A 102,706-nucleotide genomic window follows, 5' to 3' on the forward strand; every position below is an offset into this window, starting at 1 on the left:
TGAAAATCATGCGTGTAGCACGCGGAACACATACAGTGGTGTGAGCGAGCCTGACACTCAGATTGTATCAGTCATGTAGAGACCCTGTTGCTAAAAACTCAGAATCCCATCCCTGCAAGTCCCTCCTGAGAGTCTTGCCGATGGTTTTCTGTGCGGGCTAGTGGGGTTTCTATGCTGGGGGTGCTTTATACCACCTGCCCAAAAGTTTAGTTTGTGGGGCTGAAAAGAGCAGAGAGCCTCTGTTTACCAGAGAAGCACATTAGCCCAATACACCTAGCAGGTCAGCAGCAAGAACATGAAGCAATCAGGGTTATGTAACCACTGGGGTTGTCGCTTTCCATCCCCCAGACATAGTGAGTAAGGGCATGCAGGCACATGTCTGTTGTTGGTCTCTGAGGTAAGGTTGCTAGGCGACCAGGTAAAAGGCTTTTCCGGTGACTACTGCATTATCAGTTACGTGACGTAATGGGGCGTCCCAGTACATTGACGTAGCCCCGCCCACATCGTTTACGTACTGTTTGAACTACTAACGTCATCCCGTCGCTCCCTGCTACGCTCCGCCTTTCTGCTTTGTGATTGGTCGACTGGTAGATGTTTAAACCGCGCCCTAATATGACGTTTCATGAGGCGATTGCTCAAGCCGCGGCGGTTAGTTCCGGTATCGGGCGGCTGGGCGTGTCGGTAGTGACAGGAGAGACAGGCAGGAGATGCCGCGCTACAGCACCGGAGAGGCCCCCGGGGGCCACGGCTACCTGCACAAGGCAACTATGAACGGCAGCTGCAAGATCGAGAACGGAGGGTTCAGAAACGACTACGTGAGGAATGGAGTGTGCCCGGAGGAGCGGGTGAGACAGGCTGGAGACCTTATTCTAGATCTGTAGCATGAAGCCGGGGAGCTGTAATATACCTGCCGCTATAATGTACAGGGCAAGAGAAGGGAGGGCAGCTAGAGTAAATGGGCTGAGAGGGGTATAATGTGGGCAGAGATGGAGAGGGCGCAATGGTATGATGTGAGGCAAGGGGGGCAGAATGGCAGGAATTGGGCTAAGCAGCAGCACAAGTGAAAGACTGGGGTATACTAATAGATCAGAGTGAACATGAGTCAACAGCGTGATGCAGCAGCCAAAAATGCATCTCATAGTCAAGATCATGTGAGGTAATTAACCCCCTCTACTCTTCCTTGGTCCGACCTCATCTGGAATTCTGTGTCCAGGGCTGTGTACAACTATCTGAAGGGCTGTCACAGTGCAGAGGGATCAGCCCTATTCTCATTTGCACAAGGAAAGACCAGAAGCAATGGGATGAAACTGAAAGGGAGGAGACACAGATTAGATATTAGAAAAATGGAGATGTGGCAGACAGGAAGCCCGACTGCAGCGTGTAACCTGTAATTAGATGCTTCTGCTTTGTCCAGCCAGGTGAGTGCAACTTTATTCCCCCCCCCCCCCCCCCTCCCTCCCTCCCTCCCTCCCTCCCCTTCATTATCAGTAACGGTTGGCAATGCAGCCTACAACTTGGGCTCCCTTTCCACGGGCGGGTTTTCATTGCGTTGCCATGGAGAGCGCTCCCCCTGTCCCCGAGCAAAGAATCATTGTGATTCTCCGCTTGCAGCCGGCAAATCGCAGAATGCTGCGATTCTCTGCTGTCAGCGGAGATCCGTCTGCTGACTCCTGCTCCCAGACGGCGACTCCCGGATACCGCAACACCCGTGGACAGGCAGCCTAAGTCTCCCTTTGTATGGGACAATGAGTACATATTAAGGGAATGCTTAAGTATCTTTGGCGCCACTAAGGCCACGATCACACAGGGCAGATGTCACGATGGAAATGTTGCGGTTTGGCCGCAGCGAAAACCACGACATTTCCGCTGGGAGAACCACCACGGAAAAAGCCACGGTGGCTTTGAAGCAGCCCGGCTGCTCGCTCTTCCGCTGCGGCCGGCGCTCCCATAGAGGAGACATGCTGCTTTTGGCAAATCCGCGTCGCAGCGGCGGCTTCTGCCGGCTTAGCTGCAGCGGATTTGCCGTCCCGTGTGGACGAGATTTCTCAGAAATCTCGTCCACATGGCTGGCTAATCCTGGGATTAGCGGTCGCAGGCGGATTTGCCGCGGCGAAATTCCGCATGGAATTTCTGCGGCAAATCCGCCCTGTGTGAACCCAGCCTTAGTCTTGAACCCGCTCTTTAGACAATTGTAGTGTAACTTGGAGATGAGTCCCTGATTCTTGTCCCCTGGCATCGGCAGTGTGATATGGGCATACACCCAGTGCCGCTGCGCGGAGGTCCTGGACTCCTCTCCCGTAAGCAATAACACTAAGCGGCATCTGTAAAAGGCAAACTCTCCTCTGCCTAATGGCATATCTGTGATTTAGTGGCCCCCAAGGTGCTGACGGGTTCTCTTTATGGAATTGCTGTGCATGCAGGGCTCTCCTTTATATGTAAAGGAATGGGGTTTGAACTTAACCCTTTAGTGACTGCCCATATGCCTTATGACAGCAGTCACAAATGGGCTTCATTCTGCTGCAGTGCCCAGGGGCCTGGGCTTTCTCTAACAGTGGAGATTGGCGAAACCTCTAATCCCTGCTGTTTAACCCTTCACTTGCTGCAGTCAATGTGACCATGGCATGTAAAAGACTCACAGAGGGAGGGGCCTTTCTCTGCCAGCCATCAGACCCCTGAGATGCGATCACCTGGTCTTGCATGTATGGTGACCTATGAGGTTCAGCTCCTGGCTGAGCTTCATAGGCAATATAATACACTGCTATACTGAAGTATAGCGGTGTATTTTAGGAACCATCAAAGTCCATTAGTGGGACAAAAATAAAAAGTTAAGTATGTTAAAAAAATCACAAATCTGCTGTCACCATGTTTGTAATAATCCACAGAAAAAGTTAGTACGTTATTTAACCCTTGCGATGCACACTGTGGACAAAAATAAACCTAAAACAAGCCCTCACAGAGCTCCGTCAGTGGAAAAATTAAAAAATGCTATGGCTCTCCAGAATGGTGCTGACCCAGAGAATGTTACATTTATTTTCAGTGCAGAACTTCACTAAAATAACCCCCCCCCCCCCCCAAAAAAGTAATTAAGTTGTATACTACATTATATGTACCAAAAAATGATGTAATTAAAAAAATAAACTTGCACCACAAAAAACAAGCCCTTGTATGGCTAGGTCGATGGAAAAATTGAAAAGTTAAGGTGCAAATTGACCTTGTCACTAAGGGGTTAAAGGGAACCTGTCATGTTGAACTTGGTGTGGCATGTTAGAGTGGATTGATATAAAATTCCCACACTACATCTCCATGACGACAGAGATTGCCCCTTGACCTTTCACAAACAGGAAATGCAAAAGAGGTTAAGAGGACGTCTGCCCACAATCCCCAGTGCTTTTCCTGTAAGGACAAGGCGCAGAGGTTTACTTCAGTGCGGGGTCCTCCATGTGTGGTGTGTTCCCCCCCCCTCCTCAGGGTCATTTCTGCACTAGGTCTCTACTGGACAAAGCTGCCCCGCTCACCTCAGGCCGCTCTCGCACACCATGCCCCGCTCACCTCAGGCCGCTCTCGCACACCATGCCCCGCTCACCTCAGGCCGCTCTCGCACACCATGCCCCGCTCACCTCAGGCCGCTCTCGCACACCATGCCCCGCTCACCTCAGGCCGCTCTCGCACACCATGCCCCGCTCACCTCAGGCCGCTCTCGCACACCATGCCCCGCTCACCTCAGGCCGCTCTCGCACACCATGCCCCGCTCACCTCAGGCCGCTCTCGCACACCATGCCCCGCTCACCTCAGGCCGCTCTCGCACACCATGCCCCGCTCACCTCAGGCCGCTCTCGCACACCATGCCCCGCTCACCTCAGGCCGCTCTCGCACACCATGCCCCGCTCACCTCAGGCCGCTCTCGCACACCATGCCCCGCTCACCTCAGGCCGCTCTCGCACACCATGCCCCGCTCACCTCAGGCCGCTCTCGCACACCATGCCCCGCTCACCTCAGGCCGCTCTCGCACACCATGCCCCGCTCACCTCAGGCCGCTCTCGCACACCATGCCCCGCTCACCTCAGGCCGCTCTCGCACACCATGCCCCGCTCACCTCAGGCCGCTCTCGCACACCATGCTTTATACAGCGTTGACGGTGGCATTTGAACTGCCGCGGTAAATGCTGTACAACACCTACTTGATTTCAATGGGGCTTCGCAGACTAGTGTTCAAATGTGGCGATTTTAGAGTGCTGTCTGCTCTATTTTCATGTGTTTAAGTGCTTCTTAACGCACCTCATCACCAATTACAATGATGGAGTGCGATAAAAACCACTGTTGGATGCTGCACACTGCGTTCGAAAACACCACTCGAAACCCTCGCAAAACGCCGCAATTGAAACATGGCATTTTACCAACACCGTCTGAGAGTGGCCTTAGGAGCTCTGAGCTGCGCCTGTGAGGCTATTTGCCAGCTGCTCCGGGTACTGTGGCGCCGGTTCCAGAGCCCGTTGCCTCATCCCGAAACCTCCCATCAGCGTCTCCATGAACCACATTGGACCAGAAGCCACTGGTGATGAAAAGTGACTTATCCTGGGTAGCGGACATCGCTTCTGGTGGGGGGATGCTAGGACATTGCAGCAAACAGGAAGAGTAGCACCAGGGGAAGTCATCTGCCGGGGGGTCTGTATTTAAGTTCGGACTGTTCTATGACATTCAGCCTGTGGTGTGACAAACTCAGATAATGAAGATATTGAGTGTTATTTTGATTCTCAGGATATTGACACCTTATTAAAAATGGTCAGAGCAACAATGAACATTGAGGATGTTAAGCAACCTAGAACTATTCTGGATTCACTTCTTGGAGGCGGAGAGAATGGAAAACACTTCCCTTTTTCACACTAATGTACAGAAATTAATTACAGACTATTGGAAACACCCAGAGAGGAACCTGGTGGGAGGAACCCCATAAAACAGATGTCCGGGTAACTAAAGTGATAAAGAAGATGGCCTTACCCTAAGCAGACTCGTCTCAACTCAGACCCCATGGATCGAAAAATAGATGGTCTCCTAAATTTGAGATGCCTGTTTGGCACTGCTGACAGCTAATGCGGCCTCTACTAGTGTGGCTAGATTCCTATTTGTATGGTTGAACCAACTAGAAGCTCATCGAAGAGGAAAGATCTCCAGGATCCTGGACTCAATCCCTTAACTTGGCCACTGGCTTCCTAGCAGATGCATCAGCAGAGGCGAGGGCAGAAGTACCATCAACTTCAGCCAGACAAGCCGTCTGCCTAAAATATTGGCACGGTGATACCGTTTCCAAAACCAAACTCTGTGAAATCCCTTCTGAAGGCAAACTCATGTTTGCTCCAATATTGGATAAAATACTGGAGAAGGCAACAAACAAGAAAAAGAGATTACCTGAAAAGGAAGAAAAAAACCTCTCATTCCTGGTTTTGCGTTACATCACGCCTTTTACTCCAGTCACATCCAGAGCTGCACTAACAATTTTGCAGGTTCCTTGTTAACGCACAGGCTGTAGGACCTGATACGTTGCGGTTTTGTCTTCCCTTGGGCCATGGATATCAGTGCCCATAGACCATATTTTGTAGTGTTTGCATCTGACACGCTGTCTTAAGGAAGAAAATCGACATCTTCAATACACCTGAGTACAGTATCCTATACAATCTCTGCTGAGCTGTGAGGATGTTAGTAATAGGCCTACACATTCTAATCAACGGCCAATATAATCGAGACTGGATGTGACTGAAGTATTGTGAGCTAAGCCCCCTTCTGCCACCCTCCTATGTTGGTCAGTGGAGAGCAGGTAACAGTCCTGTGTCGGGCAGAGCTATGTGTCGGGGAGCAGCTTGTGTTGGGGCTTCTCTCATGTACAGTATGCGGTGTAGCCTTGGGGGATACAGTATGTGTATCGGAGTGTGGGATCTTGTTCCTGCTTCCCCTCCCTCTGTTCTTGGCATTCCTCCATTTTCTGCCTGAAGAATGCTCCGTTTCATTCCTGCTGCCGACTCCTCCATCCCCAGCTGTGTTCTGCAGACTGAGGTCAGAAGAACCGTCCTATATTCTGGCATCCATAGACCGTTCCCAAATCAAGTATCCTGTAGGTGTGGTGGGTGGGTGGGATGGGGTCAGTACTGCCCTCCTGCCTGTGTTCTCAAGGTCTTGTCTGGGGAAGGTAAGAAGTGTACATGGTACTACAACCAGAAGAGCCCTGAGGAATCCGTTCCCCGTAATGCCTCCTGATTCATAGTGGCCCAGAAGTTAAGACAGTTGTCCTGCAGGCAACATCAGCATGCAGTTGGTACATTCTCCCCATCTTTGTGACTGTTTCGTCCAGGTACTTTTGGGTTCTTCCCACACTTCAAAAATGAATAGGTTAATTTGGGACTTAGATTGTGAACCCCAATAGGGGACAGACAGATGGAAGTGATAACCGTTTCTGCAGAATGTGTACATGCTACATAGGCATATAATATCTGTAGTTGAGTCTGCCCCCTGGTGGCCACTCGGACATTCACCTGCCGCCTGTAGAACAATAAAGTACAGTCACATTCCACAGATCAGTATTAATGGAGTGGGCAGAACAGGGTCCCCAGCAGCACAGAGTATCTTAGTAGAGGAGTGTGCTGACCTATTGGGTGGTCAGACTGTTACATGGCAGAAAGATCAGGGTCCCCAGCAGCACGGAGGATTTTAGGAAGGAGCGTGCAGCCAATGTTTTTTTTGTACCTGTAACTGACAGCAGTTGTCTTTCATTTTCAGATTCCTAATGGTGGGTTGTACAAGAGGCCGTTTCATGAGGCGTTTGAGGAGACGCCAATGTTGGTTGCTGTCCTCACCTACATGGGATATGGGATCCTCACCCTGTTTGGCTACTTGCGGGATTTCCTTAGAACCTGGAAGATTGAAAAGTGTCACAACGCCACAGAACGGGAAGAGCAGAAAGTATGAGACTGAGCAGTTGTAGGACATCCGCTGTGTGGGCTTCATGTCTGGGATCACTGCATTAGTGGGTTTGGGACTGTGTGGAGATAGATTATAGTGTGGGATCTGGTTTTATAGTTGGGGGGAGGGGGGGGGGTGCTAGGACTTCTTCTCTGGTTGGGTGAGTTGTTCATCCCTCTTCCTCATTGTGTTAACTTGCAGAGCTTCTAAACTTGGTTGTGTCCTATAGAGGTTTGGGAGGGATTGGTCTCTGCTCCGCTTGCTGTGATTTGCTTGAATAGAGGTGTTTAGTGCAGATTCTGCAGTGCTACTGATCACATACCATTCTGACCTCTGTTCCTCTTTTTTGCAGGATTTTGTTCCTCTGTATCAGGACTTCGAAAACTTCTACACAAGGAACCTATATATGAGGATCAGGGATAACTGGAACCGGCCAGTGTGCAGCGTCCCGGGTGAGCGAGTGGACGTCATGGAGAGGTTCACTGATGACTACAACTGGACCTTCAAGTGAGTACCTGCTACAGAATCCAGGGCTGCACACAATAGTGAGAGACTGCAGAGATGTGCTGTCCATCCTGTGTACAGCAACAATGCCTGCCATGAATTATCGGCCAGCCCTGTGGATGGAGAATTGTTGCTGTAATTACCTTCCAGTTTCTGCCATTGCTTCCTGCAGGTTCACGGGCCGAGTCATTGAGGGTGTCATTAACATGGGCTCCTACAATTACCTGGGCTTTGCACAGAAGAGTGGATTCTGTGCAGAAGCCTCAGCTGCCGTCCTGCAGCGGTATGGAGGGGGAGTGTGCAGCACACGGCAGGAGATGGGTGAGTACCCTCCATTTATATAGAATTGAGCCTATAATTTCCATCTGTATCCTTAAAATTCTTCATTAGATCCTGCTGCGCCTTCACTAGGGAAAGGGTGGGGGAGGGGGAGGCGCTCTCCTGCCCCTGTGTGTTATGCAATGCTCTGAGCTGTTTGTGCCCCTTTTTGTGCAGGCAACCTGGATAAGCATGATGAGCTGGAACAACTAGTTGCACGTTTCCTTGGTGTGGAGGCAGCCATGACTTATGGAATGGGCTTTGCTACTAACTCTATGAACATTCCAGCGCTGGCAGGGAAGGTGGGTGCTGAGGGGTGGGGGGCAAGGGGTGCTGCTGTTCTACTGCTCCTTCCTGTCTGACCAGAGAGTTAAATTTTTTTTATTTTTTTTTCTTAGGGCTGCCTGATCCTTAGTGATGAGCTGAACCATGCCAGTCTGGTACTGGGGGCCCGGCTCTCAGGAGCCACTATCCGCATCTTTAAGCACAATAGTAAGAGAACGTGCATCCTTATGTACAGTGTTATATCTCCCATTATCACTAATCAGCCTGGTCTTCCTGGCATCCCTGCACCCTTTGTGCGCATCATGTCCACTCTCATCTTCTTTTTCTTCTCTCCTGTCAGACATGCAGAGTCTGGAGAAGCTGCTGAGAGATGCCATAGTCCAAGGTCAGCCCCGTACTCATCGGCCCTGGAGGAAGATACTCATCCTGGTGGAGGGAATATACAGGTGAGTGCAGTGGAGATGTGCTGTGATTCAGATTCAGGTTGAGGGTGAGCTGTAGCTTGATGGTTTGACTATTTCCTACTGGTTACAGCATGGAGGGCTCCATCGTCCGCCTGCCTGAGGTCATTGCCCTGAAAAAGAAGTACAAGGCTTATTTGTATTTGGATGAGGCACACAGCATCGGTGCACTGGGACCCAACGGCAGAGGTGTGGTTGACTACTTTGGTCTGGATTCCCGGGATGTTGACATTATGATGGGAACATTCACAAAGAGTTTTGGTGGAGCAGGGGGCTACATTGGGGGCAGTAAGGTAAGTTCCTTTCTAGGTTCATCCTTATTGATGGGCTAATGTGGGGTCAGGGGAGCAACTGCTGTGGAGGTAACATTATGTTCATATATTAAATGTTCTTACAAAGATAATTACCCATATTGATGATTAGCTATTCAGTTGTGAGTTGTTTTTTTTTTCTCTGTGAATTACATGCTCCTTAGATACTGGTGTAAAGATGTATTATGTAATTCGTTTGTGTCCCATTCCCTAGGTCCTCATTGATTATCTACGGAAACACTCACACAGCACGGCATATGCCATCTCCATGTCTCCGCCTGTGGCGGAGCAGATCATCACGTCTATGAGGTGTATTATGGGTGAAGATGGCACGAGCCTTGGTGAGTAATGGGGAGAGCACTTAGAAGGTGTCTGGAGACTTATGAGGCCATCCATGTTCCTCTGGGAAATATGCAAATAGGAAGATATTGTCCCTTTGTAATTTGACATTTCAAATACAAACATGGTCATGTCTGCAAAGATAAAAATGTTTAGGGAGCTAACAAGATAGCCTTTTATCTTTTAACATAATGCTGTTAATCTGTCAGTGGCAAAGGGCCTGCCTCTATTACAACCTAAGGTTTATCATGAGTATTGTATGGGATGTACTAAAGTGCTTAGCTATGCCTGATAGTATAGCGATAAGAGATTAAGAACATAATTTATGTACAGGGAATACAGATTTGTCATTGCAGAGAAATGGCGTTTAGCCCTCACAGTTCACATTCCATATGCCATTTAGTGTTGTAAAGGCACATCTGTAGTTTTGTCCCTTGTGTAGGGACAGTTGGGTTATAAATTAGCCCCAGGTGAAGAAAAATCCTTGTTCCTCTTCTTTTTTTTTTTTTTTTTTTCTTTTACTATAAGCTGCTTCAAGCTAATTCATCTTCATAATAAACAGCAACTTTTCTAGCAATAAAGCCCCATTTACACACGATTATTGCTTAAAATCTGTTCAAACTATGGCATATGAGCGATAATCGTTGTGTGTAAATGCTGCGTGTAAATGCCATCATCGTTTACTTCTTGGCTGAACGATGGATTGTAAGCTTACCTTAAATTCATTGTTCAGCCAAAGAGTAGATAATACAGACCACGCGCTGTTTTCTGCATGGGAGTCAAAGATTACATTGTATTCAGCTGATAGCTCCATTGTTCTTACTCAGGCTGTGTGCAGAGCTCAGACCACATGCTAAGGTCTGCAAACAGCTCCCGGAGGCTCACTGACACGCAAATGAAGATTATAAAGTGCTAATGGACATTAGTGTTCATTAGCACTTTATGCAAAACGATCGCTAAAACTGTCACTCTTTCAATCGTTTGAAAGATTGTCTTTGCGTGTAAATGGGCCTTAACTTCCTGGAAGGGGGTTGTGGTGTCCAATCCTGTAGGATGGCTTTGAGCAGCTGATGACATATGAATAATTTTCATATTACTAGCGGGAATGTTGTTTGAATTATTAATACAATCGAGAATTGGCCAGACAGAGGTGAATGGCACTTGGGATACTAGGTGATTAGAGATTAGCGTGTGGACTGGTTTTCAGAGGGGCTCTTCCACAAACAGTGGTAAATATCAGCTTCTGTCTTGTCACATATAAAGCATTGAGGTGGGGAAAATCCCATTCTGTGACCTCTAGGGGGCTGTGAGGTATGCCCTATGAATGACCAAAATGCTCCCCAAGATATGTGACGCCTTAATGGAAGATAGGATTATGGTGCAGGTCAGGCTTGGGTCACTTTTGTTGCATTTTTTTAAAGGCTATGCTGGAAGTGGAAAGATTTAATAGAAGTAGTAATTGTATAAGCTTCCATATTTAGAGATCTGCGTGAGTGGGTATGGGAAATGGGGGAGTTCCACTCACTCTTGGAAACATTTTGAAGTACTACATTCGCGTAGCTAAAAGCTTGCAGCTAGTTGAAAAAGGAAATTCGTAAAGTTGGGTATTTTTCTAGTGTTTTGTTAGTTATAGATATAATGCCTTGTGTTTTTCAGTGGTGAAGAACTAAGTCAGTGTGACTAAATTAGAAGTGAGTTGCGTGTGAAAGTAATGCGCAGCTCACACTAGCATATGCGTAAATGTTGCTTGTATAACACAGCGCTCTAGCACTGTGTGAGCCGGTGGTGAGCAGGAATATCTCTGCGTAGGGCAGCGATAACTTTTTTTCTTTTTTTTTTTTTTTTTTTGCACTGCGCATAACTGAATATCTCGCACCGTCTTGTTTTATTTGGAGTTTTTAAATGTCCCTCTCTGTCGTTTAGCAACATTGCATATAAACGATGCAGAGACAGTGTGATTGCATATGTACAGTCTTTATTGCGCTCCCAAAGAAAACAGTGCTCTATCGTGCATTATACGCTCTAAGATGGAACATGATGCTGTTCTCGTTTTATGCACGTTTTATACTCAATAAAAAAAAAGCTAGTGTGACTGGATCAGTGAAAATCAATGTATTCACCACATATCATGCGTGCGTTATACGTAAAGTGTGATGAAATTACACTCGTGTGAGCCTGCCCTTAGGGGGAGAGAAGCTAGGAGAAAGTTTTGGAAGCTTTTTAGATTTCCATGCAATATTGTTATTTTAGATTTTATTGATGATGGAGTATGTGTGTTGGTTTTTTTTTTTGGTGTCTATAGGACACATATGAAGAAAAATTGACAACCCTAGAGCATGCTATCTTTTGAGGGGTAGAAAATTATGGCTCTAAAAAGTGCAAATCCCCAAAAACTGTAGTGCATTTCATATTTCCTGTTGACCTATAGGTAATATCTGTCTGCAGTGTTTTGTTTTTTTGTTTTTGCCATGAAAAACGCTGCGTTGACGCAAACTGCTAAATGTGAAAGCGCCCCCCCTTACAGATGTGACCTAGTTCTCACCACAACTAACTTGCAGCAGGTGAGCATAATGTCCCATAAGTGAGTATATGAATGCATCATAACTGGTATAGCATCTACTAATGAGCAGAGGGCATCTCAGTGGTCAGTACTGTGGCCGTGTAGTGTTGGGGTCCTACGTACAAACTGGACTAAGGACAACATCTGCATGGAGCTTTTGTGTGGGTTTCTTTCAGGTACTAAGGTTTCCTCCCACATTCCAGAAACATGTTAATAGGTGAATTTAAAAATCATGAGCCCCGATCGGGACAAAACCCTATCCCAAGTGTTGTAAAGTGCTGCGTAATATGTAATAATAAACTCCATAAATGTGATTATTAGAGTTACAGCCTGGATAGGAGCTGTTCTTCCCTCTTGCACCACTAGATGGCTCTGCATCTGCACAGAAAAGAAAGTTTAAAGCTGTTAGCCAGTAGAGAAAAATGTGATTGTTTACAGTAAGAGAAGCCAAGTAATCTTGAAGATATACCTTTTTTAATGATCTAGTGAGCTTTCATACCTACTTGGAGTTCTTCATCAAGCATAATGGGATGAATCTGAAAGAATAAATATTTAATATGATGCTCAGCTGTGCTCTTAAAAGGGCCCTCAGAGTACAACATCAAAAAGTGTCTTCTGCTATTCCTCACTGTTCCCTGGCGATATTGGGCATCTCTGTTCCTATCCCCATGGGACGGGTGCATGAGTATTAACCCCTTAGAGTTTGCACTTTCATGCTCCAACTCCGTCGGAAACTTGCATCTCCTTCCAGCGGCTGAATACTACCCCATATAGTGCTAATATGGGGCCTCGTGATCTCCTTGTGGGGGTGTGGTAGAGGCTGTTCCGGACCTTTTTGAACTCTGTTTGGGGCATTTTAATACTACTGGCTGCTGCCTGTCCTGACCTCTAGCTTGAATTACTACATTGAACCTGATCCCTGTGACTCTACCTCTGGCTTTGTGCCTTGTGCTGAAGTGTGCCGCCTGCCCCGACCTAGACTGTCTGACTGCGCTCCTGTTCACACCCTCAGGTACTGCACCTAAGCCTACTGTCACAGTACTGGGACCACTTCCTAAGTAACTGTCTGAGGTCCTACAGCAAAGCCCACATCCTGATTGCGGTTAAAAGGTGAACACCTGGGGTACCTGAGGCCAAAAGCCAAACTAGTCCGTGGTTCAGTGCATCCACTGAGCATGATGGGTAGACCCTTGTCTGGGATGAGTGAGACACAACATTTCTGATGTTTCATTGCCTCACTTGATCCATCTAATAAGCTGCCAGGCTCCTAGATTTTCATGTCTCTGTGCTCAAACTACAGATAGCAACATAGTATGCTAGACTGGAAAAAGAAAAATGTCCAATACAGCTCAGCTTATTTCTACCCTCCCCCTCCCCCCCCCCCCCCCCCCCCCCTTCCTTGTTGATCCGGAGGAATGCAAAAGAAACCCCAATGAGTCAGGAGATAATTTACCCCATTTTGGGGGAAAAAAACGCCTTCCCGACTCAATAATGGCAGTCAGAATAATCCTTGGATCAGTATTTAAAAAGTTTCTTCCTGACTCCAAGACCGGCAGTCGGAAGATACCCAGATTGACAACCCATTCTAACTATTTAATATCTAAATCCTGTAATGCTGCGGTGCTCTAAAAAGACATCTAGTCCCCACTTAAACTCCTTTATTTATTTATTTTTTTTTTTTTGCCATCCCCACATCTTCAGGCAGAGAATTCTTGGTGACCAAGGCTTGTTATGAATCTAAACGCGTCCTCTTGAGCTGACCTGTATGTGTTGACACTGAAGAATAAAGGCTAAAGGTTTCTCACAAACAAGTGTCACTTTTTCACTTTTTGAAAGTACCTGTTAGAGTATTCCATAATATAACTGTTCTTACAGCAAAGAATCCCCTTCGTGTTGGTGATGAAACCTTCTATCCTCTAGACGTAGCGACTACCCTCTTGTTACCGTCGCAGTCCTGTGTATAAACATATAATGGGAGAGATCCTTGTATTGTCCCCTCATGTACTTATACATGGCTATTTGATCACCCCTTAGCCATCTTTTTTCCAGGGTATATAATCCCAATTTTGATAGCCTCTCTGGGTATTCCAGTCCCTTCATTCCATGTATTAGTTTAGTCGCCCGTCTTTGAACCCCCTCCAGCACTGTAACATCTTTCCTGAGCACCGGTGACCAGAACTGTGTGCAGTATTCCATGTGGGGCCTGACAAGTGCCTTATATAGTGGAAGGATAATGTTCTCATCCTTCGCCCCTATACCTCTTTTAATGCACCCCAAGACTTTGCTTCTTGCAGCAGCTGACTGGCATTGATTGCTCCAGATGATCCACTTGCACTTGAGAGCTTGGGGAGAGGGTAGTGTAATGTGCCTCTTGCCTACCCCATCATATAGTCTTTATTGACATGATGCGGTATCTGATGTGGGGGGAGGGCTTGCATGTAGTTTGAGAGGCATTTTTACACCTACCTATGTATTTTTGGTGGCTGAGGATCTCCTATAGGGGCCATGATGTGGTGCTTAAGCACTTCTAATCAATCCTAGGCTACTGACCTACGAAATACCAGGAGCCAGCTGCTTCCTCATGAAATATGTCCTAGGTGGGTGATAATGGTGCTGCAGTCTATAGCACTGAAGGTCTAACACACACTATGCACAAGCCTTGTCGGGCCCTGGTGTGGTAGCTGCTGCTCCTGTGATCTTGCATTGGGAGGAGCTTCATATAAAACATTTCACCTGTAGAACCTAAACTCCTCACCTGGCCATAGACCCACCAGCTCCTCCTACGGTCTTCTGTCTCTATGGGAATGGGAGGAGCAGCTGATAGGAAGTCTGCTCCGGATACTGAAGATCAGTGTTGCTGCTTCTCCCGTAGAGCATCAGCTTGTGAGGCTGTTCTCTGGCAGAGTGTTAGCTCTTGGGGCTGACTCCGCGGTCATTTACAGTCTGAAGCCCACATTCTCCCTGGGGAGAAAAGGCTACAGTCAGCCAGGAATTATAAACATTGTCCAGGATCAAAGTGGAAAGAGGATTCCGGTTTCAGGGGCCTGCAGAATCTGGTTGTGATAAAGTTGTTTGTTTTTGGGAAGGGAGGGAGGGGGAGACACAAACGTTTGAGCCCCTTGTGCCCCTCCCCCACTCTTCCCCTGGGTGCATCTGAGCATTGCTGATACGAGAAAATGTAGGTCTCATCTCCTTGTGCCGTTTCTGGTAGAATTGCAGCAATGTGGCTGCGACCATCAGGTGGTCAACGTGTGTGTGTGTTATATACCCCCTTGCTGCTGGGATTTGTAGTATCTACAGTTGCATCTTTGGGGGGGATGCTTTTCAAGTGTCCCAGTCATGTTGTGGGACCCTGATCTGATGCTAGATGTTACCCAATGCCTTCATATCCTCTGATTGCCTGGGGCAGGCGGATGGGACCTCTTCATGCAACTACAGCTCTGCCAGATCACAGCAAAACAAAGATGATTCATTCCAGTGCAGCTTTCCCGCTTTCTTTCTTTTTTGCATTTGTTTAATCTTTTAGGTTATACATTATGCTATATTGTCTCTTCTATCCTACAGGTTAAATATATTGTGTTGAGGGGATATATTGGAGGGTTATTACACATTCTTACATTTAAAAACGCATATACAGTGCTCCCTCGCTAGATCACAGTTCAATGATTGCGGCTTCAGTGCATCATGGATTTTAGATAGACCATATATAATTCTGTTTTTGCAGAGTTTTTCGCTGTATCGCAGAATCTTGCAGTGTGTACAGAAAATGCAGTACGGCACTAGCACTTGACAACGCGTGATTGTACACGGCACGCTATTGGCTGATGGAATGTGTTCTGTATCGGGCACTGATTGGCTCACTGACCGTAGCATCGGTCTGTTGGTTCTCCCACACTGTGCCCGTACATGCTCATAAGAGAAAAGTTTGCATTTATAGTAAAAACCTCACTCAAAAGAAAAAGCAGCGCCAGCAACTCCCCATAACTGTTCATCACTCGGGCGAAGAGATCAGTTACGCCTTCGTCTTTAGTGGAAGTAGAAGTTACGGGCCAGTGAGAAGCTGGAGTATCACCTGATGAAGTGGTGCCTACAGAAGAGCTGTGATGCTCTTCTTGACTGTGCAGTACGGCATTCATGTCATCGTCATCACCTTCATCAGTACTGCACAGCTACATAATTCATGATCTTCATTCAAGATGTACACACTTCACTGGTGTGTACAGTACCCATATTATGTATTAAAATTACGTAGGTTTAAGAGCATATGAAGTGTTAATAAGAGTGTGGGAAAGGTTCATAGGAAAGTGGGAGGGGTTTTTAAAGCCTTAAGCTGGGTCCACACAAATCAATCTGTCGGACTACTGCCATTCGTTGTGTGTAAACTGCCGTCACTAAAAAGCGCATGACTCGTCCACTTTTGCGATTGTTTGGCAGTTCACCCAACAGGTTGATTTGTATAAATATAACACCGCTACTTTGGAATTTCCCATATCGTTGGGGTCTCTGGAACGTAACCCCCATGATAGACGAGGGATCACTGTAGTCCTCTCATTGCTTTACACAGGTGAGTAATTATAGGTGGGGTTACCCAATCGGGGTGTGATAAAGTGCATTTGTGGAACTTCCTGTGTCCTTTCCAAACAGAGGAGGAGCAGAAGTGTTACAGAGAAGTGCTATATAGATCAAGCATAAGTGAGCATGCTGCTGTACTCTGATGGCTTTTACATGGTACAACAGTCTAGTAAACGGCTGCGTGAGCGCTGATGTCACCGCTAAAGTTGTTAGCGCTCGTGCAGAGTGTCTACAGAGGCAGAGTTCGTCACTGGATCGCTGGCTTCTTGCTAAGCGCTTCACCTTCTATGTGCAGCACTGAGCAGGAGCGTTTACACGGAAAGAAGCCCGCGATCCAGTGATTAGTTTTTATAATTTGTTTGAATTTTGAGCAATAATCCTGCAGTGTAAATGCGCTATAAGTGTACGCCTTAAGCGTGTGACTTGGGAATAGTGGTTTTGGCTTCAGGGACTTTGGAAAAGTCCCTTTTATTTAATTACTGCTTATTTACTTACATTTTTACATAGATTACTTTTTATCTAATCTGTACATATTTTATGTAATCTGTACATATCCATTTAGGATGTGTTCCATGATTGACAATGCCACCAGGTGTATATCTTGTGCCATGTATTCAGTCGAACAGCTGCTCGAAGGTGTACATTGCTGTACAATATGTGAGCGTGTTGCACATTTGGAAGCTCAAATCCTGGATCTAAATGAGCAGCTTGCAACACTGAGATCCATTGGCATCATGAAAAGGAGTCTGCTGCTCACTGAGCAGGCATTTGCTGGGGGGAATGATAGTATGGGAGAGCAGCATGATCAGTCAGCTAGCTTGCTGACAGGAGGAGGGATAGAGGGAAGAGATCCAGGGAGGCTAGTCTTGAACTGGCACACTCCAAGTTTGCAGAGTTGGCAGATGAGAGGAATGCCATTACAGGGTTAAGGCCCTTTTACAGCCATCTTTTGAGTGATAATCCTTGTGTGTAAATATGCCCATCTTTCACTTTTCTGCTGATTGATTATTTTATGTTCGGCATAAAATCCATCATTTGGCAGAAGAGCTGATAGCAGGGACTTCACACTGTGCTCTACCCGGGGAGTGCTGATAACATTGTCTCAGCTATCAGCCCTGCGGCAGAACAAAGGGAATGTATTCAGAGAACAGACCACCCGCTGTTCTCTGAATATAGCTCCCAGTGGCTCACAACCATTAATAAGCCACTAATTGGCATTGGTACCAATTAGTAGTTTATGCAAATTATCGCTCAAAAGCTATCTTTTGAGCGATCACATTTGTGTGTAAAAGGGCCTTTAGCTCTGCTGCGGCACCACATGCTCTCTGACTGCCGGGGGGGGGGGGATGTCTACTCCAGTAAGAAGGGGAATAGGCACAGAATGGGCTAGACGAATCCTGGTAGTGGGAGACTATTAGGGGACAGACAGGGCAATCTGCCACAAAGACTGGAATCTTTGAACAGGGTCTTGTCTTTCTGGCACTATAGTTCGACATATCGCAGATCGGTGGGTAAGTAACTGGCTAAATTATAGAAAGCAGAAAGTGGTTATTAATGGTCCATACTCTGAGTGGGTCACCATTACTAATGGAGTACCACAGGGGGTAGTACTGAGCCCTATGGTTTTAATATAGTAATGACTTGGTAGAAGGATTGCACAGTAAAATATCAATATTTGTAGATTATACAAAATTATGTAATAAAGTAACACAAGGACAGTATACAATTGCAAATGGATCTGGATAAGTTGCAGGTTTGGGTAGAAAAGTAGCATATGAGGTTTAACACTGATAAATGTAAGGTTACGCACACTACATGGGAAACCATTGGGCAAAACTGACATGGAAAAAGACTTGGATTATAGTTAACTGTAACCTTAACTGGAGCAACCAATGTCAGGCAGCTGCTGCCAAGGCAAATCGGTTCATGGGGTGCATTAAGAGGGCTAGGGGCACATGATAACATTGTTCTTCCTCTTTTCAAGTCACTGGTCAGACAACACATGGAATATTGTGTAGAATTGTGAGCAGCAGTAATAAATGGAATGGGTGGACTACAGTACCTAGAGAGTATCAAAATTGTGGTTATTTAGTTTAGAAAAGACAGCCGAGGGGCGACCTAATAACTGTGTAGCTATATTGGGGGACAATACAGAGATCTCTCCCATCATCTGTTTATACCCAGGACTGTGACCGTAACAAGGGTGCGCCCTCTACGTCTAGAGGAAAGGAAGTTTCCACACTGACCTAGAAGGGGGGGGGGGGGGTTCTTTACTGTAAGAGCAGTGAGACTGTGGAACTCTCTGCCTGAAGATGTGGCAATGGCAAACTTGCTAAAAGAGTTCAAGAGGGGCCTGGATGCCTTTCTTAAGATTAAGTGTAACAATATGTTATAGTCAATGTTTATAGTCATGGATTAACTCATAAGAGTCGTGAGCCAGGGACTGATTCCGACTGCCAAACTAGTCAGGAAGGATTTCTCTAATTCTAAATCTTGTCATAGACTCTATGTACCTTCCACCTCCGCACCCTGCAAAAGATGTGTTTTTAGGGCTCTCCTAAAATAGTGAATATTTGTGATTAACCTGGCTTGTCTGGGGTAGCACATTCCAGAGAACTGGTGCAGCTTGAAAATCTTTGAGATGAGACTTTGAATTATGGAGAAACTTTGGCTAAGATCACCAGCAGAATGTAGAGCACATGGAGGATGGTGGAGCTCTAAAAAAAATATATATATATATTAAAGTAAATGAAGAAAACCTACACAATTGATATCGCCATAACAATCCAGACTATAGAATACATTTTTTGTCCAGCATGGTAAATTCCCTTGAACAAAAAACTGCTATTAGAATTTCTTTTTAATCTTTCTTTGGCAAACCGGGGTTAAACAAATAACCAAAAAGTCAAATATACCTCAAAATGCTTCCAAAAAAACCTAAAGTTGGCCAACAAAAAAAAGCCCACATATAGCTCAATTGACGGAAAATTAAAAATGCGCTGGTTCTGCAATGTGATGCCACAGACAGTTGTTGTGTCTTCTAGGGTATATCTTTAAATTCGGCTTCAACCTCTTTAAGACAATCAAGTTCTGTGCCATATATATTTACTTGAGACATTGGATTCAAAATCTACAATGAAAACTACTTTTGAAAGGATTTTTCCAAATTTAATGTGACTTAGTGGGTTAAATATGATCTCAAGACAGCAGATGTGCTACTAGGAATAACACACACTTAAATAGAAATATCAGGTTTAGGTAGATGGGGGAAGCTCAGTTCTTGAAAGATTCAGTTTTAGACAAAGGACATATTGGCAACTGCAAAGTTTTGTAATCGTGAAGCAGTGACGTCACCGAACCCCAACAGTAGGGAAACTAAATAAATGGCATGAAGAAAGCCAAGAGAGGGGAGTAAACTGCGGAGGAGTTGGTGATCTACGGCGTCCAACGCTGCAGAGAGATCCAGAAGAAGAAATAGAGAGTAATGGCTGTTATACTTGGCCATTAAGAAATCATTTAACACTTTAGTAAAGGTGGTTTCAGTAAAATGTGAGTGTGAAAACCAGATTGCAAGGGGTTGGGAAGCAAACTCGCAGAAAGACTATAAGGTGACAGCAGACCAAGTGTTCCTGGGGTTTGCATATGCTTTTGAGATTTTTCTTTTTAGTAATGGGGATATGATGGCACATTTAAATGAGGGAAAGATACCAGAAGCGAGAGTTTAAATAGTACCTGCGCTTTCACCTTCGGAGCGCTTCTGCTCCGTCGGCTGTGTTTGGCTGCTGAAGACTGCCCATGTAGCACTATATAGGGTGTATTCAGCTGCCGAAAGGAGCTAACAACGTCCGACAGAGCAGAAGCGCTCCGAAGGTGGAAGTGCAAGTACTCTTAAGTATTGTAGGGATTAGTGACAGCCAGGGAGAGAAACCTTAAGGAGGTGTGTGGGAATATGGTCACTAATGCAGGTAAAGGGGGTGAGGAGGAGGGAAGCCTGGAGAGATGCTTATTCTGTTATTGGGTCAAATGATGAGAGAGAACAAGAGAAGATGGGGAGGGAAGGAGATCAAAGCTACTTGGGGATTGGGAGATTATTTCCTGCCAGATGTTGTCCATTTCATCTTTGAAATAAGTCCTGAGATCTCAGCACTACAATCTGTCTTAGGCGACTGCACTTTAGGGCTAAGGATGTATTGAAAAACTGTTTTGGATTATTGGATGGTGAGGGGATGAACGGTGAAATGCATTTTGTTTGGCACGGTGAAAAGCAGAGTTGTAAATTCCATTCTTGTAGCAGACTAAATATGCTGTGGCATGTGATTTTTCTCCACAGGCGTTCAGCACACCTAGAGCAACGCTAAAGGAAATTGGTGTGAGGTGTGCCAAAGTTGCTGTAGTCTGTAAGAGGAGGGCCTGAAGGATGGGGAAGGCTGCTTTGTCCACTTTTTTTTAAGAGTTTAGTTATGTTTTGGCAGCCAGATCAGGACAGGATGAGGATGAGATTGAAGACAATGAAAAGTGTAGCGAGTCTATATAAATTGCTGAGTGTTAATGACCTGTTTTCGGTGTGTTTTGGGAAGGACAGATCGCACATTATGGCTTATGAAGCTATTCAGATGTCATATGTGTGTGTTTTTTATATTCTCATCTGTTCTCATAGACGAGCGCAGGACATGGAGTCCATGAACAGCACACAGATAATGTATTTGCATTTCTTTTGGGCACAACTTGTATACCGCCATGTGAATATGGCCTTTAAAGAAGGAGGTTGCGGTCAGAGGAGTTTAACAAACAAAAAAAAGTCCGACTAAACAGCAGAAGATCAGGTCAGCTGTAGTGCCCTCTGTGTGGGAGAAGCAGTAAGTTGTGAAAGGCCTAGGGAGAAGGGTAGTGATAGAAATCAAGAGGCACAAGGGGAAATTAGGTTGTCAATGTAGAAGTAATGAGGGGTGAAATTTTGCAGTTTAACAACTTCGCATTTAATAAAACTCCATTCCTAGCAGGAAACGTCTTCATTGTGTTGTATGGAGAAATCTAGGGAGGATTAGCAGACAGATTGGAATGTCACAATTCTACAGGCCCAGAGATAGTCAGTTCCTAACCAGTGTGTGGGTATCTTGCTTCTATTTCAGTGACTGACGTGAAGCACCTGATATTTCCTTCATGATCTGCACAGGTGAAAGTTGTGTTCCTGTTCTGGCTGGTTTAACCCCTTAAGGACCAAGCGCAGTAAATATACGCTGCTTGGTCCTGGGCTTTAATCCCAGCCGACAGCAGACGTACAGCGTGGGATTAAAGCCTCTGCTCCTGCTATCAAGCAGGAGCAGTTTGGGTCTTCAGCTGTCAGACATAGCTGAGAGCCCAGAGGAAAAGATTAAAGCTGTTTTTAGCCTTTTCTGCATTCTCCTCTTTACGCTACATGGTGCTCAATGAGTGCTATGCACTAAAGAGTGAAAGTGGAACTATTACTTCCACTATGTGATCTGACTATCAAGTGATTGCTAGGTGTCCCTTGGCACAACAGAGCTGTAGGGTCCTGGCAGACCTTGATCAGCTCTGGTGACTATTTTCACTACAGGGGAATGTTTTCTCTGTAACTGGGGCTCCTATGGATGCCCCAGCTACAGTGGAAAAGTAATGAAATAAGAATAAAGAGAGAAAATGTGAATGATCTCGTGTGACGTAGATTTGTAAAAAAAATTGTTACAAAAATAAACTTACAGAAATTAATTGCAGAATAAAATAAAAATGACCTACCGCTGATGCCAACTAAAACCATTGCTGTATGCACCCCGTAATCCAAAACTATATAAAAATGTCCAAAACAAAATGAGGAACCCATTCCCATACTTTAAAATTTGTATATTTACACTAAATTAAACTATTAATTTTTTTAAAAAATCAGCGGAAAAGATATTAAAAATGCCCCAATATTAAAAATACATCATTAATAATTTTGGTAGCTAAATTAAAAATAAATTAGGGCAGTAAAACCACCACTTGGGTAATATCCCTAAAATGTTTCTGGTAATTTTAGGACCAAAGCACCCTGGTCCTTAAGGGGTTAAGTGCTTGGTAACAGATTAGAGATGTCAGTTGTCTGTGTTGTGTGGCTTTGCACCCTCCATGAGGTGACATTGGGGGTCATTGCTCTGTCCTCTACTGTAGGGTGTTGATGACGCAGATACCAGTGACCTCTGTAATTGGATTGATTAGTCACTGGGTTGTTGTTTGCTCATCATCCAATTTACTAGCTAAATTCATCCTTAACATGTCTGAGTCTTTAGAGATTGCATATAACCCCGGGCCTTCTCTCCACAGGACAGGAACGTGTGGATCAGCTGGCAGACAACACCCGCTACTTCAGACGTCGCCTCACAGAGATGGGGTTCATCATCTACGGCAACAGTGAATCCCCAGTGGTTCCGTTGATGCTGTACATGCCGGCAAAGATTGGGTAAGGGTTAGTAAGTAAAGTCACCGAAAATCGGAATGTGTCCCTGTAAATGAGTTAACCAGTTGTCTTCTGGTTGTTCGGAAGACTGGCTGGTCGGGTAAATAGAAGTTTCCATAGTCCTGTGCCACTGATATAACGGTACCTCTGTGTTTTTTTTACCCTGAGGTCCCTATGAGATGACAATAATATTCCAGACCTGGGTGTGACAATATGTCCCATGTAATTACTGGTGGGTTTGTGGGTCATCTCCTAGTGTTGGGCTGAGTATGAAGGATTCACCCTTGCCTAGGAGTGCTCCGCTTCTTGATGACGTTTACCAATGTTGTGGTTATGGAGGTGCCGCACGTAAGCAAACAATGATGTCATATTCCTTTACACAGGGCGTTTGGAAGAGAAATGCTGAAAAGAAACATTGGTGTCGTAGTTGTAGGTTTTCCCGCCACTCCAATCATCGAGTCCAGAGCACGGTTCTGTGTATCAGCCGCACATACAAAAGAAATGCTAGATGAGGTGAGTGACTTGTTTATTCATGGTCCCCCATCGATTGACCACTCTGGCCTGTGTTAAAGGGGCCCTCTACCAGCCAGAGCAGATGATTGGGTGTCCATAGGTAATGATTACCTGGATATGGACTGACCTCACTCTACATCAGTTGCAGCAGAAAGCTTCCTGACCCCTGAAATCACCTGACATTTGGTTGGCCACTGAGCAGTGTGGCTCCCGGATCGGCCACTGAGCAGAGTGCCCCCCAGTTTCTTCACTGATCCCCCTGATATTTCTCTTGCAGGCTTTGAAGAAGATCAGTGAGGTCGGGGACCTTCTACAACTGAAATATTCTCGCCACCACTTTGTGCCATTGCTGGATCGGCCGTTTGATGAGACCACCTATGAGGAGACAGAAGACTGATCTGTGCACCACACTCCCATTATCTGGCTGGGTATTCTGTGCAGAGCAGTGAGCCTGCTGCCCCAGCCCAGGGGCTGTTTTATATCTGTACATTTTTTTTTTTCTTTTCCATTTTACATCTTATTTATTCTGGATGGGACCTGTGACGACCTTTCCCTGTCTGAGGCTTTCACTCCATGTTGGGATCTGGGTTTAGTCTTTGGGGAGGGGGTGGTGATTCTTGGGCAGTTATTCACATAACTTATGTCTACAAGTCTTCCCTGGTGTCACCCTGCGGTGCAGACAAGTGTCCAGTGGAGGAACAGCACAGGTGCTATATATGGTGCTGAACTGAGGAGCTGTGAGGCTGGACCCCTTACGATGACGCCTCTCATCTACAGCCTGGATTGCTACATGGGTTGTGTGGGTGGAGGCTGAGGATGCGCAATAGTAAATCTGGGGTGAAGACTCCTGCCGCAATGGCAGTGTGTCTGGGCAGCAGTGGCATGCAGTGCATTACTGTACCATCTGCTTGTACTTGGCCCCTGTGAGCATTTGCGGTCATTGGCTGGCTTAGTAGGGATATAGACGGTTAGATAACCTCAATCCGGCCCTGGCGTTGAATCTCTGGAGTCATTAGTGTTAATAAATCTTCCTAAGCGTGACGCTGTCACACTTTCCAGACCCGTAGAGGCAGCTTTTAAGTCTGCCTGCTGCTCTTTCACTCAAACACATTATCACAAGTCCTGATGAGACCAGTGGTTGTGGGACCATTATAAGTGGGGAGGCGTTTGAGACGCTCTGTGGCGAATGTTTGCGGTTTCTACCCTCTTCTCCACTTCTCGTTTAGCTGCTGTGGGAAATTCACATTTCTCCTTCTGTGTCAATATTAATTGTGGGGCTCGGCCTTAAAAGAGATTTCCCACTGAACGCATTTTTCATAGCCATGGGATAGGTGATAAATGTAGAATTGCTGACTGTCTATAACTGCAAGGATCCCCAGGCATCACAAAGGTGATCCTAGAGTCCAGCTAGTGACTGGAGCAGTCATGTCCACAGCTTGGTTCACTTCTGTAGGACTGACAGCCGCGCGCTGACCACCACTCCATTCACTGGGTGACTCTTTAGGCTAATGTTCTTGTGATTCTCTGGGGCTCTCAGCCATCAGACTTTCAGTGATCATACATTTATCAGTTCTGTGGATAGGTGATAAGGAGATTTCCCACTAACCACATTTAAAGTGTTGGTTTCTTCATCCCCTGAAGTTCGGATCTAAAGAGCCGGAAGAGTTCACGCTGCCTAAGCCACACCAGAGTCAGCAGAGAGACTGAGGAAATGATGCACTGACATATTCTAGGGGAAGAGGATGGGGGTCAGCTGCTAATCAATAAAAGTTCGTTTATTTTTAAGGTTGTTCCCCTTTGTCTTATTATGTTCATTGGCCTTTGTTCATACTGGCACCAGCTAATGAAGAAATGTTATCGTGTGTGTTGCCATAACCAGTGGGACTGGAATCTGAGGAGCTCACAGATCCCTATGCTCTGACGAAGGGCTCCCACACGCTTGCGTTTGCGTTTTTGTTAACGCGATTGTCAATGGGACTTTCTAATGTTAAAACCGCAACGCAGTGCAACGTGCATTTTTGGTGCATTGCATTGCGTTTTAACATTAGAAAGTCCCATTGACAATTGCGTTAACAAAAAACGCAAACGCAAGTGTGTGGGAGCCCTAACACTATAAGAGTCTAAACCTGCAAAAAAGTGTCTTCCTGCAGGCTGAGGTGCTGCGTATGGTTAAAAGAACATAGTAAGGCCTATGCTACACTAGCGCTAGTGTGGTTTGTTTTTTTTTTTTTTTTTTTTAAATCCTCGTATCAAATGTGAAAAAAAAGGACTACACGCTGGAAGAATATGGACCCATAATATTCAAGGAAGTGGCACACTGCAGAGAAGTTTTTTTCACGCAGTCTGTGTGGGGAAAAAAAATATTGCACGTACTTTAATTGTTCGTATCACGCAAATGCATATCAATGTGTGCAGGCTGTGTATTGGACAGCACCCGGCCAGGTATCTAATGCAAGCTGTGCGCAAGTCTCTCGAGCACATGGCAAGTGTTTTGGAGGACCAAGGTAGTGATCTGGTATCATGTCGTCTACTCCAGTTCCCTTCTAAGCTGCAACTCCCTTCTGGGCATTCAGAAAGGTGCATACGGTTTACAAGACACTGCAGCGAATGGAGAGTCCAGGGATGCGCAGCGCTCAGCTATGTGCCCCCTGAAAAACAGTAGTCAGTGACCGCCCCACCCACAGTAAGTAGAGAGCAGTAACCACATCTTGCTACTGGTGCGCTGTCTACTATGGAATAATAAGACCCCTCAGGATAAACCTGCTGCAGACAGAAAATGAGAACCCAGGACACAAGAAGGGGTCTGATTGCTTGCTGTGGGAAGCCATCTGCCCCTCCGCAGCCGCTTTGTTGTAGGGCTTGACAACATTTGGTCAATTGAAGTGGTAAAATGGTGGCATTACCACAATCTTAATGTTTTTCTATTGGGAAGGGAGGAGGGAAGTTACAACAGGATGATGCAAATCGTCTGCTACATTCTCAAGCTCTCACCTTAGCGTTTACTCTACATTCAGGGTTTCTGTCTCTGTTCCAGTTTTGGAGGGAATTAAAACTGTTCCAGTTTTACTACCATCAATTTCAATGGGGCTGAAAAGGAAAAAAAAGGTAAATGGAACAAATGGCGCAGCGGCCTTCTTCCCCAGTGGTTGGAAGCGGTAAGACTAGGGCTACACCGTAACATCTCACAATATAAAATCTTAAAAAAATGAATGCAGAAATTTTCTCAGGGCTCATTCACATGGGCGTATGAGTACAACGCTGGTAGTCTCAGCGTTGTGCTCATCGCAGCCCCTACGCTTTGCCGGCAGAAATCACGTACGGACTGCGATAGGCATTGCACATGGTATGCCTGGGATTATGATATCCTAAACATGCACAGTGGCTTTTTTTCCCCTCAAATTCCTAGGGCTCCATATTAAACACAAAAATAGAGCATGCTGCGATTTGGTTACCCTGCGTTTTATACGGATGTCTCCTCGCAACTCCAACGCAGGTGTGAATGGAAGAATGAAAGTCCATAAACTTTCATTGCCTCCATTCACCATGTGTTACACATGGGAAATGCGTATGTGTAATATGTGGTGGCCTGTGTGAGTAAGCCCTTACTTGCAACTTGCTGTTGCACAGCGCTCTCAGGGATGCAATCTACCTGTTAACAGCTAAATCAGACTTGTTACAGGTGCATACAATTTACATTGGTGTCTTAATTATTGGGTGCACTTCATATGCAACCTTTTCACCTGAGTTTGAGTCTCTGTGACTGTCATGTTGGGTTGTAGTGTAATACCGTTGGCAATCATTAGTTGTGTAACATGTCACCATCTAGCCCTAGCCTAATCGCTTTTAGGCCTTATTCAAACAGTCATATTGTGAGTTTTTTAAAAGTCCTTTTTTTTTTTACACACACCCAGGTTTCAGATCCGCCTACAGCAAATAAGCGGGGAGCGGGTGGCTGGAGGAGAGTTCTCTCCTTGCTCTCCTCCCGCCCCTCTCCATTCACTGTAAGCTGCGATTAGACGTTCGTGATTTTAATTTCTTTTAAATCAAATTACATATGGCTTTTATGCTGGTGATTCCCCTCGCAGGGGCTATAACAAAAGATCGTCATGGCATTCCCAATCATATAACAATAACCGTTATAAACCATCCACGTTTAGTTACTGATATGAAAATCCGCAAGTATCAGTATAGAAATGGGTGATAGTAGTTGGTATCTAAATCGGATGTGGGTCACCTCCTCCAGTTCCCCTACTATGTCCCCAAAAGCCACGAGAGTCCCAGCAGGTCGAGATAACTGGACCATGGAGACCAGGTTCTGAGGAACCTTTCCATTGTATCATTCCTCATTGCTGAAAATATCTTAGAGATCCGGTCCATGACTGGTCTAATAAGTAGCCAGGCCAAATATACTCTGGCTGCCATGCAGATATACTGGGGCAATTTATGTTGCTGGCTATTGTACCCTATAGGTTTGTCAGCCAACAGGCATGCCAAAGGAGATGGAGGAAATGTTTTGCCCATCACTCTAGTTGTGATCCTCGTCACCTGCTTCCAGAAGGACTGTGCTGTAGGGCAGTGTTCCCCAACTGCAGTCCTCAGGGACTGCCAACAGGTCATGTTTACAGGATTTCCTCAGTATTGCACAGGTGATGTAATTATTGTCTGTGCCTTAGACATTGCCACAGGTGTTCGTACTATAGGATATCCTGAAAACATGACCTGTTGGTCCCTGGGGACTGGAGTTGGGGACCTCTGCTGTAGGGCATGTCCACCATATGTGTAACGTTGTTCCCAAGGTGGTGTAGCATCCTTTAATGCAATTGGGATGTATCCGGACAGAACTTGTGAGTTTTAGCCGGGACTAGGTAGCCTCTGTGTAAAATTTTAAATGAAGTTTCTGCCATAGTGACTTGATGGCTACCCTTCAATATGAAGTTGCAGCAATGCCGCCATCGTGCCCTTGCAAAGCGGCCTATTCAAGTCCTCCTCCCATAGCAACATAAATGGCAATTTGACACCTTCTGTGGGTTGATTCATGATGGAATATAGAAGGGAAATAGTGCCTGGGAGTAATGGGTTCCATAGACATCGTCTCTCGAATGCTGAGGGGTTGCATCTGGTCTGAGTCGTAGGTATTAGAGTACATATGAGGCTGCATTCAGACGAACGTATATCGGCTCGGTTTTCATGCCGAACCGATATACGTCGTCCTCATCTGCAGGGGGAGAGGATGGAGGAGCCAGGAGCAGTAACTGAGCTCCCGCCCCCTCTCTGCCTCCTCTCCGCCCCTCTGCACTATTTGCAATAAAAGGAGGTGGGACAGGGGCGGGGCTAAGTTGTGAGAATTACCCCCCCCCCCGTCCCGCCTCTCCCCATTGCAAATAGGGCAGAGGGGCGGAGAGGAGGCAGAGAGGGGGCGGGAGCTCAGTTCCTGCTCCTGGCTCTTCCACCCCCCCCCCCCCCCTTCCTGCAGATGAGGACGACGTATATCGGCTCGGCGTGAAAACCAAGCCGATATACGTTCGTGTGAATGCAGCCTGAAGCAGTAGATCTGCTTGAATTCTAACTAGATGTGGTTGGGTAACGACAGGTTTTCTTTAAATTGCTGTAGTGAGGGCAGTCTATTCTGTATTAGAAAATGATGGGAATAACTCATATTTCTCCACCACAAGTATTCACCTTGTTGTAAGCTTAGTGGGAAGGCTAGGCTGGGGATAATAGGCAATAAAGGTAAATTTGATATTAATGAATATTTAACTTTGTTTTTCCTCCAAATTAGAAATAAGTAATATGTTAGGGGTGCTGCTTCTTGAAAATCTGCAATATGTATGTTTTTATCCCAAAAAAGGGAATTTTGATTTCACCAGGGTGGCTTCTATCTCGACCCATAGTGGTCCTCTCTCCTGTAAAAATGGGTGGGAGTTGGGATAATTGGGCAGCTGTATAGTGTTTCAGTGGATTGGGGACTGGCAGATTCTAATCCAGTCATTCAGTTTCTGCATGCTTTTACATGGAACGATATCGTTCAAAACCCTGCGCTCCCGCGAGGTTTGGAAGCGCCAGAACAATAATCGCCCCGTGTGAAGGTGGTCTCATCGATTACTACTAGCTTCTTTCAGCTGTTTGATCACAACTAAAAATAATCTATTACAACAGTAATTTAGTGCGCAGTCTTTCACATATTATGCTGCCAACTACCAGCCCCGTCTCAAACCTCCCCTTCATCTCCAAATTTCTAGAACGCCTGGTCTACCCCCGCCTCACGCGCTTTCTCTCTAACAACTCCCTCCTCGACCCCCTTCAGGCTGGTTTCTGCTCTCTACACTCGACCGAAACTGCCCTTGCAAAAGCATCAAATGACCTGATGACTGCAAAGTCAAAGGGTGACTACTCCCTGCTAATTCTCCTTGATCTCTCTGCTGCATTTGACACTGTTGACCATGACCTCCTTCTCACTATGCTCCGCTCTATTGGTCTAAAAGACACCGCTCTCTCCTGGTTCTCCTCCTACCTCTCTGACCGCTATTTCAGTGTCTCCTTTGCTGGTTCTACCTCCTCTCCACTTCCTCTCGCTGTTGGGGTACCCCAGGGCTTGGTCCTTGGTCCCTTTCTCTTCTCTATCTATACTGCCCCAATTAGACAAACCATCCACAAATTTGGCCTTCAATACCATCTCTACGCTGACGATACCCAACTATACACCTCTTCCCGTGAGATTTCTGAACCATTGCTACTAAATATCACCGACTGTCTGTCTGCTGTCTCTAACACTATGTCCTCCCTTTTTCTCAAACTTAACCTCTCTAAAACTGACCTCGTCTTTCCGCCTTCAAACCGACCTCCCCTCAACATCTCCATTCCAGTGTCTGGCACCATCATAACCCCCAGACAGCACGCCCGCTGCTTTGGGGTCACACTGGACTCTGAACTCTCCTTTACACCACATATCCAATCTCTGGCCCAAACATGCCACATGCACCTCAGAAATATTGCTAAAATACGGCTGTTCCTCACCATGGAGACACACTAAAGACCCTCATGGTCACCCTCATCCACTCCCGACTCGACTACTGCAACTCGCTACTCGTCGGTCTCCCCCGCTCCAGACACTTTCCACTTAAATCCATACTAAATTAGGCAGCTAAGCTCATTTTTCTATCCAGTCGTTATTCAGACGCCTCTGCATTATGCCAGTCGCTGTACTGGCTGTCCATCCACTACAGAACTGAATTTAAACTCCTCTACCTCAACCACAAAGCTCTGCATGGCGCCGCACCACCATACATCGCCTCCCTCCTGTCAGTACACCACCCAGCCCACTCACTCCGATCAGCTAACACACTCAGACTAAACACCCCTGTAATACAAACCTCACATGCTCCCCTACAGGACTTCACCAGAGCAGCACCCATCCTCTGGAATGCTCTACCCCAAGGCATCCGGACAATTCCCAATGCAAGAAATTTCAGACGTGCCTTAAAAACGCACCTCTTCAGGGAAGCATACCAAATCTCCTGACCTAGTCCCCGCCCCTCTCCACACCTTCCACCCTGCCTATCACATACGACCTCTACCCCTGCACCTCCTTACCGCCCCACCCCGTTTGCTTTCTAATAACTGATTTCCACATGAAATCCCCTTTTGCCTGTGTTCCCCATGCCTCGCTCCCCACCGCACCCCCTGTACCAGCTCCACCCCATTTGTTTCAAACTGATTGTACCTCACATTGTAATTGTTGTATTGTTTTGCATTTATCCATGCCTGAAAGCGCTGCGGAATAAGTTGGTGCTATACAAATAAAGATTATTATTATTTACGCTGGGTAGAAGCTTGGATACCTTTTATGATTATTTTATTTAGATTGTATATAGCTTTATGGGGAGAGTCTGTATAACTTGTATTTTATTCATTTGAATGTCTGCACATTCTGAAAGGAATAGTCCAATAGGTGGTGCTATTAGTGATGGCTACTTCTGTAAATACAGTTTAATCCCCCTTCTTACGGGTGACAAAGTGGAACGATTTTGTAGCGTTGCTACAATGCTACAATAACATGTATGTGAAGCCCATGCTTTCCTATGGGTTAATTCACACCTGTGATGTTTTGCAGCATGCACCAACCTGCCACAAACACCTTTTAGCCCATGTTTCCCTATGGAGCCTTCCTCTCTGTTGCATCGCATCGTACAAAAATGCGGTTTTCGTGCAGTGCGATGCAACTTTGATAGTAAGAAATCCTACTGTCAAAGCCCTAATCTAAGCCCTAACTGCAGGGGGAAAAAAAAACATACATCACCTTAGAAGTGTTTGTCCAATGACGCCGAAGCTTCTCCCCGCGTCCTGACACTGTTTCTCTTCATCTTCTGCCTGGGGATTGAAAAATCCCCGCCTCCTGGAAGCACTTTCCCCCTCCCCTATCACATGCGACTTTGTAGCGCTACAAAATCGCGGTATTACCGCGAGAAGATGCAGTGATATCACTGCGATTTTCTTGCGGCAATGCTGTGGTGCCTGTCTGAGGGAGGCCTGAGGGTCCGTTTAGATTAAACTATTCTTGTTTGGACGAGCGAGTGATGTCAGCGCCAGCTCATATGTCCTCATTCAGCCTGTTAAGACAGGCAGACACCTTTCTGGATAATTCAGTCCTTCATATTCACTGCATAAACAAATGTGAAAGACTGAACGATAAGTGAAGATCGGGGGAGCCGTGCAGGTGTCATGGCAGCCGGGGGCCCTCTGAAAGGCCCCAGGGCTACCTTGGGAGACTGCCTATCAGCCATCCCCGTGGGGTGGCTTGATAGGCTGCCTGTCAGAATGCAGTATGACGTAATGCTATAGCACCATGTCATACTGCAGGAGCGATCAAAGTATTGCATGCTGTAGTCCCCAGGGGCACTTAAAAGTAAAGTTAAAAAAATTCAAAGTTTTTTAATTGTTAAAAAAAAAAGGAATAAAAGTTTAAATCACCCCCCTTTTGCCATATCTGCAATTGAAAAAAATCTAAATCATAAAATAAAATTACATATTTGGTTTTGCCATGTCCATAAAAGTCCGATCTATCAAAATAGAACATTATTTTCCCCTCACGGTGAACGTCATCCGAAAAAAAAAAAATTAAGACCGCCAGAAATGCACTTTTTCAGTCACCCTGTCTCCCTCGTGCAATAGAAAGCAATCAAAAAGTCGCATGTATTCCGAATTAGTACTAATGGAACATCCCGCAAAAAATGAGCCCTCGATCAACTACGTCGATGGAAAAATAAAGGTTATAGCGCGCACAATATGACTGCAGAAAATCTCGTGGTATCGTGGCAATTGTACCGACCCATAGAATAAAGTTATCATGTAGTTTTTGTTGCAGTTTGTGCGGCGTAGAAACAAGACGCACTGAAAGATGGCGGAATGTGTTTGTTTTTTTTTTTCATTTTACTCCACTTAGAATTTTTTTTAAGTTTTTCAGTACATTGTATGGTACTTTAAATAGCAGCATTAAAAACTACAACTCGTCTCGCAAATAACAAGCCCTCATACAGCGACGTCTATGGATGGATGAATGAATGAAGGAGTTATGATTTTTTTTTTTTTTTTAAAGGGGGGGGAGGAAAAGACAAAAGTGGAAAAAAAAAGGGCCGCGTCATTGAGGGGTTAATGTGCCATATAATGTACTGCAAGACTAAAAAAATTCTAAGTGAAGTGAAATGGAAAAAAAAAATATATATCATCTTTCGCTGCGTCTTGTTTCTACAACGCAGAAACTGAAACAAAAATGACATAACTTCTATGTGTCAGTATGATTACCACGATGCCAAACTTATAGGGGTTTTTTGCTGTACTTTTATTTTTTTTTTTTCAAAGATATTTAATTTTTTTTTTATAATTCCGTCGCCGTCTTCTCAGGGCAAGAACTTTTTTTAATTTTTCCATTGGCTTAGTTGTATGAGGGCTCAATTTGTGTGTGACGTCCTGTAGTTTTCGTTATTACCACTCTGGAATATATGTGACTTTTTGTTACATTTTTTTTCTTGAAGACGGGGTAACCAAGAAAGCACAATCCTGGCGGGTTTTTTTTCTGTCTGATGGCGTTCACATGCGGGGTAAATAATGTTACTTTGATAGATCGGGCTTTTATGGCTGCAGCGATACTAAGGCTGCATTCACACAGGGCGGATTTGCCGTGGTTCTGCCGCAGTAGATCCGCCCGCGGCCGCTGATCTCGGGATTAGCCAGCCATGTGGACGAGGTTTCTCAGAAACTTCATCCACACGGGACGGCTAATCCGCTGCGGTAAATCCGGTCGAAACCGCGGCTGCAGCCGCCGCAGCCGCGGTTTTAAAAGATTGAGCATGTCTGTTTACAGTCGGTTTTTTGTTTATTTATGTTACGGCCGCGCTCTCCTCTATGGGAGCGCCGGCCGCAACGGAAAAGCATGCGGCCGGGCTGCTTCAAAGCCGCCGCGGCTTAAACCGCGGCGGTTCTCCCGGCGGAAATCTCGCGGTTTTTGCTGCGGCCAAACCGCGAGATTTCCGACGGGAATCCGCCCTGTGTGAACCCAGCCTAAATATGTATTTTTGTTTTATTTAGCTTCTTTTATTATAAATATAACAAAAGGGTTTTGTTTTTTTAACTTTTATTTCTTTTTATAATAATTAGTAAAACTTTTTTTAAACTTTTTATTTCAGTCCCCAGAGGAGACAAGAACAGGCGATGCTTTGAGGAGACAAGAACAGGCGATGCTTTGAGGAGACAAGAACAGGCGATGCTTTGATCGCTCCTGCAGTATGATGTAATGCCATAGCATTACATTATACCGCAGTCTGACAGGTATTCTATCAAGCCATGCCCTACACCCCTGTGGTCTTTCACAATGCCCCTGGCTGCCACGACAACCGCACAGCAACCCGAGATCTCATCGTGAAGGGTGGCGACAGCCGAACATTGGTCTGGGCATTTAAAGGGTAAACAGCTCTGATGAGCCGCGCGGCTTATCGGAGCTGTTGTGGGCGGATGTTGGCTCTACAAAACAGCTGGAAGCCAGTAACGGTACATCCTGTAGCATTAAGGGGTTAAAGAAAGACAGAATTGGAAAGCTTGCTGTAACATCAGGTCTTTTTGTCCTACACGATTACTTGGCTTCCCCTGCTGGGGACAGCCACACTGATCACCATGTGTCACACTCGGGTCCCCAGGAGCCCCCGGACCACAGAGCTCAGCATGCCGCACGCCAGAAGCCGGATGGCTCCCATTGTACTCCGTGCTGTCCGCTGCGGGACCAAACAAGGGAAGCCACTGAGTGTGAGCCGCCATGAGCCGGCCGTAAAATGCCGTCTCCGTTATTTCCTCCCAGGCGCCGTCATAAAGCAGCAGCGGCTCCTCCCGTCTTCCCGCCTCTTCATTCATGTGGACGGCCGTACTACACCCCTTACCTCTACGTCCATCCCAGCCCCGCCCTCAGCAGCGGAGGAGACCTGGAGAGCGGCGGAGATGGAGGTGCTGGAGCCCCGCAGTGACCGCAGGAAGCAGCAGTGACCTGCCGGCTGTGCGGACAATGCACGGGCTTCCGCTGCTGCTCTTGCTCCTGCACTTCCGCCCACAGCTGCCTACAGGGGCCCCAACTGTGAGCCCACAACTCGCCCAGGTGAGAGGCGCAGCGCTCCGGGGGAATACGGTAATTGTCAGCGGCATGGAGACACTGGGCGACGCGTGCGATCCGCAGTCCCAACAGTCCGCTGCGGGTGTGAGCCGTGTAGATTGTCAGCTCTGGGCACGAGGGGCGATGTATGTGGACTGGGGGACGTGCTATGTAGATGATGCTTGTGTTAGAGTGTCAGCTCTTCAGATCAGTAACTTCTTCGCTGTTTTTGTGATAGGATAACTTGGTGACTGCTCAGTGGAGAGGAGCTTCCGAGCAGCCCCAAGTGCAGGAGGCTGAAGGTTTGCCCACTCCTGCGGATATTGTGCCCACACAAGTTTCTAAGTTGCACCTGGTCTTGAGAGGATTGTCCCAGGCCAACCTGAGCTCAGAGAACCCCAATATCCAGGTAATCCTCGGTGTGGGGGCGCTAGGGGCACAAAGGACGCGGTCTCATCCGATGCTGTCATATTGCAGGTGACCATTGAAGTGGACCCCAGTTCTCAGACAGAAGTGGAATTGGATCTCTCGGACACTCGCACGGAGTGGAGTGATCCAAAGTGGAGATCTCAGCATGAGCTCTTCTGGCCGCTCTTCTGGGAATACAGTGACTTCTCGGATGCAGAGGTGTCCCCAACGAGTGATGTACGGATAGAGAACGGAGGGGACTCATCGCAGTACGACTGGGATGATAATGTCCTCAGCGGAGGAGACAACGGCCGCAGCTCACCCAGTGAGAACTGGATCACCGACAAGTATCTTTACGGTGAGGCTGGTGACCCTTCTGTGAGATATGTATACACACCCCTCCCACTTTAGGGTGACTCGGGCAGCAGCTGGGGTTCTAATTCTGAGATATTTGGATTCTGCAGATTACGAAGATGAGGATTGGAGCTCTTGGTCTCCTTGTAGTGCAACATGTGGCCACCCTAATCAGAAACGCACCCGCTCCTGCGGATATTCCTGTACGGCCACGGAGTCTCGTGTGTGTGACCTTCCTTCATGCCCAGGTGAGATGCCCACATATCCAAGAGATAGCATAGTCTAATGGGGTAAATGCTTATCTATTTTACCTTTTCAGGAGAAAACGACACAGAGAATTCCACACCTCTGTGGCTGACGAAGGCAAGGAGCAGTGCTCCGACCCAAGCCTCAGGTGACATTAACCCACCCCACTCTTCACCTTTTCTTCATCTGCCACCACTCACATCCTTCCTCACACTTTCCATCTCTTCTTACATACCAGTCAGTCTTTTCCTCTGTCCATTTCTACCTCGGTGTCCTCTATCTCACACACCTTCCATCTTTTCCCTTTGCTTGCTTACATCTTGTATTAGATTGCTTCTCCTTTCTTCCTTAGCCTCCCAAGACAGCTGTGATCGGTGGCTGACTTGTAAGAGCGATTTCCTCAGTAACTATTTGCAGAGGGTGCTGACAGAGTTGCCCAGTTGCCCGTGTTACTACCCCTCAGAGGTGGTATACAGTTCCTTGGTGTTGCGGGATGAGAAGTTGGCTCGGAATTTCCGCTGGCGTGATGCTAGCGGTATGCGGGAAAGACTGGATATCTACAACCCAGGCGCTCGCTTTTGTCTGCGTTCTTTACTTTCAAGAGACAGCAGCAGCCTTGGCGCTCAGCACTGCTGCTATGATCATTCCCTTAAACTAGTGACCCGTGGCCGGGCGGCTGGGATCCCAAACCTCATCAGTGCGGAGTTCTCCCCTGAACTGCATTACAAAACTGATGTTCTGCCATGGATTCTATGCAAAGGTGACTGGAGCCGGATTCATCCCCTGCGCCCCCCAAACAATGGATATGGCTGTCTGGAGAACCCCAATGAAGAGGAATACCTCACCCAGCTCCAAGAAGCCCGGGAATTTTAGCTGTCTTGCTTTTCTCCAGGACAAAGATGCAGGATGGCGCAAAAAAATTGTAGTCTATTCAACACATGTAATAAGTGCGATAAAGGACCTTATATACAGTCAGTATAGCGGGATCATGTATTTATTAGCATCATTTTTATATAACACAGACTCACAAAAAAGTGAAAATATTCCTCCTGTAGGGTGTAAAGTTGCTTGAACAGAAGTGCTACCTTCTCCCCCCCTGTGGTCAGTACTACTCTGCAGGTGCAGCAATCACTGCTGTACTGGAAAGGAGACTTGTTTTACTCGACTATGGCAGATGTCATTAGTGAAGAGTACTAAAAGTTGTATTTCAATCACTGTAGTTTAGCACCACCTGGTGGCCATGTGGCAGCAGCACATGCTGTTTAAGGCAGCGGCAACTTCTGAGTGCCGTTACATACAAGAATACAATATACGGTAAGCAATTAGTGCATTGCTCCTGCAATAATTTTGGAAGATCCAGATATTTGCACATATGTTCTAATATCCAGGCGCTCCAGCTGCCCGAATTCAGATTTCATTCTGTTCAAGCAACTTGTCAGTCAATCTTAGAGCTGGTGTTAGTTCTTATCAGCCTCTTTGTCCAGATGCTGGATTATCAGACATTAAACAGTATATAAAAAGTCACAAAAAAAATATGCTGGCGTTCGTTTCATTTATTCTCTCTGCCAAGGCTTCTGCTCATGCCAAGCAGTGAAATTTGAGTAGGATGCTAGATTAAAAGGAAGGTTGATGTACTAAAGCTGGTTACACACTACTGTATTTCAGCCACCGTTTTGCGTCCCGGTCTGACCGCATTCCTTTGGTGCTCAGAGTTTGGGTCAGGCCAGGACGTACTCTTGTATTCCGAGTGCAAAATGGGTTGAAATACGGTAGCATGTCTGGAGTGCTGTCCCTAACAATTCTGTATAATATCCGGTCATGAGATGGGCGTATCGGCCCCACTTTGTTTCATACATTAGAGCCACAGATTTTACTCTGTCTTATGACTGAAGTCCAGGAACTATGGGGGACAATTTATTAGGACTGGCATTCTCAGTGTGCCCAGTACAAGAGGTAGACGCCCCTTCATATTTTAGGCACATGTCAGCAGCTCTGTGCGCCTGGATGATATCAGTCGGGGGCGGCCATGGCCCAAACAAGGTAAAGCACAAAATGTGCAAAAATCGGATGCAACCCCCAGAGGGCACGGATCTGAACTAGGGAACTCGCATCAGATCCTCACACCTCGGGCAGAGTTAAAAATCACACCCGAGGACATTGTTCTGCACCAACAGTAATTGGCAGGGTCAGCAAGACGTCTCAAAAAAAAACAAAAAAACAAAAAAAAAAAAAAAAAAAAACTTAGAATGGACCTGAATGAGAATCCACATTCACCATAGATCTCACTGGCACAATGTCCTATCTACTTCATGCAGTCTCTGTCCGTTACACCCTCTATAATCATGGCAAACTGATAATTTACACGTTTATTGGTGTGACAATATACGCAGCTCAACAGATCAGACACGTAAGAACTGGTCATCAGTGCAAACATCAATCCTGAGCCGCATCCCTCCCCTTCCCCATTAAATACAATGTTCAGTCCACAAGACAGTATATTCTTATTTATACAATGGTTAAAAAAAATCCCACCACCCCAATTATAGGAGAGCTGCCCCATATCCAAAGGTCTGCTTGATGCCATCAAAGTAGTATCGCTTCCAGCCTTCCTTCATATGCTGCTCCTCGCTCTGGGGGACACCTCGTGCCTCCATCTGTAGATCAGTCTCTCCCCCCTTGTCTATGAAGGTCAATGTGATGGTGGCATGGTGCCCTGCAGACAGAAAGAGAGTCACATAAGCTCCACCACCTTCCCAGTAGGTCCTTCCCCCTCTTACAACTAACTGACACAGCCCATGCTTAGCTTATAGGACAAATCACTCATTGCAGAGTCTAGATCAGTGTGACCCAATTCACAAAAATGCTGATACCACCAGAAAGTTCACCGGAAGGATGTTCTGAATCCTGGAACATGTCCCCCTGTCAGGTACAAAGCTGAAATCACCACCACTTACATCAATATCTACACATCTGTCACTGTTGAGTCCAGACAGGATGTAGATATTGAGGAGGACATTGCTGTGGAGCAGCCATAGTGCATTCTAGAGTCGTAGTCGATGCAGCCCATCAGAGGTCTTGGGCTCTGCTCACATGTCCATTAAAAAATAAGACATGCCAGAGCCATCAGCAGCTCCTGACAGATCCCATTGGCTATAAGGTGTCATTTTACCAGTAGAACATAGTGCAGCATGCCTCGATTATTTTCCACTAATTATGACAAAACCCCAAGTGGAAATATTAATACTTATTTGGCAAGACGAGTTGTATTTCCCATTTGTACGCAATATATTTTTTATCTCTCTTAAAGGCTGCTCTCACACATGCATTCAGAAGACGTCGCTTGAAATCGCAGGATTTTACTGCAATGTTGAGCACCATTTTTAACCCCTTCATGACATGGCCTATTTTGGGCTTAAGGACGCAACAATTTTTGGCGGATTTTCTTCTCAGTTTATCAAAAGCCATAACTTTATTTTTCCGTCGACGCGGCCGTATGAGGGCTTGTTTTTTGCGTCGCGAACTGTAGTTTTTAAATCGGTGCCATTTTTGGGTACATAGACTATATTGTAAAACTTTTATTTATTTATTTTTTTATGATCGCAGGGAGTGAAAACGCATCAATTCTGCCATAGATTTTTTTTTACAGTGTTAATCATGCAGCATAAATGAGACATTCCATTTTTCTGCGGACCGGTACGGTTACAACGATTCCAAAATTCTTACTTTTTTTTAGGTTTTCCCACTTTTCTGCAATAAAAACCTTTTTTTTGGAAGTCTTTCTATTCCAAATCGCTGCATTCAAAGTCCTGTAACTTTTTTATTTTTTGATGTACGGAGCTCTATGAGGGCTTATTATTTGCGAGACGAGCTGTAGTTTTTACTGGTACCATTTTGGGGTACATATGGCTTTTTTGATCACTTATTGCGTTTTTAGTGAGGCAAAATGCTAAAAATGAGCATTTTGCCTCAGTTTTTTAGCGGTTTTTTTGCGCGCACAGTCAAAAGCATGTGCAGCTTATTGTATGCATCGTTACGGACGCGACAATACCAAACAGGTGGGGTTTTTTTTTAAACTTTTTTTATGCTAATCTGAGAAAAAGCATTAAAAAATGTTTTTTTTAATTTTTTTTTTTTTTTTTTTTACACAACATGTGTGTCCCCCTGGGGGACTTTAACCACTGCCCTGATGATCGCTGTCATAAGGCATGGCAGAGCTACTGCTCTGCCATGCCTTATTGCTTATACAGCGATAATAGGCATTGGCAATACAGGACGCCAGTGTCTGGCGTCCTGTTAGCATGGTGACAGGCCGGGCTCTCGCGATGTTATCGCGAGAGCCGGCCGGAGACACAAAGTGAGTCCGCTCCCTCTGTGAACTCTTTCCCTGCCGCGATCTACTTGTTGCTGTTGCAGCGGGACGCCGGCTGTGACTGACAGCCAGCTCCTGCTGCGGGATAGCACGGGATCATATGTGATCCCGTGCTAACCCCAGGACGCAAGTTTACGTCCTGTTGCGGGAAGTACCCCGCTCCCAGGACGTAAACTTACACCCTGCAGCGGGAATGGGTTAAAGACATTGTTCAGCGTCTGACAGAACTTTTTAAACGCACCCCATTATTGTGATAAGGTGTGTTAAAAACCTCTAAAACTTGAAATAGAGTAGACGGTGCTGGTATGCAAGGCCCCATTGAAATCAATGGCAGTGTTGTAAGTGTTGAAAAAGTGGCAAGTGTGAGAGTGGTCCAAGTGTATTCTGTGTCTTCATAGTACAGGTTCATGGGAGGCTCCACTTTTGTTATTTTATATTGTATGGATTTTATTAAATGAAATATCTTATTTAAAGTTAGTGCTGCGTATTTTTATTTCCACAAGTTTATTTTCGTTTCTGCCCCATAGTACAAGTTACGTCCTAATGGGCATTTAAAACTGACAGCTTAGGGATCTTCATCAGGTCCTGGCTGTGTCTACGGCAATGCCAGATCCAGGACCACCATTACAAGGTGGCCTCCCTGCCACCACATTCATGTTAAGATGTCAGCTGCCCATTAACTTTCTTCCGTCAATGCTGAATTTTGTTTGCTCAGACGATGTGTTCTGCAATCTGCATCACGAGTCTTCTGTAATCTGCATCACGAGTCTCTTACCTGCCGGCCACGTCTTGAACCTCCAGGAAAGTACGATGCGCTTCTCAAACTCCTACAATGTAAATGATGTGGTAAGTATTGTCCTGTATCCCATCCCCCACAGAGAAGCAGGTATTGGGGGCTCCCCAAAAATCACTCACCAATTCTATGAACTCTCCACTGACATTGCCTCCCAGTAGCTGAAATTTGCCGCCTTTTTCTGCCGTTACTGTGGCAGGTGCGTGCGTGAATCCTTGAACCAACTGTAAAAATGACGAACGTCAGAAATGTTAGTAGACAGGTCAGGATAATCTTCCTGATCATCTGGTACCTCAAATCTCATGTTTAATCTCTTTTTATTAAATTTTCCAAAATATTTTACAACCATTAGAGAATAGCAATAAAGGTAGAAAGAAAAAGGACAAAAAGGTAATGGAAACAGGTCTCGCAGGACCTTCAATTCACATTGTATATCAATTAGGCATGTCTTCTTGTTAACAAAAAAGTAAAACAGTCGTTTCATCCAGCCCAAGATTGATTCCCAGGCCACCTCCCCCTAATCAACTATTCTTTTACTGTATTGCCGTATAACTGACTGAAAATAGACATGGGGTCTGCGTCATAGTGAGTGTTACCATTTATATAATGGAAGTCCCTTTCATTAGAGGAGGAAAGAGAGAAAAAAAAAGGAAGAAAAGGAAAATGGAAACGATATAGAAGCAATCTAAGCATGTTAAACAGATATAAGAGAAAAACAAGACACCTCGACAATAACACACACACACACACACACACACACACACACACACACACACACACACACACACACACACACACACACACACACACACACACACACACACACACACACACACACCTTTTGCGCACTAATTGAGCCCGGTAGAATGGAGAGGAGGGCTATCTGCAGGGTATTGCTAACAGATTTTATGCACATTGAGTTATAGGTGGCAAACACTTTGTCCCAGAAGGGCCTCAGTTTATCGCAACCCCACCAGACATGTAGCAGTGTGCCTCTATCAGTACCTCAAATCTCATAAAGGACCAAGTTCAACCCCTTCCAATGGAACTGTCCCCTCCCAGGTCATACATTACCTCCTGTTGTGTCAGCACTCTGTACAGCTCCTCAGGGGAGGTCAGAAATGTCTCCTTCATGCTGACCTTACAGGTGGGGATCTTCACTCCTGTGCTCTGACAAGTTACAGTCTTGACATCACGAGTCTGAAAACATGACAGAAAACGGATTACAGACAGTAACAGACAGTAAATGGCAGCCATGTCATTTACTACATGGTGGATCAGAAATATGAAGGGGTGCATTCCCTACACCTCGTCATTAGTGGAATGTCAAATCTAGATAGATAATGTGCAAAACACAAAAAGCACTAGCCAATAGATGGCAACATGAATCGAGCTGTGAAAGGAGCAGGGCTCACAGAAGGGGCAGCGCTGCCACTTAATGCAATAGCAGGAGCTTTCCCCCTAAAGTGACCCCCTCAGAGAGAGCACACCCACAACAGCACAATAGGGGATCTTTGCTTCATGATCACACACAAAAAGGACTTACTGATGAAGGAGCTACTTTCTGCTTTGTGTCCGGCACGGCCGTGTGAGAGACTCCGTTCTCCGTAGGTAAAATCATTCCTTGAGTGAACTCTGCAAAACACAAACTGTCATTTCCCGGCAGTCATACGTTCCAAGCAAAGGTGATACTCTACACTCTATGGCACAAAGCATGTGGAGATCACTCTACACACCACAGGTTTAACTTGGCAATGAGAAGGGGCCCAGCCACAACTGATCATGAGAAGTATTGTCCCTCAAACCCTGCAGATCAATGCAGAGTTTACCTACCAGTCTTCAGGGAAGAGATGTACTGCACCACAACCTCCCGTAACTGCTGCACCCCGCTCTTCTTCATCAGCTCCGTCAGGCTAGTCTCAGGCTCATCCTTTGCCAGATAGACTCTGAACTATAAAAAAAAAAATAAAAAAATACACATTTATGAGAAGTCCCCTACAGCTACAGCACATTGGGCCCTTATCTACAGCACAAAAGGGACAACCCCCCCCCCCCCCCCCCCCAATTTCCAGGTGACTAAAATGGAGTTTTCTAAAGCCTGGCTTAGACAACGATTAATCGCTCAAGCTTTTTTCTGAGCAATATGAGCTATAATTGTTGTGCTTTTTTACAGCGCAAGGTGATCGCTCAAACGTTGAGCAATCACCTTGCGCTCCAAGTGGGGGATGCAGAAGACAAGTGGGGCCGCTTGTCGTCTTTTGCATCCAGCTGTTCTCTGCTCAGAGCGCCCGGCTGTGCGCTCCGTGTGGAGTATGAAGAACACAGCTGGACTGCTCTGTTCTTCATACCCCGCCTGTCTTCAAGTGAGCAGGATGCAGCTGAAACGATACTATCAACTGTATTCTGCTTTAAATTCATGATAACTGATTGTTGTCCTTCAGCATGTCGAAAGATCAGTGATCAGCAACAGCTTAACGAAAGCCGCATGATGTCAGTGCAGTTAGACACAACGATTAATCGCTCAAAAGATGGCTTTGAGCGATTTTTGAGCAAAAATAGTGTCTAAAAGGGCCTTAACACTTTGCAATCCAGTTTTGGATTCAGGGTTTCCTAGGGGGCTTTCTCTTTCTGCCATTATAAAATGACGCCATCAGCTGGCTAGAGCCAGTACTGCGGTATGGGAAATGCTGCAGAGGCCCCTGACAACAGAGAGGCCAGTAAAATACAGTAAGAATACCCTGCCGGACGTCTTCCGACATCAGAGCTATACAGGCTTCAATCCGAATGTCTTCAGACGTCAGACAGTGGATTGGAAAGGGTTAAGAGTGGCTTTAGATGAGACAAGTATCATTTAAACAGCTGCTGAAAATAGTCACTACAGTGAGTTGTAACAACTGTGCTTAGAGCGATTGTTCGCTTCCCTGCAAAGTTATTGGCTAGTTATTAACCCATTAATGACTACCAAATCGCCACAGTGCAATGTTAGTGACTATCAATGCACTCTTCCTGCTCCGATTGGTCAGAACTGCTCAAGTGATAGCCACTGGCCAATCTGGGAGCACTGCAGTGTGTGCATTAGCTATTTAGAAAATTACTGCAGCAGTCTTGGACCGCCAAAAACACGGCCTAAAATCAGCAGATTGGAGGGATGGCGGAGAAAAACTGCAGGTAATATACCCCCACACTTCTGCCACGGGACAGAATTTTGTCCCAAAACTACAGGGTCACATTAAAAATCAACCAGCAACTATTTTTTGAGGAGAGTTGAAATGAAGAGATTACCAACTACTGGAGGAATTATCGCTCACCACTCTGGCTTGGCTGAGATTACACAAAAACAACTATTGCCTAAAGTCACTCAAAAGAGCGAATGTTTGGACGGTAGTTGTCCCGTGTAAAGCCATCCTACGCCTGACAACCCGTTCTACGAAAGGGACGATCACAGAGGAATAACATCTTTCTGTCCTACACTAAGCCTCTCCCCAATCTGTAAAGGCTAAAGACGTGGCGTCAGATATTGTATTCACCTCCATAACAGACTAGTGTCAGACTTAGAGCCTCCAGGTCTGTACAGGGTTTTGGTGTCTGCCCCCTTCAGACAGGTTATAATAATAGGGATGATAGGACCATGGCCCTCTGAAGGAGGAATCCGGAAACAATACGGCGACTCTTTACCTCCACCTCACTGGGGTCGTTTTCATCGGAGAGGTTGGGGATTTCCACGTGGCCCTTGTACTTCACGCCGGATTTGGAATGTCCTGTAATACAGTTAAAATAAAGATGTAAAACAAAAAAACGTAAAAGCTATAAAACATGTCTGACGAGGCGACCAGTAAGATGCGTGCCCAGCGATTGTCCATCAACCACAGGATCCACAGATGGCAGCCATCACCTCACTTATTACATACAGAGCGCCAATGTTAGACAATAGAAATGACAGGGCAGCACTTTACTGAGTGAACTAAACCCCGTATCTTCAGTACAGATACTGGATTATCGCATGTAATTAGAGGGAACACATACGACTATGAGCAGTTATCATAGCCAACAACCAAAGATAAAAATGATGAGGGCCAACTCTTAAGGCCTATTAAGACAATGATTAACGCTCAAAAGCCGTCTTTTGAGGGATAATCGTTGTGTGTAACTGCACTGACATCTTCGTCAAGCAGTCGCTGATCAGCCTTATCAGAAGTTCACAGGGGGAAACAGCTGATGGATACAGCTGAAACAAAAGTATCAGCTGTATCCTGCTCCCTGAACACAGGTGGGGTATGAAGAACACAGCGGTCCCCAGCTGTGTTCTTCATCCCCCGCTCGAAGCGCTCGGCTGTATACCAGCTGAGCACCTTGGTGAACAGCCGGGGTATGAAGAACACAGCGCTTCAGCTGTCTTCTGCATACCCCGCTCGGAGCGCTCGGTTGTATAACAGCCGGGTGCTCTAAGCAGAGAACAGCTGGATGCAGAAGACAAGCGCCCCCGCTTGTCTTCTGTATAGCCCATTCGGAGCGCAAGGTGATGGCTCAACGTTTGAGCGATCACCTTGCACTGGCACTGTCAAGGCAGACAACGATTATTGCTTAAAAGTCGCTCAAAAGATATCTTTTGAGCGATAATTGTTTCTGTCTAAACCAGGCTTTAGGTCTACAAAGATTATTGACCATTTTAGACACTTTTACGGACTGCTCATCATTTGGCAAGAGTCATATCTTATGCCCCTTAAGTGATCAAATAGTGTGTGGTCAGATGAGTTCCATAGATTGAAAGGCATGACACATTTTAGAGGGCACTCCAGCAAAAACAAGTTTTCCAATTCCTGCTCCCCTCACCTGATTGCCTACCACACTCTGGAGGTCTCCTATGTATATTGCAGTTACTTCCATGCAATGAAACCCCCTGTCTTATACTTATCAGGCATCTTTTTGATGCCAAGATTTCTCCTTTCACTTTCAATCCCATGATGCATTAGCATGGCATTACATGAGCAGCTAGTGAGTGTGCCATCTCTGCTGCAGGGAAAACCCTTCCATTACATGCTGTATTCACCTAAATAAGCTACAAATATTAAGTATACAGTCAGGGGTAAGAGCCGTGATCTCCATAACTATGTGACCATCAGTAACTGTGATAGGAGTGTGTGTCCCCCATGTAATATCACATGGCAGTTATGCTGTCTGGTTTGCGAATACATAAAGCTACGTAAATCTGAGCTGGTCAGAATTGAGACTACATGACCCATATGATGAGAAGGTCAGGAGTTTCAGATAGAATATAGCAAAAGTAATACTACCCAATTTAAAAAAATAAATAAAAATACATACAAAAATATTTTTCATTTGTTAGTATTACTTTTATTATATTCCATCTATCTACACACACTGGAGGAATAGTTACATAATGAAGGGGGAAAAAAACAAAAGCGTCCCTTTGAATATTTAGGTATAAGCATTCTTCGAGATGACCCCAGTTCCGATGAGGTTAATGTCTGCGTGCTGAATTCACTACAGAAGAAATTTGCAACATGGAAGCCGCTTCCTCTTTCTGTAACTCGCAGGGTAAATAATCATTTTACCTGAACTACCATGTCAGCTTGAGCATGCCAACATCCTGGTACCCGCGATCGATCACTGAGCTGTTATTGGCTGCAGCCCCTGGAAAGTCGCATAAACCAGGCGGGGCTGCAGCTACGGAGACCAGAGCGGAGGACCAACCACCGGTTATTTTACTGCATGGGGAGATCTTACAACCCCTTTAGACCCCTTAGTGACTGCCAATACGCCTTTTGACGGCCTGTATCAGCGGTCTATGTATGAGGGGAGATCGCACGAAAATGGGGAAAAAAAGCCTGGTCACTAAGGGGTTAAGTATACTAGTAATGGGCCATTTGCAGGGGACGATTATCACTTAAAATTCGTCCAAACTATAAATCTTGAGCGATAATCGTGCAGTGTAAATGCAAAAAAAATAAAAATAAAACGCTCACTATTCGGTCGCAGTTCATTACCGCCGACTTTCAGTCAGCATAAAAACTATTGGAGGCTTCTGGTTTCGTGTAAACGCTCCCTGGTCAGCGCTTCACGTAGGAGGTGAAGCACTGAGCGAGAAGCCAGCAATCCAGTGGCAAAGTCTGCCTGTGTAAATGGTCTGCGCGAGCGCCAACAACCTTAGCGGTGACATCAGCGCTCGTGCAGTCGCTTCCCCAACTGTTGGCCCGTGTAAAAGGGCCATTACTGTAAGTGTAGAGATACGGTACCACCACAATATGGTTTCTCTTATTTGAAAGGTTTCATTTTTTCCTTTGCTGACAAATCTGTAAACAGTTCTTCAATAGAATGAGTTTAACCCCTTAGTACCGAAGCCCGCCTTTAATTCATATCATAAATATACACTGGATTCACTACAGACAAATCCGTAACATGCAAATACACCTTAATTACGATCAGTGTCAATAGGCAGACAGCACCGAGTTGTGATCATTTACAACAGCCTCTAGGTGAAAGTTACACAGCAAGTTAGTAGATACATTGGCTAACTGAGACCAAAGACAAAGCTCCTGATAGATATCTAATAGAACCATCCAGAGGGGTCAAGAACCCTAAATAAGTGACGCCTTCTGTGAGGAGGAGCGCCAGAGATCAGCGGCTCTGTGCAGGATGTACTCACCCGTCCAGTTCAGCTTGATGTCCCACTCATAGAAGAAGATGAGTTTTCCTTTGCGATTGTTGATTGAGGCTTCTCCATCAAGCTTGCTGACCTCGGTCACTTCACAACTTCCCTCCTCTCCCGTCACACTGACCGCCAGGAACAGCTCTTTCAGTTTATCCGTGGACCAGGCTGTGGCATCACGTTCCGTCCTGTGGGAAGAAGAGAAGAAGTCAGACAGAGCAAACCAGAGGGTTCACTTATTTATATACTAAAAACTGATTGCCAGATATAATGCATTCAAATACAACATGGTACTCTAATCGCAGCATGGGAGCGTTTGCTTGTGCCATGGTAAAACACGACATGCACCCCGGGCATTGATCTGATGCTATGTGGGTAGTCTGAAGAGCGAGCCCCAGAACACATGGACCAGTTCTCAATATCGGCAGCCATGCAGAATTTCCTTCAGGAGATACCACAAGACAGACTGTCCTGCAGAAAGATGTTACCCGTCAGTCCCTCCAGCCAAGTGAAAACCCTAGGGTCCTTTTATACAAGGAGCACTTTGTAACCTGATGTAATGAGTGCCTATCGGCAGGGCACATCCATCCACAACGCAAGTCAATGGGGATTCAGTACTACTTCTTACACGCAAAATATATGTCTGTGTGAATAAGCCCTTCGTCACCAAAGAGCCAGCTGTAGATCTCCCTTTTCACATTGACCAGTGAGCAATTTTGGGCTTGCTAGCAAATGATCAGCCAACAAACTAGCGTTGGCTCATTCATCAGCTGATCGGCCCTTTTAACAAGGTCCAAAAATCAGGCAGATGTTCATGCTTGATCAGTCTATGCATACAGGCCGCGTTTGGAGAATTCAGGCTGCTTTGTGTATCCAGGCTGTTGTGAAATCAAAGCCATATTGTGGCCACCCGGTAAGCCAGTCATGTGATTGGCACTGATACCTACCCCAATGTGCCCACGGCACACAGCTACATGGAGGCTTGTTAACAGGAAGCTAATCATATTGAACAAGTGCTATTTGAATAAAATCTTCAGGTGCTTTAACCCGGTAGTGACCGCGAATACTCCTTTTTACAGCCGTCAGTGAGTCTCTAGACCTGCCAATGTGCTTTACTACAGCATGCAGGCTCAGCCCGACATGGGAGACCTGAGCCAGAAAGAGCAGCTGGGCTTCTACTCTAATGGCCGGAACTGGAAAAGTCTCCAATCGGCAGCATATATGGGTTAAACAGCTAGGGCGATAGTAACCACAGCATCAAAGTGGTTGACAGAAGGTAGGGTAAGTTGCAATATAGATTCCTTGGTTTTTAACATAGTAAATCTCCTGACGCAGTTAAACACGCGTCATAATTTCTTCTGCGGAATTCTTGCAGTATTCATATATTTAACCCTTTGCAATCCTATTTTGGATTCAGGGTTTCCTAGGGGGATTCTCTTTTTCTGCCATTATACAATGGCGCCATCTGCTGGCTAGAGCCAGTACTGCGGTATGTGGCATGCAGGAGAGGCCCCCAGACAACAGAGCAGCCAGTAATATACAGTAAGAATACCCTGCAGGACGTCTTCCGACATCGGAGCTGTACAGCCTTCAATCAGAATGTCTTTAGACAACAGACAGTGGATTGGAAAGGGTTAACACCATTTTTTTTTGATAGACCGATAAATTTAAAATGTTGTGGCAAGAAGGCAGCCACTGTACATATGTGCCATTAGGTCATTACTATGAGCCACTCATGCTGTATATATTCTCCCTCTATAATTATATGATGACACTATACACAACAGGGTTATTACAAATCATCCCGATTTGGAACCCTCATAACCCACATTTAATAACACGAAGATACATAAAATTTGATACAAATGCAAAAAGTTTTGTTCCACAACATCAAAATGTTTTCCCCATCAGAAGTGATCAGTGCGGCCCCCTTTGTCACTGGGCACACATGGAGCCTGTAGTCAGGTTCCTGCCATAGTAGAGTATCACGACTGACTGATGCAATGGCTTCTGGGATGCGTACTTGCAGATAGTCTACATGCGACCCTTACCACCCACCATGCTTTACCTTTAACACTCCCCCAGAGGGTCGGGGTGCATACGTTACAAGTCTAGGGAACACGAAGCCCAAGACGGTCACCATCACCTCCTGTATGGCCGAACCATCTGTTTGGCAGTCACCTTATTGAGCCTGCTGCAAAAATAGGGGTGGGAGGTGCCCCATCCTGTTGGGAGATGAAACCAGGGATTTTCTGTACCAAACTCAATTAGCTATTAAAGTGAATGGAATTAGAGCAACCACTGGACATGTAGAGGGAGAAAAAAAAAATGTGGATTTTCTGCTGTAACTGTATTGTAAGGCTAACGTCACAGGGGCGAGTGTGATAAGAGGCTGTGAATCCCGCCCTCATATCGCACTCCCCACCATGTGAATTCCCCAAAACTGTGAGGCATTTTCATGTCAAAAACAGCCCCCGAGCACGTCGGGGATGAAGGGATCCTCTGCCGTGGCGGATCGCGTACAGCTATCATGTGGTGCGATGCTGCCGCCAACCACAAGACAGAACATGCTGCGATTTGTTTCCTGCAAGAACACATTGCTTATGTGTATGGCCCCATTCAAGAGAACGGGGTTCATATTTGTGTGTTGTACAATGCACAAATCTCACGCAGTTTTGTCGCCCGTGTGAAGCCGGCCTAAGGACGTGTTCACACAGGATGGATTTGCTGCGGAGCATCCGCATTGGACAATGCTCTGCTGCAGAAAGTCTGCAACAAAACCCACATTTTGATGCAGTTTTTCATACAGATTTTGGTGTGAAATACGCTGTCATGCGCAGTGAAAAAATAAAATATTATTGCTGCCATACAGCAGTAAAACGCTGCACTATATAGAGTTTTGCAACAAGCTTGTGTGAGCCCAGACTTCTTACAGAGGTGGATAGATACAGAGCTATAGATAGAAATATATTAATGGTTATCACTATATCAAATATTTAATAGAAATAAAGATACAAGATATTACATATAACAAATGCATCAAAGCAAAAAACACTGAGACAATACTACAATAGAATGGACACACAGTGATACAAAAGGGTTGGCTCTTACGTGTGAAAATACACGCAAGAGCCAACACTTTGAATCAGTCAAACTACCAATGACCACTTGTCAGCACGATATTGCTGCGGTTTCTCATGGTGATACTGAAATTTTGTGGCTATACAAAAGTAGGCAACTTTTAGCACCACATGTGAGGATTTACGGGAGTGGAGTGTGTCTTGAAATATAACCCCTACCCTGAAAATAAGCCCTAGCTGCAGGGGGGAAAAAATATAAAAAAATAACTATATATCACCTTAGAAGCAATATCCAGGGCTGCTGCAACTTCCTCCCGGTCCCCGGCACTATTCTCCATCTCTTCTGGCCAGGGATTGAAAAATTCTTGCCTCTTAGAAGCGCTGGCTGTGATTGGCTAACCCTTAGCCAGAGGCAGCGCTTCCAGGAGGTGGGGATTTTTCAATCCCTGGCCAGAAGAGATGGAGAATAGTGCCAGGGACCAGGGAGAAGATGCGACAGAGCTGGACAGCGCTTCTAAGGTGATGTTTATTTTTTTTTCCCCCTGCAGCTAAGGCAATCCTACTGTCAAAGCCATAACCTACTGCCAAAGTGGCATCACACGAAAATCACGTTTACTTGCGATGCAACAGGGGAAGGCTCCATAGGGAAACATGGGCTACAAAACCTGAAGAGCCACGTGCAAATCGCTGGACCCGAGAGATTTTTGTGTAAGGATGTCGCAAACTCCAAAACATCGCACGTGTGAATTAACCCATAGGAAAGCATGGGCTTCACATACATGCGATTTGTAGCATTGTCGCAACGCGACTTTGTTACCCATGTGAACGAGGCCTTAGTATGCGAGTGCTTCTAATGCTCTGCCCCTGCAGACGTCATCGCTCCGTAGTAGAGTTGTGTGTGTGAATCAGGATGGATGTAGTAGAGCTGTGTGTGTAGTAGAGCTATATGTGTGATGTGTGGGGATCATAATGAAGTACCATGTAGCAGAGCTGCATGTCTGTGAATCAGAACTGTGTGTATCATGTGCTGTGTGTGGGATCAGGATGGATGTAGTAGAGCTGTGTGTGATGTGTGGGGATCATAATGGATGTACCATGTAGCAGAGCGGTGTGTGTGAATCAGAATGTAGCAGAGCTGTGTGTGTCATGTGCTGTGCGAGGTCAGGATGGATGTAGCAGAGTTGTGTGTAATGTGTGTGTATCAGGATGTACTAGAGATGTTTGTGTGTGTGTGTAATGTGTGAGAATCAAGATGGATGTAGTAGAACTGTGTCTGGTATGGAGTAGTGTGTAATATGTGGGAATCAGGATGGATGTAGTAGAGCTGTGCGTGATCATAATGGATGTACCATGTAGCACAGCTGTGTGGCGCATTGCGCCACCAGAGACACTGGTACTATAATTTCCTAATAATTACTAGTATTTTTTTTTAGAAGTACCGGTTGGACTGCTGGCGTGTCTAGAGCTCCGCGTGTTTTTACGCTGGTGAACCTGTTTTTTCCGCTGAAGGAGGCGAGTTTGTTTTTATGACTACATACAATAAAATAGATCTGGATTCAGGAACAAAATAGGAACTGCTGCGGGGCCCCGGGAGCCAAGAGGAAAATAAAGGCTATAATAGCCATTTACACATCTTATCTGTTTTGTTCAAAATAAACTGTTCCTACACCCCGTCACAATTATACAGCGAACTGATACCATGTAACACGCAGTTCAGTCTATTTATGCATCGTGTGCTGAACTGCATACCTGGATTTGCCACTTTATGCATCAACTGCACCTTCTTCCATATGAAACTGTCAAGTTGTATTTATATATGAACTGACTGCCATATACATGAATTATCCATTTTATAGAGAAATCAAGCAAAATACTTAATAAATGGAGGCAAGTGTATGTTGCACTAGATTTTCAATATCCCATTTACCGATGTCCCACATCCCTGGAACAAGTTAGCGGGTGCAGCCCCAACTACCCGTCATCCAGTCACATCCTTCTATTGGTGGCAAGATCTCCGGCAACACACGAGATTTCAGGCATACAGAAACTAAGCCCACTTACTGCCGACCCCGGTTCATGCGGCTGATGGAAGGCATGTCTTGTTCATCATGTTGGGTGCACAGTGATGCCACCTCCACAGGTTATAGGCGAGCTGCAGACATTACATACATGGTCCTTCTTGGATCAGAGCCTGCCTGATCTTCTGTTGCTCTATAGGTAAAGCAGCACATGGTAGGTTTGTAGCAGAGCAGCCACTTACCTCTCTATGGCTGCAGGATGTTCAGCTGATCCAAGCCAGCGTTTGCGGTAGAAGATTGTTGGGAGACATCATGCATGGCCGATGAGTCAGGCTGGCTGGACCCGGTACACCATGACGACTTTGGGGTGGATGGGACAGAAGGGGTCATTCTCCAGACTTCATGTCCTTTACCTAGCGGTTTGGCGAAGACTTTTCCCACAGATGTCTATGGCATGCCCCTCCGCACACAGGCGCCCTGTGCTGGTACCAGGGAGATGTCATGGTGTCCGGGTGACCTGCGCCTCATACATGGTGGGGTGAGCTATTTATAGGACACAGCCCCTCCTCCAGCAGGCTATTTATAGGACACAGCCCCTCCTCTAGCAGGCTATTTATAGGACACAGCCCCTCCTCTAGCAGGCTATTTATACATCAACCAGATGCCAACAGACTGCAGGGAGGCTCCTAGGCCTAGAGATAAAGACATCCCATCCTATAGGAACACACAATGTACAGAAGAGAGTGCATGCCATCAGTGGGAAACCAGGGGCCATGACACCACAGCTCAAGTGACAATGGCCATAGATGTAAATTATAACTGCAATATAATAGCACAATGGTACATGGCGTTCTAATGTAACATAACAGTGCCTGGAGCCAGGTGTACAGTATTACAATGTATCACTGTGTCAGTTATCTCTCAGTAACCCCTTACCATCTAGTTTCCACACTCCATACCGTAGAAGCCGCTCTTACTGAAGTTTCAAATCATGTGACAGCTACTACTATAGTATACTGCTCCTCCGTATACTGTATTACTGGCCTTCAGGATGGGCTCAGATTGACACAATTCGCTGCATGCCATGTACGAGGCGATACACAACAAGTATGCAATGAAATTGCATACTTAGTGCATGGCGATTAGTGGCACATCGCATCTTGGCATATATGCCCGCGCAATAAACACCAAAATAGACAAATGTTTGGTACGCTGTTAGCCAGTAGAGCAAAATGTGATGGTGACTCTTGCTGAGAACAAAGTAATCTTGTAGATATGATACCTTTTCATGGCTAACAAAAATACATGATGTTACAGCGAGCTTTCAAACCTACTCAGGCTCTATAAGATTCAAACGCTTGCTGTAACATCATATATTTTTGTTAGCCATTAAAATGTATCATATCAATAAGATTACTTGGTTTCTCTTACTGAGAACAATCACATTTTACGCCAAAATAGAATATGCTGCATTTTTTCATGCGCAATTCGCGTGAGCAGCAACATGGGGGCCTATGGGAGATTGGTACAGCATATTACAGGTGTAGAACCTAGGTGCCTAATATGCTGTGACTATACCCTCATGCGAGTCCGGCCTTAAGGGGACACTCACACTTAGGGTGGACACCCACTGGCGATATTTTCTTTCCTGCGCTGTGAGAGCACGAGAAAACTCTCGCCTCGCAGCGCAAGAAAGACGCCGAAATACAACCGGCATATCGCCAGTGTTTTCAATGGGGCCAGCGGCAGCAGCGCTAGCCGCATTGAAAACATAGGGAGAATACCACGGACTTCCGCCACAGCTGTGGCAGAAGTGCAGAATGATATCCCATTGCTTTCAATGGGATCGGCACTGCTATCGATCCCATTGAAAGCAGTGCTTTCTGGCAAGCCCCGCAGTATGATTATCAGGGAAGGGCTTGAACTATAAGCCCTTCCCTGAAAAGTGGCAAAAAAAAATTTGAAAAAAAAAAAATAAATAAAATTACTCACCTCTCCACCGCGTCCTCCGGCTGGCTCCCCGGCACTGCTGTCCAGCACTTTCAGCAGGCGGGGATTTAAAAATCCCCGCCTCCTGGAAGGGCTGTGCTGATTGACTGAGGGCTCAGCCAATAGCAGCTAGTGCTTAGCTATTGACTGAGCGCTCAGCCAATTACAGATCGTGTTTAGCTATTCATTCATGAATAGCACTATCTTAGCTATTCATGAATGAATAGCTAAGGACTATGCTCGGATTGTGATTGGTTAAGCGTCAGCCAATCACAGCCAGCGCTTCCAGGAAACAGCGATTATTCAATCACTGGCCAGAAAATCATTGTATGTGGTGCTACAAAAATTGCAGTATCACTGCGAGGAACCGCAGTGATATTGCACATAACAGCGATGCGATATTGCTGTGATTTTCTTGCAGCGATGCCATGTCACCCGTGTGAATGAGGTCTAACATACCGTGCTGTCTTATGTTCAATTTTGCCATAAGAGAAACGCAGTATATTATTTTCAGGGGGTGTGGGAAAGAGTGTGCGTGGGGAGGGGGGCGCGAGGGCGAGCACCAGCCAATCACAGCCGACACTCAAACCGATCACAGGCATTCTGTGATGTCATTCACTGAATAATCGAGCACCAGCTGTGATTGGCTGCCACTCAATCCAATCACAGCGCTTACTTGCTGGAGGCGGGGGAATTCACAGCCCTGTTTACCAGAGAGATGACAGCAGGGAGGATTACAGAGCAGCCCGCCGCACCACTAAGGAGACCATTGTTGGGGACACAGGCGCCGGCTGCGAGGCAAGCATTGCGTTTTTTCAGGGTTTTTTTTTTTAACCTAGCATAGCTAGCGCTAGTTTTCAGGGGTGACATATTTCAAACCTCCCCCTGCCCCTGAAAATCAGGGTAGAGCTTATTTTCGGGGAAACACGGTACATGCATTTTGTAGCTCATGTGAGAGGCCCAAAATCAACATTCTCTTCTGTAAAGCTCTCCACAGTGCTGCACCACCCTATATCTCTGTATACCACCCTGCTCTACCGTATGCTAAGGATTAATGGGGCTTTTCCACTGCTTAAAATTGCTGCACAGTCACTCCCTACTACCAGTCGCTAATCAGGGACCACAGCAATGACATTCTATAGCCATTCAAGTGGGCATATGCAGTTGTCAGTGAATACGCAGCATTTTGTTTCCAATTCGCATTAACAGCGTTATTCACGCACTCAAAAAAAAAAACCCCGCAAGGACATCCTTTGCCTTCATATCAATTTTCTAAGTTTAGGGGGAAAAAAAAAAACAAAACAAAAAAAAAAACACAACACCACGACTACACACAACAAGCCTCAATACCCCAATGCAAATCAATGTGGATTCAGCACGCCATATTACACGAGTAATACGGAGCACATATACACCCGTGTGAATGAGCCCTTCGGGTTATGTTCACACAGCACAATCCGCATCTGATTTTCCCCCCATGAATTCTGCATCCTAAACCCGCAGCCGGTGTACAGAACACCTCTACAGTCACCCCTTCCCTTCTAGACTGGGCCAGGGCCCTCGGAACATGTGGGTTCTACATGTACTGTGTTTGTAGAGCGGCACAGAACACAGTGACACATTCGGAGCCTCCGGCAGATCCTGCACGGTGTGCCATCTCAGGCAGAATGCTGGGCATACCCATATAGTCAATGGGATCTGTGCAGAACCACTTGGGTCCAGCATGTGCCAATGCATCAGTGCCAGTATGATCATTGTAGAGGGCAGAGATGAAGAACAGAAAACAGCCCAAGCCATGGGCAGAGGTGTGAATGTGCCCTTATTACCATTGCAGGCTCACAGCTTAATAATGTATTTTGCTATATGGTGCCAGGCACACGGGGTAATATAATGGTCTCTCACCAGTGCCAGTTGTTGACATTGGTGGCGTCGGCCCTCTGCTCCACGATCCAGCGCGGATCTCCTTGTCCCCATTTGGCCATTCCGTCTCTCTATCACCGTGCGCGCGGCGCCTACCGCCTCCTCTCCTTCCCGACACTTATATATGGTGTGGAAGTTACTAGAACAGCCTAGAAGCCGGCACAGCCTGGCCCGCCCCTATCGTCAGCACGCTCATGCTCTTTAGGTCGTAGCCGACATTTTACTGAAGACCTAATGGTCGGGTTGTTACTGTGACAGTCGCTATGAACTTCTGTAAGAAGCCCCGGCGGCCATCTTGCTTTTGGTCAATCAGTGAAGTAGGAAGTGATCCTGGGGGATGCTGGGAATTGTAGTTTATAATATACAATTCTATTACGCTGTGTGACAGCGTGAACTACAAGTCCCAGAGGGTGTTGCGCTCCCAGTTTTGTACGCGTACTGGTGACAGGTATGAGGTTTACTGTGCTTTACACCCCTTTGTAGTCCAGTATGTAGGAACTATGTGATGTTCTCTTTCTTACTCCACAGTCCAGATGTCCAGGCTGAAAGGCGATGAGGAGGATTACTGGCATGCCTCCAAGTGTAAGGCTTTCACGTTTGAAGATGAAGATGAGGATGGCCTATCTCAGGTAGATGGTCAGCACCCCTTCCACCATTTAGTTACCCCTTCCTTACATTGGGCACCATCTCTCCTACTGGTCATTGCCAGTGTACCAGCACCCCCTGGAGTTGGTGTGCTCTCCCTTCTTACCTCTACTCAATATCTTCACTCTTACAGCTGAAGGAGTCAAAGCGAGCCGTAAACAGTATAAAGGCTTTTGTGGATGAAGAAGATGAGGAGTGGGAGAAGTTCACCTGGAGTGGAGAACCAGTGGGCAGTGAGTGTTGTTTTTCACTATTAGGGGGCCTTAACCCTTTCCAATCCACTGTCTGATGTCTGAAGACATTATGATTTAAGGCTGTACAGCTCCGATGTTGAAAGGCATCCGTCGGGGTTCTCTTACTGTATATTGCCAGCCTCTCTGCTGTCGGAGCCTATCCAAAGTGCCACCTCATGCAGTACTGGCTTTAGCCAGCATATAGCGCTATCGTATAACAGCAGAAAAAGAGTAACCCCCTAGGAAAACCAGGATACAAATTGGATTGGAAAGGGTTAACACTGGCGTAAAAATCGTGCAAGATTTGTGCGTTGCGAGATGCACAAATGTCACACAGATATGAAACCCGTTACTTTGGGTTCATTCACATTAGTAATGTTTTCCTGCATGGCACCGCAATGCGATGCAAGGAAAAAATTGCAGCATGTCCTGTCTTTTTGCAATATCGACCATTGTCCTCAATGGAGCCGGCAGCAGCAGCAGCATTGGCGACATTGAAAGCAATGGCAGGACTCCGCAATCCTCTGCCACGGCTGAGAATTCCCTTCAGCCCTGCATGGATGGCGAGCTGTGATTCATAACCCGATATCATCCTCGCCAGTGTAAAGGAGCACTGAGGCCGCATTCACAGGGGCAATAAAATCGCGTGAAAATGCAGAATTATGAAACCCATGCTTTTCAGTGGTTTCCTTCACATCTGCAATATTTTCACTCATTCGATGCTGCGATTGAAAAAATCGTGGCAAGTCCTATCTCTCGGCATTTTGTGTGGGTTTTTTTTTTTTTTTCTAAATTGCCCATGTTTCCCTATGGAGCCTCCTTTTTATTGCATCACAACTCACGAACTTGCGATTTTCATGCAACGCGTTTTTCACATTAGAAAGTCCCATTGACTTTCGCAATAAAAAATTGTGCAAGAACATCATAAGCGGCAGCGATGTTTTTGCGAGAAAAAGCACTGATGCTCAAAAATTGCAGAAAAAAGAGGCGATCACCCGTGTGAAACTGCTCTTAGGCCTCCCTCACACAGGGCGTTTGGCTGCGTTTTCAGCTCGGCTGAAAACGCAGCTAAGAATGCTGAAAAGGAAAAAAAAAAGCTATACTCACCTAGCCGCTGCAGTCTGGGTCGCGGCCGCTGGTCTCTGCCGCTGATCCGGGCTTCCTCGGCACCCCAAAGTCTATTGCCGGAGGCCAGGTTTGAGAACCCTGTCTCTGGCAATAGAGTGCTGTGATTGGGCATGGAGCAAGCACCGACAACCAATCACAGCCCTTTATTGACTGTCTCAGCCAATCAGAGCTTGCCGACGCTGATTGGCTAAGACAGTCAATAAAGGGCTGTGATTGGGCATCGAGCGTGCCGATAACCAATCACAGCCCTTCATTGACTGTCTGAGCCAATCAGTGCCGGCAAGCTCTGATTGGCTGAGACAGTCAATGAAGGGCTGTGATTGGGCATCGAGCAAGCACCGACAACCAATCACAGCACTCTATTGCCAGAGGCGGGGTTCTCAAACCTGGCCTCCGGCAATAGACTTTGGGGTGCCGAGGAAGCCCGGATCAGCGGCAGAGACCAGCCGCAGCGACCTGGACTGCAGCAGCTAGGTGAGTATTACTTTCTTTTTTTCTACCTAGCCTAGCTGGGACTGATTTTCGGGGTAGGGCTTCTATTGCAAGCCCTCCCCCTGAAAATCGGCGAGCGGTTAACGCTGCCAAAAACGCGGCACCAAGTGTTGCCGCGTTTTCAGCAGTGCTAAAACCGCTGCCCATTCATTTCAATGGGCGATGCAGGGCTGAAAACGCCCCAAAATAGAACATGCATCGCTGTCAAAGCGCAGCGTTGGGAGGCGCTACGTTTTCAGCCCTGTGTGAGCAGCCCCATTGAAATGAATGGGAGTGTTGTACAGCGTTTAGCGCTGGGCTGAAAAGCCAGCGCTAAACGCTGTATAAAACAATCTGCGTGAGGGAGGCCTTAGGGCTCCTGCACACTTGCGTTTTTTTCACGCGTTATAGTTGTTTTTTTTTAACATTAGAAAGTCCCATTGACAATTGCTTGAAAAAAAAGACAGCTATAACGCGTGAAAAAACGCAAGTGTGCAGGAGCCCTTATACTGACATAGCTGGCTGATGGATGTTGTTTGACCAAGCTCAGTCCAGTGGGAGACTGTAGTGTCTCGCAATCATCCATTTGGAGATGATATATAGTGTCAGTCATGTGACCTCCTGTATCTTTCAGGTATATCCTGGTCGATCCAAGAAACGTCCAGTTCCCGAGGCCCCGAGTCCAGAAGTTTTGCTGCAGACAAGTCGCGTCCTGACGTTTCTAGCTCCTTTTACTCCTTCCCCAGACCTGGCTCATTCAGCAGCCTCTTTAAAGGTGAGTGCTCCTCGGTGAGCCTGCTGTGTGATCAGCGGCAGCTCTGACTCTTCTTTTCTCTCTGCAGGGAAGTCCAGGCCCGGAAGCTTCCAGTCGATCTCTGATGGTACGTTCACCATCTTACGGGGGTGTTACCAGGCTTCTGACTCATGCTGGATCTTCTGACCTTTTTATCTTCTCAGCTTTTTTAGATACCAATATTAAATATGTTGCTCCAGAGTTGCGCAAACCGAAGTCCGAATATCAGGTATTGAGCGAAGGAGTATTGCTATCTCCTCATTGCACCCTATGACATTACATTATATCCTGTGAATCTCGCCTCTATGGGGCCTGGCAGACGCCCTCACCCCCAATGTGTGCTGATGGGGGTCAATTGCTGACAGCTGCACTGTGTGATCACCATTGGTGTCTGCGGTTATATTGCAGGATTACAGTGGAGACTGGAGTACTGAGGAGTCTGTACGGAGGATGCAGCGAGGCAAGGTAGGCATGAACACACGGTGAGGGGCAAACTGTCATTCTGTACCCCCATCCTTCACCGTACATTGCTCTCTGATCACTGCAGAATACTGCCTAACTCAATTCTGTGTCCCCACAGATGTGCTCTATGGAGAGGTTCCGCTCACTGAAGGAAAAGCTACAGTTACTGGATGAAGCAGTAAGACTCCACGATGGAAATGTCATCACAGCAGTAAGTTTGGTGACGCCACCCTACTCGTTCGTTACAGTTTATTATATATTTGCACACTTGGGAATGATGTGACCTCCTTCTCTGGCATATGAAATACACTCATTGTAAAAAATGCCCCTACAAGAAATTGTCTGAATTGAATTAAACTTTGTCTCTGTGATTGTAACATTGACATAAGTAAGTGATTACAATATCAGAGCAAAAGGATATTTATTGTGCAGAACTGACCCCTTGAAGGGAGGCTCTAGTACCCAATTGGGTCGCCTCTAGCTTGGATACAAGATGTGATATGGGCAGGCATGGAGGCATACAGGTTCCTTATGGTATCCTACGACATATCTGTTCACATTTGCTGTAACTGAGCCTCTAGATCAGTGTTTCCCAAACTCCAGTCCTCACGATCTCCAACAGATCACATAGGATATCCTGAAAACATGACCTAAAGGGTGGGGGACCATAGTTTGGGAAACACTGCCCTAGTCTGTCGAAGTTGGTGTCTCAGATGATCCCATACATGTTCTATTGATGATAGATCTGGCACCTGGGCAGGCCAAGGAAGAGTGGCAATGTTGTAGAGACATTCCTGTGACACCATTGTGTGTGTGGCCAAGCATTATCCTGCTGGAAAATACTTAGAAGCCCTGCCATGAGAGGAACACATGTAGCTGCAGGATGTCCTGAACATATCGCTGAGCTGTCATTGTTCCCTGTACCATTATTAGGGGTGTATGACTGTTGTATGCGCTGGCCTCTTAGACCATCACACCAGCAAAGGCAGGATTGAAGTGCTCACCCCTAGGTCTCCAGACATCAACACCGCTGTCGTCCGTCCCGAATCTAAACCTGGATTCGTCTACAAAGACAACCCAGTTCCACTCCATAACAGTCCCACTGCAAACAGAGGCGTTGGTGGGTGTCAAAGGCAGGACATGTAATGGGCACCATGAGTCCAAATGTCCTTCAGCCAAGTGCCTGGAAATAGTTCCGAAAGACACAGGAGCCTGTAACGATCGTGTCACCTGTCGTTGGATAGTGAACAACAAAACAGTTTGACCTGCTCGTGTTTGTTGGACAATCAGACGATCCTCTCTACTGGTGATCTGTCGAGGGCATCTTGAGCCCGGACGCGTGTGTGCATGTTCTCATGCATCCACTGATCCCAACACCTCCTAAAAATCTGGTCAGAACAGCCTAGACGGCGGGCAGTACGTCAATATTACCATCCACCTTCTCGCAATCCAATAATGCGCCCCTCTCAAACTCTGTTAACTGGGTGAAATCTCTTTAATTGCATCATAGAGGTGTCTAGTGGTGAACAAGCTCTACACAAGCAGAAAGAGAGGTCCATTACACACAAGTAGCCTCTGAGAACCTTTTTATAGGCCAGGGTAAAACCACTTTTGTGGCTTCAGGTGGCAAGACCGTTCATCTAATCACCCCACAACTGTAATCATTTACATATCTGTCTAAGATGTAACGGCATGCCAAATTTTTCTGCAAAACGACAACACCTTTTAGTCATGTGGCCATAGATGTGCAGTGTAGTATTAACCCAGTTCCATGTAGACCCCTATAATTTTAAAATAAAACGCCTTATTACCATTCATCCTATTTCATATACTCCTCATATACACTGTCTTCTCTCTCCCAAGCCAAGGTCTTCACTGAATTTTCTCTCCTGTTTCTAGGTTTTGATCTTCCTGAAGAGGACGTTACGTTCTGGTGAGCGCCCCCTTCAACCCTGATATGAGTGCTGGACGAATGTAAACAGTGATGACTATTTGTAAAGAAAAACTAGCATTTGTTTCCCCTAAAATCAATTATTATTACTTTAACTTGTATTAGATACAATGTCTATTTCCTTTTTCTTAAATGTCCGTTTTTCCCAGTCCATCTACTATGCTCCTGACCTGAGCAGTGGAAGGCTGAAATTGTACAACTACCATGTTGCCCTGTGGCATCAGCAGGGAAATGACTGGCAGGGGCAAGGAGAGGAGAAGCTGGGATGCAGCAGGAAAGGGGCAATTGAAGAGATGCGTCAAACTGTAGATTACCAGAAATCAGGGATGCAAGAGACGAACAAGACTGACCTCTGGTTAATAGTGACTCCCGTAGCTGGCATGTAGTGTGCATCATGTGATGCAATAGTCAGGAAGTGCGGGTACCTTGAAAAAGACAAGAGAAAAGATGGACACCATTACTGCAATGAGGGTCAGTGTTACGTGGGTGGAATTAAACAAAAAAGACAGCCATGTTTTACTGCTTTAGATTGTTCACATCATCTACCCAATGTGCTACACTGGCCTTTCCCTGATTACTTACTTATGGTCACTTCCTCCCTGTGAGACACTAGCATAATACCAAGTAACTATGTAGCGAGGCAACAGCACACAAACTTCATTGAAAATGTGAAATCCTCCTAGTTTGTTCACTGCATGTGAACACGTGTGTATTTACATGTGCTGAATAAATCAAGAGCTTTTCACCTTTTCCATGAAGTTTGTGTGCTGTTGCCTAGCTACATAGTTACTTGGATTGAAGCTGGGGTTTGATCCTCTCCCATGCTGGCATGCATGTCAGACCTGTGAGTTGGGAGTGTGCGGCATCTGGTATTTCTTGCTATATACTAGAATCAGGCCAATCTGCTCTCTATGCCAGTTTGTGGTCCCTCTTTGTGAGACACAAACTTAGTGCAAGTTTGCAGCTCTGCCATGTTATTCTCTGTCTCCTTTAGACATCCTGTTTCGGGAACTTAAGATCAGGCAAGTCGCCTTAAGACATTTTATTCATTTGTTGAAGGAGATATCCGATCAGCAGCTGCTAATGGAGCTTCTCAGGTGAGACAGCAGAGAAATGGGGACACAGTAAAGAGGGGTGCTCACAGCTTGGGTTGTGTTGCAGGATTGCTGTGATTGAGAACACTAATGTGAGCTCTTGAGATTGCCTCATTTGAATCTTGTTATGATCTTTCAGGTTCCTGGAGTGGACAGAGGAGCTGGCTGTGAGTATTCATGTTGGGTTCGGATGGATGTCATTACTTGTGTTGTGTGCACCCTAATAATACTAACTGTTTTCTCTCAGCTTTGTAAATACAGGGAGCATTTGGACATCTTGGATGCAGAAGAGCGCAGAGACTTCTTGAAGAGTAAATGCATTGGGTCAGTAAGCAGACTTGTGCCTCACTGTTCTTCGTGCATGAACCCTACAGAAAAAGGCCTGTAGTGGCTATAATGCCACAGCATTGAATTCTGTCCTTAGAGCCTTCCAACCTTGACTTGTGCCTTCTTCTCTCACCAGCCTCCCCTTCTCCTCAGAAGATGCTGCCCATGTACAAGACCACTACACGCTGTTGGAGAGACAGATCATCATTGAGGTGAATGCTGGCCCACATATGTGTAAAACATAGATCTGAGTTAGTCTTTGAATGGTTAGGCACTCTCCCCACTTTCACACTTATTCAACTGAGCTGACTGACTGTGCAAGTTATTATTTATAAGTGGTTGCCGCCTTGTTCCAGACATAGTCAGATCGAGACATAGTTCTTGTGGGTGGATCCTGTGTATGGTGGCTTTTATTGTGGGCGTGGGAGTGAAGTAGTAGTGAGGATGACAACGTTCGGCCCACTGTGCTGGACAATGGGCTGGACGATCAGCTAATGGATAGGGGGCCTGAGCGTCTGACCCCCGTCCTTCAAATACTAATGACCTATCAATAGGATATGTCATCCTTTTAAAAAAAAAAAAAAGGGGCAGACACAGCCTTTTTTTTTCCCTCCATTTTTGTTTTTTTTTTCACCGTCCCTTTCAAAAAAATCATTAAGTTCTTATTTGTCCTCCAACATAGCCGTTTGAGATCTTTTTTTTGCAGGATGAATTGTATTTTTCAATGGTACTATTGAATGTACCATATAGTGTGCTATTGATCTTAAAAATTTCAAAGTTGAGTTAAAAGGGAAAAAAAATACAATTCCACCATCTTTGGGGGGCGGGTGGGGGGTTGGTCTTGTTTTCAGAGTGCACACATTGCGACAAAAATGACAAGATAACTTTGTTCTGTGGGACAGTATAATCACAAAGATACCAAATTTATATAGTTTTGTTCTTGTTGTACTACTTAAAAAGCCCAGTATATACTTGAGTATAGCTAGGCTTATACTCGAGTCAATAAGTTTTCACAGTTTTTTGTGGTGAAACGTATTGTCTCGGCTTATATTCGGGTCGGCTATTACTCGAGTATATACGGTATATATATATATCTCCCTATCTTTGGAAAAAATAATTTTATTTTCTTTCGACAGCCATAACTTTTTTTTCTCTTGTCGATATAGTTGTTTGTCTTTTTTGTGGGATGTCCTGCTTTCTATTGGTACCATTTTGAAGTAGATGTGACTTTTTATTACATTTTTTTTCTTGGTGACCAAAAGATGGCAATTTTTTATGTTTTGTTTTTTTCTGACAACCTTCACCTTGTGGGATAAATATATATTACTTTGATAGATTGGACTTTTACGAACACTGCAATACCAAATATGATTACATTTTTTTTTTATTATTATTCATACAAAAAAAGGTTGTTTTTTTTTTTTAAACTTCCTTTGATTTCTTCCAATAAAACTTATTTTTACATTTTTTTTTCTTAGTTTCTGTAGGAGACCTGAACTTATGAGCATTGCCATAGTATTACATTCTACTGCGTTCTGACAGGCAGACAATCAGCCATGACAGTCCGGGGAACTTTTAGAAAGCTCGTGGCTGACATGGCAACCAAACGACACCCCGCAATCTCATCACGTGGGGCATACTCCTGAACAATAATTGGGGCATTTAAATGCCGCTGTCAGAATTGACAGTGGCATTTAGAGAGTTAACAGCCTCGATCAGCTTCAGCCCTGATCACAGCTGGTGCCGGCGGGTGTCTGCTAACATAGACTGCCAGCACCCGCCTTGTATGGAGCAGGATTCGCTTGTGATCCCTCCCCATGTAAACCCTGCACACCCAGGATGTAACTGTACGTCCTGTGGTGTTAAGGGATTAAAGCCTGGAATGACCCTACACCATCATGGCTCACTTATCCTTAAATTGGGCTGCCCCTAGCTGTTCATTATTGTCACTAATACTTTAAATATGGATTCAGCTTTATCCCTTGTATAACGGTCTCTCTCCTCACAGGCAAGTGACAAGCATCTGGAAGCCTCCGGCCAGGAGCTTTTCCGCAAGCACCCCAGGAAAGCCTCTTTGCTCTTCAAGCCGTTGGTCACCACACTGTTCTACTCCTGTATCTATCACTATACAGAGGGGGAGGTGAGTGATGGCCGTCCAGGGCTCTCGGGGTGTGCCTGGGATAAGATTCACAGCTGTGTCTCTTCATAGGGTACGTTCAGCAGTCCGACCAACCTGCGTAAAACCTTCAAGGTGAGGAGTGAGCGTCTTGTAGCACACTGTGCCCTTGCATTATAAGTGTCACATGTGAATATTGTGCTGTGTTCTTGGCAGATCCCGGAGAAGCTGTATGTCTTGACAGCGCTGGCAGCACGAGCCAAACTGCGGTCTTGGGTTGACGTGGATGCTCTGTTTACTACAAAGGTATGGTGCAGTTTCATTCTTGTAGGATCTAGCTAATCTATCCTCCTGTAATGGTCTGTATACACACCTGGGAGCAGTGAGAAGACCGCAGTGTTGGGGAGGATAGTTTGCAGAGCAGGACAGCTTCCAGTATGATGACTACATGTGATCGCATCTTGCTAGGTCCTTATTTGACATGACATGACATGGGTTTGAACTGCAGCACATGTAAAGTGCACAACCGTATTAAAGCTCACTATATTTGAGCAGTCGGGGACTTGCTGGCACCATTACTGATTGTGACATGCCCTCTTGTATCTTCTTAGAACTGGCTGGGTTACACCAAGAAGAAGGCTCCTGTTGGCTTTCACCGTGTGGTGGAGATTTTACATAAGAACGGGGCCCCTGCACAGGTAAGTAGACTCCTGTCTGTGGCATGAAAGGAGGGTTACTGCTATAGTGCTGTATATATGTTCAACCCATATGGGCACTGGCTGTCAGGGGTTCATATTTCTTCTGCTTTCCAGGTCCTACAGGATTACATCAGGCTGGTGGAGGATGCTGAAATGAGAATATCCTTGGCAACTAAGTACAAGTGTCACAATGTTGTGATTGATGTGAGTGATGGAGGGGACCACCCTTGCCAATTCTGTAATCATGCAGTGCTGATGTATGTGACCCCATGTCTTGTATCCTCTCAACAGACCTACAGAGACTTGAAGGACCGCCAGCAGCTAATGGTTTATCGATGTAAATTAGATCGGGGGTCTCCGGAGGAAGAGAAGATAGACAGCATCCTCAGTAATATGGTGAGTTAGGGGTACAGAGCACCTCAGTACTAAAATGGGAGATGCAGGATTTAGAGCTTTCGCAACGCCGAAAGGGAAAGTGCGTGGTCCAGAACTCCCTATATGCTACAAGTGGATATACAAGTTATGGCACTACCCTACCCAGTTCTACAACAGATGATGTGATAGACCTCCTCAAAATGAAATGAGAAGTACAGGATACATTGGTCATACATTGCTATAAGTGGTTACGCAGCTTGATTCTGTGTGTGAGAGTAGAGGGCTCCCTTAAAAGGATTTTCTGGGTAGATAAAACTGTTCACTGCTGGACAAAAAAGTAGTGCATGCCCTTAACATTTCCCACCTAGTTTACTGCAGCATCCTTCTCTGTGGCCTTTCACCCAACTCTTTTGCATCCCTACGATCCACCCCTGAAACTGCTGCCCTGCTAATTTTTCTCTTCCTGGTACTCCTTTGCCTCTGTCCTCCACCAGTCATTTCATTGGTTACTCACTGCCTATTGAATAGAATTAAAAATATCAGCACCATACAAGGCTGTCCGCAACCTGTCCCCCTCCTTACATCTCTGACCTAATATTCCGATGCCTCCTCATACATAATCTCCAGTCCACTTTGGGCCATGTCAGTAGTATGTGCATTCATGCACTTGGGATCTGGGGTCATGTGATGCAGAAGTGACAAGCGCTCAGTGAAGTGTGATGTAGCATTCGGAAATGGGGGGAAGGGGGACTCCTCTCACTTCACAGGAAGCTGAGATCACGTGCGGTGAAGATGAGAACTTAGAGGGATTCCAACCCTTTAATGGTGTAGACACTTCATGCTGTAGCTTGTTGCTGCTGCTTCACCTGTTGGGTCCTTGATTGTGCCTCATCTACAACACATAATACCCTCTAGGCCCCGCTGAACCGTCCTGCTGATTATTATGGGCAGTATTCTGCACCGTGGGACTGCATTGCAGTTGTTCTGCTGTATGAAAGACATTGCGCTGTCTTTCTCATGCTGCTGGCCCTCTTGGCCTGCTGTATATTGTGCTGCTCCTTCATCTGCTGTTTTCTGTTTGTAGCAAATTCGTTGGAAGAACTGAGCAAGGTCAAGAAAAGCAACCGATGGCGAGTAAGGACCAAACAATCTGCAGTACTAATCCTATTAAAATGAGAACAAAACCTTGGGTGACCTGTGCTGCATGGTGGAGTGACACTTGAGGAGGGAGTCCCAAGAAACGTTTGCCATTTGGGGAAGGGCCCAAGAAACGTTTGCCATTTGGGAAAGGTCTCCAAAGACAAATGGGGGGGGGGGGGGGGGGGACGACTCTCCAAGTGACACATTATGATTTTTTGGTTGGATTGTTACACAATGAATAGAAGGACTGAAGAGAGAACAGTATCAATAAAGTTTATTGCTCCTTCAGAGATCACCAGAGCATGAACAGATTTCTGGTTGAGGGCCATGCTACACAGCAAAGAAACAGTTAATAAATGGAGGCTAAATTAGTCTATGTTTCACACATTAAAGCGACCTTATTGTCCTGGACAAACAAAGATGGCTACACCGGTTCTCTGACTACCTGATGCACACAGTACACTAGTATGCATTGGTAGTCTAAGACACTGCATTGTGCTCTAGCTGCCAGTGATGCTCTCGTGAGCAGCACTGGCCAATCAAATGAGCATGCAGTGTCTTTGGGTCCTTTTACACGGAGCGATTTATCGTTCGAGCGAACGATGACAGAGTTTGCTTGCGCAGCCTGTTTATATAAGCAGATAAATTGTTCAGTTGTTCACATTCTTTGTAGCAATAAATTAGAACAACTAAACAATTGCTGTTTTATGCTTGCATAAAATTAATGCCACGAGAAGTGAATGAACTTCTGGTTGTGTTTACACTGAGCGATTATCATTCAAATTTACGCGATCCGACGATTTTTTGAACGATAATCATTGCATGTAAAAGGGCCCTTAAGCCAATAATGCATACTAATGCACTGGGTGCATCAGGTAGTCTGAGAAGCACTGCTACCATGTTTGTTTGTCCATGACTGGAGAGTCGTTTTAAATCCTAGGGTTCTTTCCAGATTGCCGTATCAGGTTTTCAGCATATAAGACAGTAGCTAGATAATTTGGTGCTCAGCAAAAACCATAGTGTGAAAATAGCTTAATTTGTTCTACTGCTGTTGGTGAGGCCTCGAGGTAAGCACACAATGTTCATTGGGCCAGTAAATTGGCATTTAACATGTTAATTGTTGCCACTGCATCTTTTGGCCACAACTTTTTCGGGGGCCTTCTTGCCTTCCAAGACTCATAACTTTTATTTTTGTGTCATCATGGCCTTATGAGGGCTAGTTTTTTGAGGGATGAGTTCAGTTTTTTAATAGTACCATTTAAAGGGAAGCTGTAATCATACTTGCCTTGCCTTATTTGAGAGCAGCATAAACAAGTGACAGAGACCCTGAGTGTGTAAGAGGATATGCCCTATATCAGGGGTAGTCTACTTTTTGTAAAGGTCCATTTACTTGAACCTGCTGTCAGGTGAATGTCTATCAAACCCAGATAATGACTATTAAAACAATGCATGTCATTATAATTGCATATAAATTGTGCTACGATTATGGCAATTCCAAATATATTAAGGGCCTTTTTCTTCTTGCACGGCTTTTTTGAACACTTGTGAGCCAGGATACCAGTTCTTCAGTAATTCTGTTTACAATGTAGTGGGTCCAGTGATCACAGGTGATTAGAGATGAGCGAGCGGACTTGCTAAGGCAAATTACTTGAGCGAGTGTTGCCATTTACGAGTACATGCCCACTCGTGCCAAAAGATTCGGGGGAGAGCAGGGAGGACAGGGGGGGAGCTCTCTCTCCCAACCCCCTCCCCGCTCCCCCATGCTCACTCCCGCAACTCACCACTCACCCCCGCCGGCCCCCAATTTTTTTGGCACGAGCCGGCATGTACTCGAAAATGGCAATACTCGCTCGAGTAATTTGCCTTAGCGAGTACACTCGCTCATCTCTACAGGTGATGTCTTCTCTGATTGGTGACTGCCGTTCTTTTTTTTACTCCTCTATCTGGGTCCAGAACGCCATCATCAGCCATGGCTTATCTCTGTACACAAGGGTTATAACTTTTTTTACAAACTCATATTCCTGTAACCTAATTTGGGTATTACTACAGCATGTGTCCACGTAAGGTTTTAATAAAGAATCGGTCAAAAAACAATGTCAAACAACAAGAAAACAAAAAGAAGTTGTTTGACATTGTTTCTTGACCGGTTCTTTATTAAAAACCTTCCGTGGACACATGCTGTAGTAATACCCCTAATCTGATGTACTTTTGCCTAAAAACAAAGAATTTAATTGTTATTTTGATATTTTTTCAGAAAAGGCCACCCCCCAAAAATATCATTGGGATATATGGATATTTAGAGATTCTATATACATCCATTTATCCCAATGATATTTTCTGAGTGACCTTTTCTGAAAAAATATCGAAATAATTAAATTCTTTGTTTTTAGGTAAAAGTACATCAAATTAGGATACAGAAATATGAGGTTGTAAAAAAGTTACAACTTTACTGCACACTCTTCCCATTTTGCCGCTACCCCAATGCCCCTCTCAGTAACTCTCCCGTAGTAAAAAGTGCCTCTATGTGGTCCCTCATATTATGCTGACCCCCTGTGGCCCCTTTGGTTATAGTGCTCCCCCTTCACTAATGCCATCATTGTCCAGTCCTATGTCAAAACCACAACCACCCTCCCTTCATCTTCTTCATAATGCAGTTGCATTCAAAGAAATATCACTTCCCTCCGTTCGACCCCCAACATTCCGTCTCATGTAAACGTCAAACTCTCCCTCCTATCATCTCCTCTTTCAGTCCCTTGTAAAAAAAAACAAAAAAAACCTCAACATCACCCTTTCATGTAAAACATAAACCTCCGCAACTTTCAGAAGATCTTATATAAAACACATCTCATACCCTCTCTTTTGCTGTGTCTTACCTCCTGCTATGAGCAACCTCTTGGTTTCGCTCCTCCTTCATCCCCGACTCCTGTTCTGAAAATCATGAAGAGTCCAGAGCCAGGCAAGGAGCAAAGCTGCGCTACAGCATCGGGTCCTGTCCGCGTGATCACACTAACAGGCGTTAGGGGAACTGGCAGTGTCTCTTTCTCCTGGTTCGGACCTCTGGCAGCTGAGGTCTGTTTTCGGACCCATTATCGCCAATTGGGCTACTCACATGAGCGTTTCTCACACAGACTGATAGTCCATGTTAAAAAATTTACAGCATATCCTATTCTGGTCCGATTCATAACTGCTTATATTATTTGCTGGATTTAACTATAAAAAAAACATTTTTAATGGTACAACCCTTTTAATGTGGCATGAAAATATTTTCTTGAGGGCTGAGCTGGAACAAAACAGCATCTATGCAATTTTTGGGGTTTAATTCTTGGGTTGTGCTATAATGGCATTAAACGTGAGATAAAAATGACGTGTTAACTTCATTCTGAGTTTCAGTACGACTTACAATACCAAATTAATCGTTTTTATTATGTTTTACTACTTTTTCAAATTAAAAACCTTTTTTAAAAATTGCATTGTGTTGCCATAGTCTGAGATGCAGTTTTTACTTGGATGCACAGTTTTTTTGATACTTTTTTCATTTCATCTTTTCATGAGATTATATTTTAATAGTTCGGATTGTTATGGACATAGCATTACCAATTACATAACTCGCAGAAAAAGAAGCCAAATATGCATCACCTGATACTGCAGGGCACGCTCAATAACCATATCCCCTAGTAGCATGCAGAAAGCCAGATTGCAATATGATGGAGCTAAATGTTCAGTGCAGAATAATGTGCAGTCACTCACCTCAACCCAAAATTGGGGGAGGGGTGACTGCAGACAGACAGAGTCCACACATATGAACTGATACCAAGGATGCCAGCCATAGAGAAGTGTGCCACACCATATAGTAATACAACCCCACATATTGCAATCTGGTTTTTTGCATTCTACTAGGGTATATGATGATTGAGCCTGCCCTGCAATGTCAGGTGATGCATATTTGGCTTCTTTTTCTGTGAGTTATGTCTTTGTACATTTTTTTCTCTCACCTCTGTGATTTTATTTAGCATTACCAATTAGATTTATTTTTTTCTTGTCTTAAATTTTTTTATGTAATATGAAAAGTTTGTTTCTGGTTTTGTTTTTAACTTTTTATCTCTTTGAACTTTTTATTATTTTTGACAGTGTTTTTTTTTGTTTGTTTCATCTTTATGTCCCACAAGTGGACTTTACGATAGTCGCTTGATCCTTTATATAATACATTGCAATACTTATGTATTGCAGTGTATAGTGCCCATCAGCATTATCCTATTAGAGGGGTTGTACCACTATTGACTTTTATTAACTATCGATAGGATAGGTGGTGAAAGTGTGATCATTGGGGAAGAGTGGGTGTCCCATGGAGCAGCGGTTGCACATTTGTGTTGCTGCTCCATTAATTTTCAGTGGGAATGCCAGAGATATTTTTGTCCGCTCCATTGAAATGAATAGTGACCACTCATTACAACTGTACTGTAATCACTTATACAGCATGCAGTGTTCCTGTGCAGGGCTGATATATACCACTATATGGTCACTGTATGGTGCTCATATTGATCTTCGTATGCTGTTGTTTTCCCCACTAACAGTATAGTGGCTCACTTATGGCTAATATTTGGCCCTCATCAAGTGTTATTATTGGTAATACTGATATTTGGGCAGTATGATAGCTCAGGGGTTAGCACTGTTGCCTTGCAGTGCTGGAGTCCTGCATTCAAATCCGACTAAGGATGACATTAGTGTGGAGTTTGTATGGTCCCCCCATGTTTGTATGCGTTTCCTCTCAAACTCCAAAAACATAATAGGTTAATTTAGACTGAGTGCCAATGGGGACAGAACCTAATAGCAAGTGATGTACAGTGCTGTGGAACATGGTGCTATATAAATAAAATCTTTGTAGTGGTCTTCCTTTAGTAATAGTTTGGAAGGGCTCCAGATAGGGACCAAAATGGTTGCCAGTGTGACCACAACTTTGCAAATGGTAACAAGATTTTTCAATCTTATTTCCAGTTGTGACTAGCCTTGCTGCCAGTTTGCCAACAGCATGTAATAGCGGAGGATGCACTCTACATCTAGTGTGTGTATCAGGGGGTGGGGCAGGCATGCCTATCAAGTATCAACTCCTCCAGAATTCTTACCCCATGATGCACATGCTGGCAGGGTCTGAAGAATCGGCGCTGTACTGCTCCTGCTGACTGCTACACGTAAGACATCTCGGTCTACCCCCCTACCTGTGCTCTCTGTCCTGCTAATGATCTCATACTAATGGAATATATTTGCTCAGTCTTTCAGAGGCTGAAGAATGGATTTTAAGTGAACCAAAATCCATCGTTCAAATGAAAAGTGCACGATGCCAGCGTTTACATGTAACGATTATCACTCATTTTCGGCAGTTTTGGACAGATTTTGAATGATAATCGTTGCATGTAAAAGGGCCTTAACATCCTCCCTAATCCTAATCCTCTCCAGCCACATCTCCAGGGCTTTGTCTGGAGTAGCGCATTCCAGAGAACTGCTGCAGCACAAGCAATCAGGTTAATTTTAAATATTCACCGTTTTTAAAAGTGCCCTAAAGACGCATCTTTTTTGGCAGGCCTATCACATTCCCTAATCTAACTCTACTCTATTAACTCTTCTACATTATTCTGCAGAACCTGACCCCTTCATCCAACAGTAACCCCGACGATTCATGCTCTCAAAGGCACTTCATATCTGTACATACACAGATGCTGGCTGCTGCCTGTCTCATGCAGCTGTATACTACATGTACTACCTTGTTTTATAAAAGTTGGTTGGAGAACCATGTTCAAAACAAGCACTTTTACTTCTTCTGTTACCCCTATTTCCTTATGGATCATAAATTCTTAAGAGCAGGACACTCGCCTTTATTTTTCACATTTTTGCTTACTACTGTATTAAATGGTATCCTTTGATTTGGAAAGTGTTCTGGAATATGTTTGTGCTAAATAAAGATTATTATTAAAGTAGTTTCCCAAGTTATTGGTAGCAGTGGAGGATGCAGAGTAGAGAGCAGAAGAAAAAAACAATACACACCTCCCACCACCACACTCCCAGTCCGACTGTCTTCCGTTTACAAGAACTGCAGCGGTTATGTGGGTGGTTTAGCCATATGACTGCTGCAGCCGCTAGAAGCCCTGAAAAGGACGTCACTGACATCAAGTAAACCTGCAGGGGCTTCTACATTAGAAGCCCACGTGATGGGTTTATGGGATTCCACCGCCCCTTCTGGCCTGGTGATGTCGCCATCAGATGGCGAAATGGATAGTGCCGCTGTGAGTATATTTATTCGATATAGTTTGGGGCACTTGTGACTTAAAACTATATTAAATAAATTGGAAAAACAAAAGCAAATAAAGGATAGCAATAACTAGTCTTCTGAGGCATCCACCATGTTATGCTGCAGGAGCGCTTTACCCCTTAACGACACAAGATGTACAGTTACGTCCTGTGTGTTTAGTGTTTGTATGGAGGGTGATCGGAAACAGCATTTAAACCCCTTGATCAAAGATTGCACTCGATTATGGTACCAGAAGAAACTACAGCAAGTCCTGCAAAAAACAAGCCATCACATAACTATGGTGACAGAAAAATGAAAAACGTTACAGCTGTCAGAAGATGGTGGCCGAAAATTTTAGTTTTTTCAAAGATTTTTTTTTTTTTTTTAAATAGTACAGCAAAAGAAGTATGCAGCCATGGACTCCAAAGAAATTCCAGAAGAAAATGTGCTGTACATAACTAAGAGACTAATATGATGTGTACAGGTGGTTTTTATTTTCATGACTTGGATGTTCCATTTGTATGTTCCTCCCATATTCTTGTTCATTTTCTGTACCTTTATGGAGTTTCCACACACAAGTTCTTGTTTTGGGTATGTTCACACGGAACAGAAATGTTGCGTATTCATTGATGTAGATTTTCACTCTGCATATCCGCAGCTGATTTCACTTTGGAAGTCTTCACACTGTCAGTACACCCCTTCACCCGGCGGCCTCTAGTGAGCACCATGCCGCTGGTTAGGGAATGTGGCTGTGCCGTCACCTGACCTGCGGCTCGGCGCTCACTAGAGACATCAAAAATTGCCTAAAAACTGCAGTTTTTCTATTTTATCATTTTTAACCTGTGTTTTAAACCACCCTTAAACACGACATATTTGGTAATTTTAATAAATATCTTTAACGTGAATAAAACTTTAATAAACCGGACACAAGCCTCCATCTTTCACCAGCAGTGCGCAAATGCTCCTTGTTTTTCTTCTGATGTGATATGACTTTTAGTATTTGCCTTGATGCAAGACCAGGCTTGTAAGGAGGAGCCATAACTGGGTTAAAGGGGTTCAGAACTACTGTGCATTGTGCCCATCTTATGCAGTTTGACATTACCCTGCTTACAGTATTTCTGCTGGCTGGAGGTCTATGCGCTATGGAGAACAGTCTTTTTTTAATTTTCTATGTATGCTTAACCGCTTTTATGACCGCCTAATGTAAATTTACATCATGTGGTCATGAAGGGTGTATGGAGTGGACTAGCTGTATATGTTTAGACGTGCGGTCAGCTTTGACTGCGGTATCTAAATAGTCAGCGGGAAGGGGTAACCCATTCCAAATTATGAATGCTATAAAAAACGAAATCCCTCAAAAGCACGGATTCATAAATGAATAAAATTAAAAAGTTATGGCTCATGGCAGGCAGAGATGAAAAAACTAAAATAAAAAAAAAAAAGAAAAGAAAAATATCTAGTCCTGAAGGGGTTAATCTAGATTATTATAATTATTGAAGTATAAGCCCTACTCTAAAATAAGCCCTAGTTACAGGTAATAAAAAAGTCAATCTAAATAGAGTCCAGGCTACTATAGATGGAAAAAGTAATATAAGACCCTGTATTATTTTTGGCGAAACAGGGTATATATTGTTGCGACACTGCCTTTTCTTAATTTTTTTTTTGGGGGGGTGGGGGGGGGGGGGGAAGTGATATGTCATGTGACATAATACAGACTGAGAATGATGAGGATGGACAGAGGATGCATTTATTGCAATGTATGAAATCCATAGAGAGCTGTTGCTGATGTCTTGGGGCAGACGCTTGCTGACTATAGTCCTTGCTCCTTGATGAACTGGTTGTAGATGAGGAGGTCATGGTTGTGTCCAGTCTGAGATTTCTGCTCCAGGAAAAGCCCCATATTGTCTCTGCGAGGAAGGGAGATGCTGCGGTTCCAGGACGGCTCGGTCACCCCCAGCAGATCCCTCACCAGCTGGGCAATGACCTGAGAAGAGGAGTAAGAAGACATCAGGAGTGCCCCCAATGGACTTGTAACACTGTAATCACCATCACTCCCGGTAACCTGTACATACGTTGTAACCACTATCAGCCCTTACCTACCTGTACACACCTAACCGCCATCGCCCACTGCTGACCCATGTGTACACTGTAACCACCATTAATTACTTCCTGATGACCTGCACATGTTGTAACTGGCATTGCCCCTGCTGACCTGTACATATACTGTGACCACCCTCACCCTCCGTTAACCCATGTGTGCACTGTAAGTACCCTCGGCCCCTGCTTATTACCTTGTCCTTTAGGACTCATTCACACTAGTGTTTATTTTCGTTTTCGGTTTTCGGTCTCTTGGTTCCATTTTTGGAGCAGAGAAACGAAATGAAACACTTCAGTTTTTACCACCATTGATTTCAATAGGGGTTTTAAAAAATGGAAAGCTTTCAGTCTGCTTCTGTTCCACGATGCTTCCGTTCTTTTTCTTAAACAGAACAAATAGAACAGTCTGTATAGGTATATCTCATGTTTAAAAAAAAAATGGAAATGGAACAGAAGCAAATGGAAAGCTTTCTGTATTTTAAAAACCCCATTGAAATCAATGGTGGTAAAAACTGAAGCGTTTTAATTCCATCTCTGCTCCAAAAATGGAACAGCGAGATGAAAAGTCAAAAAGCGGAGAATAAACGCTAGTGTGAAATGAGCCTTATGGAAGATGTGGACTCACTTTCATATCCTCAAAACCAGTGACTCCGATGTGCGGGAGGGTGGAGCAGGTGACGTGGATCAGTTTTCGCCCATCGATGCTGTTTTCGGTGAAGCACGTCTGTAAAGTGACACAGGACGTTACTACTGGTTCATATGGAGGCTGGCAGAGATGACAGTTTTTGCGTGGGTTAATAATGGGGTGATGGGAATGGGTAATATGTGGCTTCAGTGAATGTTAAGGGATCATGCCCACGGCCGAATGCGTAAAACGCCCCGGGGGCCTCCCACAGCGTTTTACACATTACAGCCCATACGTGCTGACGGCAGAGACCGGCTATAGACCGAGTATGGCACTGCGCATGCCTGCGTATCACATTCCACGCTCTGTTCATAGTGGGGATGCATATGGAAATGCTGCCAGTACGCAATGTATAGCGTATGGGCTGCGTATGATACACAGAGAAATACAGCATGCGGCGATTGTTTTTTCTTGCGTATCGATACGCTGTCTCCGCACGCGGGTATGCATGGATCAATGAAAGTCCAATGAAGTACGGTCGTGGACATGAGCCCTAACAGTGAAAGTATTAAGGCAACCACACGGCTCATGAACCAGGAGCCACTGAAAACCAAAAGTTGTCACTGAGCTTAGTACCCCACTATCTCATTTGGTCTTGGCTCGGCCCCTACTCACCAACTCTCCCAGAATATCAAGAGACTCAAAAATGAGAGATCTCCAGGAAGAGACGACAAATGTCTCAGAAGGCACCTGTCTAGTCTGTAGACACTGGAGCAGTGCACTTCTGCCGCTCCACAGCAGGTAGCCTTGCTGCATTTCGCACTATTTTCACCTGTTGTCTAGGTAACTGTGTCGCCTCTTTCTTAGTCCTGGCAGCTGCAGAGTTAAGTGAAGTTGTGCGGCTACTGAGGGAGCTGGTAATGTCTCCTTGGTTTCACCTCACTCTCCGTCTACAACTTTTGACTCTGCATTAGGTGCCAAGTTGGTGGCGCTGTGCCCTCTACATGCCGGAGAATGATGATGGTGCGGGGAATATGGGGCAGCGGCTACAGATCTCCCCCTCCATTCATACATCTGGTATTGATTTACTGTTCTATGGATGTATTGTAGATAAGGGATTCCATATACAGGGAGTGCTAGACTGGGGTCTGTATACAGATCAGCATGACCGACCTTAAGCCAGATGGCGCCCGATGCAAAATTCCTACCCCCTAATTGTAATAAAAATAATTAGGTAAAACAGTGATTAAAACCGGCATCTAAAAAGTCTTCGGGCTCTTTCACACTGGCGATCGTAATATCGCCGCGAGAAAATCTTAACAATCGCAAATTTTTGCTCATAAGAGGTCTGAGCATCAGTGATGCTTTTTCTTGCAAAAACCTTGTTGCTGCGGGCGATTTTCTCTCGCGATAGACAATAGGAGTTTCTAATGTTAAAAACGCAGCGCATGAAAATCGCAAGTTCGTGCTTTGCGATGCGATAAAAGGGAATCATGGGAGATAAAAAGCAAAATGCAGAAAGGTAGGACATGCTGTGTTTTATTTTTCACTCCACATCGCAGGAGTGAAAACATCGCAAATGGGGATGAAACCAATGAAAATCATTGGTTTCATAATTCTGCGTTTTCACTCACTCTCGCATGATTTTATCACTAATGTGAAGGCACCCTTAGGCCTCGCTCACATGAGTGCTGTTTTAGCGCAGTATATGAAAAGATCGTGGCCATACTGCGCTAAAGATCGCGTGAACGGGTGATTTCCAACTATTTTAATTAGATGTGAAATTACCCGTTCACACGATTGGAGGTGCGCGGTGCGTGTTTTCAGCTCCCATAGGAGTCTATGGAAACTCTAATGCAGCACGCACCAAAGATAGGTCAGGTCTTATCTTTTCACGGAGCACGGACCTTTAGGCTGGGTTCCCACGGGGTGTATTCCCGATGGAAATCCCGCAGTTTGGCCGCAGCGAAAAAGCGAGAGAACCGCTGCTTTAAAACCCGCGGCGGTTTTGAAGCGGCCCGCCCGCTCGCTCTTCCGCTGCAGCTGGCGCTCCCATAGAAGAGAGCGCGGCCACAGCGGGAAGAAAAAATGAACATGCTGCGGTTGGCAAATCCGCGCCGCAGCGGCGGCTTCTGCCGGCTTAGCCACAGCGGATTTGCCATCCTGTGTGGACGAGATTTCTGAGAAATCTCGTCCACATGGCTGGCTAATCCCGGGATTAGCGGCTGCATGCGGATTTGCCGTGGCGAAATTCCGCATGGAATTTCCGCGGCAAATCCACCCCGTGTGAACCCAGCCTTAGATGCGAGATTTGCAGTCGCATGTGTTATCTTTCATTGGTGCGAGTATTTATCGCATGTAAAATTCCTTCATGTGAACGCTTCTGCAGGAAACCATTGGTTCTAATAGTCACGTGCCTATAAAGCGCTAAAACAGCGCTTATGTGAATGTGGCCTTAAACTCAGCTTTAGCAACCAGTGCCAGGCAGCTGCTGTAACAGCAAGTATGATCATGGAATTCATCGATAGAGGCCTAGTCAGACCACGCATGGAATGCTGAGTACAAGGAGGACATAACTGAACCAAAACGGGTTCAGAGGACAATAAGTGACCTTATGGGCTTATTTACACGAGCGTATATCGGCCGGCGTTTCCATCTAAGCAGTTCCCCCCTTCCCTCCCACGCTCGTGTGAATGAGCCCTAACATACCGAAGATTTTAAATAATTGCGTATTACAGCATTTATTACATGCCCATATAAAACACTAAACTCGGTCTCACATAAAACGCAGTAAAATAGAACATGCTGCGTTTTTATGTGCGTTTTATACACAAAGTATGTACGCAACTATGACTAGATCAATGAAAATCAACCTACTTTTATTGACTCCATTCACCACGTAATACGCTATTATATTACGCTCCTGTGCGCCTGCCCTAAGTAAGGAGCCCTGATCTGCAAAAGGGGGCGTTCTGTCCAAAGTTTTCCAGGCCCCATATTATTATCCTAGCAGCAGGTTTTCTGCAGCTGCCAAGTATGCCGTTAGCGCATCTCCGGTTACCTCATACTGCGGGAATCCCTTCCGCCGGATCCAACCCCCGACATCACGGCAACTCCACCTCAAACATCCCGGGATCTGCGGCTCCATTTCTTTTCCGACCTGAAGCGTCCATAGCAACCACAGCTCCGGCGTCGTTGTTTCTCCCTAGCAACCATTAGCATATCCGGTAAGACACGGCACTCGGAGCTGGGGGACTCGGCTCAGATCGGATTCCTTCGGTAATTTCCGTCCTGTCCTGCTTTAGGTCCACCTGGCGCCACCCGCTACACGCACAGGGCTGTGATTGGCTGGCTGGATTTCCCTGTGGCCGACTGTCACTCCTCTCTCCGGAGATCCACGATTGTAGCCGAATCATAGGAAGTTGCTGATGGCTGTGGTGCAGGATGCTGCGGCTGTGTCCGGGGAGCTCTCCGGGGCCGGCGGTGCTGACAGCGAAAAGGCCGAAGGGGAGACGTGCCTGGAAACAGGGGGAAGCAAGGAGGAGGTCAGGGAGACCCCACCAGGTGAGGAGTGTGCCCCAACAGCGTCCCCTCCTGCACACATCACCGGAGACAGTGGCTGGAGGGTGTGTGGACAGGGGGTGTGCCCCACAGTGACAGGGGGTGTGCCCCACAGTGACAGGGGGTGTATGGGGTACACATGGTGTTGGGGAGTACTTAGTAGTGTGGAATGGCCCATGCTGTATGGGGACACTGACTGCTAGCAGTGGGGTGTTGTCCGGATACGGCCCCCCCCAGTTCTATGCTGCTGCCGCTGGTTTCCATCCAATATTCAAAATTATTCAAATCCTCTGAGGACATTTCCATCTCCAGCGAGCGTAACTCAATCCTGACACTTCACCCCCCCGAGCCATGTTACAGCATGCACACAAAGATGCCGCTCCGGCCAACGTACAGGTGAGCATCAGTGATGAACAGATGTGTGGCCCCTGTAGCACTGTATGTAGGGTCCAATAGCATTCATTTGCCTCTCAAAGGGATCTTCCAGGCATTTTTTATTGATAACCTAGCCTCAGGATAGATCATCAATAGTTAATCGAGTGAGGTCCGCTATTTGGGACCCCGAACTTTACACTGTTCTGGTGCCGCTGTCATTGGCAAAACACACAGGCCCTGGCGTAACTATAGAGGATGCAGGGGATGCGGTTGCACCCGGGCCCATGAGCCTTAAGGGGCCCTTAAGGCCTCTCCTCTCCATATAGGGAGCCCGGTACTATGAATAAAGCGTTATATTTGGGGGCCCTGTTACAGATTTTGAATGCACACAGGGTATGGAGTGGAAGCAGATTGCTCCGATCCCTGTGTACTGGCCGGCGCTGGTAATTACAAGTGCAGTTCCTGTTGATTTGCAAGCTCCAGCCACTACACAGGGGTCAGAGCAGCTGCTTCCACTCCGACCTCTGTAAGGTGGTGCTGATAGCATGCACCTGATCATCTGACCACTGGGTTCCCAAGCAGCGGACCCCAGCCGATCAACTATTGATGAGCTGTCCTATTGTGAGTAAAATGTTTGAAGAGTTTCTAAAAGATGCTTTCCTGGAGGAAATTAGCTGCATAAGGGCTTATTTAGACGACCGTATATCGGCTGGGTTTTCACGCCGAGCCCATGGAAAAACCAGAAGCAGAAACTGAGTTCCCACCTCTTCGCCGCCCCTCGCCACTATTTGCAATGGGAGGGGTGGGGGTGGAGCTAAGCGCCATTACTTAGCTCCGCCCCATCTCACCCCCTCCTATTGCAAATAGTGGCAAGGGGCGGAGAGGGGGCGGGAGCTCAGTTTCTGCTCCTGGCTCTTCCATCCTCCTCCCCCTGCAGACAAGGACACCGTATATCAGCCGGGTGTGAAAACCGAGCCGATAGACGGTCGTCTAAATAAGCCCTAACTCTGTATCAGCATGGGTTTATGAGAGGTCACTCCTGTCACACCAATCTGATCGACTTCTACAAGGAGGTAAGTTCTAGACTGGACTGGAGAGAGTTATTGGATCGTGTGTATCTGGACTCTTCCAAAGTGTTTGATATTGTGCCACATAAAAGATTGGTATATAAAGTGACAATGCTTTGTCTGGGCGAGAATGTGTGTAAGGGGGTAAGTAACTGGCTCAGTGATAGAAAGCAGAGGGTGGTTATAAATGGTACATACTCAGATTGGGTCACTGTTACTAGTGGGGTACCATAGGGGGCAGTATTGGGCCCTATTCTATTAAATATATTTATTAATTACTAAATGGGAAAACACTGGGCAAAACTGACATGGAAAAGGACTTGCTGATTTTAGTTAACTGTAAGCTTAACTAAGCAATCAGTGTCAGGCAGCTGCTGCGAAGGCAAACAGGATCGTGGGTGCATCAAAAGAGGTCTAGGGGCAAATGACAAGAGCATTGTTCTTCCTCTTCACAAATCACTGGTCAGACCACACATTGAGTATTGTGTAGTTTTGGGCATCGGTACTCAAGAAGGACATATCAGAGCTTAATAGGGTATAAAGACTGGCAACTAAATTAATAAATGGAATGGGTGGACTACAATACCCAGCGAGATGATCAAAATTGAGGTTTAGTTTAGAAAAAAAGACCGGGGGGCAACCTTATGACTGTGTATACGAGTCGGGAAAAAAACTGAGATTTCTTCCATGATCTGTTTACACTCAGGACTGTGACTGTAACTGTAACAAGGGGGCGTCCTCTGCATCTAGAGGAAAGAAGGTTTCTACACCGACATAGAAGGGGGTTCTTTTCTGTAAGAGCAGCGAGACTATGGAACTCTCTGCCTGAGGACGTGGTAATGGTGAATTCATTAAAAGAGTTTAAGAGGGGCCTGGATGCGTTTCTTGATCGTTACAATATTACATGTTATAGTCACCAATTACTTCAGAAGGGTTGTTGAGCTAGGGATTATTCCTATTGCCAGACTTGGAAAGGAATTTTTTTCCCCCTTAAATGGGGAAGATTGGCTTCTAGCTCACTTGGGTTTTTTTTTTCCCCAACCTCTGGATCAACATTGGGGGAGAAATAGGCTGAACTGGATGGACATATGTCTTTTTTTCGGCCTTACATGCCAATTTACTACGTCATCAATAGTATTTGTGCCTGGAAAACCCCTTGGCCCCCATACACATAAAAAGAACTCATCCTAATCTGCATATCTTGGCAGAGATTATCTTACATGTATGGGGGCTTCGCGATTCATCTGTCGAGGGAAAGAAGAATTAAGTATATTGTATTTCAACACCCCATCCTTTTCTTCTCAGGGCTGATAAGCTGCTGCCATAGGTGCCTGAAAGTGGCTTACTCCCATCCCCCGATGGAGGAGTCAGGAGGAATAGCTGCTGACCTAACAAGTTTTTGTCCAACAGCCACTGAAGATGTACGAACACCTTGAATGTTACCATTGTTTCTTACAGTTTATAAATAATGCTCAGCCTCTCCTCACCTGAGCACAGGTTGTCAGCTGCTGGATTCATCTTCCCTAGTGATGGGGGTATGACTCTCATCCTCCCCTGGGCACACTGTGTACAGGTGACAGCTGAGTATAGCTCCCTCCCTCAGAACTAAGCTCTTTATTTATAGGACCCAGGTACCTTGTGCAAGACTTACATCATGTGTAGTGTGGCCCCTGGGGCCCGCCTTCTGAGCTTTTCCACAGCTGTTTAGCATGTCTGTAATGAAATACTGTGCATTGCTGCACTTTTCTTATATTATGTTATCTCCCTAATTATTATGCGTTATAATCGGAGGCTACAGAGAGGGAGCGTGCCAGGTAATGGGGACAGAAGTAAAGTCCTGGAGTAATGTGTGAGCAAGGCGAAGAACTTAAGATAAGGGAGGTTATAAGGAGTCAGATGCTTCTGCCAGGATTGATCAGCTCTGGGTTATAGATCCAGGTCCTGTGTAAAGGGTCAGAGGCTGAGGGGGTCTCAAAGACAGAGTATGACAAGGTAACCACATTCAGCCATTGCTGTTACCTGACCGCTATGATGTTTTCTTCCTGCAGGTGATAGCGTGTTGGCTAAGAATGAGTGTCAGACCGAGCCAGGGGCATCAACATTCACCCCACAGCAAACTACACATCTGGAATCTACTGTTGCAGACAGGTAATAGTTAATAGCTGGGGTCTGCCATTTGGGACCCCAACCTTTTTAGATGTTCGGGTGCTACTGTCATTGGCAAAACACACAAGGTATGGAGTGGAAGCTGATTGCTCCAGTCTCTGTGTAGTGGCTGGTGCTGGTAATTGAAAGTGCAGTTCCCGTTGATTTACAAGTGCCAGCCACTAGACAGGGTCGGAGCAGCTGCTTCCACTCCGACCCCTATGTGGCGGCGCTGATAGCATGCATGTGCTCAGTATGTGCAGGTGCTGCTCTTACTACAGGTTGCTGAACCAAAGTGAAGGGGTTAATCTCTGTCTATTTTAGGTCATCATCTGACGGAAAGGCCAATACCACAAGATCATCGGAATGCATGGAGGTGGAGGAGGAAGCTACAGGAAGTACAGAGCTCACCAAATATGATGACCTAGGAAAGTCCAATGGTGATACTGCTGCCACCGATGCCACCCAAACCACTGCAAACAACACAACTGTGGATACAACCAAAACTACAATGAGCAAAGCACCTGCTGAGCCCACAAAAACTGCCCTGGACAAGGTTAGCGAACGCTGCTGGTTGAGGGAGTGTGAATTGAATCACGCTTGGTGAAAATATGTTTGATAAGCCCATCTAGAAGTCAGCCATTCTGAAATCTCAATTCATGGAGGAACCCTTTAAGAGTGCTATTACATGGGGCGATCTGTCGGGCACAGCTGTCCGACAGGTTGTCCTATCGTTAATTGTTCTTGTGCTTTTACATAGAAACGAGCATCGCTGACTGAATGGTGGCGGAGCGGGCTGGAGCGGAACGACGAATGAGAAATAAATGAGTTCTCGTTTTTCGTTGAGTTGGTGCATGCATTTACACTGAATAATATTCAGATTCTCGTTGGATCGCGGGAATCCAGACAATAATTGTTACGTATAAGAGCACCTTAAATAATATACAGCTGGTCCATGCCAGAGCTCAGTATGGCAGACTAGCCTTGGGGTTGGGTTCTTATAACCTGCAAGTAGTTGTCCAGGACTTTACATAGGATGAGGACATGGGTACACACATGGGATTTTGGAAACGCTGGATGTGTGTGTCATTTCTTATATAAGATAAAGGAATTTAGTGATGTTATAGTGGAAGGTAGAGCTTTAGTCTGTTGAGGTTTGGCTGGCTTGGTTGTCATCTTGTTGCTCCTCATTTTTCCATGTTTCACGATGTTTGGTGTGTTGCAGGAGCTGGAAGCTCTTCTGTCCCTTGGGCTGACAGATCCTGCACCTCATGACATCCTCATGATCCAGTCAGAACACAATGGCACTGAAGATATCATAAAGGCTGATTCGAGCCTGGAAGACGCTAGCGTGACAGAGGGGAAAGGTGAGTGGGTGTATAAGGGGTTATAACCTCTGTCAGAAGGTGACACTGACATTTCAGCTGCTGTCCGCTCTCTTCCAGGTCCTCCACCTCCACTTAGACCTGCTACCACATGGACCAGCGTCAACCTGCGCGAGTTCAAACATCGGATGGCAAATGAGAAACACGGACTGCTGACCATACGTAGGGGGGAGGTGGTGACTGTCCGAGTACCAACACACCCGGATGGAAAGCGACTTTGCTGGGAATTTGCCACTGATGACTATGACATTGGTTTTGGGATATATTTTGACTGGACCCTGGTCACCAGCACAGCGGTGACTCTTCAGGTCAGCGAGTCCAGTGATGATGAAGAGGAGGAGGACACGGAGAGCCCCTGTGAGTGTACTACCCATAGTTCTATCCCTGCTCATGAAATTTATTAAGACCACCATTTTAAACGTTAGTCTTAATATAATTTCCCCCTGGCACATGATGCACCCAATACATGAAGAGGCATGCAGCTCTTTGTGTTTTAGGCACTTCTTGGCTCCTTCGTGCACCTGCACAAAAAAAACGCCCCAAGCCCCTGGCGTAAACTGTACACAAATGTCTCCTTTCAACAAGCCCCGCCTACTTATTTATTTATTTTTTTACATAAATGGTGAGGGCAGGGTGAAAAGTAGCAATTTTTGTGCAAAATTTATGACTTCTTCATGCTAGAAACTGGCTTAAAAAGGCTTTTTGAATGTCTTCCTATGTCTATGCAGGAACCCCAATAATTTTAGGCAAGTTGTCCCTTTACACAGAAACAGTCAGAATAGCTGGTGTGAACCCATCATGTCACAAACCAATCTGACTTGCGTGTGGGTTACGTATGCCACGATGTTCATACGCAATATATTGTGTATGGGCGATGACACGTATGCAACTCTCATAGCAGGGAATTAAAAAAAAAAAAAGACAAAAGTCACACAGTGATGACCGCGTGGGTGAAATATGCTGTCATGGCTGGCTCATGAGCCCTCACACAGACCGATAAAACGCTGCATGTTTTAGGAGTACGGTCATGTGAATGAGCCCTAAGTTATCAATAGTAAAAGTTGCAGACAAACCCTTTAATGGACTGTCTAATTTTATACAACTCTGTCAGTTAGACTTCTAGTTTCTGTTTATCTCATATAGGCAGGCTTATTTTCTTTGTACCATATTACTTACTTCTCTATTAAACCATAGTGGTTTTTTTTCTTCCTTTTACTTTATTGGTTTCTTTGACATAAAGTTTAGTTGCCTTTAGAGTACATTCCCACGAACGTAGATCGGCTCGGTTTTCACGCCGAGCCGATATACGTCGGCTCTCTCTGCAGGGGGGGGGGGGGGGGCTGGAAGAGCCAGGAACAGGAACTGAGCTCCTGCTCCCTCTCTGCCTCCTCTCCGCCCCTCTGCACTATTTGCAATGAAAGGAGGCGGGACAGGGGCAGGGCTAAGTGGGGTGAATTAGCCCCACCCCCGTCCCACCTCTCCTCATTGCTCCTGGCTCTTCCATCCCCCCCGCAGAGAGAGCAGACGTATATCGGCTCGGCCTGTAGACCTAGCCGATATACGTTCGTGGGAATGCACCCTCAAGATGGCCCTTTTTAATAGATTCCACTGGCACTCACTGCTGCTGTATCATTCCATCCTTTGAAATCACTTTTTGTTTTTTTACCATACTATAGTTCCATTCCATTACAATTCGCTTTTGTATTATTTTAAGTAACACTATTTACACTTTAATAGCAACGAATGTTATACCTACATCACTTATGCATTATATTCACCATAGTGCAAGGTGTATTTTACAATGGAAAGTTGTACTGATTCAAAAAAAAACATGTTGAAACAGGAATAACCTACTTAGAACAGCAGCCTCTCAAACCTAGGTAAACCCCTTTTTTTTCTTAGAATATTGAAAACAAAAAAACAAAATTGAGCATTTATTTGGATTCTTGGGTGTCCACGTCTATCATTATGAGTATATTGCTTTGTCTTCAGGAGGGGATAATGGCTGTCAATCTAATACCTTATATCCCAACGAGATCCATCTAATTTCCCATTATTAAATAACTCAATTATAATGACTAATCCAACCCTTTCTGGTATTGTTTTATGTTTTTTTCATTGTGGAAAATTTACTAAGCCCAGCATTTGCAATGCCAATTTTAGTATGATTCCCTCCAGCGCCCTATGTGCTTAATACATGAAGAGGCTCATGCCCATTCAGCACATTCCAGCTGCTCCGTGTGCCATCTCAGAAGTGTATGCCAGTTAAGACCTGGCATACATTTCTGGTATAATTTACACCAGTTTCTGGCATAAATAATACATAAATTTGTCGGTCTGGGGCAGCCTCACCCACTTTTCAAAAAAGTGGCGGAGTTGGAGCAAAAAGTTAAAAGCATGCAAATTTCTGCACAAATACCCATTTGCATAAAAATACGTGACTTTTACGCCAGACTTGGCTCGATACCAGATGGATGTGGAGGTGCTGCTCTGCCCAACGCCAGCTGTATCAAGGTTTACCAGGAGACGCTGTTCTACCCTATACCTGATATATTTGGAGGCATTGCTCTGTTTAAAACCAGGTGTATGTGGAAGTTCTACTCTTCCCATAACCAGACGTATCTGAAGGTGCTGCACTGCTACTGCCAGATTGTCTGAGCACTGACTCAGGAGGGGGAGCAGATTAACTTTCTCTGTGCCTGCTCAAGTGTAGCAGTTAGTGTAACACTTCTCGGCTCTTCAGGTGTGCCTTCTGTCTGAGCAGAACTAGTGTGCTGTGCTCTGGCCGATACCAAGTATATCTGGAGATGCTGCTCTGCCTGTCATTAGTCGCATCTGATAGTGTTGCTCTTGTACTGGAAGATTGTCTGAGCACTGAATCAGCAGGGGAAGCAGATGAAGTTCCTCTCTGCCTGCTCATCTGTAGTGATCAATGTTATTCCCATCCATAGCAGCAGCACAGTGAACATTAATAAAACCAGTCTGTGCTTCTCTGTGCACCTTGTGTTTGAGCAGAACTAACGTGGTCATGGTGCTCTGCTGTTGCCCCTGTATATGCAAATATTGGGGGGGTCTCATCACAGACGTGAAATTTCCCATTTTTTGACATGAGGCTCCTAGACTCTTCTATTTTGGTGTATTTTTGCCTTCTGATTTTTCTTTTTCAGGGCACAGCCGAGAGGGAGATGTTGAGCGAGGATCGATTTACCGCCTGCGCAGTCGATATGGTGAAATCATGCAGGTTTCCCGCCGAGACAGTCACCGAGAAGTCCAGGCAGGAAGCCATGAATATCCAGGAGAAGGAGTATATCTTCTAAAATTGGACAATACCTATTCACTCCTGCGGAACAAAACTCTGTACTTTCATGTCTATTACAGCAGCTGAAGTTTTTACAAGTGTCCAGCAATTTTGCCATATGCACTCAGGATGGTAGCTCTGGCTAGTGGAACGGCTTCTACCTACAATTCCTCCAGTGCAGCAAACAATATAGCACCATGTGCTCACGTATATGGAGGCAGCCAGCATATGGTGATTGTAGTGCTCCACGCAGCGCAGCAGGAGGAACAATGCAGGCAAATTCCATCAGCTTTGGGGGTTCACAACAACTTTTTTGTACAGATTCTACAATAGAGCTATATTTCTACATGATAAAAATACGAGTCAGGTCTATAATAAGAGGAGGCAGCGCCAGCCAGGTGTCACATTCCCAGAACCATGTGACACCTGTCATATTCAGCACCTTTTTTGTTCTCTGTTGTTACCTGCAGGACACTGAGCTCAGAATTTATATTGAAGAAGTTGAAGTTATCAGCAAAGTACCCTGATATACATTTATAATCATGGCCAGGAAGGGTATCGCTTCTTCTTAGGGAGGGCACCTAAAAGGTGGTGTGAGGAGACTTATAAGGCCATCCATGCTCCTCTGGGAAGTATGCAAATGGAAATATTTAATAATACCTCTATAGCACCACCTATTGGAAGGCATTATTTCTGCAAGTCAATGCTGGACCTTTTAACAAGCCTTGTAACAATGACTTTTAATTGTAAGCCAAAGGCTTCTTTCCCATGAGCGTATCAGTCGGCCGTTTTCAGGGCCGGCCGATATACGCTATGTTAGGAAAGATAAAATTGGTGAACGGGCGCACAAATCAAACGTTTGTGCGACCGTTCAGACGGCATGGGTCCCGCCGCATATGCGTCGCCCCTTTTCCCTCCCTTCCCATCGCAGGCTCACCATTCTTCTCCTCCCCTCTCGTTCTTTGCAATGGGAGGGGACGGAAGCGGAGCTAAGCGTTGTCCCGTCCCGCCGCCTCCCATTGATGGCTACGGACAGGGGACGGGAAGAGAGCTGGATCTTAGCTCCGCCCACATCCTGCCCCTTGTCCACAGATAGCAATGGACAGAGGCGGGATGGGATGGCACTTAGCTCTGCCCCCGTCCCCTCCCACTGCAGAGAGCCAGCGGCCGGCTGATATACACTCGTGGGAAAGAAGCCAAAGCCTACTGCAAATGGAGAAGGTAACCATGCACAGACAGATATTAACACTTTGCAATCCAATTTTGGATTCAGGGTTTCCTAGGGGGCTTTCTCTTTCTGCTATTATACAATGGCTCCATCTGCTGGCTAGAGCCAGTACTGCGCTATAGGATATGCTGGAGAGGCCCTTGACAACAGAGTGGCCAGTACTCTACAGGACGAATACCCTGCTGGACATCTTCCGACATCGGAGCTGTACAGCCTTCAATCGGAATGTCTTTAGATGTCAGACAGTGGATTGGAAAGGGTTAAGGGGTGATTTTCCCCCTCATCACTGTGCAGCAGGTTTCTGGCTTGGCTTTACAAGGCTTGTTAAAGTCTGACATTGACTTGTAGGAATGCTGCCTTCCAATAGGTGGTGCTGTAGAGGTATTGTTTCATTCTTCTATTTGCATAATCTCTCTCTCTCTGTCCATGGACTTTGGTAGTGCAGCTCAGCCTATGCAAACAAATCAGCTTTAGTTGCAGTACTGCACACAATCCATGTACAAGAGTGCCATTTCTGGAAGATAGCGTCCATGTTTTTCTAATCTGGTAATATTTAACGTCTGTGGACACCTTTGGAGTGGCAATTTTTTCTCAGTTTGTCTTCTGCAGATTTTGCATATCACTGTACATAGACACTGCAGTCTAAGGTTTAATAGGAGAACCTTCAATCAGACTAAAGTGATGGTTTAGGGCTGTTTTAGATGGGCTGATAATCGTTTAGATTCCTGCGAACCAGCGACAATCTGAACTATATCGTCCAGTGTAAATGCATGCGCAGAATAAACTGCGAATGATATTTCGTTTGCTTAGTGTTCGTCATTCAGTTTATGCATGCATGAAAACTGAATAATGATCAGCCCATGTAAGCAGGCAGTCATTCATCTATGATTGATGTCTGTTTACTATTAATGGAAGTGAGCGGGCCAGAATGATCCCCATCCTGTTCCGCCTCCATTCACTCAGCGATAATCATTCCCGTGTAAAAGCACAGGAATGATCATCGCTGGGATGACCTGTCTGGCATCTGCACCCAACAGGTTGTCCTATGTAAAAGTGCCCTTAGTTTTATCCCTTATTTCTTTTGTCCTGCGCTTTTTTATCAGTTAACACATAACCGCAACACAGATAAACTTTGTTGTGGTCATAAATTAGCTAATACGAAGGTGCAGGAGAGTAGAGAGCAGATGGAAACTAAAGGCCCTTTTACACGCAACTATTATCGCTCAAAATTCAAACGTCTGAAAATGAGCGATAATCATTACAGGTAAAAGTGGGCATCGTGCATTTTTTGTTTGAACGATGGATTTTAGTTAAACTTAAATACATCATTCAGCTGCTGAAAGACTGAGCAAATACATTCCATTTGAATGTATATCACTTATATTTCAATAGACTGCATGATGTTCTCCCCAAGGCATGTTTATACTAGACATGAGGAGAACAATGGAATGTGGTGGCAGCTGTTAACACAGCTGGGCGTGTGTTTAAGTACACACTGGGCTCTGGAAACAACTCATGGAGATCCTTTTACATGCAAAGAAGATGAAGTGTTAATGGTCATTAACACTTTATGCAAATAAATCACTAAATCTTTCAGTCCATTGAAAGATTTTCTTTGTGTGTAAAAGGGCCTTAAGCAGTCAGTCCGCCTTCATAAACAGATCTCCTTTTGAAACTTAGACTGCAGTGTCTATATAATGTGATATGTAGAAGCTGCAGAAGACAAATTGTGCCAAATTGTTAAAGTCTATTTTAAAAATGATAGTCAGCCCCAAAATACATGCACTTAATTGATACAGTTCCCCCCCAAAGGTGTCCTTTCAGCTTCTTTATGTTTTAAACATTGATGTATTTACATTCATGATGCAATGAACAATGTAAAAATTAAATCTAAAAAATAAATATAATCTCATGTAAAGTTTACTTATTATACAGTTAAAGTCTATGGTTGAGGGGGAGGACACTTTTTTCACCACAATGCATATATTTTAGGCTGACAAATCATTTTTGCAGTAGGGTTTAATTAAACACTTTGCACAGTTTATCTTCTGCAGCTTCTACATATCACTGTATATAGACACTGCAGTAGACCCAATAGATCTATCAGTGAAGTTGGACTGAGGGTTCAGTTTCCCCTCTTCTCTCCTCCTGAAGTTCTCATGATGTAATTTATGACCACAATACTCTCTTTATTGTGGTTATAAATTAGCTCATAAAAACATGCAGGAGATTAGGGATGAAAACTCAGGCATCAGTCTAACCTCACCGACGGACCTCCGATTAGGACTTCTGCCGTTTCTATATACAAAGATATGTAGATGCTGATAAAGGGTGCAACATTTTTTATTAAACCCTATTGCAAAAATGATTCGGTGCAAAATACATGCATTTAAGTGAAAAAAAGCCAACCTCCCCCTTCAAGATGTCCATAGCTTTTCAGGGCAGAACACTAAAAATGCAGCGTAAGCATTACAGCAGATCAGTGGTGATTCACTGAGAATGCAGCCTACTAAAGAGCAGTGGTGATCTTCCTGAGAAATGCAGCCCATCCACTAAAGAACAACAAATGTATAAAAAGTCCCACTTTGACTCGAAGGAATGCTGCCTTTCAATAGGTGGCGCTGTGGAGGATTTATTCCATCTCCCTTATTTGCATATTACCCAGAGGAGCGTGCGTGGCCATTTGAGTCTCCTCACTTAGTTTATAGTATTGCTCTCCCTAAGGAGAAAAGAGCGTTTCTGACCCCTAAAGAACAACAGTGACATCACTGAGAACTCAGTCTACTCCTTCACTAGAGAGCAGCGGTGATTACATAAATACTGCAGCCTATCCCTTCACTAGAGATCAGTGATGACATTGAAGAAGAAAGGGAATCCAGCACATTATTAGTTTAAAACCGTCATTCTTTATTTTGTCCAATGTAAGGCCTCCTGCACACTGGAGAGAGCAATATCAGGCCATGATTGAGGTCCCAATATCAATCTCACAATCCTTCTGAAAAGCCCTGGATGCGAGGCGTTTTTGCAGGGAAACATCCTCGCATCACAACAGAGCTGAATGAATCTGCTGCTGTGGCTGTCACAGCTGCAGCAGGGGATCGTGATATTGTCCCATTGTCTTCAATGGAGCCGATGGTAGCAGCACCAGGCCCATTGAAAGCAATAGATTATTGCAATCCTCTGCCATTCCTTTATTCCTGCGGGGAGTTCCCTCATTACTGAACACTGTGACAGCATTTCAATGAATGACTTGAGTGCTGCCTCTGATTTGCAGAAAAAAAAAATTTGTACATCACCTTAGAAGCGCTGTCATCTCTGGCATGCCTTCTTCAGCATCTGTTCTGGCCAGGGATTGAAAAATCCCTGTCTCCTGAAAGCGCTGCCTCTGATTGGCTCAGCACTGTGACCAATTGGAGGCAGCGCTCAGCCATTCATTGAAATGCTGTCACAGTGTTCAGTGATGAGGGGACTCCCCGCAGGGATGAAGGAATCCCCTGCCACTGCTGTCATAGCAGTGGCAGAGGATTGCGATCATCTCCCATTGCTTTCAGTGGGCCCGGCGCTGTTGCCGCCAACCCCATTGGGAGCAATGGGAGAGATCGCAAAAAGATAGGACATGCTTCGATTTTGTTTTCACGCTGCATCGCACATGTGAAGGGAGCCATTGGCTTCATAATTTTGCGATTTCTCGCAGCACTGGGAAATCGTGCAATTTCATTGCCATTGTGAAGGCACCCTTAGGCTGCATTCAGACGAACGTATATCGGCTCTGTTTTCATGGGGGGGGGGGGGGGGGGGGAGGATGGAAGAGCCAGGAGCAGGAACTGAGCTCCTGCCCCCTCTCTGCCTCCTCTCTGCCTCCTCTCCGCCTCTCTGCACTATTTGCAATGAAAGGAGGTGGGATGGGGGCGGGGCTACATCTCATGAATTAGCCCCACCCCTCCCCATTGCAAATAGGGCGGAGAAGAGGCAGAGAGGGGGCGGGAGCTCAGTTCCTGCTCTTGGCTCTTCTATCCTTCCCCCCTGCACACGAGGACAACGTATATCGGCTTGGCGTGAAAACCAAGCCGATATACGTTCGTCTGAATGCAGCCTCAAACAGCACAGCTATTGCTTTTTTTTTCTCATCTGTCTTCTTATCCTCTAAGTGCTGTACTAATACCACTTGCCATGCTGTTTTAATATTGGACAAAATAAGGAATGAAGATTTTAATTAAAAATGTTGGATTCCCTTTCTTGTACACTTTCTTACCTGGGAGTTCCCAGTCTCCAAGCACAACTGAGGTAAACTGATTTTTGCTTTTTCATATGATCAGTGGTGACATCACTGAGAATGCAGCCTGAGGATGCATTCAGACGACCGTATATCGGCTGGGTATTCACGCCGGCCGATATACGGTGTCCCTCTCTGCAGGGGGAGGAAGCTGGAAGAGCCGGGAGCAGTGCACTGAGCTCCCGCCCCCTCTCTGCCTCCTCTCCACCCCCCTGAACTATTTTCAATGAGGAGAGGGGGGACGGGGCAGAGCTAATTCCCGAAACTTAGCCCTGCCCCCGTCCCGCCTCCTCTCATTGCAAATAGTGCAGAGGGGCAGAGAGTGGGTGGAGAGGAGGCAGAGAGAGGGCGGGAGCTCAGAGCACCGTTTCCGGCGTGAATACCCGGCCGAAATGCGGTTGTGTGAATGCACCCTCAGGGTGACTACCCACTAGCGTTTTTTTTTTTTCTGCTGCGAATTTGCTGCGTTTTTTTGGGAATTGTCAATGGGACTTTCTAATGTTAAAAACGCAATGCACCAAAAATGCAAGTTGCATTACGTTTTTAACAATAGAAAGTCCCATTGACAATTGGAGAAAAAAAACGCTAGTGGGTAGTCACCCTAAACACTCACTACAAAGCAATGACGACATTACTGAGAATGCAGCCTATCTATTACAGAGCAGTGGTGACATTGTCAATAAAGATTATCCATTCAGTAGAAAACAGCAGTGACATCACTTAGAATATTAACTAGCTATTCATTAGAGAGCAGAGGTGACATAACAATACAGCCTATCCACTCACTAAATATCAGTGATGACATCACTGAGATTGTAGCCTTTCCATTGTTAGGGAGCAGCGGTGACATCACTAAGAATAGAGCTGAGCTTAACCATTCATTAAAGGGCAGTAGTTCGATAATTGAGAATATAGCCTATCCATTCACTAGAGCAGTGAATGCCAACCAGCGTGCAGCGGCTGCCAAACTAGGAATCACACAGCTTTTTATTCTATTACTGCTAAAAAAAATTCTTTTGATTTCACCCCCTCCCCACTGGATTTTGTAGCAAAACTAGCAGGGGGAGGGGGCAGCTCACGGCTGCACTGACAGCACACCATCCCTGTACCTTCAACACCTAAACGCCAGTTATGTGATCAGCACACCGCTGCTGTGGGATTCACTGACCGCAGTGTGTGCACCCAGATTCCACTTCACCTGACGTCTCCTCCTTGGTTCTGAAGAAGGAAGGAGTCGTCCAGCTGCACACACTGCCGTCCATGCATCCTGCAGCCGCATACTGATCACAGGAGTGGTGCTTAGAACTTCAAGGTACGGGATGGTGGGCTGTCAGTGCGGCCGTGAGCATGCCTCCTCCCACACGTCACTGGTAGTTTTGCTAGGAAGTCGGGAAGGGATTAAAGGGACCGCTGTTAGGGCTCCTTCACAATGGAGAGCGTGATTTTGCTGCAAAAAAAAAAAAAATACCGCAATATTGCAATTTTGTTCACGAGATGTCTGAGTGTCGGCGATGCTTTTTCCTGGAAAAACATTGCGCATCGCTGCTGTCCACAATTTTCTTGCGCAATAGATACAATAAGAGTTTCTAATGTTAAAAATACAGTGCAATGCACGAAGATTGCAAGTTAATGCGATGCAATAAAACGTAGGCTCCATAGGGAAACATGGGAGATAAAAGAGGGAATAATGCAGACAAATAGGGCAGGTAGCGATTTCCAAATCTCACAACATTACATGAGAGAAAACATTGCAGGTGTGAATGAAGCCATAGAAAAGCATGGGTCTCATAATTCTGCGTTTTCATGGACTCTCGGATCGTGCAAAAATCGCGCAATTTTCTCGCAAGTGTGAAGGCAGCCTTAGAGTACATTCACACATAGCATATTTTGGTGCGGATCTGTACCAAAATCAACATCCGTTTGCTTGGAAAGTCCCATTAGGCTGGGTCCACATAGGGTGGATTTGCTGTGGAATGTCCATGCGGACCCTTTGCATGGACATTCCGCGGCATTTACAGTAGCAGCAAAGTGGATGAGATTTTGAAAATCTCATCCACAAGTAGCAGAAAAACTCTGCATAAAAGTGGCAGAATTCAATTGCCACTGCAGAATTCACCTCTTATGAATGAGGGGGTGATTTCACGCAAAAATATGCCATAAGACCTGTGTCAAAACACGCACCAAATGGTGTGGGTTTAGAGGCAGACATTCTGTTGCTGATCTGTTGCAGAAGGTCTGCTGCGGATATCACGCAGCAAATCAGCCCTATGTGGAGCCAACCAGCGGAACATTTTGTAGCAAAATCTGCATCATGTCCGCAAAAACACAGAGTGAAAATATGCACCATGAGTGCGGATTTGGCTCAAAATCAGCTGCACTTTCGAAGCTGAGTTCAGAAGATACCACACTCCCCGCGGCCTCTAGTGATTCTTGCTTTGCCAACACGTGTTTTGTGCCGCTACATTAATTTGTATCACACCCAAACTGTCCTATGTGAATACAGCCTTCCCTTTTTTTCTACAGGGATGGTAGGGGTGGAGTCTCCATTTTTGCTGCTGATATCTTGATGACAAAGATCAGTACGCGGGATTCCCGCAGCTGAGTTCGACCCGCTGCCCGGCTGGTGACCCCAGCTTACCTGTCTGGTGTCTTCTCCTCTGCTGCGAATGTGCCAGCCGGAGCGCTGACCAGCACATGCGCAGTTAGGGGGACGCCGCACCATCGCTTTGGCGATGACGCAGCTCCTGTGGCCAATCTGCAATGATAATTGCAGAATGGCTGTGGGATGGACGGCTTCTATTGACTGCAATGAAAGCCAACTGTGCATAGCCCGCACAAAGTTACAGCATGCTGCAATTTCTCCCCTGAGAGCAGAAAACCACATGCTATGGCCTGGATTTGCTGCAGAGTCCGGAGGTGGAATCCCACTCCAGATTTCGCAATTCAAATCCGCCCGTGTGCAGGGGGCCTAAAAAGAAAAAGGCTATAGTAGTCACCTTTTTGTGTGTTTTAAATATGTTTGGTCCTTTTTGGTATTTATTTCAATAAAATTTTGCATATGATATTCACTCATATTTTCTAGGGTGCTGGTGTTACTTGCAGCCTTTTTCTTTTAAGATAGATCAGTATTGTAGGCCGGTGCCTGGAGTCCCCATCTTAGCAGTAACTACTCATACAAGCCCCTACACAGCTGCTGCTGTGCCTAGCCGTCCCCGCCTCTGCTTAACGAGCCCTCCTGTCTGTTTGCTCCTGCTGTCACTGCCCACAGGAGCTGCTGGAGCGTCGGATCGCAGTATAGCAATGTCTCGGGTGGAGTTCTACGCGCTGTGGTCGGTAACGGATGCACCACGGCAGCTCATTAGGTGGGAGATGGACGCCAATCCCCTGGCACAAGGCGCCATCGTCTGTCTGCAAGTAGAATTACATGTAATTTGCCCTCTGACTTCACGCATATACCCTGTGCTGGGCTCCACACTAAATATGAGACACAGAAGTGTGTAATACTTACTAGTCATATATATTACAGTACCCTCATATACCCGGGCACATGCCCTCTACCGGCATGTACGCCAATATAAACCAGAGTGTGCCTCCTAGCCGCTTACACACTCTCTATACATACCTGCAGTTGGAAGTTCTATCTCAGATCCGGCACAAAACACCAGGAGAAAAAATGCTGCATTCAGTTTTTTTTTCTTCCAGCTAAAAGCCAGGTAGCTGAGCAGAAGGCGTATGGACACCATTATAGTCAATGGAGTCCTTTTGGCACTGTTTGGCTCTGTCCTAAGACTGAGCCGTCCAACGACGGGAATTTCTATTTCCTGCTCCCCGATCAAAGCAGGAAAGCAGAATCTTGAGCACAGATGTGAAACCATTAGAGATGAGCGAGCGTACTCACTAAGGCAAATTACTCGAGAGTGTATTGCCATTTTCGAGTAGATGCCCGCTTGAGCCAAAAGATTCAAAGGGTGAGCGGTGAGTTGCAGGAGTGAGCCAGGGGGGTGGGGGGAGACAGAGAGGGATCCCCCCCCCCCCAATTCCCCCCTACTCTTTCCCGCTGGCCCCCGAATCTTTTGGGACGAGCAGGCATGTAATTTGCTTTAGCGAGTATGCTCGCTCATCTCTAGAAACCATCCTTACTTTAATTTCTGCCAGAAACTTACATTTTTTTGGCAAATGGACGGCACCAAAGACACACCAAATTTATTAAGAGGCAGACACCTCCCTCCCCATATGCTGTAGTATATTCCTCCCCTTTGAGTTCTTTAGGGTGTATTGATGGTGCAGTTAAAGCATAAAAACTACATATTGAAAAACTACAGTTTTACCACAATTTGCGGTGGTATTTAAAGTGGTTGCAGTTTTTTTTACCGCAATCACATTGAAAATCATGACAAATTCATGATAAAACCGTATATTGTTTTAACTGCACCTCAACTGCAGCATCTGAACACACTTTTGGGATATGTTACCATGTGTAGGATCAGCTGTGGATTTTCTACAATGGAAAATCAACAGCAAAGAAAATGCATCAAATGGTGCAGTTTTTGCATAACAAGCGTTGAATTCTGCTGTGAAAATTTGCAGAAAACGACTGACATGCTGCAGATTTTTTTTTTTTTTTGCTGTTTAAGTAGTAAGGCCATATTTTAGGGACAAACTATATGATTTCCTACAGTAAAAGTTGCCTCACACTGCACGAAAACCGCAATTTCGTGTGATGCAACGCAAAGGAAAGCTCCATATGGAAACATCGCAAATCGTGGCAATTTTCAGCATGCTGCGATTTTTTTTTATTTTTTATTTTTTTTTCTCTCCTCTTCTTCTCACAATGTAGCAGCCTACAAAACATCGCTAATGTGAAGGAACCCATTGGAAAGCATAGACTTTACATACATGTGTTTTGTAGCACTGTCGCATCGTGAGAAAATCTCGCGATCTTGTCGCCTGTGTGAACGCAGCCTAAGGCCTCATGTCCACGGACATGAGTGCTGAAAATAGCAATTTAAAAGCATTTACCTATCCGTAGCGGGCGGCGAAGCTCTGCTCTTCCTCACGGCCGGATCTTCATTTTCGGCCGGCGGATAAATTCCTGACGCCGGCGGCACATCCGCCGAGCCGAAGCAAGGGAGATGCGGCCGTGAGGAAGAGCAGAGCTTCGCGGCCCGCTGCGGGTGAGTAAATGCTTTAAATTCCTATTTTAGGTCTCCCGCGGATCCGGACGGCTTCCATAGGCTTCAATAGAAGCCCGCGGGAGCCGTCCCCGCGGGAGACGCGCATGAAAATGGAGCATGGTCCAGATTTTTTCATGCTCCATTTTTTTTTAAATCACTTTTATTGACGATCCGCGGGTATTTATCTACCCGCGGGTGGTCAATGCATCCCTATGGGGTGCGGATCCGCGCGCGGGAGATCCGCTGTGGATTTTAAATCTCATTTTGCCCGTGGACATGAGCCCTAAGGCTGGATTAACAGGAACGTATATTGGCTCGGTTTTCACGATGAGCCGATATACGTCGTCCTCATCTGCAGGTTGGGCAGGATGGAAGAGCCAGGAGCAGGAACTGAGCTCCCGCCCCCTCTCTGCCTCCTCTCCAGCCTCTCTCTGCCCCTCTACACTATTTGCAATGAAAGGAGGCGAGGCCGGGCGGGGCTAAATTACGAGAATTAGCTCCGCCCCCATCCTGCCTCTCCTCATTGCAAATAGTGCAGAGGGGTGGAGAGGGGACGGGAGCTCAGTTCCTGCTCCTGGCTCTTACATCCTCCCCCCCCCCCCCCTGCAGATGAGGACGACGTATATCAGCTCGGCGTGAAAACCGAGCCGGTATACGTTCGTGTGAATCCAGCCTCAACAACACAGCATGCATTCGTTTTATTTGGCTGACCCTTATAGGCTTTCTAATGCACTACTATATTGAAGTATAGTACTGTATTAGGCTGCTTCCACATGGGCTACAAAATTGCGTGATTTATCGGCGATACAACAGTTTGTGAAACCCATGCTTTTCAATGGTTTCCTTCACATTAGCGATGTTTTCACTGATGCTATGTTGGGAGAAAGAAAAAATCTTTCTGCGATGTGCTATTTTTCATCTCCCATGTTTCCCTATGGAACCCTCTTGTTTATCGCATCGCATTGCACAAACTTACGTTTTTTTTAACATTAGAAACTCCTATTGACTTTTGTGATAAAAATCACGCGATTTTATCATGGGCGGCAGTGATGTGATATTATTCTTAAGAAAAAGCATCACTGAAGCCACAAAATCGCGGGAACAAAGCTGATATACAGCCACAAATTTGTAGCAGCCATATCTGTCGCCCATGTGAAAGAAGCCTGTAGAGAATGTAAAAGATGCTGATAATCAAGTCCCCTAAAAATAGAAGTTAAAAAAATAAAAATAAAAACGTCAAATCCCCATCCCACATATGTGGTATCGCTGCATTCATAATGATGTAGAGAAAAAAGCTGGTATATTATTGAACCCGCACACTGCACGCCATGAAAAAAAATATGAAAAACATTGCTAAAATAGCTAATCTCGTCTTACAAAAAACAAAATAGTAAGTGATCAAAATGTCACATGTTTCAACAAAAAAACAAAACCTAATATAACACCACTGACAAAACGGAAAAATGTTACGGGTCCTCGAATGCAGCAATAAACAAAAAATACATTTTTTGCAAAGTTGCAAAAAAAATAAATATAAATTTGGTATTGACATAATCGTACTAGCTTGCAGAATTAATTTACATATCATTTATACTGCACGGTGAAAGCTGTTAAAAAAATGCAAGAATGGCAGATTTAGTTAATCTTGCCTCTAGTAAAAATGGAATAAAAAGCAAGCAAAATGTTATATGTTCCCAAAAATTGGATAAAACAAGCCCCCATAGAGCTCCTTTGTTGGAAAAATAAAAGATGTTTTGTCTTTTGGAACAAAACAAATGACAGATTTTCTTTTTTTCCCCTCAATCCCACTGAAAAATTAATGAAAGTTATACAATACATTATATGTACCCCAAAATGATGCCATTGGAAAATAAACTTGTCCTGCAAAAAACAAGCTTCATACGGCTAGGTCAGTTGTTGTTGTTATACTTGGGTATTTTATACTTTCATTTTGCCAATCAAAGGGGTGCTTATTTTGTAAGTATTATAGCAAGTCATTGGGGATACTCTGTGTATTTCGTAGAGTGATATCAGTTCAAAGTTTTTTATGATTTCCAGTGCATTATCAAGAGATGGTATGGAGTCTGTTAACATCAAAATGATACTGTCCTCGTATAGCAATATTAAGTAGAGACGTCGCCAATCTGTATTCCTTTAACTAAGGTATCTTCTCTGAGGGCTGATGGTTCTAGAGATAATATAAAGATCAGCGGGGATAGAGGACAGCCCTGTCTGGTGCCATTTGTAACTTTGAATTCATCCAAAATTGCACCATTAGTTGTATAATTTTGTAGTAAGTAATTTTGAAGTTTGTGCTAAAAGAGTACTTCTGCCTGTTGGGATGTTTGTGTGTTTTGTATTTCAAGAGTTTTTATTTGATCAAGGAAGTCATTTAGAGTTTTAAGGCCCATTTACACGAGACACGTGTCGGGTAAACGATGCCCAACACTCGTCCCCGCACATATTAGCTCCTGTGCCCCTGGCTCAAAGCGAGAAGGCTGCAGGAGATTTCTCTCATCGCACTCCACCGCCCCTCTCTATTTCCTTAACATAGCGGCCGTTCAGTACTGAATGGCTGCTATTTACACTGAGCGATCAGCTAATTGTCCATCGTTTATGCAGCATAAACTATGGACGATCAGCTAATCGCTTAGTGTACATAGCAGCCGTTCAGTACTTAACGGCGGCTATGTTAAGGCAATGGAGAGGGGCGGTGGAGTGCGATGAGAGAAATCTCCTGCAGCCTCCCTGCTGTGACCTAGCGGTACTAGCTCCCGTGCAGGTGAACAGAAACTAGTATGTGCGGGGATGAGTGTCGGGCGTCATTTGCCTGACACTCGTCCCCTGTAAATTGGCCTTTAATCCTTTTCTTTTTTTACATGGCGACCTATTCTAATAAAGGAGCCTCTTATCTATGCTTTGTGAGCGTTCCATAAGACATGAGGGTTCACTTCAAAGGATGTATTATGAGTGAAGTAGTCCTTTAAATCTCTCTCCAAATTATGTTTCACGTGCAATAATAAAGAGTCAT

The 102,706-nt window shown here is 45.5% G+C and overlaps 6 protein-coding genes across 12 annotated transcripts; 4 read left to right on the forward strand and 2 right to left on the reverse strand.

The window, feature by feature from the left end:
- The first annotated feature begins 643 nt into the window (after positions 1 to 643).
- On the forward strand, positions 644 to 25,046 carry SPTLC2 (serine palmitoyltransferase long chain base subunit 2). The gene is made up of 12 exons (XM_066607619.1): positions 644 to 845; positions 6,765 to 6,947; positions 7,300 to 7,454; positions 7,624 to 7,772; positions 7,947 to 8,071; positions 8,168 to 8,261; positions 8,395 to 8,500; positions 8,589 to 8,808; positions 9,041 to 9,167; positions 22,616 to 22,751; positions 23,132 to 23,261; positions 23,539 to 25,046. The coding sequence occupies exons 1-12, from the start codon at positions 708 to 710 to the stop codon at positions 23,656 to 23,658; spliced, it is 1,683 nt and encodes a 560-aa protein (XP_066463716.1). The 5' UTR covers positions 644 to 707; the 3' UTR covers positions 23,659 to 25,046.
- A 9,622-nt stretch (positions 25,047 to 34,668) lies between these two features.
- Positions 34,669 to 37,434, forward strand: ISM2 (isthmin 2). 2 transcript variants are annotated; one of them, XM_066607625.1, is made up of 6 exons: positions 34,669 to 34,926; positions 35,129 to 35,299; positions 35,368 to 35,656; positions 35,763 to 35,900; positions 35,972 to 36,046; positions 36,251 to 37,434. In XM_066607625.1, the coding sequence occupies exons 1-6, from the start codon at positions 34,807 to 34,809 to the stop codon at positions 36,769 to 36,771; spliced, it is 1,314 nt and encodes a 437-aa protein (XP_066463722.1). In that variant the 5' UTR covers positions 34,669 to 34,806; the 3' UTR covers positions 36,772 to 37,434. The 2 variants fall into 2 exon arrangements, with proteins under 2 accessions (XP_066463722.1, XP_066463723.1); XM_066607626.1 differs by having other exon boundaries at positions 34,670 to 34,896.
- Positions 37,435 to 38,249: 815 nt separating this feature from the next.
- AHSA1 (activator of HSP90 ATPase activity 1) lies at positions 38,250 to 56,922 on the reverse strand. The gene is made up of 9 exons (XM_066607627.1): positions 56,717 to 56,922; positions 47,725 to 47,915; positions 44,736 to 44,818; positions 42,894 to 43,011; positions 42,607 to 42,695; positions 42,135 to 42,260; positions 41,183 to 41,284; positions 41,043 to 41,094; positions 38,250 to 38,611 (listed from the first exon to the last, which is right to left on the reverse strand). Exons 1-9 carry the CDS (start codon positions 56,794 to 56,796, stop codon positions 38,439 to 38,441), a joined length of 1,014 nt encoding a protein of 337 aa, XP_066463724.1. The 5' UTR covers positions 56,797 to 56,922; the 3' UTR covers positions 38,250 to 38,438.
- A 198-nt stretch (positions 56,923 to 57,120) lies between these two features.
- On the forward strand, positions 57,121 to 75,371 carry VIPAS39 (VPS33B interacting protein, apical-basolateral polarity regulator, spe-39 homolog). 5 transcript variants are annotated; one of them, XM_066607628.1, is made up of 20 exons: positions 57,121 to 57,182; positions 57,263 to 57,363; positions 57,513 to 57,612; positions 59,846 to 59,986; positions 60,054 to 60,092; positions 60,169 to 60,233; positions 60,413 to 60,469; positions 60,585 to 60,677; positions 62,366 to 62,399; positions 63,412 to 63,514; positions 63,651 to 63,678; positions 63,759 to 63,835; positions 63,975 to 64,050; positions 65,847 to 65,978; positions 66,048 to 66,089; positions 66,171 to 66,260; positions 66,566 to 66,652; positions 66,767 to 66,856; positions 66,944 to 67,048; positions 68,112 to 68,342. In XM_066607628.1, exons 2-20 carry the CDS (start codon positions 57,268 to 57,270, stop codon positions 68,130 to 68,132), a joined length of 1,476 nt encoding a protein of 491 aa, XP_066463725.1. In that variant the 5' UTR covers positions 57,121 to 57,182; positions 57,263 to 57,267; the 3' UTR covers positions 68,133 to 68,342. The 5 variants fall into 5 exon arrangements, 4 of the variants coding, with proteins under 4 accessions (XP_066463725.1, XP_066463728.1, XP_066463726.1 ...); XR_010793187.1 differs by lacking the exon at positions 57,121 to 57,182 and having other exon boundaries at positions 57,192 to 57,363; positions 68,112 to 68,257; positions 68,288 to 68,344; XM_066607631.1 differs by lacking the exon at positions 57,121 to 57,182 and adding an exon at positions 74,840 to 75,371 and having other exon boundaries at positions 57,192 to 57,363; positions 68,112 to 68,161.
- Positions 75,372 to 76,172: 801 nt separating this feature from the next.
- SAMD15 (sterile alpha motif domain containing 15) lies at positions 76,173 to 80,512 on the reverse strand. 2 transcript variants are annotated; one of them, XM_066607633.1, is made up of 3 exons: positions 80,231 to 80,512; positions 77,170 to 77,268; positions 76,173 to 76,431 (listed from the first exon to the last, which is right to left on the reverse strand). In XM_066607633.1, exons 1-3 carry the CDS (start codon positions 80,315 to 80,317, stop codon positions 76,258 to 76,260), a joined length of 360 nt encoding a protein of 119 aa, XP_066463730.1. In that variant the 5' UTR covers positions 80,318 to 80,512; the 3' UTR covers positions 76,173 to 76,257. The 2 variants fall into 2 exon arrangements, with proteins under 2 accessions (XP_066463730.1, XP_066463731.1); XM_066607634.1 differs by lacking the exon at positions 80,231 to 80,512 and adding an exon at positions 80,047 to 80,154.
- Positions 80,480 to 92,119, forward strand: TMED8 (transmembrane p24 trafficking protein family member 8). The gene is made up of 6 exons (XM_066607632.1): positions 80,480 to 80,733; positions 84,221 to 84,320; positions 84,642 to 84,873; positions 85,543 to 85,684; positions 85,763 to 86,059; positions 88,870 to 92,119. The coding sequence occupies exons 1-6, from the start codon at positions 80,598 to 80,600 to the stop codon at positions 89,085 to 89,087; spliced, it is 1,125 nt and encodes a 374-aa protein (XP_066463729.1). The 5' UTR covers positions 80,480 to 80,597; the 3' UTR covers positions 89,088 to 92,119.
- The last annotated feature ends 10,587 nt before the right edge of the window (positions 92,120 to 102,706 follow it).

This window comes from Eleutherodactylus coqui, chromosome 6, assembly GCF_035609145.1.
Source record: "Eleutherodactylus coqui strain aEleCoq1 chromosome 6, aEleCoq1.hap1, whole genome shotgun sequence".
NCBI lineage: Eukaryota > Metazoa > Chordata > Amphibia > Anura > Eleutherodactylidae > Eleutherodactylus > Eleutherodactylus coqui.

Excerpts from the sequence above, each read along its gene's own strand:
- SPTLC2 (XM_066607619.1), top strand. The coding sequence starts at position 708 with ATGCCGCGCTACAGCACCGGAGAGGCCCCCGGGGGCCACGGCTACCTG. Across the intron at positions 8,262-8,394 it reads CCGCATCTTTAAGCACAATA|ACATGCAGAGTCTGGAGAAG; the intron begins GTAAGAGAACGT and ends CTCTCCTGTCAG. Across the intron at positions 22,752-23,131 it reads TACATGCCGGCAAAGATTGG|GGCGTTTGGAAGAGAAATGC; the intron begins GTAAGGGTTAGT and ends TCCTTTACACAG.
- ISM2 (XM_066607625.1), top strand. The coding sequence starts at position 34,807 with ATGCACGGGCTTCCGCTGCTGCTCTTGCTCCTGCACTTCCGCCCACAG. Across the intron at positions 35,300-35,367 it reads CAGAGAACCCCAATATCCAG|GTGACCATTGAAGTGGACCC; the intron begins GTAATCCTCGGT and ends GTCATATTGCAG. Across the intron at positions 35,657-35,762 it reads CACCGACAAGTATCTTTACG|ATTACGAAGATGAGGATTGG; the intron begins GTGAGGCTGGTG and ends TGGATTCTGCAG.
- AHSA1 (XM_066607627.1), bottom strand. The coding sequence starts at position 56,796 with ATGGCCAAATGGGGACAAGGAGATCCGCGCTGGATCGTGGAGCAGAGG. Across the intron at positions 44,819-47,724 it reads CATCAAGCTGAACTGGACGG|GACATTCCAAATCCGGCGTG; the intron begins GTGAGTACATCC and ends ACTGTATTACAG. Across the intron at positions 38,612-41,042 it reads GTTCAAGACGTGGCCGGCAG|GGCACCATGCCACCATCACA; the intron begins GTAAGAGACTCG and ends TTCTGTCTGCAG.
- VIPAS39 (XM_066607628.1), top strand. The coding sequence starts at position 57,268 with ATGTCCAGGCTGAAAGGCGATGAGGAGGATTACTGGCATGCCTCCAAG. Across the intron at positions 57,364-57,512 it reads ATGAGGATGGCCTATCTCAG|CTGAAGGAGTCAAAGCGAGC; the intron begins GTAGATGGTCAG and ends TCACTCTTACAG. Across the intron at positions 66,261-66,565 it reads ATGCTCTGTTTACTACAAAG|AACTGGCTGGGTTACACCAA; the intron begins GTATGGTGCAGT and ends GTATCTTCTTAG.
- SAMD15 (XM_066607633.1), bottom strand. The coding sequence starts at position 80,317 with ATGGAGCCGCAGATCCCGGGATGTTTGAGGTGGAGTTGCCGTGATGTC. Across the intron at positions 77,269-80,230 it reads AGGGATTCCCGCAGTATGAG|ACGTGCTTCACCGAAAACAG; the intron begins GTAACCGGAGAT and ends GTCACTTTACAG. Across the intron at positions 76,432-77,169 it reads CTGGTTTTGAGGATATGAAA|GTCATTGCCCAGCTGGTGAG; the intron begins GTGAGTCCACAT and ends TCCTCTTCTCAG.
- TMED8 (XM_066607632.1), top strand. The coding sequence starts at position 80,598 with ATGGCTGTGGTGCAGGATGCTGCGGCTGTGTCCGGGGAGCTCTCCGGG. Across the intron at positions 80,734-84,220 it reads GGTCAGGGAGACCCCACCAG|GTGATAGCGTGTTGGCTAAG; the intron begins GTGAGGAGTGTG and ends TTCTTCCTGCAG. Across the intron at positions 86,060-88,869 it reads GGAGGACACGGAGAGCCCCT|GGCACAGCCGAGAGGGAGAT; the intron begins GTGAGTGTACTA and ends TTTCTTTTTCAG.